Source organism: Pleurodeles waltl, chromosome 10 (genome assembly GCF_031143425.1).
Source record: "Pleurodeles waltl isolate 20211129_DDA chromosome 10, aPleWal1.hap1.20221129, whole genome shotgun sequence".
In the NCBI taxonomy this organism is placed as follows: domain Eukaryota; kingdom Metazoa; phylum Chordata; class Amphibia; order Caudata; family Salamandridae; genus Pleurodeles; species Pleurodeles waltl.
The window spans coordinates 774,363,330-774,507,508 of NC_090449.1; positions in this window are offsets into that span (position 1 = coordinate 774,363,330).

The following is a 144,179-nucleotide window of genomic DNA, read 5'->3' on the forward strand; positions in this document are numbered from 1 at the left end:
ACCTTGCAGCCAAATGGCCGGTTTCACGCATAATGGCCAGATGAGCAGTCCATTGAGGCCAATGTCCGGCTGAATAGCAGTAGACAACGGGGTCCATAATGGTCACTTCCCGATGAGCTCCAGCACGGGCCGCTTCCAGAGTCACCCCACTGGGAAGCAGAGCCAACGTATTGTTCACATAAGGGCTGGGAGAGGAACAATGCCCCCTCTATGGCCTCTGGAAAGGAGTCATTGCCGGTTTTTATAGCGCGGCACACTCTCTGACGGTGGTGCTGAGAGGGTTATAGTCACCCGTGCCCTGCCAAGAACCTCCCATAGTCAGGGGCACAGGGTCAGACAGCGAGAAAGCAACTGGAGTTGTTGAGCAGGCACCACAGTCACGTCTGTCGTAGATGTTCGGCCTGGACCCGCAGTTTCCATACTTCCTAGCCCGTAGCTGTCCTGGCCCCACAGCCACGCACTCCAGAGCTCTTCGACGTTGCCCCTCAGCCGCGCACTTCCTAGCTATTTCGCCTGGCACCACTGCCGCGCACCTCTGCTGTTGGGCTCGATACCGCAGCTACATATGTCCTACCTGTACGTCCTGGAACCATAGCCGCATGCTTTATCGCTGTCCGGTCTGGCTCCTCAGCTGGGGCGGAGCAAAGGCCCCCTCAGCCCTGAGGTGCAGAGGGTCGAGCTCCAGGGCCCCCCTCAGCACAGTACACAGAGCAAGGAGGACAGTCCCCTGACTGAGTCCAGGGGGAAGTGGGCGCCCTACAGGTACTTTGCAGGGGGGTTTTGTAACGCCACTGCTTCGCAGCCACCACTTGTATGGCTTTTCGGCTTTGCACCACATCCACGCACTTCATAGCGGTTCGTCCTAGCACCACATCCGCCTAGTTCCTAGCCGTGGCGTGCACTCCCCGCAGTAGTGTACTTTATACCTGTTTCTTGGGGCACTACAGCCACGCATTCCCTAGCTGGTCGGTCTGGAACCACTTCCTAGCTATTCTTCGTGGCACCACAGCCACATGTATCCCAGCTGTACGGCTAGAGCCATGTACTTCTTAGCTATAGGGCCTGGCACCAGATTCTCGACATGGCACCGCAGCCCTGTGTTTCCTATGTGTTTGGCTGGCACCAGAGCCACGCGCTTCCTAATAGTACACATTGTGGATTCGCTTATACAAACGAGCTGATTTTCTTGGAACTTACATGCGTGTTTTTCTGTTGGCGGTGGATGTAAATGAGGCGTATGACTTCAAAGTGTGCACACCAGCCTCACTCCTAAAGCTAAACATGCCTCAGGACGTCAGCGAATGTCTCTAAATGTATTTTGTATTCTGAACATCGGTAACTACAATAAAAAGTGTTGATTATCTGAAGCTGTCCGATGCGACGAATCCCCCACGCACTTGGAAGACAATGTCACCTTCCTAAATAGACTTTACATAAACTCCGCTCTTAAGCGTATGACCTCCAATTAACTGTTTGTGCAGCAGCCACCTTATTAACCCCAGCCTGGCCCCGTATTGACTCCGAAAAACAACACTTGTAAACAAGTGACCCTGTTGAATGCTGCCGCGCTCGCAGGACAGAGCAGATAAAGGCAGCGGCCTCCTCATCAATCAAGGTGCAGAAAGCTGTGGTCAGCGCTGGGGGCTGTCTGCGGACGGCCAGTGGTCAGCGGGCCCTCCTGCCTGCGACGTTTCGGCCAGACAGCAGCTCTTCGCCTCGTCCTGTCTGTGGTGCTGCAGCAGGATACCAGGGGTGCCGGGGACTGCAAACACGGGCAGGGGCCTTGCGAGGCGTACTTCAGGACTTGTCTGCCTGCGTCTCCATCCGCACCCACTGAATGCCTTCACAGCCAGCTCTGGTTATTGCATGCGCCATATCTGGGCGCGTTTATTACATGCACCATGAAGCATATACAAGATCTGTATGTTTTTTACATGCACCATGGCGGGAAGCGTTTATTAATGCATGTGTTTATTATATGCACAATGGCGGGAAGCGTTTATTAAATGCATGTATGTATTACGTGCACCGTGGCGGAACTCGTTTAATAATGCATGTATTTATTACATGCACCATGGTGGTACTCGTTTATTAATGCATGTGTTTATTATATGCACAATGACGGGAAGCTTTTATAAATGCAAGTGCTTATTACATGCATCATGGCGGGCCGCGTTTATTACATGTATGTGTTTATTACATGCACCATTCATACATGCATCATGGCGGGGCGCGTTTATTACATGTATGTGTTTATTACATGCACCATGGCGGGAAACGTTTAATAAATGCATGCGTTTATTACATGCACCATGAGGGGAGGCAAACATTTACTACATGCATGTGTTTATTACATGCTCCATGGCGGGACGCTTTTATTAAACGTACGTGTTTATTACATGCACCTCGGCGGAAAACGTTTAATAAATGCATGCGTTTATTACATGCTCCATGAGGGGAGGAGAACGTTTATTAAATGCATGCGTTTATTACATGCACCATGGGGGGCGTTTATTACATGCATGTGTTTATTACATGCAGTATGGCGGGAAGGGTTTGCCAAGTGCATATATTTATTAAATGGACCATGTTGCGACGCATTATTGAATGCATGTGTTGATTACATGCATCATGGGGGCGACGTTTATTACATGCATGTGTTTAGTACATGCACCATGGCAGGACGCTTTTATTCAACGCTTGTACTTATTACCTGCACTACGGCGGGAAGGGTTTGCTAAGTGCATATATTTATTACATGGACCATGTTGGGACGCATTTATTAAATGCATGTGGTGATTACGTGCTCCGTGGCGGAAAGCGTTTATTAAATGCATGTGTTTATTCCATGCACCATGGCGGGACGCGTTTATTAAATGTATGTGTTCGCTACATGCACCATAGCGAGGCGTGTTTATTAAGTGCATCTGTTAATAACACGCCGCAAGTATATCTGCCATGGGAAGGCGCGTTTATCAAATGCTTGTTTATTGCATGCAACATAGCGTGTCGCGTTTATTAAATGCAGGTTTTTAGTTCACGCACCCTAGCGGGACGTGTTTATCAAATGCACCTAGGGAACTGCATTGCCCCCCCCGGTGGTCGCTCGTGAACTTCGTCTAATTGCTAAACCTTGGTATCCGCACTTATGTGACGCGTGCAATGAGGCTGCTTTCAATGAACCCATCTTACTAAATAGTGTGGATGCACTTCCAGATATTACACACACCAGGAGAAACTTTATTGAATGTACGATAATATGTAGTAAACTGCTGTTAGCAGTGAGTCATAAACTGTCCTGGTTGACCGCATTCGAATGAAGTGATTTTTTCATAAGATGCCTCAGATCAGCAGTGCTTATTGAATACTTTGTACTAGATTGCCTTTAATGATCCTGTGTAGAGTAGCAATATGCCAACTGCACATACTGACTGCATCATTCCATGCTATGTTTATAGAATGCACACTAAGTTCGTATTCATTGAATGGCTCCATTGAGCTGCATGCATTGAATCCAGGAAAATCAGATACAATAATCGATTCTACGCCGAGAAGTCGAGCTTATTCAATGCATCTTGTTAAATCGAATTAATTGCAAGCCTTCTTGAAAACTGCGTGCATTGGATGCACTTAGTGAACTGTATTTATTATACCGCCTCCGTAAACCCTTTGTCTCTAATTCAACTATGTTGCATTTATTGACTACCATCCCATTAATGCGGTTTATTTGGTGCAACAGAGCGAGACATGTATTGTATTCTCAGTAAACTACATTTATTCAATGCTTCGCAGCAAGCAGTGTTTTTAAATTTACTCAGTAATGCAGTTTGATAAAGCGAGTTTATGGAATGCATTTCTTAATGTGGATTTATCACCGGTCTTCAAGTAAGCTGTGTTTCTTGAAAGAGCCCCATTCAGCTGCTAGTACTTTGTTCAATGAATGCCCCTTCCCCCCTGAGCTTTATTCATTACGTGAATCATAAGGAACTGCATTTATTGAACGCGTGTCCGTACACTCCACAGTTTAAATGCACCGTGGCGGCCTGCATTGTGTAATGCCTGCACGTGATGTACTTTTGACTGTATAACGACGAAGTGCATCCGTGAAATGCGCGTTTATTGCAAGGATCCCCGTAAAATGCATGGGCTGAAAGCACCACACTACAGTGCATTTGTTGAAAGCATCCTAGTAAAGTGCACGAACTATATGCACCCGACGAGTTTATGTCATTGAATGTATCCCAGAAAAGTGCATTTGTCGAAAGTATCCTAATAAAGTGCACGGACTAAATGCACCCCGGTGACCTGAAATTATTGAATGTATCCGAGTAAAGTGTATTTGTTGAAAGCATTCTAGTAAAGTGCACGGCCTAAATGCACCCCACTGAGCTGAATTTAAAGTGCGCGGGCTAATGCACTCCACTGAGCTGAATGTAAAGTTTGTGGTCTAATTACACCCCCGACCGCTCCTTGAGCTGAATTTATAGAGTATCAGAGTGAGGTGAATTTATTGAATGGTCCCCAATAAAGGGAAAGGAAACGACATTAATTGTCTTTACCTACGAACCGCGTTAAATATATTTACCCCCAGATTCTGAGTTCCGGAACGCATTTGAATGAAAGTCATTTTACTGCAGTGCTCCTAAACTTGTCTGTTGTGTCTTGACTTCTTCGAAAGACCCGGAGTCACCCCCGGCGGCCCCAAACATATTTTTGTGAAATATATTAGCCCAAGCTTACTCCCAACGATCCCGCGCTCTCTACTCGTCCTGTTAATGTGAAGCCAAATTTCAAACGTATTCTGTCATAGGACAAACACAGCTCCTGCGCCCTACAGTGAACTGTCCTTCTCAGGGATCGCTAACAATCTGATGATCGAGCAAACCCGCTGCTGGCGGTGGCTGCAGAGTGTGCTCAGCGGGCTACTGCACGAGCTGCGCAGACGCGGGCACCCACACGAGCCCTACCCAAAGCTCGGCGGAGGACCCTTCAACTGGTGGCTTCTTGGTAATCACTCTCAGTGTGCAGGATCCCTCCTGGCTGTCAGACTGCTCCCTCAAACTGCAAATCGAGTGCCAAAAGGTGGACATGCGCAGACCACGATTCCAGCACGCAGACTTTAGAGGCCTCGAGGTGAGTGATTCAAATCAAACGACCGTTAGCACAGGTGGCAGGGCCGAGGCCTCTTGCTGCAATTGGTCTTTCGCGCAGAGCAACGTTTAGGGTGTATTATGCGCATATCACTATTTATACCCAAGAAAAACATTACGACTGTTTTTGGTTGGATGGTCGGGTGTCTGTGGGGAGGGTTTGGTTGGACAGGGGTATGGGAGAAGTGGACTAAAAGTGGGGTGGTATAGCGGCGCGACTGAACTACAGAAAATGTACGAGATTGCTGAGTGAGGGCCCTCGCCCTCCAAATTCCCCTGTCCCAGTAGCAAAAAGTAACGGCGGCCTAGAACATCAGTTGTGGCGATGGTTTCTGAGTAAATGGGTTGCAGTAATTGCTTTCTTGGTCATTTACTGCGAGATTACCACGTGTCCGTTTATAAAACTAGTAAATCCACATTTTATGCTCACTGCTACGTTTTTAATACACTTGTCTCTAACTGATATAAATTGCTATTTTTTGTTTTGGGGATCCGGGTGGAAAAATTATCATGGAAACCAGGCAGCACTAGTTTCAGCAGTTCCAAGGCCCTTCAGATAACGAGACGAAAGGTATACTTTGAAGTCCTTCAGTGCAGCGATTATAGAAGGCCGAACACGGCCAAAGTAAACACAATGAATAACCATTTCAGCCATGGCTTAGCGAAACATACCCCCCCCCCCCTTGTAAGGGGCCCCCTCCTCCCTGGACCCAGTCAGGGGCCTGCCATCAGTGCACAGTGTACTGTGCTTACGTCCCCCCTGGAGCTTGCCCCCCCTCCGCACCGCTGGGGCCTTTGTTACTCCACTGCTCTTCAGAGCCCCCTGTCCGTGTTTGCTGATGACTGTACCCACTGTGTGGAGAGCTAACAGTAAGCACCAGCTACTGAGAACAGGCTGACAGCTAGGTGTTTGCAACAGGATGTACTTTCGGAGTGCTAAATGAGTCACACTGTTGAACCAGTGTAAAGGACGTTTATCTTCTAAGCTTCGTGACGGGCCTGAATAGTACTAAATAGATTTACGTTAGCAATAAGACATAGCAAGCACTGGCAAATCTAACGGGTCTGTTTAATGTGGAAAGGCATGCAAACAAAGGCACGCAGAAATATTTCCATATAATAGCACATTGACGACATACCTGTTGGCTTTGCCACTGATTTTTCGTGATATTTGCGGTGGTATCACTGATAGCTGTATTGGGGTTTGGATTGGTACTGGATGTGGTATTGTTATTGTGGTTTTTGTGGTGCTGGTAGTGGTGGTGACTGTGGTATTTGGTTGTGGTTGTTGTGGGCATGTTTTTGGTGAAATAGATAGGGATGGTATTGGTGATGGTAGTAATCGTCGAAGTACTAATGGTGGCCATTGTGGCAATATCAGTGGTGGTGTTGGTGTGGTGGATGATGGTATTTGTATTGGTGGTTTTGGTGGTGGCATTTGTAGTGTTGTTGGCATTACGGTAGTGAGACTGCTGAAGTAGTTGATGGCATTGGGGTGTCTATGATGATGTTTGTGTTATTAGTGGTATTGATTGTAAATTAATGGTGGTGATATTGGTGGTATTGGTGGTGTTTCATATTGGTGGCAAAATGTGTGTAGTTGTGAAACTGGGTTATGAGTGCTACAGTGGAAAATAAAAGCACGTTCCTCCCTGTGCCAGAAGTGTCACACCTCACCTTTACCCAGGGTTCCGCCAAGTCAGAGGGCCGAAGTTGCCACTTGTCCTAGTTTCTCATCATAACTGCATTGAAGTCACCTCCTAATATGAGCTTCAAGGGGCAGTGTTAGCTAGGGTGGCACTGAGCATCTATCTCTAAGGTTTAATCAAGGAGTGTTGGGCATAACACTAACAAGAATCGACCTCCCTTCATGTAGGCAGCCCCTCCCCGGAGTAACATTCCAAGTGGTCAGTTTTGTTTGATATTCTGTGAGGAGGAATGATTAGGAAATCAACAATTCAACACAAACAGGTGTTTTTCTTGCAACAATAATGTTTTCAGAGAGTTACTTCTGGCATATTGCAAGACTGCCCCTCTTTTAATTTTGTTATCCAAGGCATTGACATGTCATGAAAGGGTTATGTAAAGCAAGCTTCCTCATTCTTGTGATTGGCCATCTTTGGTCATAAACTCAAAAAGTGTCTGCTCTATCTTTTCTGCATTATATAAACTTGAAGAGAAATTCTAAATCTGAATCCCACCCCTACAATGACCTCCCCCCACTTCCATGCAGGAAGCCTGTTACCAGAATTTAGAACCATTGAGAAGAACAGTAAATAACTAGCTAATACAAGAGTCTGTTGTAGCTAATGTGTTATTGTATAGGGGGAGGTAGGCTGTTGTAGCTGATAGTCCCAGTTTATACTTATACATTACATCACCTCTAGGAGAATCATGGACGTGTCAGTTGCTCTCTACCACATGTTTATCTTGGGTACTCCTCTATCTTATGGTAGCTCAGAAACAGTGGAGGGGTGAGACCTAAAGTCGTCTCCATTCGCAATGTTTCCGAATGTGAGTTAGGCCCGAATCGACTTTTGCAGATTTAACAACATTTTCAATCATAGGTAGGATGCAGTCAGGAGTGTGGTACATGGCTTATTGGCTTATTGTGGGGCTTGAGACCCCAGCTGTTTCCCCTTCTGCAGTGGGAGTGTGATGATCTCCCTGCCTCTGTATGGTGGTTGATTTAGTTGATTCCTTTAAGTGCATCGCAGATTTCTTTGCTCCTTCTTCTCCCATTCAGTCTGGCAGCAGTAGGTAGTCTGGTTGGTTCGTAAATCAGATCCTACCACACCCAGTGCTTACCTTTAAGCCCACTCTATATTGTAAGTTTTAGGTCTTGCAGTCATCTTTGCTGACAACCGAGAATTAAAAAAAATTGTTTTTGTAAATACACAATTAAACAAGGCCTGTTGTCACAATCAGAAAAATAAGGATTCTAACATAAAATGTCTTTGCACCCTTTTCCTGCCTGTTATAATATTCTATGGTTGTATGCCCTTGGCATCTTTGTGTTAAGAAACATGAGAAATAGACGCTAAACGTAATCGTAATCATAGGTGGCACAGTCAGGTTACAAAAAACGTTTTACGAACGAATTTTAATTCAGAGCTTAAGTGCATTAACACTGCAAACACTATTTGGTGCTGATACTGTTACAAATACTGTAAAAGATCTTGCAGGTGCTGTTGCCGTTGGGTGTAGGAAAGACTTTCCAGAAGGATGGCAAACTTGTTCGGCATGTCAGAGGGAGGTATATTAAATTTGTGCAGGCTGTCCTTTCAAACTTTTCCGAATGTTTTAGACATTCAGCAGCATAGTAACATTCAAAAAGCGATACCGCCATTAGAGAATGGTCTTGTTGTTTGGCATTTCTGGGCCAATAGCTAATTTCTAAGGATAGTAGTCATGTGCCCCAGTAAGCCTTCTGCAATATTTTGCAGCAAGGAATACTAATAATCATAATGAGAATGCAGAAGTATATTTAGTTTCTAGGTGTTATGGATGAAATAAATACAATTGAAAAGGGGTTCTACAGCTTCGCATAGTCTTCTGATGGTTGTTGACTGCTCGAATTTTCAAAGTTTCCACCATGTGCACTTGAAAACTTGTTGAAACCTGCAAAATACACCATTCATTTACCATGCAAATGTTCTGCATTGCCAACTTCATCATGATATACTTATGCAAGTTTTTCAGGATTGGCGCACAACATAAATTTTCATTTTACATAGCACTGTTGTTTTTATTGAACCTAAGCCAACTGGCCTTTGACGCATCATAATATACAAACGCTCAGAAATAAAAAGACTAATTATTTAATAGGAAATGTTGCACCTACAATTGGGGTTTATTAAACATAGAACACTGAAAGTGTCTTCTCAGGAGTGTCCCCAAAACTTTGAAACCCCCTTGCGACTCTATATGAGGCAGACACCTACTGTCATGTCAGTAACTCCAAGGAGCAAAACCCAGTTCTACCGCAAAGTCTCACAAAAGAAAGGCTAGACTCCATGATAACTCACAGACAGCTCTTTCTGGTAGTTACTGCCCAACTACAGCTACTTTTTCTAGCCATTAAATGGTATTTTAATTTCTTTTATTTTATTTAATAGGTTTACATGCTACATCATTAGGTTTCTTGGCTTCTTTAAATGTCAACAGTGGCATCTTTGAAAGTTCAGTCTAGAAATGTTCAGCTTGTACTTATTGCCCTTGCTAGTATTCCAAGCTCTTTCTGGCTATTTCACACGACCTGCACTGTAACCGTAATTGTTCCAATTCTTAAAAATGTGTATGATAAAGATACCCCTGTGTATATCACACCTTAATTTAATTTACCCATAATGGCTGTTCTGTGCTCATGATGCTACATTTCCAACGTTTTGCATTGTAATCTTGCCCCATTTTTGCAGAATGTAAATTGACACCTTGATTTATTAAATCTATGCCTGCGTCTTACTACCGTTCAGCACCCTACCCTCCTTGATACCTGGTGTGCACTTCAAAAAACTATGTCAAAACATAAATACAACTGCCAGGCAAGTGGCTAACGAGGACTGAGTAATAAGATTTTTTTTTTAAGGTGATGCCTAATGAGTGAGAATCAACCAGATTTTGGAGGCTAACAAAGTACATTTGAAAACGTTTACATTTCAGTCTATTTGTTGAATACAGATCAGACTAGGACACTGTACAGATTAGTGGGAGACAGTTTTGTCCCTTCTGCCTGACAAAACAGCAAATGATCTCAAGAAAAGTGTTGAATTCACATTTATGTTAATCAGCATTTCTTGCTTTAACCATTTTTTTTATTTAGATTCCTTTCTCCACAGCCAACATTCATTCAGAATTCAGTCAATGTTTGAGTTTCATTCTCTGGACCTAACTCTCATCAAGCTTTTTAGGTCACTGAATATGACAATATTTTGGTCAAATATCTCTTTCAGCCTGTCCAAAGTTTTATCAGAAAAAGGTTCCTAAGGCTTGTGTCTTTGGGCACATTGATTATACAGTTATGACAGATTTTGTCAGTACAGATAGTTTGTGATCTGTTGTTGGAGGCATGTGATATTTGCGAATCAAAACTTTTGATTACCTAAACAAAGCCCAGTTTGACTCTAAGGGCTTTTTCGTAGAACTGAAATTCCCTCTCGTGAATGGGCATTGGAATTTCGTTCAGCACATGGCTTTGTGAAGAGGGGAAGTGGATTCCGTATTAGTTACTAGAGCGATTGACACTACTTTAGTTTTTTTTCTGTTGGTTCTTAATTTTTCTTACCTTCTAGTGGTCCCTTTGGTTGATATGGTTTGTCGGAGACCAACAGCTTATGCTTGTCTTGTCTGAACAAACCCAATTCTCATATTTATCAATTTTCGTAATTCCTCTAGGAGTCACTTTTTCTTCTGTTGACTAGGCGCGGCTCCTCCGCCAGGGCGGAGGATCGTCGCCCGCCTGCCAGCAGCAGTAGCTGCAAACCTTTTACTGCAAAATGATAATAAACTATGTTTATTATTATTTTGTAGTAAAAGCGGCGGGGCCTCGGGCTGTGACGAGCACTGAGGGGAGTGCGTATCACTCTCCCTCATTGCGCATGCATGTTTGGCAGGCCGTCTCGGGTCGGCCAAACACACATGCGCACTTTGCTCTCTCCAGCCCGGCACTGTGTTGTTGGGCTGGGGAGAGCAGGCACAGGCTCCCAGTCTGCCTGGGAGCGCCCTGGCTGGGCGCTCCTAGCCAATCCTAACGCTGCTCTGAGCAGCAACATGATTGGCCGCAGGGTAGGCTGGGAGCCTGTGACTGCAGCCTGTAGCAGAGGAGCGGCACGGTGGTGCCGCTCCTCTGCAATGATGCAGGTAAGTGTTTTTTTTTTACATTAACCCCCCTGTGCTCCGCCCCACCCCTACAAAGCACCACGAGCCGCTCCTGCTGATTACTTTCCTCCATGACCATGAGATCTTGTGGGATGAGGTGGCAGACCGAATGATGTATGGGAGTGGGGAGTGGTAGAAGTGGTTATAGAGCTATTTAATGTTCCTTGAGAAAGAGACAGGATCTGGCTTTTGTCACACTGGTGCTGAGATGCATCTGATCTAAGACCCGTTTTCCAAATTATATGACCTGGTCAGAGCATGGCTTTGAGTGGGAACGGTGCGATTATACTGTTCTTTCTCATGAGTGGTTGTTTCTGTATCCCTCTGTGGCTTTTGTACTGGGGCGATGACCTCTTTACTTAGTTTTCCTAAAGATCGACATTTAGTAATTTGGAATCCCTATAAAATATCTTTCAGCAGCTCTTCCGCTCTCTAACTGGATTCACAATCTCACCTCATCAGAGCTTTGACAGCTTACTTGCAGTACTTGGACACCCTTTATGGCATGTTCTGGAGTCTTACTGCAGACAGGGATTACTGGGCTTAGTTTGTAACAATCAGAGCCAGTGGTGTCCTGAGGCTTTACCTGAATTTTGTGAATTTTGTGAAATTAACAGAGCACTAAGTACATCCTTTGGCACTTGACCCACAAGGCAGTGAAGTCAAGCAGTTCAAGGCTTACTCATGGAAATGGTGTGAGGTTAGAGAATCAGAGCAGAACGAACATCCAAAACCAATGACTAAGTTATCCACTAAGTGCACTGGTTTGAAAAGAGAACTTTATTTATAAAACAAAAGACAGGGTGGTTTTCCATCTAAAAATAGAATTCAAGATACAGTCTGATCTCAATAACATGGTCAGAATATTGCAACTGCAAAAATATTGTGGACCAAAATACCAAAAGGTAAGTATATAGTTCTTTTTGAGTATTTTAGTCTAATCTCAAAATTTAAAAGATCGTTCACTTCAAAATAATTTTTCATTATTGTGTTTTTGTATTGTAAGCTTCTACAATTTATATGTTATTGTTTGCTTCTACAAAAAAAATATTAGCTTGCGTTGTTGGGTTTATTGGAGGCTTATATGGTTAGCATTTTTTTCAAATATATATTTATTAGTGTTATTAACTTTTTTTATTTTTGTTATGTTGTAATTGTTCTTTACATGTTTAGTACACTTGTAAATTATGTTCTGAATTTGAATTTTGGTTTGTTGGGTTTAATGAGGGATTGGATGGGCAGTGTTTTTAATTATATTTTAATTAATGTTACTTGATTAATTTGTTAATTATGTTATACATTCTTATTGGTATTAAGTTGTTTAAATGTTTAATACATTTTAAAAATAATAGAGTTTATTGTAATTTCAGACTGTCGGGTTTATTGGGGTATTGGTTGGATAGTGTTTTTTAGAGAAAATATCTATTGATAAATGTCAATAGAGTTATATGTTATTGTAAGAGCTTTCACAATTTTTTCTATGTGTTTAAAATGTTAGATTTGTGCTATGGTTTACTTGGGGTTTGGATGGGTAGTTTTAATTAGAATGTTTATAAGATAGATTAATATATCAATTGGTTAACTGCAAAGTTTTACACTGGCAAGTTATCATATTTAATGTATATTTCAATAAAAAAAAATAATCTCAATACAATATGTAAAACCTCTTTTTTATGTTTTAAAGGTTATGAGTTGTATTGTGGGTTTGGGTGATTTTTCTTTTTTACAATTAGAAATATTTATTTTGTAATTAGGTAAAATATACTGTATGTAATATTAAAACGTTTTGTTAATTCTTTTATTTTCTAGAGATGTGTAGGTGTGTGTTTTATGGATGAGTTTCATGTTTACTGTTTATGTGAAAATGTTTTGTTTATTTCTAAATTACACTTTATTTAAATTACAATTATTCAGTAATTAATATTTTTTTTTATTTTTATTTTTTTTGTGTCCTCATTTACTTTATTCACTTCAACACTGATGAAGTCGTGCCCAAATTCCAGTGTTTCTGGAGGGGTCCAGGTCATCATTATAGGAAGTCTAGGGAAGAGAGACCGAGGCTATCTTTGGAGATCTTTCCTCAAATGTATCTCATTCTCCTCTAAAATAATCATTGGACACCAGTGGGGAAGAGGGCACCCTGGTCCACCCAGTCCACCCAAGGTCTCCATAGTTTTTGTAAATTTCTTACCCCAGACCGACTAAGATCTAGCTTAAATATTTTTGTTACCGCATACAACCATGCCAGTCGCATAGGTGGATTTACAGATGTCCAGTTTCTATAGATCTCCCACCTGCCCAGCAGAATCAGATAGAACAATACATTTCTATTATGGATGGACAAATAGTGTATCTCGGGGGACAAGCCAAACAAGATTAATACTGGAGTGCACCTTAATTGACGCTGTAATACTTTACCTAAGATTTCAAAAACCTCTGACCAAAAGCCTGTAATCTGAGGGCAAGACACAAACATGTGGACATCATCCGCCCTAACTAATCCACATTTCCTACTAGCCGTATCATCTTTAGAGCTGAACTTTGCTATTTTCTGTGGAGTGTAATAAACCCTATGTAGTACAAAAAGGTGATTTTTCCTCAGAAACGCTGACTTTACCACTCGATATAAATGCTGCCAAGAAGTTGACCACAATCTGGTGATTTCTTCGCTTTGAACTAGACCATCCCATAAGGAACCAGGAAAGTCCTGGCCCTGATCCAAACTATCTAAGAACAGTCTATAATAGGTTGCTACTTCCTTCTTGCCAGATGGGCCCTTACCCTTTAGCTCCTCCAACGCGTTTGTATCTGTTCCTCCTTCTTGCAATGAACGGGCCCAGCTTTGTAATTGACAATACTTGAACCTAGAAAATAAATTCTGTGTCTCTGTCGCTAAAGCCTCCCAGCATTTTAAATTCCCTTCTTGAAATACCTGGCCCCATTCCTCAAAACCTGCTTCCTGTAGAGGTCGCGATAGGGCGTCCCTAAGGCACACTGGGGGAACCCCATATAGGAGCATAGACACTGTAATAAGATACCTTTGTGATGCTCCTTATCTGTATCCACAATAGAGCGGCCGCTTGTAACGCTTCCAGTCTTACTCGTTTGTAAAACTTCGGATGGCCGAATTTGTACATTAAGTTTTGTCCATCTCCTCCCTCACATTTTAACATGACCCTTCTATTGTGGGTACCCGCTTTCCCTGATAATAAATCTTTTGCGTTTTTTAAATCTGGAAAGTCCAAACGTATAATTGGACATCAGGCAATGCAATCCTTCCTTTATCATATTTCCTTCTAAGTTTATTTCTTGCGATCCTGACCCCCTCAGAGGACCAGATAAAACTGTCAATTCTTGCCTGGAGTTTTTGTATCTCCTTTTTCTGAAAATGTAATGGGATCATATTAAAGAGGAAGGTAAGCTTGGGAAGAATTGACATTTTAACTACATTTACCCTCCCATATAAAGTCAAAGGTAAATGCAACCAGCTCAACAGAAGTTTGTTTATTTCTCGTGCCATACCTTTCAAGTTTTCTGCAGGGATGTCCTCTAGTTTATTGCAAATCTTAACACCCAAATATTTTATCTCGCTTTTTACCAGCCTGTGTTTCTCATTGATGTTCCATATCATTATTTCTGTTTTTGTCATATTCACCGTGTACCCTGACACCTGTCCAAAGACTCTGTCAAGTCTCTCTAACGCAGAAGGCAAGTTTTCAATAAAAATCATAATGTCATCTGCATATAAGGAGATTTTCTTCTCCCAGCCCATATAACTAAATGGTTTAATCATGGAGTCTTTTTTAATCATAAGAGCCAATGGTTCTATATAGAGGTCAAATAACAGCTGGGAGAGGGGGCAGCCCTGCCTAGTTCCCCTTGTTATGGAGAAGTGCTTGGTTAAGATTCCATTTAACAATAATCTGCCTAATGGAGCTTTATAAATGCTCTCCAAAACCCCACAAAACTTCGCCCAAAGTTAAGGTGTGTCAGGATAAAATTTAAGTATTTCCAATTTACTCTGTCAAACACTTTGGTAGCATCCAATGTTATAACTGCCAAAGGTAATTGAAATGCTTTTGCTAAATCAATTGCCCCGATCAATTCACAAGACAACTTGTGCATATGCCTACCCTTTAGGAAGACCTTCTGATCACCCTGAATCAATCTCCCAGTTACCGTACTTAACCTGTTAGCTAGAATACTAGTAAATATTTTATAATCACTATTTAATAGAGAGATTGGCCTATATGACTCACAAGATAGGGGATCCTTCCCTGGTTTTAAAATAAGGGTGATCACTGCCTCATTCCAGGAATTTGGGAGGGGGGTCTCTCCTTTGAAAATAAGATCGAAGAGATGTATTAGAACTGGGGTTATCATTCTTTGCATTTTTACATAGAATTCAATTGGCAGACCATCTGGCCATGCTGCCTTCCCCTTTTTACCTTTAGAGATGGCCTGGGCTAACTCCCCTGCTAGGATCTCCTCCTCCAGAAGTGCCTTTCCTTCACCGTCCAGTTTCCCCATCTGTAAGACTTCCACGTCTTGCAACCTACCCTCAAGCGAGTCTAATAACATTTCTGTATACAGGGATTCAAAAAAATGTACAAATGTGTTCTGCACCTCTGAAGCCTCTCTTAGAACCTTCCCCGTGGTAGGGTCCCTTATTCCTGTTATCTAATTTCTTACAAAGTCTGACTTAACTTTCCACGCCAGTAACTTGCCTGCACTTTCACCATACTCAAAGTGAGCCAATTTGCTCGCCTCCCACCTTTCTTTCACCCTTGCTTCTATCACGGCTACCAGTGAGGCCCGTTTGGATGACAGTTCGAGCAATATAAATTCATCATCCCTCCCTTCTTTCTGTGCTTTCACTAGCCTTTGCTCTACGTATGCGATGTCCTTTTCAAAATTCTGCACTTCCCTATTATAATCTCTGTTTTTCAGAGCGGAAAAACTAATCAGGATCCCCCTCATATAAGCCTTATAAGAGTCCCAAACCACATGGGGAGCTACAGAATTCATATTAAAGTCAAAGAAGAGCTTAGTTTCACATTCTAGGTGCTCCACCATCTTAGGGTCATTTAAAAGAGATCGATCCAGTGTCCACCTTCTCGGATGACATTCTACTGCACTCTCTAAAGTTAAAGTTACCGCAGCATGATCTGAAAAATGTGCAGAAATGTGCTTGGTGTCCACAACAGACTGCCTAAGTGAACTATCTATCAGAAAATAGTCTATCCTGGGGTGATGTTTATATTTCTTATTGTGATAGGTAAAACCCCGAGATCATCCATGAGATTCTCTCCAAATATCCACCAACGCAAACTGTTTCATAATTATCTTGATATAAGCCTGTGACTTTAGATGTCCTAGAGATCTGCTTCCGGTAGATTTATCCAGTGAATCATTTAGCACTACATTGAAATCACCTGACATTATCATAGGATACAGAGTGTCTAGCAGTTCGCAACATAAATCCTGTAATGGTCCTATATCATCTAAGTTGGGGCCGTAATAGCTGACAAGTGTGTAATTGTTTCCATTACATCTGACGTCGGCCATGACCCATCTGCCTTTCACATCCGCTTTGTGATATAAAATAGAGGCATTTAACCCATTTTTCACCAAAATCAAAACTCCCTTAGAATGAAAAGTGTTACTAGAACAAATCTTTTGTTTCCCCCATCTCTGAGTTTTAAAAATATCCTGAGCTTCTGTGGCTGCAAGGTGAGATTCCGGCAGCATTACAATCTGGGCTGGAGAGTCCCTAATATACTGAAGAATATAATTCCTCCTGGGCTTGACCCGTAAACCATTCACGTTCCAGGAAAGTAACAGAACCTTATTCCCGGCCATTCCTTCTGACTTCATTGGTCTTTGCGGACCCCTTGAAAAAAAGAACTATCAATCGGGCACCTTTGTAATGAGGTACACATGTTTTTTCCTGACCCATTATCCTTTCCCCTAAATACTTCCCCTCCCCATCCTTTGACCTCACCCCCCCTCCCTTGAGAACCCTCTATCTTCGACTGGCTATTAAGTCATTTGGCGCTGATGGGCTAATACATCTTAACCTAAATCAAAAAGCAAGAAGAAAGAGTAATATAGAAAGTTTTCTACAAATTTAAGGGCAAAGTGGAAAGAGATGAAAGCCATCCCCACCGTAGAACTAAACCTCCCTAAATTCATCCAAGAGGGCGTCAGCTTCCTGAGCATCTCTTAAGTTATACATTTTGTTATTTTTCATCACTTTCAGGGTTGCAGGGAACTTCAGTTGAGCCGTAGCTCCTAATTTCGGGGAGAACATGGCGCCCAGCGGACGCCAGCAGAAGCGCTGCTAAGCCGGTCGCGGCGCTCACGGGCACTGTGATGGAGTGGAGGCATTAGAATAAGGGTGAAGTGTTTCTTTCTCCCGCCTTTTTTTTTGTTTTGTGCCCTCCCTCTTACCTTTGTTGGGAGCACATGCCTCCCCGAACCCACGACCGGGAACTTGCCGCAACGTGAGGATTTTCTCGGGCTGAGACGCTGGAAGCCTCAGATGAGACAAGGAAGAGCAGCGGTCCATGGACGAGAGCAGCCCTGGATGTGAGGAGGACCCTTACGTCCAGTGTTTCGCTGAGAGGTGCATCCGGGAGAATGCCTGGCAGAGGCAGCACCAGTAGAAGATCGACGGGAGGCAGACAGAGAGCGCTGACAGCTGTGGAGAAGGGGGAAGAGACTCTTCCCTTCCCTTGTGTCCGCTTTCTTAGATAAGTCTACCTTAATTTTTCAGGAATTGGGAGGAGAGGGCATTATTTTGAACACTGCTACAGGGGGTAAATTAAGAGGGGGCTCGTTACCTCGGCAGAGACTGGAAAAAAGAAAAGGGGAACCCCCCAGTAAAGAGGGAGTTCCTGGGCCCCAGGGAAATATCAAAGGGGATCTGTCTGAAGACTTTAAATCTATTTTGCCTCAAAAAGCCCAGACTCAGATAACATCACGGGGAAGGACAAAAAAAAAGCAGACCTCTCCTGCCCGGTAGCAGAGAGTAACACCCTCCTTAAGATCCTATTTTAAGGCAAAGGATCTAGTTGCTTCTATGGCCACCTCCTCTCCCCCCCTCTCCGGGAAAGGGTTACAGAGAGAGATGAAGGAGGTAGATTAAGGGCAAACAAATATGTCTTCAACTATCCTGACGTCCTTGTCCAACAGGACTACTGCGGGGGTGAACTCCTGTGTGTCTGCTCAGGGAGGTCTAGTGCAGTTACCGACTCTGCTGGTGCAGAATCCAGGTGCTCCTTTGGAAGGTTTCAGCAGAGTCAATGCGGAAAATGTTATTTCAGAGGAGCTTGCAGGACTCCAGACAGTGCTCCCTGAGGAGGCAAACTCTTCACTCTCTCAGTCAGGCCCGTTAGAGTCCTTCCTTCAGTCCCTAACAAAGGAGGTTAGGCAGGGCTTCCTGGTCTCTCAAGCCAATCAAAAAGGAATCCAGGAAGTCTGCGAAGGGTTGACAAATAAGATAGACCTGCTGGCCCAAAGAACCCAGGCCTTGGAAATTCAATTTGAACAATTAAAAGAATCTTCGGAGAAGAACAGCCGCGATATCGTCGATTTGAAATGTAAGAATAAACAAGACACGGAGAAGCTAGAGGCCTTCGAGAATAGTGCGAGAAGGAATAATATCAAGTTAATGAATATCCCGGAAGGGAAAGAAGGCGAATACATTAAGACATTGGTGATAGATCTCCTGATACAAAGCGGGACTTGGGAAGGAGCAGAGGCAACACTAAATAGTGATATACAACGTGTACATAGAGACCCCTTCTGGAAAACAGTAAACAGCACAGAACCTAGGAGGATCTTGGTGAACTTTCTTATGTATACAGTTAAGGAAAAGATCCTGTCAAAGGCTTTAAAATTGGGAACATTAAGCGCGAAAGGCTGCTCCTTTGAGATTAGATCTGATGTCTCCCGTATTACCTCGAACAGACAGTGGGAACTAGGCGAAAGGATGGAGGACTTCAGGAAATTATTCATTAATTTATTGTTATCTTTATTCATTGCATTTAAATCCATAAAAGCATATATCGGAATCATAGGTACAGTAAAAAAAAAAACATACATTCAAAAAATGAATGACACAAACAATCTTGCCACAAACTCCTCAGTGTCATAATAGCGTTTAAAAAAGCTACACCCTTTTAAATGATTAGTTCGTCTGCCAGCAACTGTGAAAAAACAAGAGCAGGTCAAGCTTGTAAAAATCCTCTGGCTTTAGTTAATGAAACAATAAAAGCTCTGCTGGGTACTGTATAACATCTGCAAAGCATCATAAAATGCATTGAGTCTTGTAGACCCAGGGACCCAAGATCATACATTCTTTGGGGGAAGCTAATGACAGGTTCAGTATGTTAAAATCTAAACCTAGTGGGCAAGAAACGTTTCATATTATTTTTCACAATTACTTAGTAAGGCTCCATCATCTGGGTCACAGTCAACAAAACATACCCCCAAACACTTGGTTTCAACAATTCAGTCTCCTCCCTAGCCATTGTTTTCCGTTATAAAAAGTGTTTTCTCGCCTATTTCCTGTCATTCTTTAGTAGTATAATCTCAGGTTTGTGAAATAACTCGGCCCTTCCCATACATTGAAGTGAATCTTTGATATACCTAAGCCAAGGAATTTTAAGGGAAGGTCTAATGACAGACAATACCTCAAGATCAGCCATTTCAGAGTAAGTTCCTTAGGCCAAACCCTAAGCCATCCAAGGAGGGGCAAAGGGCTATCAAATCACTAAGATAATTAACTCCCAACTCCTCATGAACAGACAGAGATGAGGCACTTTGGGGGACACATAACAAGTGCCCCAGGAATTTATTTTCTATAGTCTGGAGTTGCTTAACTGCCACATATCCCTAGATGTCACCACCATAGGATTCCTTAGAGGTACACCTTGCCTGATAGATCTTAACTAATGCCTTGAGCTGTCTGCTTTCCAGTCTAGAAGCAAAGCTAAATACAGCCTCAATGGTCCCTGGTAAATTCTTTTTTTTTAAACTGTAATTAGAGGTTAGAATCAAACAAAACAACCCTGATAAGGGAGGGCTTTAACCTTTGAGAGGGTATGGTTGCACACACTAAACGTTTCAGATGTGGCAGCAGTGGGGCCCACCACCATAAGAAAATATTTAGTAAAATTAACTGCCAAATCCAGCTTATTCTTAAAGGCTGCAATGGTATTCTATAAAATTCATCAGCGTAAAGCAAAACCGGAAGCGGGCGAAGACCTATATGAGGGCAGCCTGCCTTGGCTGCCACCAGTGCCTGTTCAAACCCATTAATATATAGAGCAAATAGAAAAGGGGCCCTTGGCAAACCCCACTCCCTGTTTTAAAGTTATTTGTCCATGCAGAGTCATTAGTATAGCTAACAGACGCTGTAGTATTAATATAAAGGTCCAGCAGGAAATAAACAATATTTAAATCCAGCCGCATCATAAAAAGAATTCGCCACAATTTATCTCGCTTTACTCCGTCAAATACTGATGTAAGATCCATGAGGGCTAAATGGACTGGTTCTGAACAGGCTACCATGTACTTATTGATAACCATGTACAGGTTCAGGCATTGACCGATAGTAGATTTACCCTGTCTCAATCCATATTGCCAGTCCTCCTCCCAACAAGATAATCTGTCCAATAACACATGCCCCAGGACCTTTATCACAGACTCACTCAGGAAAATAGGTCTATAGCATTGTGGGTTGTCTTTGTCACTTTTTTTAATAACAGGGACTATGACAGAGGTGGACCAAGAAGATGAGAGGCCTTGCCTAACCACCGCATTTAAAGCCAAGATCAATGGGGGGCCCCAGACTGCAACATCACTAATACACTGACTCAGGGGAATTTCATCCAGGCCAGGGGCCACATTCTTAGTGAGGCCTAAGATTCCCTGAATAACTTCATCTAACGTAAATTGAAAGAGCAGCTAGAATCTAACCATTTTGATAAAAGAGGAGCAGACATAGTTACAGGGAGCTATAAAAGCTCCGTTCCCTTTTAAGAGATACTCCCAAAAAGTGGCTAAAATCACCAGGTCACTAGCACTGGTGTCTCAACAGGCAGAAAAATTCTGTGTGCAACTATGAAACAGTGTTTGTTTAAAGCACTGGAGCTCCACCATAGACCATCGCAAACGCCTGCCTTGGTTAGTTGGTAAAACTTCATCCAGGGACCCCTGAGTTCTTGATACAATGGATGGGGCCATGTCAGACTAAGAGTAACCGGTTTGTGATCACTGTACAGATTATGAGATATGCTGGAGTTTGATATAATTAAGAAAACCACTATTTCATTAAATATAGGAGGGTGTCTGTGGGGAGGCCTCATCTTCAGGGTGAGCCTGTGTCTCGAGTTTCGAAAGCCTTCCATAAGATCCACTCAGAGGCCTTTAGCAAGGCACTAGAGGAGAAAAAAGCCTTCCCTTTCCGGTGATGTGGTCACAGATGTCAGTTTTTTAGAAACTGGGTAAGCTAATTCACCTGCGTGATGGTGCTTGAACTGAGAGGGCTCTCGCACAGAGCTAAGCCCTCTGATCCTTGGTGCACAAACTCCCTTAAAGAGGTCAGGAGTGAGTGCAAGCCCCTGGAAAGTACAGTTGAGACAGTCTTCAAATTTGATTGCCAAAGCCAAGTATAAAGTGGCCTTAAAAAAGTACTATAAAGAGAACAAATAGGCAAAAAAGCCTATTTTGAAGCTAGGATTGCTAATTCAGGTAATAAGTCAAGGGAAATGTTCAAAATAGTGAAGTCCGTTATGTCTCCAGAGGCTAGTGTAGGGCGCCAGGTGACCACTGCAGATCGGTGTGAACAACTGGCTCATTACTTTCAAACCAAGATTGTGAATATCCAAGCCAGCTTACTACCTTCCAAACAGCTGGCGGAGACTATGGTGGAATCATCAGACCTTATCCCACCTCAAGGTCCTCTAAGGGACCCTTGTCAGGTTTAGCTTGATCTCTTTGGAAGACTCTCTTGCAGCAATTTGCAGCGTTAAATCTGGCTTTCCATCAGAACCGTGCCCCCTGGGCTTGTTGACCTTAGGGTCAGGTGTTATAAATCCTCTGGCCAATTATCACCTGAATGCCTCATTGTCATCAGCAATAGTGCCAGGAAGCAGGCAACAATTTTTCCTCTTCTGGAAAAACCCCAGTCGAACCCTGGTGAACCATTTAATTACAGACCGATCTCTCTGCTTCCTTGTGAGAAACTTGCCACATTCTAGCATGGTTACCCCCATTTTTGGCCTGTTTGTCAGTGTTTGTCAATGTGTTCCTACTGTTGCACTGGGATCCTGCTAGCAAGGACCCCAGTGCTCATAGTTTGTAGTTGTCACTGGAGTTCTGCTAACCAGAACTCCAGTGCTTAAGCTCTCTCTATTTACCAAATTTGTCACTATAGTTTAGTGACCACATATTCCAATTGAGATTGGCACACTGGACCCCCCTTTATAAGTCCCTAGTGTATGGTACTTAGGTATCCAGGGCATTGGGGTTCCAGGAGATCCTTATAGGCTGCAGCATTTATTTTGCCACCCATAAGGAGCTCATACAAACACTCCTTAAGGACTGCCATTGCAGCCTGAGTAAAATAGTGAGCACACAATTTCACAGCCATTTTCGCTGCACCAGGTAACGTATAAGTCACCTATATGTCTAACCTTAGTTACTGAAGGCTAGGTGCAAAGTTAATGTGGGTGAAGGCACCCTTGAACTAGCAAAGGTGCCCCCACCAGGACTCCTCTGCATCGTCTGCTTCAGCTTCTGACTATCGGATCAACCAGTATCCAGGAAGGCTACTGTAACCTGCAACTTCAGCTCCAGCCAGCAACTGCAACAATTTCCAGGTTATACACACTCTGAGGACTGCCTGTTTTCAGCCTGCACCAGAAGAACCGAAGGAATCTCCCGTGGAGTGACGGAGTCACTTCCCTGCTTCGGCAGGGTTCTCTCTGCAATGACGATGGGTACTCTGAGACTCCTCTCCTGTTGACGAAGGTGATCCCTGGAACATAGGTGGTGGACCGAAGTGATCATGACTGTCCAAAGGTCCAGCTGTCCAAATTGGGCGGAAGTAAGAGCTTGCCTCCCCGTGCCAGGCAGTACCCCTATGCATTGCGTCTTCTGCAGCTCCCTGGGCTTCTGTGCACTTCTTCCAAAAGTTCTTCGTGCACAGCATATCCCAGGTCCCCAGCAGTCTATCCTTTGACCCACAGCTCCCTGAGTTGTTCTCCGGCGGCGTTGGATCCTTCTGTGTAGTGCCGTGGCAACTGCACTTTGCAACTCCTTTGTCCCCATGTCCTGGTACTCTTGTGGCTACTGCCTGGTCTTCTGAGGGGTCTCTGAAGTGCTGAGAGCCCCCTCTGTCTCCTCAGTCCAAGTTGAGACCCCCAGGTCCCTCCTGGGTCCAGGCACCTCCTCTTTTATGCATGATGTGTTCTTGCGTGAACCAAGGCTTGTTGGCGGAATCCAGCAACGCAAACAGCCTGCATCCAAAGACTCAACGTGGTACATCTCCTGCACCAAGCAGGAACCCGCAGCTATCTTCCTGGTGTATTTCTGTACTTTTCTTCCAACCGGAGAATCCACTTTTGCGCATTCTTCCAGGTGGGCAGGGGCTCCTGTTCTTCCTGGGCTTTTCATAGACTTCTGGACTTGGTCTCCTCTCTCCACTGGTCTTCAGGGCCAGGAATCCATTGTTGGTTGCTTGCTGTCTTGCTTGGTTCTTGCATAATCCTTCACCATGACTTGTAGTGTGTTCTGAGGAAACTTGCTGTACTTAACTCCTGTTTTCCTGGGCTCTGGAGTGGGGTACTTTACTTACCTTTGGTGTTTTCTTACACTCCCAGCGCTCCTCTACACACTACACTTGCCTAGGGGAGAATCCGACTTTCACATTCCACTATTTTAGTATATGCTTTGTGTTGCCCATTGCAATCTGTTGTGTTTTTCACTGTTTACACTATTCTATGACTGGTTACTTATCTGATTTTGGTTACTATTGTATATTGTGTATAATACTTACGTCCAGTAGGAGTATTGCCTCTAAGATATTTTTGGCCTTGTGTCACTAAAATAAAGTACCTTTATTTTTGGTAACACTGAGTATTGTATTTTATCGTGTATAAGTACTGTGTGAATATAGTGGTATTGCAAGAGCTTTGCATGTCTCCTAGTTCAGCCTTGGTTGCTCTGCTACAGCTACCCCTAGACAGCCTAAGCTGCTAGACACTGCCTACATTTCACTAATAAGGGATAACTGGACCTGGTATAAAGTGTAAGTACCCACTACAAACCAGGCCAGCCTCCTACATTCCTGCACTCTCGAAAGTCTTGGAGAAGCATGTCAACTACCAGCTTTTCCAGTTCTTGGAGAGTGACAACCTTCTGCATCCTAGCCAGTCTGGCTTTCTCCCCAGTTTCAACACTGAGACCGCGCTAGTGGAAGTGGTAGACTACATCATGGGTACCCAGAAGAGCTGTGCTGATTATGCTTGCTCTATCAGCAGCCCTTGACTCTGTACCATAGTCCACTCTGCTGGCCCGTCTTCAGGCTATTGGAATTAGAGGGCTTGCATGCCACTGGTTAGCTACATTCCTAGAAGGAAAAGTCAGGAGGTCTTGTGTCATTCTTGCTCTTCTGGATGCTGTAAGTTGCAAGTGGGTGTGCCTTAGGGTTCTGCGTTGAGTCTGACTCTTTTTAATATCTACCTCACCCCCTTGCATTCATGGCAGAGGCACTGGGAGCAAAAAGTATTTCCTGTGCTGATGACGCTCAGTTACTGTTCTCATGGAGCAGGGACAAACTGTTTCCGGTTGAAAAAATTTGAGTTTGCCTAAGAGCTGTCTTTCAATGGGTGACACACCATCAGCTCAAGTGTAAAGAAGCAGATAAGACGGAGATACTCTTCTTTAGTATAAGGGCACAAGAACCTTGGCAATCCTTTTGGCAAGTGTATGCCTTTCCTTTACTACGTCAAGCGAGTCTGGTCAAGAATTCAGCCATCAAGTTTGACGCAAGCTCTCTTTTTTTTACCTCAGGTTAGTGCTGTGACAGGACCTGTCTGCTACGTGTGTTAAGAAAGTTTCTGCACTTTCTGTCTTTTTCAGGAAGGAAACAGGTAGTCCATGTTCTAATAACATCTAGACTAGATTACGGTAATGCTCTGTACCTGGGCCTTCCTGACTACCTGATTAGCAAATTGCAGGTGGTCCACAACACAGCAGCCCGTAATCTCCTTTGCCTGATCTTGAGAACATATTTCCACATGTCTTAGGGAACTTCACTGGCTTCCCATAGGAAGAGGATCCTTTTTAAGACCTTGCTGCTGGTATACAAGGCGCTTCATCAATCTGGCACTGGATATCTCAAATCAAGGATTTCCTTTCATGTACTAGCTAGACACCTTTGTTCTGCCAACCTGGTTCTGGCTAAAGTACTTAGGATTTGGGGGTCCAGGTCAGGAGGCAGGTCCTTTTCATTTTTAGCTCCTTCCTTTGGAGTTATGGAACATTTCTGCCACCAGTCAGCTCCGGAAGAAATTGAAAACTTTGCTGTTTAATCAAGAGTAAGGAGGAAAGAGTCCCCTCTAGTAGCACTCATCTTTGATGCATTCCGTCAGGACACTCCCAGGAGTAAAATGCGCTCCACAAATGCCTGTTACATTACATTAAAAAATGCCTGCTACATTACATTACATTACATACAAAAGGGGGGCTGATACAAAGATATAGGGCCTAATTTAGATCCTGGTGAAGGGAGTTACTCTGTCACAAACGAGACGGATATCCCATGTGCCATATTATGATCCCAATATAGCCTATTAGGATCGTAATACAGGGGACGGGACATCCATCACATTTGTGACAGAGTATTTCCTCCACTTGGATCTAAATCAAGCACATAGTCTATAATTAAGGAGCAGCCCCCTAACTGTAAAAGGGGGAAGACTGTAGACTTAACCAACTTGATAAAAAAAAAAGACTAGGGGCCTGATTACGAGTTTGGTGATCAGACAGCCAGATCACCATGTTAGCCGCTTCAAAAAGACTGCTGTGCCGACAGTCCCCAAACCGCCGTATTATGATGCAAACTAGTTGCCGCCTGCCAGTCAAAAAAGGCAGACCGCCAGTGGCGCAACGGATCATATCTAGGCAGTCTGAACTCCAGTGCTGTCAGTACCGCGGCCAACCACTGAGCCAATTACAAACACACAGTCACAGTCTCCTGGCAGAGGTCAGCCAATGGCGGTCGACCACCGTGGTTCTGTGTTCTGCAAAGTAAGAGACAAGTGCACCTTGGATGAATCAAAAAAAGAACACAGCTGACACACATTGCTCAAGTGGACACACCTACAAAGCACACTATAAAACACACAACTTCACAGTCCACAATCCTTTGCATTTCCACTGGAAGCCAAACAACCACAACCAACCTTCACAGCTTTTTTTTTACATAGAATAGGGACCCCTTTTTCCACCATCCCATAGAACACCCAGCACACACTTTTGTCTATTCACTCCCTCTTGAACTTCCCCTGTTAAGTAAGTCCCTGTCACTCATCACCATCCACAGAGACATGTTCCAAAAATCCCCTTTTTTGTGAAGGTGAGTTGAAAGTCCTGGCGGATAAAATCATAAGAGTAGAGCCACAATTGTTTTGAGCCCAACCCCAGCACACTCCTCTCAGTAGGAAAATGGAAATGTGGGACAAGATAGTTGACAGAGTGAATGCTTTAGGCACCACCCTGTGCACAAAGGAGGACATTAGGAAGAAGAGGAACAACCTCAGGGGCAAAGTCTGTTCCCAGCTGGAGGTCAAGAAGATTGGCAGTGGCCCTCCCAGTACCCCGATAAGACTCTTTCTTTGGAAAAGAAATCCTACCTCCCGAGTGCTTGACAGGAATACCTGGGGAAGTGGAGTCTGGTAAGTTACAACACAAAAATTTTTACAAAACTGTAATGACATGCACGCTCACAGCTCAGCTTTTTGCTGTTATCTTGTTCATGTACCTCAACAAAAGTTAATATCCAGAGTATCTGAATTGTAACACTGTCAATGTGTATTATGGGACCCAACATCACAGCTACCAAGGTCCATCACATGCCATATGTCCTAATGGTGCCTGGAAATTTCATAATATGAAAATAAATTCCAGGATTCATGGTATGTCCCAAAATGTAAATGTATGCTCAAACCTAAAAGCAGCCTACATACAGATATGTGATACCCAACATTTGTCAAGTGTTGGGGAGTGGAAGTAGTGGCCTGACCGCAAAGCCCAAAAGGCCATGTTTCTCCAACTCCAACCACCAGGCCAGTGTGCACTTGCCCAATTACCCCTGTGTCTTCACTCTCAATAGAGGTATACTCACCTGGCAGGATACCATATGTATAGTGTGTGTAGTAGAGAGTGAGACCTGACTGCAAAGCCCAATAGGCCCTGTTCCTCTAACTCCAACCACCAGCCCAGTGTACATTTGCACTAGTATACCTGTTAGTGAACTCTCAAATGATGTTTTCTCACCTAGGACCATACCATTTGTCAAGTGTTGGGAATTAGAGGAAGTGACCTGACTGCAACTACCAGGAGGCCATGTTCCGGTTACTCCAACCACCAGCACAGTGTGCACTTGTCCAAATACCCTTGTTTGCCAACTCTCAAATGAAGTTTACTCACCTGGGACTATACAATTTGTCAAGTGTTAGGAAGTAAAGGGGGTGACCTGACTGCAACTCCCAGGAGGCCATGTTCCACCTACTCCAACCACCAGCACAGTGTGCACATGTCCAAATACCCTTGTTTGTTAACTTTCCTGGGAGTGACCAAGATACAGATTATGCTCAACTCAGAGACGTCTGTTTACCTAGATTCATCTTCACCTGATAATGCAATATTAAACTATTGAGGACTGGAAGGACACCTTACCCAGTGTATGCAACAAGTATACCTAAGGCCTCAAGCTGCATCACCAGATTGGTTTTGGCAGCAAACACATTGACATACCACTGTGCACATGATGACTCCAGTTACATATACAACAAAGTCCTGGGTTTGCCTGCATCCCACTCAACTAGGCCTCAAAAATTGTCAACGCCATTTGTTGCCTCTACACTGTTTTGGCTGCACTGGTGGCAAAGTGACCGTTTCAGGCCATCTTCCAAAGTGCAGCTGATCTACACATCTCAGCAGCTGCTTAAGTCAACGAGGTTAGGCATGCTTCACACGTCATGTCAAATCCCCCACTACCATGGCAACTTGGCACAATTGGATTACCTACAACTTAACTATGTCTACACAAAACCTTTGGAGGTAGATGTTACATTTCAACCAGTAACAATGTATGTTTTTCATCAACAGGTAGATCTGCCACTGGGTACATGGAGGCCACAGAACAGACTACCAGTACCCCCTTGGATGAAGCCCTCAGTGACGACAACACTCCTGGATGTGGTGGAAGGTCCGGCACATCTGGGGAACCTGGTCAAATGGCAGCAGTGGGTCTCACTGTGGCCACATCACCTCCCAGCCCTGTTGCTTCCACATCACAGGCAACCATTTACCCCCCAACCTGTGTACCTAACACAGTTTCCACCATCTTGTGCTCCCACGGTCCTGGATCCAGAAGTGCAGCTCAACACTCCGGATACTGAGGGGCCAGGAATCATTTAGAGAGGGTACTCTGTACCAAGGGCACAGGCTTGGGGCAGGGGTGGATGCATGAAAGGTATGCTGTAGGCCAGTAGAGAGAGGCCATTGGGGCTGCTGTCAGCCAAGACACCATCAGCCACGTCTTGGTGGTCTATTAGGAGTCCCAAGATGTGATGGGCCAGGTGTTGACTGAACTCTGGGAAATCAAGCAGCTACAGAGGGCCGTGCATAGGGACATGTGTGAACAAACACAGGCCCACAATTCCATCATGGTCTCTGTGACAGAGATGCTGAGGGACATTCACACAGCCCTGAGCAGAGCTTTACAAAACCAATCTTCTCCTTCCTTAGGCTCATCAACACCAGGACCATGTACATCAGTGCCAGCTACAGGAAGGGAGGCCCTGCCAGAGGAACAACCAGCCACAGGTACCCCTGCCTCTGTAGCAGCTGATCCCCCTCAGAAGCACAGATGTCCAAAAAAGAATCCAGGTGGTGCAGAGGGCAAGATACTTACCACTGCCAGCAATATTCCTCAAGGTCCTCCTTTGTGTGTCACACATTTCCTCTGTGGACTGATCCTGAACCACCTTTAATTTCCAATGGGAGGAGTACTCTGGACTTTGTACCTCCAGTGGTATGGCATCTACTCCAATGATTTCGTTCACCATGACTGACCCCTTCACATTTTTTTTTTCATTGAGTCATGTCACATATATTTTCTGTAACTCATTGTTTCACAATAAAATCACCCATCACTGACTCATTGTCTCCTGATTTTGATTTCACATTTAGCCTTGTAGATATGTCAGACCATTTGAACCATAAAATGATGATTCAAGGTCAAGATGTTCAAGATGGGATATGTTGCATATACAGTGTCCAGCTCGGGATTACAGGCATCCCCCACAAACACATACATACAAGTGTCTGGTTAACCTAGAGATTCTATTACAGTGTTCAGAACATAGGCTGTCAATATGTCTGAACTATTGCAAATCATTAATGATTGACTCATTCTAAGTAGATGAACATATTTATAGGTACAGATCTCCAGACCATGGAAGGAAGGGATTTCCCAAACGTTGTTATGTAGAATTGGCAAACATTGAAATGGTTGATGTCACAAGCTTGAGCCTTATCATGTACCACACCAAAGTAATCCAATATCACATAATCCAAGATTCAGGCAGATGGCAGTACAACAGTTTGTGACCACATGGTCATTATTATTCAGAGGTAATGCATCTGGTACTATGACACAAACATAAGTCAGTGTTGTGGCATAGGCACTGTGGCCTTCAATGATGAAACATTTCTAGAGCTATATATCGGTCAACAAAAAGAGTGTTTAGCCAATGTGAAGGGGAACTGACTTGGTCATGATCTAGGACTATGGCGGTCATTCTGACCCTGGCGGTCAAAGACCGCCAGGGCGGAGGACCGCGGGAGCACCGCCGACAGGCCGGCGGTGCTCCAATGGGGATTCCGACCGCGGCGGTAAAGCCGCGGTCGGACCGGCACCACTGGCGGGCTCCCGCCAGTGTACCGCCGCCCCATTGAATCCTCCACGGCGGCGCAGCTTGCTGCACCGCCGCGGGGATTCCGACCCCCCCTACCGCCATCCAGATCCCGGCGGTCCGACCGCCGGGATCCGGATGGCGGTAGTGGGGGTCGCGGGGCCCCTGGGGGCCCCTGCAGTGCCCATGCCACTGGCATGGGCATTGCAGGGGCCCCCGTAAGAGGGCCCCTACATGTATTTCACTGTCTGCTGCGCAGACAGTGAAATACGCGACGGGTGCAACTGCACCCGTCGCACAGCTTCCACTCCGCCGGCTCGATTCCGAGCCGGCTTCATCGTGGAAGCCTCTTTCCCGCTGGGCTGGCGGGCGGTCTGAAGGCGACCGCCCGCCAGCCCAGCGGGAAAGTCAGAATTACCGCCGCGGTCTTTCGACCGCGGAACGGTAACCTGACGGCGGGACTTTGGCGGGCGGCCTCCGCCGCCCGCCAAGGTCAGAATGAGGGCCTATATTTTCTGACCCCATGATGACACACAGGAATGCATCAGGCCCACCACAGGAGACAAACCAAGCCCAAAAAAACTTCCATACAAACACTGTGCAAGATGTCTAGGCATAGGTCTCCTACACCCAAACTCTGTTACCCACATTACCTGAAACAATCCATGTTCATTTTGTATGTCAGAACAGCAGCACATAACTGCCAATGTCACAACTCTGAAATGCCCACATGAAGATGCCATGGTGAAAGTACATGTACAAAGGACAAAACAAGAAGTATAAGCTTGAAACCATACATATGACGCAAGTCACTTAGCATGCATCTGGAAAACAAAGTACATTGCAAGAAACCTGACACAAACAAAGCAACATCCTTAAGGTGGGGATGTGTCAAACGCTATCTCATCAATCAGCTTCCTAACTGTTTCAAAATCTCAACTCCACACATTCTCACAACTACAGTTCATAGTACAGCCACAGTCATGACATCACATGACATACTTACACTCATGAGAAGTAGCTGTGGATGAGATCTTCTCACAAGTCAGCTCTTTCCTCTTCACCATTGTCATCTTCTCTTGGCATTTCAGGATTCTCACCCAGTGGCACTGCAGGCTCCTCCTCCTCTGGGATATATGGGATGTTCCTCTGCAGAGCGATATTGTGGAGCATGCGGCATGCCACAGTGATATGACATACTTTCCTGGGTGAGTAGAGGAGGGCTCCAACAGTTCGTCCAGGCAGCAAAATCTGGCCTTCAGGAGCCCAAAAGCCAGCTCCAGTGCCCATTGTGTTCTTCCATGGGCCTCACTGAAGCGGATTTCCCCTGGTGTAGTTGGATTCCTCAGTGGCGTCAATAATGAAGGATGGTTTGGATATGTTGAGTCTCCTGTTAAAGAATGGGACATAAGTGCAAAAATGAGTCACTGACTTCATGATTATAGCACCTGATGTTGCTCAAACACAATCAGGACAGATGTGACTTCCCAACCAGTCAGGCCCTCTCTGGTTGTGGTTGTGGCATCAGCTGGGGTATGGTGCTCTTCCGCATTATGAAGGAATCATGGGCTGATCCAGGAAAATGGGCACATATGGTTGAGATGTGGAGATCCGTCAAACAGACAACTTGCACGTTGATGGAATGGATGTTTTTCCTATTACGATAGACCTAATGCAATAGACCTGTTCAGTGGCCTGCGGTGGCCCAAGGCAACATGTGTGCCGTCAATGGCTCCCACCACATGTGGGAGGCGGGCAAAACCATCTAACTCAGTTTTCACATTGGCTAAATACTCAAGTTGGGGGAACCTGATATTGCTGTCAATGTGTTTCAACATTGATGAGAGGAACTTACTCAACACCAGACTGAACATAGATTGGAACATACTACCAGATAGGGCCACTGTATGTTGGAAGGACCCTGTAGCCAGGAAGTGCAATACTAACATGACTTGAACAATGGATGGTATGCAGTATGGATTACAGTTAGCTGGCATCAGATCCGGCTCCAACTGGTGGCATAAATACACTATTGTTCGCCTATTCAGATGGTAGAGCTGAATGAAGTGGTATTCCTCCAGGTCTGGAGGTCTGCCAATGGACGGTAGACAGGAGGTTATCGCATCCTCCATCTCCCAGGGTACCTATGTGTGAATAAATATGATTTGGAACATTAGTCACTGTGTCCACAGCATCATACATGATGTATGATGTATACCAACAAAATCATGCGACAAAGCATTTCTGATTGAAAATACATTATACCCAGCACATATCACAGCTGTCAACTACACAAGGATCACTTGTGATCCCCCCCATGTTTGTGCCACATGGCTGTGGGCATTACCCAACTATTTGCAACTCAATTGCCCCATGAAATGTGACAGTGTTTTCTGACCACCAAAAATACCGTCAGCGGTGGTGGACCGTGCATCGCCATCATATGCCATTTGTGCCTAGCAGCACTCTACGGTGGTAGTTGTGTAGTTTGACCTATACAATAAGACAGATTTTGGATGTTTGTGATGATTCTACACATATATTGTTGTTGTGACGCATTTATAAGAGTCACATACAGTATTTAAAACCACCAAAATGGCGGATGCCTGACCTAATCCGCTAAACATCAAGAACTGCCTGTTTCACCTGGCGGAAGTCGTATGCACGGTGGGCAGTACCAACCGGGGAGGACACAGCCATAGGCTAACGTTGTCTGTGGTGGTTGTGGCCCATTGGCTGTGCCCGTCGGCAATGATGACAACGTACGTGGCGTACATGTATGCCGTGTTTTGCAAAATCCATCACTTGACTCCTGACGCTGCTGCCAGCAACATCTCCATCACTTCAGCTGCTGTGTGCCACCTCTGGGAGCAATCATGCTATGTCAAGCAGGTGAAAGGGCCCCTGTCTTGTCCAGAGAGGAACTGGAGAGGCTTGTGATCAGGGTCCGTCCCTTGTATGTTGAGTGGTATGGCTCACCAGAGGAGCAGATAAGTACCGCATAGGCACAGTTGACTCTGTTCAACACCATCCTCACTGGCTACAATGTGCCCCTGTGTGCCAGATAGACTTCTTGTGTGCCTGTTGTTGCATTTTATGTGGCATCAATGGGATGTACATGGTGCAGGTATTGGAGACCATTACTATGTGTGGTGGTCATTCACATTGTGTTGTGTGATGTTTTTTGAGGCAGTAGATCCTCCTTATGTTGGATCCACATAACTAGGCAAGGAGACTTTACTGCCAAACATTTACATTTCTTTAGATATGATGGTTGTATATGTTAGACAACATATACGTGCATGACAGCATGAGGTGTGTATGCATCTTGTCTGAGTCATTTGAGGATCTTGTATGCAATGTGTATTGTGCCACAGATCTTTCACCCCTCATTTGGCCTTGCCAAACTGTTGTCTGGAAGGCATAGCATGACTTACTGTGTCCTTCAGGTTGCCACACAAGTCACATTGCTGATGGCCACATGATGTACTGTCATGCATGGAAATGAGGGAAATGTTCTGTATGCTCTTACTGCAGAGACCAGGGCTTGTCAAATGTATCTCCAGTATGGGGCATACTCCAGGCTGTGGGAGAATCCCTGTGGCTATGCAACTGTGGCACTGTGCCCACTCCCTGTAGACCTGCAGATCCTGACATGTGGTCAAAATGAGGTTATAGTGGCAAAACCTGCTCTGAATGCCTCAGTCCATTGACTAGATGAGGACTGGGAACTGAGATAAATCCCTGAACTAGTCCATATGTGCATTTTGCAGCACTGTCAATGTGTGTCTTTGACTCATGACAGGTCCCTTACTACCACAGCTCTGTTGTCACCTTCACCTAAGTCATATTTGTCCAGTATAGGCATATTGCACAAATGACAAACACACAGTCCAGACAGTGTATAGATTCCTGGGCGGCCATTATATGTGACTCAGTAGCTTGGTTACATAGCAGAAATTGAACCAACCATACCTTTGTATGTTGAATGCCATCTCTATAGGTTTGTAATATATGTTCAAAGGTGTGTTCTAAGGTACAGGTACATACCACAGGAACCCACCCTAAAGTGGCATGAGTCTGCATTTAGTAGGCCACATGTCCACACAAGCACAGGGAAGAGACTTTCCGTACCCACCGTGCCAGCCGCTTCATTTCCACTCAAGTGTAAGGGTGAAGTCTGTACTATGGTAGTTGCCTGTAGGGACTTTATGCATTTAGTCAATGTTGCAGAGTGTAAATGTGTTTGTCCAGTCAGTCCTACTGAGTTTACTCTTCAGAAACCACATTGGTGTGTAGTGTTTCATTGTGGCTCACATCACAGTACATGTTGCTTGATCCTGGGCTACCTGAGTCAGAAGGCTTGCTTAGTCGTTGTTGGCCATTAGCAGGTAAGTGAGTTAGTCTGCAGATGACTTCAAGATTGTGTGATCATGTCCCTGTACTCATCGGAATGTGTGCTTTTCACTTGTGGTGTGTTGAAAATTGCCCATTTTGTGCTTGGTGTTTCTGACATGTGTGTGACACAACCATTTGTGCTAAAACTTGTGTTTGTAATCTTTTGATTTGTCTCTTGCACCCATACAGGTCAACGCTCACCAGCAGAAGGGTATCTGGAGAGCCATCGCCTGCAAAGTTCGGACCCTGGGGAGGGCCCGTTTTGGAAGAGATGGGAGGATCTGAGGCACTGGGCCCAGAAGATCATGGAGCTGCAGCTGGGACTGTCCTCCCAATGTTGGTGGGGCACCCGTCGGAGCCTGACCCCCCAGATGGCCCACATTCTGGCAGTGGCCTACCCAGAGCTTGATGGGCGTTTGAGGGGAGCACAGCAGCCACAAGGGGCTGACTACAAGGCATATTCCTTCCTGTCACATAGCCAAGTTGATGTGTTAAGTTCTGCCATCTACCCCTGACAATTGGGGATGGGCCATGTGTGACACACAAGATGAGTAACTGCTTGTGTGGGTATGGAATGTAATGCTTACTTATGTGCATTGCCTATTAGCCCAGGGTCCTAGGACACAACAGAGTACACTTCACAATAAATGTGCTCTCCAAGGACAACACATGTCTGTGTATAGTGATCAGTCAAGTAATGTTGGTAGTTGTAGTGGGTCTACATTCTACACAACAGACCACTACTCTTCAGTGTGACAGTCCAAAGAAAAAGAAGTGATGGATCACTGTCCTCAGCCATGTGTCTGCTCAAGGGAGTGAATTGGCATCTGCTCCCCAGAGGCCACTTGTCTTCAGTATGTGATGAGTGCTGGTGCCTCACTACTGTCTGTCATGAGTCGGTGGCCATCATACATGTGACAGACCATACATTGTTCTTTGGGTTCAGCTACAGATCAGTACTTTCTCTTGGTAAGTCCGGAATGTCCATTGACATGATTTGTGTGACATCACTGTTTACAACTTTCCTTATGCCTACATGTTAGCATGTGTACCTTTCACCTCTGAAAACATATTTACACTGCTGTTTCATGTATGGTCTACTTGTATTCATGGGATAATTTCTGGATTCCCTCACATATCTGTGCATGCCAACCTGTGTTTGGAATTGGACATATGTAATGGGGCTACATTACATGTTGTGCCACAGACCGGAGTGTGTCACCATAGATGGTTGGCTCACACATACCCTCACCCATCATTGAATGTCATTTGGCATGTACAACTGCAGTTGCAATGAGGAACATGACAGGTAGGACTAGAGTTTTTTCATTTCCATGCCATTCATGTGGCATCATATAGCAAAGTGCTCTGCACACCTAAAATGTGGAAAGGTTGTTACCTGACCGTTGGCATGCATCATGGAGTGACATGCAGTTATGTGGAAATCGTATGTGGTTGGGTATCCACAAACATCTTGGTTTGTAGGACCAAAATGGAGACAGTGATGGAGCTTCCCATTCAGCAACACGTTGAGGTCTTTTTACAAGTACTCGAGAATCCCTGGGCCTCTGCAACATACAAAGGACTAATGGCTTCTACTGATGTAATCACAGCATGCCATTGTAATGGGTGCCATAAAGTAGAGGTGATTTCCCTGGGGCTAGGTGATTCATTGTGTTGTGGATTTTAGAGACCTATCTCCCTGACAATTTGCACATTTTGTCTACAGTGTAAATTTCCATGCCAAATGTATAGTATATCGGAGCAACATTAGTACTACCTACATGACTCTATTAGGACAATTTACACCTGGGGAAGTGTTCTTTGTTGATTTGTGTCCAGTGTGACATGGTAGTTTCATGTCCCCTTCTTCATGCTACTGTACTGCTGGCAGCAACATACCAGGATCTTGGACCATCTTTTCTTATTGTTGTGGTATTGTGTATGTGACAAATAATTGTATGCATGACCTTGCATGGGATCTGTGGCAATGAACTTGGCATTGGCCTACTATAGTTTGACAAAAGGTATCTGAGGTATGCTCCATGAGGCACACCATTAAAGGTGATGAGGTGTCCTACTTGTTCAATGGTTACTGTGTTGCACAATTTCACCCATGCTATTAGATTTGTCTGAGATTCTGATTTTCCTGCGGGCAACTGTTGCCAGGTCATGTGGCATGCATGTATATGGTGTGGTCCATGTAGGAGCCACTTTGATGTAGTTTGTTGCTGGGACCTACTTGACGTCATGGTAATGTTTGCTAATCACAGCTGTTGTTAAAGTTGGTTCAGGAACATGTGGTAACCCTATTTCTCTTTGTATTTCCAACACCATCCCAGGTAAGTAAAAGAGATAGGGAAGAACCAAGTGGGAAAGCATCTGGCCACGGTACCGCCAGTCATGACACCACCAACACTGAGGGACCCAGTGCCCCAGAGGCTGAAGGGAGTGCCACAGAGGACACAGAATCAACATCATAATCTTTGGATTCTGCCTCCAGTGGCCACTCTCTAGTGGTGGTAGACCCATCAGGATCTGCTCCTGTACTATCCTTGTCCACCCCCCCAGTTCTATTGCCACCCTCCCAGTTGTTCCCCACCCAGTTGGCCATGTCCACTCACTCAAGATGGTGGGTGTCTCCTTCATCCCAGGCACCTCACCCCCAGCCCCTGTTACCTCTGCTGCTCTGAGTGAGGAGTATCTCTGTGGGGCAGACTGCCGTTGTGAATGCCATACAGCGTTTAGCAAGCCAACTTCAGTAGACAAATGTATACCTGAAAGGCATTCATAGTGACATGTCTGGACTACAGAGATCTTTTCAAGCTCTGGCCACCTCTCTGATGGCAGCCATCCACCCTCCACAATCCTCCCCCTACCACCTCCCTCTTCCCAGTCCAAGTTCCCTATTGTCCTACCTGTCCCAAACACACAGACACATTTGCATGCACCCACCTAAACACACACAAGCAGCAGACACAGGCACAAGCACCACAAGACACACCGGCATGCACGCACTCACCAGTCACACACAGACACCACAACAGACACCATTTCCACAGACACCCCCACGACAACCACACCACAACCATCATACCAACAGACACCACTACAACAGCCAGTCATACATCCACTACACCCACCATACTCCCAGATAACACCTCACAACCCACAGACCCACACACCTCAGACACCATGCCTCCAGACACCACTAGAACACCCACAGATACAACCACCACATCAACCATACCCCTAGACACCACTCCACTACACACAGACACATCTGCCACATCCACCATACCCACAGACACCACCCCAAATACACAGACATGTCCACAACATCCCCCATACCCACAGACACCACCCCAACAGAGACAAACACATCCACCACTCCCATGCCACCCAGCACCTCCACCTCACAGCCCTGCAAGACACACTAATGACCACACTCACACAAGCAAGAGACTCCACCCAAACACTAGTTCACACATGTACACACATGTACACACCCAAGGCATCAAAACCCACAGACAAGACCACCACTTCTCCACCTCCAACCCTCAACCCCTTCTGATGACGCTAACCATTTTCCCAAGCAGAGATTCCTTTTTGACATTGCCCTTTTTCCCTGTTACCTCCACCCCCCTCCCAAACCCAAGAGCCCCCCACCCACATCCCAACCCATCCCTTTCACATCGAATTCCTCCCCTGTCACACCTGCTCCCCCTGCAAGAACCCATACCCCTTCCCCCAAAGAAGAAGCTCACCTCTCCGAAAAAAATGCCTCCCCAAATGGAAGTCCAAAACCACCCATCCCAAATCCAACCCCACCCCACCCAAGCATGATCCCTGAGGTGCCTGGCTGCCGACTTGATGCCCCTTCCTGTGGAGGTTCCCTGGCAGTGATTAGAATTAAGGTTGGGCATGGTACTGTGCATGGACTCATATGGACTTGCCAATGTCCATTGACTTACATTATGTGGTGTTAATAAACCCAAGTTGTTGTTTTTTGGGTACACACTTGTGCTCCCATTACTTTTCTATCTTTTTGTTGTTCCTGAGTAGCTTTTGTTGTGTCTCTACAGTTGCTTCTGTTTCACCCTGAGTGCTGATCCATTTTCTGTTGTTTGCAAAATCTGACTTTGCGGGCAGTGCTGTGTCAGCAAAGACAAGGGTAGATGTTCACTTTGTAGATATGTGGATGGTAATCCAATTAGGGTGTCTTTGCATTGTGTTATGTTTGCTATGGTAAGTATTTCATCTTGGGTTGACCAATGCCAGCATGTATGGCATTAGATTTGTGCCCCTGTTATGGATTGAACATTGTTCTCATGTGTGGAAGGAAGAGTTTTGTTTGTCCCCACATGGAGGATGTTCAATTGTGCTACCTTCCTTTACATTTGGCTGAGCATGTGTCCATTTTGATGTGTGTACCTTCCAGCTACTTCATGTAGGTGTATGGCCCGTGCTGTTGCTGGTTTATTTGCTTCCTTGACTTGCACTTACACATTTTGCAGACAGGCATACCACTAATATTGTTTGTCCCTGAGATACATGTAGGGCCTGTGCAAATGGTGTTTTGGGGCACGTGCAAAGTAAAATGTGTCCCAGTGCAGCATCTTTCCAGTAGTGCTCCTGTTGCTACCATCCCTATTGTGCAGATATTGTTTGCATTGAGAGTTTTGGATATTTGTCTCACAAAATATTGTACATCACATCGATCTTCCATTGTGTTGCAATGTGGGTGATGTGTGGGTTCATTACAGGGATGTTTAATGGGAGGAGTATTTGTGTTCCATGACACATCCATACATATGTGTCTTCAATCTGAGGACAGTCCATGGCATGTGAGCAATGTGTGGGTGTCAGTTGGTTGGTAGATGTGATGTTGATGTGGTGTTGCTGTTGTGTGACACATTGTTCTGTACACTTCACTGTCCCTGTGCCTAAGATGAGCAGACGTGTTTTTGTGAATTGTGGTGGTGCAGTGTTAGTGACCTGCCCAAAGGGAGCATTTAAGGACTGTGAATGTGTCATTCTTTGTGGATGACTCCGACTAGGGACACAGTCACAAGTGTACTTTGGTGCACATAGCGTGAGCCCCATATCATGTGAACGATGGCACAACGATCTGTTGTTGAGCTTATTGACACAGGTAGATTTATGTTCTTACCATCTGTTGCATCCACGGCGGCGTAGATTTTGGGATCCATCGATGAGCAGCAACAGGACATGTGTGATGGGCTCTATGGCAGCACAGGATGTGTAACACTGCCTACAGGTGAGTTGCTTCCTTTATACTCTCTGTTTCTGCCTGCAGGGATTGGCCCTTTCTCGCCACTGCGGTGGTCTGCGCTGCCTGGTGGTGCTGGGAGGACTGCAGCGGTCTTTCTTCTATGGGACCCCATGCATCGCAATACGATGGTCCGACCGCCAAGCCGATTCCAGTCTGACCACCGTCCTCACCATGGTGGTCCACGGACTGCCAATCTCGTAATCAGACCCTAGGTTATTATCATGTCATATGGTGTTTAACCTAGTCCCCTCTCTAGTATGTTCCATATGTACTCCTTCAGATATTCTACACCTGGTGGATTTACTTATGACATCAAGGGGGCTCTCGCACAAATGTATGTTAAAATCACCTGCAATAATTAAGTTGGACAGACCATCCTTTTTTTCAGTCAATGTATCAATAAAAGAGCCCCGGGTGTGAATATTAGTAGATTCCTGTAACTGGGTTTTTGCATTATAGAAATGCAGTACAATTAACACAGTAAAGCCTGAAAGGATTATTCTTAAGGCTTGTAAAATAGGTGATCTTAAGTGCATTTCCTTAACCAGCCCCCTAACCTCTAAGGAAACACATTTTACCAGGCCCCTTTTGCCCTACCTGCAACTTAATCAACTGCTGGGGTAAAGTGGGTTTTATAATCCTCCAGAAAGAAACGATTTACAATCTCTCATGTTTCTTGCAAACAAAACTTCTAATAAAAGAATGCCAATTCAAATCATTAAATTTGGAGGCAAGACTGCCATTGTTCCAATTTAACAAATTAAGATCCTTATGGTTACACACAACAGGGCCGTTAAGGGGACAATTGGAAAGACACATGAGGGGGGAAACAACAGGATTTAGATATAAAATAGGCTGCTCAAATCAATAGCAAAGATCCAAGGAGCTCAGGAAGGCATATCTGTTAGTGATCTCCAGGGCTGTAGACACAGGGGTCTTCATTTGAGGAGCATGGGCCAGTTGTCCAACCTTTGTCCAATATGCGGTGCACACTACCTCCAACTGTAAAAATAACATAGTAGGAGAGCCTGTATTATCGGGGGTTTAATAGCTCTGGATGAGCTAATAGCAGCCAGGACTCATGCTGCTTCAGTAGGACAGTTAAAGTAATTCACCACACAGTCCCCTTCAAAGTTTTTCTTGCCTTTCCCCAGCCAACTAACATGTCTTACCATGTTGATCCGATCATATATGCAGGGGCCCAGATTGGAATGGTAGCCTATCTAATGAGTCACCTTTTTCTTACGTTGAGCATAAGATTCAGTCATATGTCCTTGCAAAGGTGGCATATTTCCTATAATAACCACTTGCTTCTGGAGGAAGGTTAATAACAACCCCGATGTATGAGAGGGGTAGGTAATCCAGTTTAGGGTGGTGAGGGCTAAGATTAGGGAGCAAAGCGGATGGATAAGCAGTCTCCTTTGGAGATCTACCCTTACCACTGTCTGGATAATCCTCCTGACCTGATGTCCTTAAAACATCCCTGGTAAGGATGATGCCAGTAGGATGATCTTTCAACCTGGCCGAGACATTAACCAGCACACCTGGTTGACAGTGAGCGGACATAATTCTTTTAATAGCCATTTCCAAAGTGTTGCTTGAGTGGTTGGGTTAGCCCCTTGATGAGCAGCCTGAGCTATAAGTACAGTTTGTCCACACAGAGGTGAATCATCTTAATAAAGGACTCAAGTTATTTAACAGAGAAAACCTCTTTCGCATGTGAGCTCCAACAAGAATTATCTTTAGAGGCAGAAAACTCTTTTTTTTTCTTTTCAGAGATGGAGAAAGAAGGTCTGCAACAGATTCTGACCCAGTACTTTTATGGGGTGAGGCTTCCTTAGGGCTTGATTGGTATGCTAACGCCTAAACTTGTACTGTCTTCACTTTGCCTTCCAGATCACCCTTCTTCGAGCGCACAGTGGCTAAATGAGCTGCTGCCGATCGTGCATGGACAGAGTCCTCCATCAGCGGGCCCCGGCCACACTGCAGCAGAGGTAGTGGAGGTGAGCTCCGGCACCGGCCGACGGCAACCAATGCAGCAAGGCAGTCCGTTTAGGCCACACCTGCAGCGGTCACGCCCTTAGGCTCGGGTCAGGCTCTGGCGGACAGCGAGGCAGCCCCGGTCATCCGTTGGCACTGAGGCATGATCCTACCTATAAGATATGGTGTTTAGGGCAGCATCTGGACGACGGGGGGCAAGATGGGGTAGTCGGGCAGCGCATGTTGGTGCCAACAGGTAATAAACACGCTGCATCTGAAATATCACAAACAGTTGGAGTGGGAATGCCATCCACTCACCTATGTGAATCCAGTTCTTTCTCTCCGATAGTAATTTCATAATTGAGACCCCTCACTGTAGTTATTAAGAGGGGTCCAGGCAGTGCTTGAAATGGAAAAATAGAAGTGCAGGTACCCTGTGCCAGAGTACCTGCTTGTTTCTGAGAAGTGCCGGTACTCTCCAATTGAAAGTATTATGTTTTTCTGGAGAAGTGCAGGTACTCTCCCTCTCAAAATAAAAAAGTGCCAGTAGTCAGAACCGGACAGTACCGGCTCATTTAAAGCACTGAGTCCAGGTCTTTCCTCGTGGAGGGTCCCCCACCAGTGGTTACCTTGTTCTTTCCCATAAGACATGCTGAAAGCTTTGTCATGGAGGCAAATGAGGAAGATAAGAAAGTGGGCCCAGGACAGTCTCAGCTGGGCTACGGCAGGCACAGATGGACCCACCCTTGGCCTGGGCAGGGCCCAGGTGCATCCCATACAGCGGGTCTGTGAAGGCACTTTATAGCTCTGTGGGAGTGTGTTTCTTGGTTTCTCCCTCCTCCTGCTGCAATGTTGAATGGGACACGTAGTCCTCCGAAGTAGCAAAAGCAGTCTCAGCCCCAAAGAAAGTGGTATGGCGAAGGTGCTTTATTGTACTGTGGGAGGGTGTTTCCCGGCTCCTCTTCCTCCTGCTGCAGTGCTGAATAGGACAGTCCTCTGAAGCACCAAACAACAGCCTCAACCAATACAATTGGTTAAAACATGTTTTACATTTTTGTAAAGCAATTGTCATTTTTATGATTTTGTTTTTTAAAATTTTTATGGGGTAATTAATATGAGTTCAGTGGATGTGACCCTCTTTTCCTCTCCCCTCAAATGTGCCTCAGCGTTTATTATACTAAAATTAGAATGATAAATTTGATACCGCCAGTGTATGCACTTTCAACATTTGTTGGATTGGTGTTACAATTGTAATTCTCTACCACTTCCCCAGTGTATGCACTTTTCTGATTGCTTTTTGGTCTGAAGTTAGAACAATAAATCTGATCCTCAACCTGAGCCTCTTTTTGTATGCTCCTTTCTCAGCATGTGTTTGGCTGGAGTGAGAAGAATAAATCTGATTCCTCACCTCACCCCATTGCATACACTTCCCCAACTTTTCTCAGACTGGAGTTAGAACAGTAAATTTACTCCCACCCCCAATGTTTACCCATTCTGCAATGTTTGTTACAATTTACTTAGAATATTAAAATTGATCCTTCTAATATTTGTAGTTTTCCTAATGTTGGTTAGATTAGAATTAAAATAGTACATTTACACCACCGTATGTATGTATTTCCTCTAATGTTTGTTAGATTCAAGGTAGAATGGTAAACCTGATTACCCCAAACCACACAGAGGCGGTCATTCCGACCGTGGCGGTCGGCGGTGAAGCGGCGGTAAGACCCCCAATAGGCTGGCGGTCTTTTTTCATGAATTCTGACCATGGCGGCACCTTACATCACCCTTACCCACACCACTCACACTACACCCATGGCACCACAACAACACCCCAAGTTCTCAGAGGAGGAGCTAATTGTAATTGTGGAGGAAATCATCTGGGTAGAGCCACAGCTATTCGGTTCACAGGTGCAGCAGACATCAATTGCTAGGAAGATGGAGCTATGGCAGAGAATAGTGGACAGGGTCAACGCCTTGGGCCAGCACCCAAGAACAACGGATGACATTAGGAAGAGGTGGAACGACCTACAGGGGAAGGTGCGTACCGTGGCAGCAAGACACCAAATAGCTGTACAGAGGACTGGCGGTGGACCCCCACCTCCTCCCCCATAACTGGGAGGAGCAAGTCTTGGCAATCATGCATTATGAGGGCCTGGCAGGAGTAGGAGGAGGACTGGACTCAGGTAAGTCAACTCTATACTACTATCACTCCCCCTACCTGCATGCCTTCACATAGCCCCACCCTTACCCTCACTCCCATCACTCCACCACCTCCCACACACCCCACCATCACAACCCACCCCTCCCAATACCAAGCCCTGCATGCAACACCAATGCATGGACCCCCATCACAGACCTGCATGGACACCCATCACTAAAGCATGCACAATAGAGTAAAACAGCAAGCCCACAAAATAACTACTCACACAAGGCAAAGCTGCCATGGCAATAACAACCATAGAGGGAAACACACCCATGCACAAGATGTCACACGCAGAAATAATGACACTGCTTTTACATCCCCACAGGTCCCCCATCCAACGTCACCGGAGAGGAGGTGCCAGCAACATTCAGTCCCCCCCAGAAGAGGACCACATTGATGACAGCAGCTCTGGACGCCTGGATCTGGATGACCAACCTGGCCCATCAGGGATCTCCGGACAGTCGGTAACCCAGGCACAGTCCCATATCACCACAGAGCCTCCCCACTCAGGAAACACCAGCACAGTACCCACCCAGCGGGCCCATACCTCTGTCCCCAGGACACGTCAATCAGCAGTGTGTCCACCACTACAGGACAGGCCCAGGGAACCATCTCTCCAGGAGGCACTCGCCAAGATCCTGGGAGCATACCACTATTCCCAGGAGACGATGGACCAGATACTGGACAAAATGCAGGAGAACCAGTGGCTGCAGGAGGGACAGTACCTGGGGATCAGGAAGGACTTGAAGGACATAAAAATCACCCTGGTCACTATTGCAGGGGTGCTGGCAGACACGGCCAAAACTATGAGGAGGCAGTAGCACACCACCGGGCCCCTACCACTAGCCAAACCAATGAACAGCCCTCCACCTCTGCTGCCGCTAGTGGACAGGAGGCCCCGCCACAAGACCAACAGGCCACCAGCACCCCTCCCCCTGCAGAAGGAGAACCACCCCGCAAACGGTCCTTGCGATCCAGGTAGAAACCAGAGACTATTGCCAAGACCCCCGTAAGGAAATAACACTCTCCTGATTGTCACCCTTGTGTCCCACACAGTCACCCTGTCCACCTTGAACTGCCATTGCTCCCCTTCCTATGCCCCTTTGGACAATGTACCTGTGATCCACATAGACTGGACTCTATCCTGGGCTTTCCTCCACCATCAACCCAGCCCATTGCACAAAACCCCTCTACTTATTAGCACTTAAATAAACACCTTTTAAAAAATACAAGTATGGAGTCTGTCAAATGATTGAACTATGTATTTGTTTGACAAGCTTTAAACACTGCAATACAACTGTACAGCAATGTATACATAGGAATGACCTGTAGTTGGCTGCAGTCAACACACTAGGAGCGATAGTGGGGCACAAATATCTGCATATAGAGATGCAAAAGGGTACAGTAAGTGGCCATAGAAGTGGGAAAATCAGCCTGCCAGTGACAATGTCAAACACAAAACTGTCAATTAAAAGTGAAGTTACACTGTCTTACCTGTGTGTCATTGGAAGGATTGTCAAATTATTGCACTTCTGTTGTCCTCATTCTCATCCTCTGCCTCCTCATCTTCACTGTCCACAGGGTCCTCTGCTGCCATACATCCATCTCCAGCCTCATCCTCCTGCAGAAAAGGCACCTGGCAGCGTAAGGCAAGGTTGTGCAACATACTGCAAGCCACAATGATCTGGCAGACCTTCTTGGGTGAGTAGTACAGGGGTCCACCTGTTAAATGGAGGCAGCGAAACCTGGCCTTCACGAGGCCGAATGTCCTGTCTATGATTCTTCTTGTTTGCCCATGTGCCTCATTGTAACGTTCCTCTGCCCTTGTCCTGGGATTCCGCACAGGGGTCAGTAGCCATGAGAGGTTGGGGTAACCAGAGTCACCTGTAAATATTGAGGGACAACTGTTAGACACACATTAACCCTTAGGGCCCACGCTATACCCATACGCCAACATTCACTGGGTGGGAACCAGGGCTCACCTACTAGCCACAACCTGTGCCTCTGAAGTTGAGCCATCACATATGGGATGCTGCTATTCCTCAGGATAAAGGCATCATGCACAGACCCAGGATACTTTGGATTGACATGGGAGATGTACTGGTCCGCCAGGCACACTATCTGCACATTCATTGAATGAAAGCTCTTTTAATTTCTGAACACCTGTTCATTTCTCTGAGGGGGGGGGGCAAATGCAAGATGTGTACCATGAATAGCCCCAATGATGTTACGTCGGTGGATGCGGCCTCCTGGACCCTGGTGGATGCAGCTCTCCCCCTCGCCAGTGCCTCTGCCCCTCCGTCAGATGATGCTAATGCACATAAGGACAGGGTGACAAAACAAAAAGGGGGGGAGAGACAAAGGATACACTTGGTCAATGGCCACAACAACACCACCGTTGGCGTACACGACACACACACACAGGGAACAGCCTTACGCACTAGGCAATGCACTAACAGTCACAATGCTAGTCACCAGCCCATGGACAGGGACACCTAATGCCAATTGCAGCATCCCTAAGACCCACAGACCCCTGCCAGTAGTGGATGCCTAATAGCTTGGTTGGAGGAAGTTTACATCAGACCCTGCCCAACATGGGGCCTACCCTTCAATGTCCGGCCTGGCGTAGGGGCACCCACAGGCCCACATCCCCCGTCCGGATGCCACCCCACCACACACAAGAAGTATATTGGGGCATTGTACTCACCCCCTTGTGGCTGCTGTGATGCCCCCAAACTCCCATCCAGCTCCGGATAGGTCACCACCAGTATTCAGGCCATCAGGGGGGGTCAGGGTTCGACGAGCACCCCTTCCTTGTTGGGAGGCCATCCCCAGCTGGGCCTCCGCCATCTTCTGTGCCCAGCGTCTCAGGTCCTCCCACCGTTTGCAACAGTGGGTGCACCGCCTGCCATAGACCCCCAGGGTCCGCACATCCTTGGCGACGGCACGCCATATACCCTTTTTCTAATGGGCGCTGACCTGCAGAGAAATACACATAGGAAAAGGTATCAGTCAGACCGTCCTGTCTGTTACACTCATGCCCACCATAGCCCTCACATCCCCTTACGCACAGACATGGCCCACCATACATGCAGCACGCTGCCCAGGGCCCTTCCACCAACCCCCCCCCACACGAGGCCCACACACACACCACTCCATGCATTCATGCCCCATGCATCTTGCTCACAGTGTACTCACCTGTTGGTCTGGAGGCCCATACAGCATTCAGTACTGGGGTAGGACCCCATCCACCAGTCTCTCCAACTCCGCTGCGGTGAAGGCAGGTGCCCTTTCCCCAGTGACACAAGCCATGGTCAGTTCCAGACACAGGTTACAGCAGCACTTGCAGTGTAGGTCCTCTCCTGTTGAAGGTCAGGTATCAAGTGAGTGAACAGATAGAAAATGGCGGTCACGTCCGCGGCGGTGTGTACTGTCACCGCCGGCGTACATCACCATTGGTCACTGTAACGCAAAATCAGCAGACAGACACCCCCTACAACCACTTCCTCTTCCTCCACTCCCAAATCTTCACCCAATTCCTGCCCCAATGTCCCTAAGAAGCTTTTCCTTTCCACCGTTGACCTCTTCCCTACCACTCACCCCTCTCCTTCACGTCGGGCCAAGGTGGTAAGTACCCAGGCTTGCACCTCAGCCACCCAGTCCACGGCCACAGTGCTGTCGACAGCTACTGCAGGTGGGAGAGGATCTCGGGCACCTGGCAGCCACACTGAAAGGGTGCCTGCCCCAGGGACTTCAAGAAAGGGCAAGGAGGCACCACCAAATGCATCTAGGAAGGGCAAGGAGGCACCACCAGCTGGTACAGGGAAGGGCAAGGAGGTACCACCAGCTGCATCTATGAAAGGTAAGGAGGCACCCGCAGCTGCTACAAAGAAAGGCAAGGGGCAAACCCCGGCTGCTGACAGGAAGGGCAAGGGGCCTGTATCAGCAGGCAGAAAGGACAGGAGGCATGGTGCTGGGACTCTCACAGAGCCCCCACCACCAACCATGGTGGTTCATCCGTCTAAGGCTGCAAGGGAAGGGCTGGAGCCTCCCCCCACCACTGGCAGCACCGCCACCAGCACCACTGCCAGCAGCAGCAGCCCCAGTGAGCAACCCTCCGAGGCTGCAGGGGAAGGGCTGGAGCATCCCCTCACCACTGGCAGCACTGTCACCAGCACCGCCACCAGCACCACTGCCAGCAGCCCCAGTGGGCAGCCGTCCGAGGCTGCAGGGGAAGGGCTGGAGCCTCCCCCCACCACTGGCGGCACCGCCACCAGCACCACCACTGCCACCACTGAGCAGCCATCACCACCTGCGGGCAGTGTTTAGTCCTGCATCCATGGGCTGTTGTGCGGCCTGGGCCCTGCAAATCCTGTGGGTCTGACACCCAGGTGAGAGATTGTGACCTTGAACTCCCCAAGATCTGCATCACAGAGCACAAGGCCCCCTTCAGAACCAGTGGAATAAGCCATCCACTCACCCCATCCTTCCCAGGATGAAGCACACTGGGCACAAGGCCTCCTCCAGAACCAGTGGAGGAAGCCATCCACTCATCCCATCCTTCCCAGGATGAAGCACACTGGGCAGAAGGCCCCCTCCAGAACCAGTGGAAGAAGCCATCCACTCACCCCATCTTTCCCAGGATGAAGCACACTGGGCTCAATGCCCCCTCCAGAACCAGTGGAGAAGCCATCCACTTGAGAGACTGTGCCCTTGCACTCACCAGGACCAAGCAGTGGGCAAGCCACCCACTTGAGAGACTGTGGCCTTGCACTCCCCAGGACATCGCACAGGGCATGTTTCCCACTCCAGAACCAGTGGTGTTGTGCCATCTTCCGTCTGAGGTGCCCCCCCATTCCCCGTCACCCTGAGGTGCCTGTGTATTTTTGACCTGATGCCCCTTCAGTGTTCTCTCTGTGTTTGAGGACTGGGCAGTGTCCCTACATTTGTAGATATGTACAAACATTTGTATTTTGATGCACTTATTCATAGTATTTTATCGTATTACACTCACTTTCTTCAAATCATGTTGTCCTTGCATTATTCTTGAGGGGTACGGGGTGAATATGTAATGTTACTGCATCTGGTTGTGTATATGGTGTTGGGGGTGTTGCGTTTTGCGTGTTGCATGTGTGTGTCACTCTCTTTTTCCTCCCCCCTCCCTTTTGTGCTAGGCGGCAGTACTCACCATGGTCGTCTTCGCCAGTGTTGATGTTCATAATGCAGCAGAAGGTAGAAGAGCATGGGGAATATGTGCAGTTCGGGCTCCATGGCGTCGTGGTTGTTCCCAGAATCTCCTTTGACTTCTGAGATCTGTTTCCGCCAGGCTTCTGATGTCATTGGTACTGCCCCAGAAAAGGTGGCGGATAGACCGGTCATAATAGAGTGGGCGGTACACTGTCTTCCGCCTGGCTGTTGGCGGTTACTGCCATGGTGCTTGTTGATTCCGCCGTGGCGGTCGGTGTGTTAAAGTGGCTGTCTGAGCGATTTTTCGCTGTGGTCATAATTCCATTTTTTACCGCCGCTTTATCACCGACCCCCAGGGTTGTAATCAGGGCCTTAGTGTTTGATTTAGAGTTGGGTAGAGGATTGCTCCATCATAATTGTACTGGATAAGCCATCTGCCTTATTACAAGTGCCATAGGATCAGAGCTTAATTTGTAAAAAATGTAAGTGCTAGGGTCCTCATCAATGAGGCCACAGCAGCTTGCACCACCCATTGTACCAACAAACTGCCAATGAAATTTCAAACAACACAACCATTAACCATCACGTGCCTACAATTGTGACATTTCAGACTATGGCAGTTCCCCAAAGCTATAAGAATGGCTTAGACAGCAGATATTAGTCACTTTAATGTATATTGAATTAATAACCAACTGTTGTGCTCTTCTATAAATTAGACAAACTGTGCCATCATGTGGCAGACTGCTATACAGGCCTGTGTTAATAGTTGAGCACCAGAAACCACAGGCTCAAATTGAGCTCTACATAGTATAATGCACTTGTGATAAGGTGGGTAGGATATCAACCAACACTTGTGGTGGAGTAACCCATCTGTCAAACTCTAAATAAAGCCCTTAGTCCCCAAAAGCAGTGTTTTTTCTGTTTCTTGGTGTCTCACTTTTGCACAATACCATTCTGTCCTTTGAGTTTTTTCTGTGGTGCAGGCTAGGCCTGCAGATGCAGGAAAGTGGTGGGGTCAGCACCGCTCTGGATGTTGTGCATCCCAGCATGACCCAGTAAATGAGAATTTCCCTTACTCGTCCCCTGGACAGCTGACATTGCCACAGGCCGCTTACACATGCTTGATCAGGTGAGCTTCAGCAGTGCCAGTTCCTGTTGCACGACTCACAATCTGGTGGATCTTTCTTTGTTGCATTCTCCAAAGGTCTAGTCAGAAGCCCATCACTCAAATGATGCTAGATTGATTGTGAGGTGTCAGTCGATGTTCTCTCCAACAGTGGGAGGACACATTTTTTCTTGACACAGCACCTCCTCTAGCACTCTGGTAGCAGTCGTCCATCAGTCAGGGCAACCAAATGCGGTCACAGTTCTTCAGCACCAAACACTTTTTTGTGTTCGGTTTCTTTGGTTTGACATCTGCAAACCATGAAGCATGCAATCAGTTTCTTCGAGTGCCCTGCAGTCATGGACGCTTCTGTACATACTGTAAAGATACCCGGGTCTTCGGTCCTCTCACTTTGGCTGCACGATGCATGTCCTTTCCCAGTCTTTAAGAAATACCAGGGTTTGGTAGGTTTCCCTGGGTGGCCACTGAACCCGGGCCCAAAAACCACAGCTACCCCTTTTGTTGATTATTCCACATTGGGTCTTGGAACCCTTCCTTTTGCAGGCACTAGTGCCACCCACACAAGGGAGGTACCAATCTTATAGGGAGACATAGGAATGCTGGGTGGTAGGAATTTTGTGGCTCCCTGCAGATTCCAGTACACTGTCTCAAATATGAAGACAATGTGTGTTTTTAGCCAAAGTTTGATGTTTGCAAGGGCATCTGGGTGAGCAACCTTGTAGGATCCATTTGAGGCACACCACCATAGAGTCACCTGGTTTCTAGTTTACAAAATATCGTGAGTTGGGAGGTTTTCCATAGAGGGAAAGTACACCATGAGAGTGAAAGACGGAAAAGACAAATACTATTGCACATCCATCTACTACTCAAGTACACACACACATACTGATTGGGTTTGGTAGGAGGGTGAGTGAAAAGTTCAAAATGTAAATTGTATTAACAAAAATTAACAAAGTATTTCATGAAAATGAAAACCTGGAAATCACTAATCACTAATTCAATAATTTGAATGATAAAATACTGAACCAGTGACTCACAGCTTGTAAAGACACCAACTTCTTAATAGGTCATTCACACACCTTTCATGCATCATACACAGAAAACCATTCACCCAGCCAGTCATGGGCCATCACACATTACAACATTCACATCAACAAATGGCACCATTCAACAGCCCATCAATTTCATTCACCCACAGGACTGACACACAAGTCATACCACCTGGTGGCTGGCAGTGTGTGTGGACAGACATTTGGCTTGTGGTGTGTGTGAACTGGTGTTTGGCTTCCAGTGTGTGTGTGAAGTGACTAGCAGCAGGTCACTACACACACACACACCACCAGAAAAACACCAGTTCACACACACTGGCATCCAGTCTCCAGCCACAGAAACCACCAGTCAAGTACCACTTAACTCCCACTGTCACCTATATGCTGCTCATACATTACCATCATTCTCCACACCACTTTCATTTGTAAAAACAAAGCATAGACTGCACATTTTTCTGAAACTGAAAGAACCAAATTATTGGTAGAAGATGAAATCCCAACTATGACTGTATAAATAACAGGTGTAACTAAACAAACTACTGCTAACCAGATATCTAAACTGAAAATATCCAGCACTACAGACCGTGGTCAATTCCTTTTCACTCTCACGGTTGCTCCTAATACTTGCATATATGCCTATGGTACAATTTAAAACACGTGGGCACACATAGACCAGGATTAGAAGGACGCTCTGGGCAGTACAAATGACTTTCCTTTTGTACCCATCTTCGGACACAGGCTGTACATCTCCAACAAGGAAAGTCTATTTTGGGTATTGAAGGAATGTATTCAGGAAAGTGGTGATCTTTCAATTCAACCACATCCTCCACTACTCTGATTCTGGGAACATTCGCCTGCTCGACTACAACAAGGCTGCCTTTTGCAGACTGCTGAAACTGTACAAAACTCAACTTGGAATCTGGAGAACAATGTTTGAAAACAACATAAGCATTGAAGAATGCCAAATGAAACAAATGAACAGCCAACTGCTTCTACCAGATATATGAGATGCAAGCAGTATTGTTAGGCTCCACCCTTTGATCTGCTCTATCTATACCTCCCATGTGCTTGTTGTAGTCTAAAATACTCACATACTTTCATCATGAATAGTTGTGAGCTGTGGACTTCTTTCTCTTCTGTCTGAAAAGTTCAAAGCAAGTAGTTCATTACTACACAAGGCACTGCTCTTTCGCCTTTAAACCTTTAAAGTATTTTAAACACAAGCTCTGCTGTAACCTTTACGGTTAGAGAGAATTGTGACATATGCCACAGTGCCCACTTTGAACGTTTCCTTGAAAAATTGCACACCTCTGTAGAAATTGTCCACATGTAATTGGGGACCTTTATTAAAGAGTACTCTGGCATGTTCCACACATTTTTTTTACTGACTCCAAAAGTGGAAGGGCAGCCCGGGAGGGGAGGGGGGCAATTTAAGAATTCCCTACCTGTGTAGACCCTGAAATTATATGAATGTCCAGTGGCACTTTCACACAGCATATACAACTTAGTACCATAATGTGCTCTGTTGCTGAGAATGTATTGTCTGAAAACTAAACAGCTCTTGAACAGGGCCAGAGGCTCATCCACAGATATCTCCTTCCCTGGAACATAGGTCTCTGAGAAACGATCTACTAAATGGTCAAGGAGAGGCCGAATTTTGAAGAAACAGTTACAATCAGAGTGATCTCATGGCAATGCTGTAACATTATCTGAAAAATGCAGCATCCGCTGCAGAAGCAAATTCCGATCTCGACTCATTGTTGCTGGAAATGTAGCAATTTTCATCAAGGGACTAGTAGACCTCTATAAACACAATGATAGCTTCCTCATCTATCCAGTTAGCATAGTTACACCCCAGAACTGCTTAATCACATTGGGATTTGTGGGAGTATACAGTGTAGCGCTAAAGTGGGCGTTAAGCCAGAGGTCAGATGGTGACAGTGCTATAAGAAGCCCCTAATCAAATTTCTATAGCAGCCTTGTCTCCTTTATCCTTACTTCACTCCCTAGGCCTTCTTCCTCCTTCCTCCTACATCTCCTGTTACTTTCCCAGACAGTGAAAGTTTATCACATCACCCCCATCCTGTGCACAGGAGCAGGCTTGGGCCTTCTAAAATGGAACCTACAGGCCTTCATCACTCTGCTTTGCGCATAAGTACAATGTATATACTACAATGGCCACGAACACAAACGCACACATGTACTTGCATGGGATTAGGTGATAAAACAGTGTATAAATCTGATTGTGCATTTGCAAGACACCATCAGCAAGTTGCACATAACTCATATTAGGTTAGTGAGGAAAAACAACTTTAATTACACAATAGTGAGGAAAGATGTTTAAATGAGACTGTTAGAAATGTGGTCTCTAGTTGGCAGTCAGTTTGCACCCTGTCCAAGTAGGGAGCCCCACTCTAGTCAGGAGAAGGGAGGTATCCAACTCAAGTAACCCCTGCTCACCCCCTGGGTAGCTTGGCACAAGCAGTCAGGCTTATCTCAGGAGCAATATGTAGAACATTTGCACATAACACACAGTAACAGTGAAAACACTACAAAATGATACCACACCAGTTTTAGACCAATAGCCAATATTTATCTATGCATAACAAGACCAAAATGAGAAAAATCCAACATACAGTAATAAAGCTATGGTTTTTCAAGAATTAACTTAAAAATACAGTTCCTTGAAGTTGATAGCTCCACCTAGGGCTATCACGGTGTTGTGATCAACAAAACCAACAGTTCAGGCCGGCTGCGGCGTCGCGGGCCAGCTACAGTGTCGGGAAAACCTGCACACAGTACCTTGGAATTGCATGAGGTTGTGATCCTCGATATGAGATCCTGAGAGCGGTGTCATTAGCGTCGTGGTGTCAGTTCCAGAGTGGGTGCCGGGATTGTCGGGCCTTTGAAGTCACATGCATTGAGGATTGAACTCCAGGCGGGAGTGCTGGTGAGGATGGCGTTGGGGCTGCGGTATGAAGCGGGGCAGTGCAACGTGCGGTGTCACCAGGTCACGGTCAGGCAGCATCGGCATCGTTGCTGAAGGACTGTCATGGGTAGGCCCATGTCAGCTGTGCGGCGCGGGACAGGCTCCGTGCAGTGTCCACGGGTCGCGGTGCAGACAGGGATGTCTGTTGACGACACTGGAGTCGATGGTGCTGGTGTCGGTGGAACAGGCCTGTGGTGCAGGATGGGACAGTGCTTTGTGTACCTCACGAGTGGTGTCCACAGGCCTCGGTGCCAGTGTCAGCAAGATCGTCGTTGTCGGGGATACCCAGGTTGCGGTGTGAGCAAGGCGATGCCGGAGTGTGGGGCCCACAGGTCAAGGTGCGAGCAGCAGCTCGTGCCTGCGTCAGATGATGGTGTCGGTGAGACCAGGGTTGCGGTGCGAAGTGGGGCAGTGCAGCTCTGTGCGACGTCGGCAGGTCACAATGCAGGCCAGTGGCATAGTTGACAGCATTGCAGTGGTTTTTCTTCTTGAACAGCACAAAACGCACAGTTCCCAGTGCTGTAGGAAGACAAAACTGAAGTGTTTGATATCCCTGAGACTTCCAACAGGAGGCAAGCTCTACTCCAAGCCCTTGGAATACTCTCTCAAGCAGGATACACAGCAAAGTTCACCCTTTGCTCTCTTTTACAGCAGAAGCAGCAACTGCAGGCCAACCCAGCAAAGCAAATTCACGGGCAAAGGGATAGTACTCCTCCTCCAGCTCTTCAGCTCTTTTCCTTGGCAGAGGTTCCTCTTGATCCAGAAAGATTCTAAAAGTCTGGGGTTTTGGGTCCAATACTTAGACCCCTTTCTGCCTTAGAAGTTGGCAGTGGGAGAATGCAACTCGTCAGAACATTGGGAGATTTAAATGCTTCTGTTTGGGATAAACACAAGAAAAGAGAGGAAAGGCACTGAATCAAGAGGAAACAACAGAAATAGACAAAAAGCCATACAGACATGAACAAGGGGCTCACCCAAAGCCCACTCTATATGTTGTATTGGGAACAATAGGTCTTCTTACAGTGGCCGAGCCCTAAAAAAATGATGTCCTTTCAATTGAGAGGGACTTGCTTTGTTATTAAATTGCTGCAGGTTGTTTCTTAAGGGGCAAACTCATGCAATAGATGACAAAGAGGTGCTGCCTTAAGAACATGTTTAAATGGGAGTCAATCTGCCCTTTTTATTTCATGGACAATGATCAGTTTAACTTAAGAAAATTGAGGCTTTAAAGACACTAACATTCTCCTATTTTGACTCCTGCAACTTTAACCAGTTTTACATTTGAATTTATTGATGTGTTTTGCAAATACTTAGTTCTGTCATGCAATTTTTCAAAAGCTTTTTATTCCATAAAATGGTGGATTTCTTGATAGATGTGTCCATCCTGACTAGTTGCTAGTTTCTGGTTCATTGGTGAATGTTAGAAATTGGGTTAATGTTTGACTGGGGTGTGAGCCCTGATTAGGCAGCAACCACAATCCTAGTCAAGGTGAGGCACAAACAATTTCAAATTATCCTGTGCTCACCCCTTGGTAGATTGGCACACAGCAGTCAGGCGTAACTCAGAGGCAATGTGTAAAGTATTTGTGTAACACTTCAAACAGTAACAACACCACACAACAGTGACAACACCACACAAAAAGAGCCCACACTAAGGGCCTTATGACGACCTTGTCAGAAATGTGACAGATATCCCATGCGCCTTATCATGATCTCCATAAAATATAATGGAATTATAATACAGCAGATGGGATACCCCGTCACATTTGTGATGGAGGAAAAGCCTCTTTCAAGGTCATAATAAGGCCCCTAGTAACAAATATGGAGTAAAATATAATACATTAAACAAGACCAAAATGAAAATATTCCAATCAGTAGAACCAGAGTTATACATTTTTTAATAAATGAACTGCAGTATAGTGGCCAAAAGCATGAAGTGCCAGCAGCGGCTATCTGGTTACTCTGGACAGGGTTAAATCCAAATAGTTTATTTTGCCAGGTTGAAATGGCAGTTTAAAACTGCACCTACATGCTCTACAATGGCAGGCCTGAGCCATATTTAAAGGTCTACTTACGTGAGTGGCACAATCGGTGCTACAGGCCCACTAGTAGCATTTAAGTTAAAGGCCATGGGCTCATGTTGTGCACTTTACTAGGGACATATAAGTAAATTAAACATACCAATTGGGGATACCACAATATATCATGTTTAGAGAAGAGAGCACATGCATGTTAGCAGAGGTCACCAGTGGTAAAGCGTGCAGAGTCATAATACCAGCAAAAACAAATTCAGCAAAAACAGGAGGAGTAAGGCAAAATGTTTGAGGATGATCCTGCAGAAAGGGCCAGGTCCAAAAGTGAGAATTTTCTGTCCTAATTGTCAGTCATTTTTTATTCCTTTATTATTTGTTTATATTTTTGCAAATAGCAACCTTTTCTAGTAATCTTGGTTTGATTATTTCTGGTGTTACAGAGAGGCAGATTTCATATGTTCTTTGCTAAGTGGTTAACAGGCCATCTAGTGTAGGTGATCACCTTGTAGGCTTTATACTGGATTTATAGGCCTTTCTCCTCATTTGGATTTGTGCAACTCGTTGAGCTGGAGGCTTTTATCACCACTTGTTCTTTACCTTGAATGCAAGAAACCCCTCTTTACTTTCTAGCTCTCTCATCTGTAACAGAAATGCATTAAGTGCTTCAAATAATTTCATGTGATAGTCCTTCTATAGTTACCTTTAAATGTATGTGGTCCCCCTTCCTATTCTTCTTGTTCTCTGCAGATAACTGGAAGCTCCCTCTTTCCTCAATATACAGTGGCTTATTACTTATGATGTCTAATACTCCGAGTATCTTAAGACCTTACATCTTTGTCATTTTCTGTAGTTATTAGAACAAAGGTTTCTGCTTCTGTATGATGTGGTGTTGCTTTGCCAACCATTTTCTGTAGGCTGTAATTACTTTCTCTATGCTTCTCAGTGTTCAAAAGGTGGAGTATTTTATGTCTAAAAAGCACACTCAATTACCACACTTTCCGTCACAGTCATTATCCTATGCATGCACTGTACAAACTAATCAACCTTTTGTTATTGCAGCAGCTATTTTTGAATGCTTTTGTCATGACAGCTTGACCCTAATATTGCCTTCTAATTGTTTTGGTTTATCAAGCACATATACCACACCAACAGCACAACAACCAGAACTACTACACCATCACCAATACCACTGCACCATCAAGACCATCAATATTATCTGCTAGTAATATCACGACTAATACAACTATCAATACTACCCCCAAAAGCAACAATACCCATACCACCATTACCAATACCACAACCAGCACCAATTCTACTAATACCACTACCACTTCAAATTCAAAATACCTCCAATATCACCAACACAAGTACCACCATCAACTATGCCACCCCCACCAAAAGTTCGCCATCACTAAACCACCAATGTCACCACCATCAATAACACAATACCCTTACTGTCAATACCACCAAAACCAATACCACCATCAGAATACCACCCATTCCACCCACTAACACACCATTATCATATCACTAACAACACTATTACCACGGCTACCAAGCATTAGCAAAGCTTATAGGTCTGACCTTTATTGTGCTATTGTATGGAAACAACATTTCTGTATGCCTGTGTTTGCATAGTTTGTCGCATTATACACATACCTATGGGTTTTGCCAGTGCTAGTTCGTCTTTCAGACAAATGTACATAAGAAACAGGTAAGGTTAATGTTATATGGTACTTTGTACAAATTAGCCAATGTAACATTAGTAGTGACAAAGGGCCATATTTATACTTTTTGACGCAAAACTGCGCTAACTCAGTTTTGCGTCAAAAAATTTAACGCAGGCTAACCCCATTCCAACGCGCCAGCCGGGTGTCATATTTATGGAATGACGCTAGCCGGCGCTGCTGCCTGGTGAGCGTAAAAAAAAATTACGCGAACCGGGCAGCACTGGCGTAGGGAATAATGGGGGTTGTGTGTCAAAAAATGGTGCAAGTCAGGTTCGAGTCAAAAATGTTGACGCTAACCTGACTCGCGTCATTTTATGACGCACAACCACCATGGAAATGACTCCTGTCTTAGCAAAGACAGGAGTCATGCCCCACTGCCCAATGGCCATGCCCAGGGGACTTCTGTCCCTGGGCATGGCCATTGGGCACAGTGGCATGTAGGGGGGCCCAAGTTAGGCCCCCCTATGCCACTTAATTTTTTTTTAAAAAATACTTACCTCTACTTACCTGTACTTACCTGAGATGGGTCCCCCCATCCATGGGTGTCCTCCAGGGGTGGGCGAAGGTGGCAGGGGGTGTCCCTGGGGGCATGGAAGGGTACCTCTGGGCTCCTTCCGAGCCTACAGATCCCTTAACGCCTGCCCTGACCAGGCGTTAAAAAATGACGCAAATGCAGCTGCGCGTCATTTTTTAAGGCCAGCCCCCTCCCGTGCGTCATTTTTGCACGGGAGTTTAAATAAGGCGCAAAGGCCTTAGAGTCATTTTTAGCGTGGAAACGCCTACCCTGCATCTCATTAACGCAAGGTATGTGTCCACGCTAAAAAATGACGCAAACTTCAAGAATTTTGATGCTAGATGGGTCTAGGGTCAAAGTATAAATATGGAGTTAGCTTTGCGTCGGATTTGCGTAAAAAAAAACGACGCAAATCCAGCGCAAACAGAGTATAAATATGCCCCAAAGAATCTTAACGACATAGGTAATTGTTTAACTATCGGTTGCTGTACAAAGTAGTTTTCCTTTGTGTGTGTGGCAGATTCGCAACATTTTACGGCTTTGGTAACATTTCATGGCTTTGGTAATTGAATCTTCGCTTAAGGTGTTATAATCCTTTAGGTCTTTGTGAATTTGAGGTTTATTATATAGATACGGGTCATAATCTGCATGTTGTTCTTCAATTTCAGCGAGAAGTGAAGTTTCTGGTTTTGGTCTTCCGTGGATTATGGGCACCACGATTTTTGTGATATTTATCTCTTTGCCACTGTGTTCTCTACACCCTCTAAGATGCTACATTTAGTTCAGGAAGTGATGATTGTAACATAAACAGACGAAAACCCCGCAGATGGTGACTGATGATTTGCTTTTTTCATTTTAATATTGACATTTTTTTTTTAAATGTTATCGAGGCTTTTTATTAGATATTTTGCTAATGATTCAAGGTACTGAGTTGTGGGGAATCACATTGTATTTTAAAGGAACTGGAACTGCTGTATATCTTTGGGGGCTTTAAGTGATTTAACTGTGGGCAATTAATTGCGAAAGCGGTAGGTTTTGAACTAGCTGACTCCCTTATCAGTCTAGTCCTCATGGGAAGGGGACATAAATACAAGGGCCGCGCAAAATGTACACCAAAGGCAAGTTCATCTGCCCCTGTCCTCGCCCGAAGGAGACACAGGAAAACAGTAGTTACCTACTCACATGAACCCCACACTCATAATAAATCTCTGTGTTGGAGAGGTTCCCCAAGAATGCTAGAGGGACCGTTGTGTTGCCTTAAATGCAAATGGCTGGCTAACAATGGAGCAATTTACGGGCGTACCAAAGTTTGACACAGAGACTATTTTAAGTTGTTTGTGTTTTAATGCGAGTATTTCAATGCTAGATCCTTGTTGAAACATTGGATTGAGATTTTGGATTTGATTTTACACTTGAAACCAGATTTGGTATTTATTAACGAAACTTGGCTGAAAGCATCTACTCTTCCTGATATTTCAGTGGCCATCCCTGCATGATACAAGCAGGGCCGGCTCTAGGGCAGTGCGCCCGTTGCCACCGCACCGGGTGCTGACTTCAGGTGGAGGCACCGTGTTTGCAGGATATATCATAGTTTTAAAAGCTCCTGCTGCAGCATTCCTTGTCTTCAGCAATTTTCGGGCAGCAATAAATATGTCAAGATAATTCTGGTAATTAATGTTCTGCCTGGAGAGAGAACAGAGTTTTTGCTAGTGGGCGTTTTAGGATAGGGCAGAGGGTTAATATGCCTGCTGCAAAGAACGCGCAGCCCACAAAGTAGGAATAATGCAATTAGGTCAGTGGATTAGTACTTTTATCAGAGAGGTCATCTTGTTCCTAGCAGTTTATAAATTAAAATCCCTATAAGGAACAGTAAGCTATTAAGTGTCATCAAAGAACTGCATGCTTACTGCAAGGTATAGATTAGAGCATTATGATTTTTCCCCAGTCTTTCATTATCCTAATTTTGCAAAAAAATGGTTCATTTGGGTAGAAATGAATTCCTATTATTAAGGAGAACCCCCAACTATGGTGTTACACTTTAAATTCTGAGTTTCTCCAGACCAAGCACTTTTAAGCTATACAGCCTACAAGTATGGACGACATGCACCTTGTAGTCCTCTGTCTTATGTAACTTTTCTTATACACTGAATTACACACCTGTGATTGTTTGTCTCTGTGTAATGTGTGTGCAATGTAGAGTGCTCTGACACCCTACAATGGCATAAGTGGCGCTATAAAAGAAATTAAATGCATCTGAGAGACAGTGGTTATGGAGGCTTGAGGGGCACTGTTAAATGGTGGTAGTGAGGGAATCTGTGGCGGAGGTGGTCATTGGGGGTGCCAACATGCAGAGTCTCAAAGGGCACCACCAGCGCTAAGGACGGCCCTGGGTACAAGATACTGAGTTGTGATAGGTTTGACCACCCAGAAGGGGGACACTGCTATTATTTTCAAGGACTCCCTTTCTTGTGATGTGGAACTCAAGTCTATGTCTAAGGACTCTGAGATTTTAGCCCTCCACCTCACCCATAAAGATCGTAAGCTGTTTGGAGGCCCAGTCCTTTATAGATCCCCTGGATATGACCCACAGTTTTCTAAACACCTTCTTGCACAATTAACCTCACTAAGTGTAAAGCACGAATATTACATAGTTATTGGAGATTTTAATTTACAGTTTGAAAAGAAAGGCGAGGATGGGTTATGCAGGCAATTGGAGAGTGATATCAGTATACTACAACTTAAACAATGGGTGTCTGGTCTAAAGCATAGCGCAAGCCATACACTAGACCCTGCCCTCTCCAATATCAAAACTGTCACTTGTCTGGTTACTGCCCCACAAACTTGGACCAATCATTTTCTAATTTGGCTTGTAGCCACACTCCCTAGTGACTAGTCGCCCAGTAGACCCCGCTTCGATGCCAAAGAGACTTTGGAGCTGCATAACTGAGGAAACCTTATCCAAACATTTCATTCTCCCACAGAAGGCGATGCAGAAACCTCTTATTAAGCAAATTACATTTTTAAACGCAGCATTTATATAAACACATTAGCTTCACGTGCTCCTCTGAAAGCTATTCAATCCTCTAGAAGGCATCCCTCTAAAAAATGGTACTCTGCTGAATTAAGAATAGCCAAAAGGAAATGCAAAAACCTCAAACAGAAGTGGAGGTTTTCTAGAAATAAAATAGATCATTTTGAATATGAAGAACTAAAAAAATACCATAAGGCTCTGAGGAGAGCCAAGAAGGACTATTTATCAGACAAATCGAAGAAAATACCAGCTCTTAAAAAGAAATATTTAAAATGGGGAATGAGCTTGCTGAGCCGACCTGTCTTTCTCAATCGTTTCCCCCAACTAAAGCCCTCTGTGAGGAATTGGCAATTACTTCACAAATAAAATAGACAAGATATATTTATGTTTTGAGGCTCAATCTCCCCTAGATGAGTCTCCCTGGTTTTCTGTGGGCCCCATCCAGATGCCATCGCTTACCTAGGAGCCTTTGAACAATTTACAGAAGAACAGGTCTAAAAGCTGATGGCAGAGATCAAATTGGGCTCCTCTTATGTTCCTTGTTCGCATTTCATTTATTCTCGGGTAGCTGCCACCCTTTGCCCCTATTTCACACAGATTTTTAATCAGTCCCTGGATGAGGCTACATATCCAGAAGTCTGGAAGGAAGTGATCCTTTTACCCTTAGCCAAAAATACAGCAATCGATGTCTCTATCTTTTCCAATTATTGGCCTATAATACTCCTTCCATTTATGTCAAAAATTCTGGAAAAACTAGTGAACAAGCAATTGATTATTTTTGGAACACAACAATTTATTAGACCCTTCTCAGACTGGTTTGCGAGCCAATAATAAAACCAAGTCCACGTTGTTAGGTGTTCTGGATGACATCAGATTGATAGTTGATCAGGGCAAGGTCACTGCCCTGATCCTACTTGACCTACCTGCGGCTTTTAACTCTGTCTTGCATAGTCTGCTGATTACCAAACCTTATGACATGGGCATACATATTTTAAAGCCCTTAAATGGTTTGACTCTTTCCTAAAGAAGAGATCATTTTCTGTTCAGCTCTGTTCTTTCCGTTCCTGCAACCCACAAATCTGAATGTGGAGTTCCACAGGGCTCCTCTTTGAGCCCTACCATTTTAATGTCTATGTGGCTCTATTATCAAAACCTGAAAGGAAATGGGACTTTGATGTGTGCTTCTGTGCTGATGACACCCAGTTGATTATTTCACTGGGTGAGAAATTAGACCATACTCGATGCAACCCATGTGAGTGCCTAACCATGGATGACTAATCACAGTTTGAAATTAAATGCAGATAAAACTGAGATCCTCCTATTCGATGGGGCTCGCTCTATATGGGATGTCTCTTGGTGGCCAGGTTTGCTGGGGAATATGCCCACCCCTAAGAAATTGGCCAAAAACCTTGGGATCATTGTGGATTATGTTCTTTCCATGCAAGACCATGACAAAGCCACTTGTGATAAGTGGTTTGGCATTCTCAAGCTCCTTAGAAGGCTGTTTAAATGGATACTGATTGCCTGGTGTTAAAACATTGTCCAGGCTTTGATTGCTACATTGTCTTTTGGACTATGGCAATGCCCTTTTTGTGGGTACGGCGGACTCCCTTTTCACAAGATTACAGGTAATTCAAAATGCTGCTGCCAAGCTAATCTGTAACATGGACAGATTCAGTTCTGCTCCGGCGTATTTGAAATCTCTACACTGGCTTCCAATGTGGAAAACAGCTGTTTTTAAACTTTTATGCCATGCTTATAAGGCCTTTCACAACACTACAGGCCAGAGTTGAATTTTAGAAGCCCTCACGCGATTTGAGATCCAGCAATCTAGCCATAACCAAGGCCATACATAACAGAAAAGCCAGAGCTGGTGGACGTTCTTTTTCGCATTCGGCGACACCCCAGTGGAATTCCTTACCTCTGAATCTCCACCTCACTGACAAAGCAATGTTCAGTTTAGAAAGAAAAACATGTAGGCATTGTTCTTGCAAAACTGTTTTAGTGTGGGGCAGCTGCAATATTCATTCATGGGTTATCACTCAGTGCAGAGATAAAGGGCCTGATTTAAGGAAAGTGGTGCTGCACCCAGTGCAGCGCCACCTTCCTTACACCCCTTAGTCTCCCCTAACGCCACCATGTGTGCACCGTATCTAAGATACGGCACACCATGGCATTAGTTAGGGGAACTAGAGTCAAAATGTTTGTCGCTAGTTCAGAGCTTTGCAGTATTAGTGTCAAAAATGTTGACGCTAATCCTGCAAAGCCCATTGAGGCCCATTGTAATTAATGCTCTGAGCAGGTATTAAAAGTGCCCAACAAATGACACAAAGGAACCTTTTAGATTTCTTTGCACCATTGTTTCGCCCCCCCTCTAACAGGAGAACGTCTCCTTTGTATACACCATGCCTGGTGCAGGCATAATCTAGTGCAAAGGGTTACAAAGTGCCGCAATTCATGCTTTGCACCAGTTTGTAAATTTGGCATAGCGATATTGGCCTCGCTGGGCCACATTAGTATTTAAAAGAATTACGCTAATGTGGCTCAAGGAGGCGCAAGGGTCTCCTAAATCAGCCCCAAAGTGTCTTATAAGGATGTCACATTAGCTGTAAAAAGGTGTGCATCACTATGACCTCACATTTGGTTGACAGCACACTGAAGTGAACAATGATCCTTAGTGCAAGATCAGTTTGACTATGGAAACCCATTAGGAACAAAACTCACATTTGAGTGCAAAATAAATCACTTATAATTGCAAAATAATTTAAAGTCCGAAATTACTAAGGGTGCAAAGTCCACAAAATCACATAAACTAAATTGGGCCATGCTATGGAGAAAGCTCTCAAGATTAGGTATGCCAAGTATCCTGTTAGATCTGGTGATGACCCTCCATTCCTCCACTTGGTATAGGGTGCTGTTAGGTGGTAATAGAGGCTTGTCTCAAAAATCTCAACCCAGAATGGTTTAAAACAAGAGTGTATGTTGGTACAGCTGCTGTTTTCCCAGTATATTTCAGACTTACCCAGCTATTTGGCCAGGAGTGAGGGTTTTGCCCCTAAATTGGGGGGAGGCCGATAATCTGTTTAATTTATGCTGATGATATAATCATCTTGGATCACACCCCAAAAGAGTTAAGTAATCGCTTGCAGGCCTTACAGCGGTTTACAGAGGCCCATTCTCTAAAAATAAACTGCTCCAAAAGTAAAATGTTGTGCTTCCATGGTAAGAAGAAATTTAAGTATGATAACTTCTGCTGGTCATTGGGAATACAGAAGCTACAAAGGGTAAACTCGTACCTTTTTTTAGGAAAAATAGTTTGTGGGAACCTCTGAGACAGGGTGCACACAGAACATAATGTAGGCAAGGTGCAATCTCAAGCTAATGGCCTGGACACACTCTATAGGGTGACAGGCAGGAGACACTTTAAACACCGCTTGGAGGCATTCCAGGCAAAGATACCACCCTCTCTACGCCATGGTTTTGAGCAAGTAGGAGTCTCTAAAAGGTTTTTTTTCAGATAAGCCAGAGGGCCATGTCCTTAGAAAATTAACATCTGTTAGCTTGGCTTCCTCAGCAGCAATTTTAAGGCTAGAGATGAGTCTAGGAACCACATTTGTGCAAGGTCTGGCTGGGGTTGTACGCTGGGTGGTTAGTTTGGAGAGGAGTGATGACGATTCTTTGAGGTCTCTGCTAAAGAAAGAAATCTTGGCTGGCAGTAGGGCAAAATATACTATTGGTAGAAAGTTCACTTGTGCACTAGATTTGCTATATTTAGATCCTGATTTTAGTTTTACACTTTCTCCGTTACAGCTAAAAACCAACCTTAGGCAAGCAACTTGGTCGGCAAGCTTTTGCTTGGATAGAAAGGCCTGTGGACACAGGCAGGGTTTCCAATCTGTATTAGATTCTGTACTATTGAAGAAAATGCAACCCTAACTTATATAGATCCTACCACATGGGATTAGATGGTTCTGGCACCTATTGTAGGAAAGTAGCCTCTTTCTAGCCTTGTTACCCCCACTTTTGGCCTGTTTGTGAGTATATGTCAGGGTGTTTTTACTGTCTCACTGGGATCCTGCTAGCCAGGGCCCAGTGCTCATAGTGAAAACCCTATGTTGTCAGTGTGTTTGATATGTCTCACTGGGATCCTGCTAGCCAGGACCCCAATGCTCATAAGTTTGTGGCCTATATGTGTTCCCTGTGTGGTGCCTAACTGTATCACTGAGGCTCCGCTAACTAGAACCTCAGTGTTTATGCTCTCTCTCTGCTTTAAAATTGTCACTGCAGGCTAGTGACTAATTTTACCAATTCTCATTGGCACACTGGAAAACCCTTATAATTCCCTTGTATATGGTACCTAGGCACCCAGGGTATTGGGGGGACAATTCCATGCATCCCCAGGTCTCTAGCACAGAACCCGGGTACTGCCAAACTGCCTTTCTGGGGTCTCCACTGCAGCTGCTGCTGCTGCCAACCCCTCAGACAGGTTTCTCCCCCTGTGGGGCCTGGGCAGCCTGGTCCCAGGAAGACAGAACAAAGGATTTCCTCTGAGAGAGGGTGTTACACCCTCTCCCTTTGGAAATAGTTGTGAAGGGCTGGGGAGGAGTAGCCTCCCCCAGCCTTTGGAAATGCTTTGATGGGCACAGATGGTGCCCATCTCTGCATAAGGCAGTCTACACCGGTTCAGGGATCCCCCAGCCCTGCTCTGGCACGAAACTGGACAAAGGAAAGGGGAGTGACCACTCCCCTGACCAGCACCTCCCAAAGGAGGTGGCCAGAGATCCTCCAGTGTGTCCCAGACCTCTGCCATCTTGGATTCAGAGGTGTTGGGACACAGTGGACAGCTCTGAGTGGCCAGTGCCAGCAGGTGACGTCAGAGACCCTTCCTGATAGGTGCTTACCTCTCTTAGTAGCCAAGCCACCTTTCACAGCAGGCAAACCTCCTTTTTGGGCAATTTAGGGTCTCTCCTCTGGGCTATTCCTCAGATAACGAATGCAAGAGCTCACCAGAGTTCCTCTGTACTTCCCTCTTCGACTTCTGCCAAGGATCGACTGCTGACTGCTCCAGGACGCCTGCAAAACCGCAACAAAGTAGCAAGATGACTACCAGCAACATTGTAGCGCCTCATCCTGCCGGCTTTCTCGACTGTTTCCTGGTGGTGCATGCTCTGAGGGCTGTCTGCCTTCACCCTGCACTGGAAGCTAAGAAGAAATCTCCTGTGGGTCGACGGAATCTTCCCCCTGCCAACGCAGGCACCAAACTTCTGCATCACCGGTCCTCTGGGTCCCCTCTCATCCTGATGAGCGAGGTCCCTGGAACACAGGAGCTGGGTCCAAGTGTCTCCCACAGTCCATTGGCCCTTCTGTCCAAATTTGGTGGAGGTAAGTCCTTGCTTTCCCACGCCAGACAGCAAACCTGTGTACTGCGTGATCTGCAGCTGCTCCAGCTTCTGTGCACTTTTCCAGGACTTCCTTTGTGCACAGCCTAGCCTGGGTCCCCAGCACTCCGTCCTGCATTGCCAAACTCGCTGAGTAGGACTCCGACGTCGTGGGACCCTCCTTTGTGACTCTGAGTCGACCGCTGTCCTCAGATCTTCTAAGTGCCTGTCCGGTACGTCTGCGGGTGCTGCCTGCTTCTGCGGGGGCTCTCTGAGTTGCTGAGTGCCCCCTCTGTCTCCTCCTCCAAGGGGCGACATCCTGGTCCTTCCTCAGCAGCACCCAAAATCCTCAACCACAATTCTTGCAGCTAGCAAAGCTTGTTTGCAGTATTTCTGCGTGGAAACACTCCTGCATCCTCCAGAACGCCGTGGGACATCTTCTGACCAAAGGAGAAGTTTCTGACACCTTCCGTTGTTGCAGAATCTTTGGCTTCTTCCACCTGGAGGCAGCCCTTTTGCACCTTCATCCGGGGTTTAGTGGGCTCCTGCCCCCCTGGACACTTGTGTGACTCTTGGACTTGGCCCCCTTCCTTTACAGGTCCTCAGGTCCAGGAATCCATCTTCAGTGCTTTGGTAGCAGTTGTGGTTCTTGCAGAATCCCCTATCTCGACTATACTGTCTTTCTGGGGAAGTAGGGTAACTTTACTCCTACTTTTCAGGGTGTTGGGTGGGGTATTTTGGACACCCATACTGTTTTCTCACAGTCCCAGCGACCCTCTACAATCTCCCATAGGCCTGGGGTCCATTGGTGATTCGCATTCCACTTTTGGAGTATATGGTTTGTGTTGCCCCTAGGCCTATGTCTACCTATTGCATCCTATTGTGATTCTACATTGTTTGCACTACTTTTCTTACTGTTACTTACCTGTTTTGGGTTTGTGTACATATAATTTGTGTATATTACTTACCTCCTAAGTAAGGGTATCCTCTGAGATACTTTTGGCGTATTGTCACTAAAATAAAGTACCTTTATCTTTATTAACTCTGAGTATTGTGTTTTCTTATGATATTGTGCTATATGATATAAGTGGTATAGTAGGAGCTTTGCATGTCTCCTAGTTCAGCCTAAGCTGCTTTGCCATAGCTACCTCTAACAGCCTAAGCTGCTAGAAACACCTCTATTCTACAAATAAGGGATAACTGGACCTGGCACAAGGTGTAAGTACCACAAGGTACCCACTATAAGCCAGGCCAGCCTCCTACACCTATTACGACAGGGGCCGCTTCCGCTCAATGTATTATGGGTAAGATGGTATGGATCCCCGGCGATTTGTAATTTCTGTCAAAATGGCACCCAGGACTTAGACCATGTTCTTTTTATTTGCCCGGCTTTACTGTCATACCATTGAAGATGGTTATGCCCAATCTGCCTTCAACTTTCCTTACTTACTGTATCAGAGGTATTGCAGGCCTTTTATGTCCCTCCAAATGAATTGTTTTGCTACAGAATTTTTAACTTTTTAAAGTGTTTTTTTAAATTGTATTAATTATATTATTAAATTATTTTGTAAGAATTGGGGTACGTAAACTGTTTGGGAGGCTTTAAGGTTATTTATTTTATGGTCTTTTATTTATACTGTGTTTTATCTAGACCTCTATCTGAGTTCTGTATCATAAATAATTAAAAATTTAAATTGAATTGAAAAATAGAATTGTCTATCTTCGGTGTCTGCTTTAGATGAAATGATTTTCCCTCCTAGTCTTGTGTTTGTCCCATCAAGGAAGATTTTGATCTTTCAGTGTTTTCACTGGATGAGTTGTCTCGTTCCACTGCTAACTTGATGGGACTGTTATTTAGTTCTGGGCTGGAGTTGGCTCCCCTGCCTCATGTAATCAACAAAACTTAAACAATAATGCATATGTATTTAGAGGGGCTTTGGGCCAGTCTGTTTCAGTCTGGACCAGCCTCCTTCAGCCACTGCTTCCTTAGAGCTTCATTCACATTTTGGGTCAGCCAATAGTATATTGTCAGTACATCATGTGTAGTGAGGAATGTGTCATTCCTCTTATGCCATTGGGTGCCTTGCCATTTTCATTCACATTTTGTGTCAGCCCACAAGATAGTCACTTGGAGACTTCAGTGTCAGGCAGTGTGAGTGATGGCATTCGCCTGTTTACTTCTAACTCAGTGTTTGGAAGTGTCAAGCATTGAGACACAAAGAAGTCCACTCCAAGATAGTCACTACTATCACACCCGGACTTTAAAAGTCATATCACTCTTATAACAGTGGCCATCTTGGAGTGGATGCCCAACTAAGAACACTCGATTTCCTTTACTATCTTTTTCATCACGATGCAACTATGCAAATGTATCAGAGTGATGCACCTATGTGCATGTGCCACGATGCATGCATTTTCACATGTGGCCCTCTTAGAATGGATTTTATTTAATAAGCAACTCTGTGCAAAATTGCAGGGGTGAGTGAGCATGCATCATAACATCCCTTTGCAAAATTGATGGCCATGTGTGGTAATGAAAAATCCTTGGCAAAGCCAATATCTCAGCCTTTTAGACAGACGTGTTGGTTTTGCCAATTCTTGTTACTTTTGCTCGCAGTGCCAGGCACAATCCTCCTCAACCTCCTTCCATTTGCTTGATAGTGACAAGGCAGGGGGGAACTGTGGGTCATCAATCGGCCTTTTGGATTGTCTGTGCTGCTGTATAGTAGAATCTCTCCCATTTTTCCCCTTTTTTCTTCACCAAAATTACACTGATTTCTTTCTCTGAGCACTTTCCTCCTGATAACTAAGATGAGCAGTATATTTTATTCTAAGGTTTATCTAGTGCCCCTTATAAGTATTTGGCAACCAATGCTTTTATTTCAACCAAGAGCAGAATCCAAAGAAAAACTATGAGTGTTTGCTAGTGGCATAACTATCAATAGTGCAGAAGGTGCAAAGGCGCTATGGCCCATGGCTGTCAGGGTCCTGCTGCATCCTATTTCTCAGCTGTTTTTTCCTATGAAGCTAGGAGGTGGGAGGCAATTGCCTTACTTGCGTTAGGGCCTAGTGTACCCTTGCTCTAGGACGACCAGGAGTCCCGGATTTGGGGGACAGTCCTGCTTTTTCAGCAGCTGTCTGGGCAGATTTCAGAAAATTTTGCTCATGTACCAGTTTTCAGAGAGGGTCAACTGAAAACCGATGAAGGCACCTTTTTATATGTTCCAAAGCAGGACTAGTTAGCAGCCGTTCTCAGGAAAAATTTAATTAACAGGTGTGATAGTGTGCTTAAAAATTGCACTTTATTTCTTCAGTGCCTCGTCTGTTTTTCAGTTGCGGCTTGTGCTAAGATGAAGGGGCAGGCAACATGCGAGGGGGGAATTAAACAAAAAATATTTATTCAAAGAACAAACACTTACCTCCTCCGCCACGCACCGCTCCTCTGTCCCTCGTCAACTGCAGGCACAGGCTCCCAGCCTGCCCTGCAGCCAATCCAGACGCTGCTCAAAGCAGCGCCAGGATTGGCTGGGAGTGTCCAGCCAGGGGGCTCCCAGGCAGACTAGGAGCCCATGCAGGCTCTCTCAGAGTTGCTGGGCGGGAGACAGCCCTGTGTGGATGTGTGTTTGGCCGGCCAGAGACGACCAGCTAAACACACATGCGCTCTGAGGGGGAGTGCACTTCACCCCAGTGGCCCCACCCCTTTTCCCAAAAAACGATCATAAACATAGTTTATGATCATTTTTTGGGAAAAGGTTTGCAGCTGCCTCTGCTGATGGGGGGGCGATGCTCTTCCGCCCTTATGGAGGAGCCGCCACTGCTGTTTTTCTAGGTTGATGCTCACTGTCATTCTGTGCATCTCGGCTGATGAAAAAGTATAGTCCTTCTTCTATTTTAGCGAAAGTTCCCGGTTTTTGTTTTTTCATATACCTGGTCACCCTAGAAGCCTTCTCACTCACGTAATTATTTATTCTTATTAAGCACCAGTCTGAAGTAACCGTGCTAATTACAAAGTACCTTTATCTGTTTTTCTCCTTGTGCCTTTTTAGACTTTACATTTTGTCGTTGTGTCTTCTCAAATTGCCGTATCTTTTTTCTAATGTACGTTGCAACACAGCTTCCACGTCTCTAATTTGATGTTAAGGACTGAACCGAACGAATTCTCGTGGCCTTGTGGTCACTGCAGTAGCGGAGGAAAGGAGAGTTACAAGCTATCTCAGACCACGGAAGAGAAAAAAGACAGGAGCGAATAAATAAGGACGACCACGTTTAAAGGCTGAGGGTGGATAGGAAGTGCGAGAGGGAACCGAGAGAAGAGGGCGCAGAAAGGGGTAGGAGAGGTGGGAGGTAGAAATGTGGGACAGAAAATACAGACCAGACAAAATGCATGGGCAGGCCTGAACAGGCAGGGGCATTTGTGCGGCCTGTCACTTGTCCCTTTTAACTCTGCGACAGTTCTCACTTCCAGGGCCCTGACTGGGAGTGTGCAGAGGAGTGGGCATTGTGAGCCTTATAATAGTTGTTCTTCCCATCTTACCATTACACAGGAGATGTGAAATCTATTCATAGGGCCTTAGATACAGTACATGTGTAGCGTCCCTCTAGGGCGCCATACCATCTGTTCACTGTGCCTTTCAAATTTCAATAATGTGGAACAGCACGTGCATATAATATCACTTGTCCAATTTTCCTAACAACGTTCCATCAATTCTTAAACAAAGTATATTTAATATACAGGGGACATTGCAATAACTATCTCAGAAATGCATATAAAACTCATCAGTTACATAAAAATAAAGGCCCAGATTTACTGACACTTTGTGCTGGGCTTGCATTACAGAAGTGACACAACCACAAACCAAAGTGTTGTGGTGGGATTTACTTTGTAATGCAAATCATCATTTGCACTGGAAAGTTGTCTAAAGTAACGCAGAATATTGCTATGTGCTGTAATGAGCAACGTTTCTTCAAGGGCGTGTACCACGGATGGTGCATGGGTGTTTTGATACAAATTCTTATCTACTAACAGTTATAGACAGGGATTTGTGACAAAAAATGACTCCTCCTCGAGGCAGGCTTAACAGTGAAGCAACGTTTAAGGCTCCACGTTTTTCCAACTTTACATGTTTACTGCACTGTACAGCATAAATACAAAGTGGGAAAAGTATTACACCATAAATACAAAGTGGGAAAAGTACTACACCATATTTTTCTGTAGTGGAAGGGTCCCGTCGCAGTACAAAGCCTATGCTTGACAGAAGACACCTATCCTTGCGCTATTGCATAATGGTGTGCGCCCTGGTGCAGGGCAGCCTAAATTGCGCCTGTGCCAGGAGAGAGGAAATCAGGGCCATATCTTAGTATTTATGGTGCAGTTGTGCGCTTTCACTTTCGTGGAACGCAATTCAGCGTAGCAACTTTGGTTAAGTGAAAAATTAGTAAAATGATGCTACCTTATATTGCGTCCAGTTGTTTTAAATTCTTCACGTCAGACGATCATACTGAAGTACACTTTTGTGTTGTGGCAGGAAAGCGGATGCAAAACTGAACTGCAAACTTCCATGTTTCACCTAGGGTGATTGACCCAGCGAAGTAGCAGGTGAACTCAGCCTGGAAGTGGAAAGGAACAGGAATGTCTATAATGAACTTCAAGCAGTTTTATGCAAGGCTGCCCACGCTACTGTAGGTTGAGTATAGGGTGACCGTGCCTCACATCAACCCTGGAGTCTTCAGTGGGGGCAATTGGATTAGGTGGACCTGAAACAAAGACTGTGGAGGCAATCCCAGTAGCACACTGTACCGTAAAGAATGCTTGTTCTGTAGATAAACAACATAAATGTGGTGCTATCAATAAGCAATAACTGGGTTCAGTCTGTGCAGCCCAATTATTTGGCCCTAATCTGGCGGTCACCCCTAGGCAATAGTATACTCTTGCTAGCACGTATCTGTGGTCCTTGGTGATGGAGACGGTGTTAGGGAGCCAATTCATTTTGTATATTGAATGAGGTCCCTGAAGTGTGCAAAGTCAGATAGCAAATACTGCTTAGGGTAGTTTGTGCTACCAGGTCTTAGCCCAGCCGAAGGTCGCAGCCTGGATGCCAGAGGAAAGGTTGGGAGGGTCCACATCTTGTAACGGATGAGGAAATAAAGCAGTCAGGATTCTTCCAGCAAGCAGAAAACGGAGGGCGGAGGAAATGGAAGATATTAACCTTACAAATAATTATTTGAGTGAAAACAGAAGCTCGTCAGTCTTCTAATCTTCACACCTTGCCGCTGCAGGAGACACGAGCAAGTGGTTTCATCTGGGCCCTCCCTAAATAGCAAAATAAAAATTAAAAGGTCTCACAGTTTTTGATGATTGCACTGTGTCATAGAGACCCACAGAACATTGATTAACTTTGCAGTGGCGTCTTACATTTGATCCGCATAATTGCTTACTATTAGGGGCAAACAGAGGTAGCATCATTCTGGTAATTGTTCAATCATTGTTTTTTTTTATTTGTTATTTCTATTGACTGTGTATTTATTGTAACATGTTATATGTTCATAATGTTTCTATTGTGATGAGCATATGTTAACAATAGAATTTGTCTTTCTTTGACTGGCACTGGATGTAAGCATGAACAGCCGCAAGAGCTGCATGGGGAATCAGGAACACTCCAGGGCCCGGATTTACTAAACTTTCACACAATGCAATACAGGAAGAGAACTTGCTGTGATGTGTGAAAGGGAGAGAGCAGAAATGTGGCATATTTACAAAGATATGGTGCACTTCTGCTCTCTCCTTGTGCTGGTGCACTTGTGGCAGCCTCGCGCCAACACATGCACTCTTGCTTTATAAAGCAAGGATGACTGCTTAGTCAGAATAGTTTTTGTGCAGGAAAATAATACCTTCCTGCACAAAAACTAGTCTTAGAGGTGTAATTATATTTCTCCTCAGTACCCAGCCATGGGAAGGCTCACCATTTTTGCCTAAATCCAGGTTTAAAGAGTTTCGTAAACCTGGGTTTGCATTAAAATCCATAGGTGGATGCACAGGCATGCCCACTCTCCACCCATGGAACGCCTACCCGATGTATGGTGATGCAAGACAGCGCTATGCATGTGTTTTCTTGCTCTCTCCACCCTGTGCTGCTTCACTCCTCAAATCTCCACTCCCATGCTTTCCATGTTGGTCCCCTCCTGCACTCCACCAAGCTTGTCCGCTGTTTTCCTCACCCTTGGTGCAATTACGTGTGTCATTCTTCATTAAAGCTACTTACTACTGACAAGAGTACCAACCTCTTACCCACTGTCCAACAGAAACTGTCTGATATGAATCAAAGTCAGAAAATCAAACACTCTGTCTCTCTCCTGCTAGCACTCCCTTTCCAGGGACTGCTATCATACTCCTCTCATTACTTTTCACTGGACACACCTACTCTTGAAGAGCCCAGAATGCATATAAACCCCAATGCTTTGAAGTATTCCTCAATGCACACTACTTCTAATGCACCGCACACACCCAAATACTCTGAAATCACAAATCCTGCAGCACATTCCATTCATCACAATGTCCAGAGGTAAACGTCCTAAACACAATCAAAGATCAATCTGTACAAGCAACTTTAGAAGAATCACATCTTCTCAACCCAGTGACAGATGTCCTACAATTACCACAAATACTGCTCTCTTGAACTGATGGCCTGCAGTCTCTATTACAACTTCCAAATCTGCCCTCATCAAAGACTGTGACCATTACACTACTGCACTCACAGAAACCTGAATGCATTCAATGTCCATACTACTACTTACAAACAGAATACTTCTTCCTCCACCTTGATAGAGCAGAAACAAACTGGTGGGTTAGTTGTGTTATCCACAAGATGTCCTTTAAAAACAAACTGCCATATCCAATAAACTCCTCCTCATTCCTCATGGTTCACTATACAGTTTACAAACACAACACCCAAAAACTGAAGGCGAACATTTTATACCACCCATCAGGCAGTAAAAAATTAAGTATGGTTTCCTTAAACATAGCACTTGTACTCTCACCGCCTCTTGTGAACATATTTTCCTGGAAGATTTCAAACTCCACTGGGAAAAAAGACAAAACATCCACACCATTCCTTCTAAAAACTGTACTGAAAAACAACAACCTATGTTATGTTCAGTGTATTTGTAAAGCACAATATCACCCGTGTGATATCCTGGTGCTGACTAGATGTGTTCTGCTAGCCCTGACTGTGGTAGGTTGGTTAAACAAAAAGCCAGATCTTCAGCTTCTTGTGGATTCAAGAAGAAAGGTGAAGGCTCTGATGAGTGAGAGTCTGTTCCATTCTTTAGGGACGAATCAAGAAAACACCAGTCCTCATGATCTGGTTCTATGTGTAGGTTTTCTGCTAGTAGGAGCCCTGCAGAGCAGATGTATCTGAGTGGTTGGTGGAAGGAGATGCGACTGTTCAGGCAGGCAGGGCCTGAGCCATACAGTGCCTTGAAAATGTGTCTTAGGAGTTGGAATTGAGCAGGTCTGTGTATCAGGCAAATGTAGTTCCCTGAGCTATGGTAAGATGTGATTTCTGTGTGGGAGGTTGAGGATGAGTCTGTCTACAGAGGTCTAGGTGGTTTGTAGCTTTCTAGTGAGTTGTTGGTGATCCCGGCATAGAGGGTGTTCCAATAGTCCAACTTGCTGTTTACTGGGACATGAATGACAGTTTTTCTAGTTTTGCTTGGTAGCCATTTGAAGATCTTCCTCATACTCTTCAGGGTGTGAAAGCAGGATGCAGTGATGGTGTTGACTTGTGTGGTCATATCCAGTTTGCTATTGATGATTACTCCAATGTTTCTGGCATGGGTTCTGGGTGTTGGTCAGAGCTCAGTTGGCCACTAGTTGGAGTCCCATGGTTAGGTGTTCTTGCCGAATATTACTTCTTCTGCCTAGCTGGTGAGCCAGATGGCTTTCATGCAGTTGTCGACTTCGGTCATGCAGGTGGTGAACTTGTATCCTTGTGTTGGGGGCCTTGGCTGAGAGGGAGAGTATGAGTTACATGTTGTTGGCATAGAAGAGAATGTTGATGTCATATGTGTAGATGATGTTTGCCAGAAGGATCAGGTATGTGTTGAAGTGGATGGGGCTGAGCTATAAATCTTGAAGCACTTCGCAGATGAGTTTAGCGCTTCTGAGGAGTAAGATGCCAAATTGACAGGTTGTGTTCTATCACATCTAACTCCTATTAATTTATTCTAGCACAAATAACATGGTGTAAACATATGGAATGAATTTCATGAGAGCACTAGATTAATCCTAATAACCAATAACCACTGGATTATTACTAATATTGTGCTCTGGAGCAACATGCTGACCAGCATAAAGCACTTCAACACCTCATCAGAGGTAGTAACTGCTATATAAATGGATTTTCAATACAATTACTATTCCAAGAGCATTAGACCAAAATGGCACAAGTTAAAGTGAGAACCAGATTCCAATATTGCTTTCCTCCTCATCCATATTTTGCTAGTAATCTGCCAGTCTTCAAAGCTTTCAAAGTCAAATGGTGCACATTGTTACTTTCTGTATCAGAGGACTGCATATGAGCCTATTCCTTGTAAACTACATTGGCCCCTCATGAATTTGCTGATTATATTTTGAGTCTTCTTGGTCACCCTGCAGGCATTGTAAAGCTTATAGTTAAAAAAAACCCTGGTTATCTAAATAACATTTTATTTTATCAGCTAGTAGGGCAGCTAAAAGGCCTGCTTGCTTGTTCCCAGATTCCAACAACCCAGAGTCGGCCACAAGTCTATGTATCAGAATGACTGATGGCACAAACGTTCTTAAGGTTTGGATGCTTTGTAGCACTTTTTAACCTGGGAAAGAAACTGTGAAAGGTTGACATCCTTTTCCGTGCCACGTTGTCAGAGGCCGCCACTTAGCAGCCTTGGGCACCACTATACTACAGGTTCAGATTTATTGATGAAAAGTGAGGCATACTCAAGTCCAAAAGGGACTTTATTGACTATTTAGGACCACATATACCAACACTGTGCTCCACGTTTGTGTAAACTGGCACAATCTGTTGAAATTGGGAAATCATGATTTGCACTTGAAAGTAGCTTCAAAGTAACACAAAATAGCATAGCACTTTGAACTACTTTGTATGAAGGGGACATACCATGTGTGGTACATGGCCCTTCCCACGAAGGGTTTTGACACAAATCCATATCTACTAGCATTGGCAGACAGGAATGTGCTAAACAAAAAATATGTATCCTCGAGGCTTCTGTTACGTTAGAGAAATGCTTTCTTTTCTCAAAACTTTTCTAGGTTTGTGTGTGCTGTACTGTACGGGGCATATACACATCTATAAAATTATGAAACAATGTCAAAACGTGTTTTTTAGAAGTTGAGAGCCCCCCTTCCAGTTAAAACCTATGGTTCACTTAAAGAAAACACCCTTGCACTAGGCTGCAAGGGTGTGTGTGTGTTGGTGCAAGCCAGCCTAAAGTGCATCAGGGAATAGGGAGAGAAAAATGCTTCTCTAAACTCTCCTTTTCATGAAACCCAGCACTGCAACTTTGGTTGCTATGCTGCTTTGCGTGAATTAATTTGCGCCTTGCTGTCCTCAGTTCTAGAAGCCTACTAAGCCTTTCTGCTAATATGCATTTTATTTTAGTTCGTTTACTACAGTATCACTTGTGTATGTTATCCTATTTCCAACTGGAGTCTTCTTTTACTTCTTGTCAGATGTGAACCAATGGTCACTTTTTTGCAGTTGCCAAAATGCAAGTCATGTTGCCATAAGTTCATTGTACATATCAAATGTTGTTTCAAAGAAGGCATTTGAGAATAATTTTTCATATGTTCTCTGCGTAAGAAGCAAGAGCAGGCCTTGAAATGGAAATTTAGACTTCCTGAGAAATAGGCTTCCTCTGAACTGTAGGAAGATTCAGTGGAAGACAGAACGAAACTGCGGGGCCAAACAGTGCTTAGTTTTTTAGAAAGAGCTTTAGATGTATTGTAAAAACCAACTGAAGAGCAGTGTTGGTCAGAATTGCATGAGTTTGTTTCCACATGTTTTGTAAAGTGTTTTTTTTTTAAACTGCCAACAACTGGACAACTTTCCTTCTTGATTGGCTGAAGAAAGGGTGATTCCACCCATGAGGCATAGTGAGACCTTACACTTAGTAAGCATGTTAACCTTGTCACGTGTCTTCTTAAGAGTGCCCAGTTAGGTGGAAAAAGCCAGAAAGGGCAGAATAAAATATCCTTGGCAATCTTGGTGGTTCTTGATTCAAGATGATGAATTAAAGCAGGTGGTGTCAGCAAGACATCAAAACAACCATGGATCAAGTTTGAGGAAAAAGCCCGTCATAGATCGCCTAGAACAGTGGTTCCCAACCTTTTGACTTCTGTGGACCCCCACTTTACCATTACTGGAGCCTGGGGACCCCCACTGAATCTTTATAGGACTCTGGGGACCCCCTACTGAGTCATTACTGAAAGGTGAGAACCTAATCTGTTGATGTTGTTTAGTTTTCTAAGCAGTCACGGACCCCCTGAGGAGGCTTCGCGGACCCCCAGGGGTCCCCGGACCACAGGTTGGGAACCACTGGCCTAGAAGAAGAACCTAGGCAACAATCCAGCCACAAATAGAGCAAAAGTCAGGGACAAAAATAATAATGTCAATAATATCATATAATAATATCAAAGTCCGTTATTAGTGCCTCCTTATATACTACCTAAAAAAGAAGTGGCATCATAGGAAACAGATAAACTCCATCCCGGTTTCAGAAATTCAGGTAACAATCATTAGAATATCCACCATCTTGGGAAGCATTAAAATAAGGGAGTGCACCTACATCTTCAGAGAAATGATGTCTTGTAGATACAGCAAGAATGCTGTGTTTGACATCCCTCTTTACCTGGAAGCTTCTGTTCCCTGAAAGCTGGCCTTCATGGTCGGTGCTTCACACAAGCTGTGAAGCTGTGTATCACTCCTCTGGACCACCGCAACTGCATAATTGCAAATGCTATCTTAGAGGCGAATGGAGAAAAAACTTTATGTGCACTGAACACAGAGTGCATTGACTCACTTGTGCTTAGCGTGGATAGTAGGAACAAACTACTTTCTCATAACTGTATGCCGCTGCTTGTAGTTAAGATCCTAGCAAAGATAAAATAGAAACTTTGCAAAAGAAGTATGCCAATGGTAGGATTTACAGGCTTGAAAACCATTGTAAATATCTACTTTTAGAACGAGAATTCTCACACAAAATATATTTGGTAGGAAAGGTTGCCTGTGAGGTACTCTCAGACCTTGCAAGGTCACTTAATACAATAGATGTGAACTGTGCTCAACTTGTAGAGTGGAACTTCAATTTGCCACATCCTTAGTCAAGAATATGGCCACTCAGGTCTTATTTCAATAAAGTGCAGAAGATCTGTGAGACTAGTAGCCTACCTGCCCACACCTCCTAAAATATTATAAGGATACATTTAAAAATAATAAATGTTCCTTTCCTTAAATATTTAGGGATATACATCTGCATATCTCCAAATTTTCTAAGATTGAAGTTAGAATTACTAAATTATATTTAACTTAAATAGTTAGGGAACTCGAACTGTCATCATATCTTTTGTATTAAAAGATGATTTACTAATAATGATTCTAACCGTTCAGTTTTTGTGTAAACAATGTTTCATATTTCTTTTATTGTTTTTATCTGCAGTGAAATTAATTAGTCAACTTTTATTCTTCTAAACTGGTCCGAAGACATCTATGCATATCTGTACTGATTCTCTTACTTTTTCGGTAAAATCATAATTCTTCTGAAATACAAACTTATTCTCTAACTAGGGTCTCTGTTTCGTCCAAAATATTAAAATCTCTTTATGCAGTTACATTTTAATATTAGATAGTCATGATTGTATTTAAGTCCATAAATGCAGTAGAAGATTTCAATTACTCCATAATTAGAGGGAGAGAATAGGTGAGTAGCTTGAGCATTAGGTAAGTTTGGAATGAAAAGAAAGATAGGTTTTCTTCCTGAAATGACAGGTACTGTAGAGTAAAGATGAAGAAGTAGTGTGACTCAAAAATGCCAATATGACCTTCTCCTATCTAGAATGTGATGAAAGGTCCATCTTGCAGGGTCATGAATGGCACATAAAAGAATGTGTACAGGAAGGGACATATGTGTACCATAAATGATAGTTTATAGCATATATCATTCATGTTTAAGAGACGTCAATGACCAAAATTACTTTGCAGAAAAGTGCATATTAAGTCTAGCAGAAAGTGGTGTAGAAAACGTGTTGCTACCATGTTCCTCCCATCTAGCTTTGGATATCAGGCGGAATTGGACCACATGGTACTCCCTTAAACCTACATGAGCACCCCCTGCTCCTCTGGCAGCTTATGTTCACAGACATGAATTTAACCTTTTCAGCAGACCACGTTTGTAGATTACAGCCTTGTGAAAACCTCAGGTGCATCCCCTCAGGGGTGAAAATGTGTTGGCTGGTGTAATAGCATTGCAGTGTTATCTGTCAATATTGAAGCAGATGTATTGGCAGTCAATGCCTGGCTAGGTAATACTGCTGACCAGGTGGCTCCCATTAAGCCAGGTCTGGTGGTCTGAGACGCCCATCAACCCATTGGGTTAATGGGGAGTTTAGATCAATGCAGCAACACTGTAAGAAGCTCAAAATATCCTGGCATAAGCTCTATCTACCTGAGGACAAAGAGTGCTATAAAAAGCAGCTGTCTATTTACCATCAAGGAATGAAAAAAGGTCCAATGAAATATTTTGCTTATGACAACAACAAACCGAAAGAGGTTTTTAAAATCACTAAGAAGTTTGTCACTCCTTCTGTTCTCTCTCTGCCATTGGAAGCTTCTCTGAAACTTTGTTCTCAACTTTCAGACTTTTTTGAGAATGAGATTCTGGGCACTGACTTTAAAGGCAGTGAGAACTAGCAATAGTGCTGACTTATGCATTAGAAGTCCAAAATGTACCTACAACCATTAATAGTCAAGAGCTCAATACGTCTGCCCTTTTAAGGTTTTCTCATTACACTCCTGCTCTTTGACGGAATTCTCCACCATTTTATTGGAGGACTCCATGAAAGCTGTCAAAGCTGTAAGTCTGGCTCTCCTGATGACCCCTGCCTCCCAGATTCTGTTTACTACAACTGACGCCATTAACCCCCCCTGAATGTCCTGTTAAATGACTCACTTCGCCATGCCACTGTTCCCAGGTGCTGGAAAAAAGCTAAGCTGATTATATTTAATTAATTAATTAATTCAACATGCTTTAGTACTTGGTAGCAGTATGTGGTAATTGGAAAATGGTATGCCGATATAAGCATTTGATACCCAGAAGACAAAGGTTTATGCCACCAGAAAATTGTGCATGGTAGCATGTGTTGAGATTGGAATGTCCCCTACATGGTAAACTGATGTGCATCTGTGAGAAATTGGGTTGTTTGTTTGAGGGAGGCGTGAGCCCTTGTCAAGCAACAGCTACAATCCTTGTCTATGTGAATTACAAAATAATCACTAAATTAATCTGTGCCTATCCTCTGGTATCTTGCACAAAAGCACTAGCTTAACTTAGATGCAATGTGTAAAGTATTTATGCAGCACTCAAATAGCAACAAAGTGAAAACACAACACAATCAAAATCCCACATTGATTTAGAAAAATAGAGTACAAATTATTAAACTAATTGACATCAAAATAACAAAAATCCAATCAGTAAAACCATAGTTATGAAAGGTTTTTTGTAAAAATGAGTGCCTAAAAGATCAAAGCACTAACCATGGATATCCAGTCATGCAAGACCAGGGCAAAGTAAAAAATTATGGCTGACCACGACGGAGCACAGTTGAATACAGAAAGTGGATTGGGCCTGGTCTCTGCTTACCTTCCGACTTTGAAATTTTCAAAGCAAAATGTCTGAGAAGGTAAAGTTCAGTGGAGCAAAAGAGCTGGCTGTGTCTGAGGAGGAGGCATCATCATTGTGAAGCTGCTGGATGAAGTCGCTGAGAAGATTTATACATTTGGATGTAGTCTCTTTTATGGAAGTTCAAAATCAGCAATGGGACGAAGCTGCAGGCTATATCCAATGAAGGCTCCAGGAGGCTGGATTCTGTTCCGAAGAGGAGCCACTGAACAGGATTTGCTATTGCAGAGAAAAATGTAATAAGTGCTGCCACAAAGTTAAGCCTAGGCAAGCAGGTAGGTTCCTGTCTCCTCTCAGTTCTCTGAGTGCTTTTTGGCAGACATTTTTCAGAAGTCACAAGTTTTGGATTTGGGCAGTCTAGGCATCTTTAGCACAATTTCCAAGTATCCAGAACAGGAGGGGCACCACCTGGAGGGTTAGGACTCACTTAGGCTGGGTCCAGGTGTGGGCTCATGATGGTTGCAGCCTTTTATGTCCCTGAGGCTTTGAGCAGCCAGCCAGCCAGCTAGTCCTTAGAGTCGTTCTGGTTGTCCTGAGTTCAAGAAAATAAGCAGGTTTCAAGTAGAAAATCAGTCCTCTGAGGGCACAAGGCAGGCTTGAGACAGCAAGACTGTCCTCTTGGTACTGCAGGGCAGTCCTCTGACGCACCCAGTAGGCCACAGGCAGCAGGGCAGTCCTCTGAGAGCCCTCTGCAGGTCCAGATGTGGACTGAAGAGTGGGTCTGAGGGTTCTATTTTTATACCTGGTGCCACCTTTGAAGTGGGTGAAACTTCTGGAGTTTTCCTCTACAGAAGTGTCTGGAATATCCTGCCTCCCTGTCCATGCTCCACTGGGTCTGGAGCCACAAAAGGCTAGCGTGAAGTTCTTTGTGTGTTTACTGAGGCAGTGTCTTTAAAGTGAAAGTAGGGCTGTGCTCAGCTCAACCCCCATCCTGCTAAGATGGCCCATCCTGCCAACATCCAGTCACACCATTGTGTAGCTGTGTGGGAGGAATACACAAAGACCAACTGCCACTCACACCTAGTCATGTGACTCAGGATACAGGCTACAGGCACCACACGGTTAAAACAAGAAAATGACAAAAATGCCAACTTTGTAAACGTTAATTTTCTGAGTTTAATAAGGAAATCAGGCCAATGTCCGAAAAGTAAATGATCAATTAAATTGTTTTGCGAAATTAACAGTCATGAAACATAAGTGAAATATTAAAAAGGCTACATCAGGAAACACATTTCCCTACCTCTCCAAACATCAGTCTGAAAGTCAGCAACAATGCATTCTGCAGATTAAGCAAACACCATCTACTGATTCTTTGGATGCTTTAGCTCTGTCAGCAAAAACATTTTCAGCCTGAAAAATGACAAGGGAAACATTATACCTCAGAAGTCATCCACTCTCCCACTAAAATAATGCACACTATGACTTACAAGTCTTTCTTGCTTACTGTGTACTGGCTTCCATCATCCTTCACCTACCTGTTTATTTCTTGCAAATTTTTCTTTCTTATTCCTTTCTCTCTATTATTACTTTATAATTTCCTGTAACCATGCAAGTCAGTGTTCGATTAGGCAACTTCCAAATGTATACTATGGAAATTGAGATTAACAAATTTGGTTTAGAGAATTACAACTCAAATATTATTTGTGAAATCAAAAACAAATGTATTCATGCCCTTTCTGAATGTTGGTTTTAATTTCTCATACACTATCATCCATGTGTTACACAAGGTCCTGATTTACCGTATGGTATTCAAAATATACTTTTGAACATTGATGGGAAGATGAAAGTTCCGAACTATTGCCTACTAAACAGCTAAAGCTATCTATTGGAGAAAATACCTACTGTCATCTTTTAGCTGGTTTATAGTTTGTCCATTGCTTATCATTGGTAGGCTTCACTATCATTCTCATTTGCTTACCTTTCATTCATTAACTTTGTGTGCTTTTCTTTTTCTACTTGTGTTCGTCCCACCCCTGGAGCATAGATGCTTTACTTGTGTCTTTCCACTGCTTGTTTTCTAAGCACTACTTTTTTCTGTTGGGGTAAATACTGATGAGAGTGCATGTGTTTTGCAGCTGCCTCTAGCTGCACACTCTGTTGCTCTTTGTCACCCATATGCTTCTCCCCAGCCCCACTGTGTTGTGCCCGCCATGTTTACTTCTCTCCCTGACCTCTGTGTTGCTTTCTCAGCAATGTGGTTCTTCACTACCCGCTCGACTTTGTTCTCTCTAACCCATTGCCTCTCCCACAAGCAGCCCTCCAAGTTGCTTCCCTGTCCTCTGTATTACTTTTTTCAACCGTGCCCCCAGATTGCTTCCCACCCCCTGCACCCTCTGATTTTTTTACCTCACCCATGCCGTCATTGTTGTTTTCCCCATCTGTGTCCTGTCTATGTTTCCCCCACCCACGTCCTTTGTGATGCTTCTCCCAACTGCGTCCTTTGTGATGCCCCCCCACCTCCACCCTCCAAATTGCTCCCCAAACCATGCTTCAAATTAAACTTTTCTGATACTTATTTTTTTCATTCATGATACACCCAAAAATATTTTTTTTAACTTGTGTTGTTTTGAAGGTGCACACATATTTGGAGCACAAACCTACAAAGTGACATAGCTATCACTTCCTTGCACCTTGTTTTGCTTGTTTGTACTCATGTTGCACAGCATCAGGAATGCTGTAAAACATGGCATAAAACATTGGTGAAATTGATATACTGCAAAGGTGGGACCTACTGGCTTTGCCAATACTTGTTTCCTTTTTCCCAGCAAGTTTTTCATACTTTTAGCTTTTTAGCAACAGTTTGTTTGGGTTCTCAACTAGAGCAACCCCAGATTCTGCAAATCAGGTGTTCCCTTGGGCTTGGGAGACCCTTCATAGGTTTCCCCACCAATGGCTGTATTAAGTCCCGGAGGAACACAACGGGCATGTGGCCCCATGTTCTGCACCACTCTGGCACTTTGGTATTACAGAAACAGCTGCATATGCCTGTGCAGCCCTTTCTGTAATACAGATAGAGCTTATGCACATGTAGTGTGGGTGCTTTCCTAAACAGACATTCCCTCATTTGCAGAAGGGTGTGGCCATATGTAAATGAAGAAAACAATTTGTCTGTGCTACTTTGCTGTATTTGGGATGCGGGTGCAGAGGCACAGAGGAAGTAAGGAGGCACACTTACTGTGGGTTGCGGCTGCCCTGGGGAAGTGCGTTATCAGTAATAGGATGCACTGTCCCTCTTTGCATGCAGCATATCTAATTAAAGGTGGACAGCAGTGCAAAGATGGACAGCGAACCCTTACTGTAATAAAGCCACTGGTGTGAGCACTGGTACTCACATTTTCACAGTACCTAGGTGTCCCTGCAATTACAGTGGCCCTGGGGGAAAACTGACAGCATTATTTAGAGGGATCACCTAAGAGGTAATAATGAATTAGGGGAATGTTTACTTGGGCTTTGGGCCCTATTACGAGTTTGATGGACGGCAAAGCCCGTCAGCCAAACTCCCAACAGGGTGGCCATCGCCTATGCGGCGACCTTGCCATCGGAGTTATTTAGAGTCTCCTCCTAGATTGGCGGGCAGAAACCTAAGTTTCCACTTGCTAGCCTAGTAGGAAACAGGCTACAGTATTGTCTCAGGCTCGTAATGAAGCCGGCGGCAATGCTGTAGTCTACAGGGTGCACCAGCACCCTTGCAATGTTCACTGTCTACATAGCAGACAGTGAACATTGCGAGGGTGCTGGCCATGGGGGCCCCTGCACTGCCCATGCCAAGGACATCTTTATCTTTCCCATTTTTTGGAGTGTCCCAGTCCCTAGCACCATGGGCTTTCTGTTCCAGTAGTTCAGATTCCTGTTATTTAACCCCTATTTCGTTATATGTTTTTAAAACCTGAGCCTAACCCAGAGTGTGTCTTTTTCTTGTATAGCCACACTAAATTCATACCCTGTCAATCTCTACTTGACTCGGCAACCTCCTAACCACGTTCAAAAATACCACCCACCACTTTTTATCCCATGCTTCTCTGAATGTATTCTCTTTCTATCCCACTCCAGGTATGTGCTAGTACCATTCAAAATAAACTACCGCCTCCAAATGCCCAAATGAGTTTCCACGCTCTCATGATTAGTTGTCGACCAGTTCCAACTGGACACACAACGGACTGTTATGAAGAATGGATTCCAGGTGCACATTGAAACTGGTTAGTAGTAGCAAGGGATGTCTATTCGTTTCGGTTAACATATTTGTTAAACCTGTAGAAACCACCTTGTCTTTTCTGCTGGACACAAAAATTGCCACAACCTCATAATTCTCATCTGTATTCAATAGAAACCATTTGCCTCTCGTCAACTGGAACTTTCATCCATGATCACCGAAACCACGCAGCTCACATTGTTTGTACGCACGGCCATTGAATGTTATTATTCAGTGCACTCTGACAAAGGGTTCACAAAACCCCGTTACATACGTGATTGACTAATAATATTAATTTCTGATTACACAATTCACCACTGATATTAATATCTGATTACACTATTAATAAGCAATTAATGAATACCAACAGGCTTTCGAAGACGACTCGTCGCCATGGAGGAGAAGTGAAGGGGCGCCTTTAGCAGAACTAATATTATGGGTAAATACGCCGCGATTTCACAACTGGTTCCTGCAAACGGGCGAGGGGCTGACCTCTCCCTGTGGAGAAGCTGAAACGAAGACAGTGTTCACTGAGATGTTTTGGCTGGTCTCCACTACTCCAGCAACACGCGAAACCCATAAATAAAGTGCCCACGGTGTCGCCTTTCTTTTTTATACATGGGAAACGCCAAAATGTAACATTAACATTAACAATAAACTGTGCTGCACGTCTGGCCCGATCTCTGTATCGTGCTTGCGCCCTGGCCCCTCCCCTCCTCGCACTTGTATAGCGGGCACCTGCAGCACCGCCGGCCCCGACTCACCATTCACACACACAGGGAGCTGGTACCTGGGCCCTTCACAGCTAACGCACCAGAAGCGACCCCTTTTCAGAGCCTTTCATGTCAAGATTGAGGGGGTCACGTCTGAAAGAAGCACAAAAAAACCCGTTCTGACTCCTGAATGTATCTCAGCCGTGAGTACCACCAGTGCGCAAGCTGCAGAGCAGGCGCGTCCATGGGAATCCAGCCACTTGTGCTCCTTCAGAGCGGGCGCCTTGTTCTCTCTGCGGGGACGGAGCCGAGTGGAACAAATGGGGAGCCATCGATCTGCAGCCTGCCTGACAAATTCAATTACATGGTGGAGATGGGTGCCACGGCGAGGAGCCCTGCCCGAGGTAGACGGCACCGTCTGAGAGGGCATCGACCTCCGGGGGCTATCCACACCCTCGGTGGGCGTTGTGTTTTCCTCTTAGGAAATGCTAAGTCCAGGCTCACGCAAAAACGGTAATTCAGAAGATCACCGGTAAATTCGGCCAGTGACGTTTTATTATGCGCTCACCGAGCCTTCGTTTCTTTAGCAATAGATCACACGATATAACATCAAAGCGTGCAATCATATTGGCGAATATCGAGAACACAGACTTGAAACTAGTCCCCACGCCACAGTGGCTTACTATCGGTCTATGGATGACTGGCCTGACTTGAAAGATGGAACTACGTTAAATGTGCTGTTTGTAATTGTTGATTCGTTTTAAATTCATTTGAACATGACCTCAATTACATATGATTAATGGCGAACCATTACCAGTCTCGAATATCAAAGTGAAAAAAACTATCAAATTTGAACTCGCATAAGAACGGTTAAAAAACAGAAGACACCACGTCTGCTGAAAGCCACAGGTGTCGAAGGGAAATGGAATAGCCCAACGACATCAACAGAATACAGGCTAGGCGATGCCAGGCTTAACCCTGTCTCTCTCTCTCTAACCATAGCTCATGCCCTCGTCTTGTCCTCCTTATGGGCTCACAAATAACATTACCCGTGGCATGTTAAGTGACATCATTGATGATATCACTGATGACACATCAACCAGCGTAATGAATGACATAACTGCGGCGCTGAAGGGTTTAGCCGTAGGGTCTGACCTTCGGCCACGTCCTATGCACAATGTGCAGCAGACAGTAAACCACCCTCCTCCTCCCCCTCCCACCTCCTCTCCCCCATCACACACACACACACAGTGCATGGCCCTTGGCTCTGCGCTTCGGGTGTTCCTTTCAGGGCAAGGGCTTGCGCCCTAACAGGTGGGCAAGTTCCATTATGCATTTTTTTTTTGTTGCATTAAACCTTTTTTGGTACCTGTCATGGACATTTTTTCGTTTTTTCACCTGAAACCTCTTGTGCCTTTTGAGGATTTAAACTGCATTTTATTTATATTTTTTGGTGTTTTCAATTTTTTCTTTGCCTTTTTTCTATTTTTAAACTATGAGTCACATCAGCTGGCAAATAACCTCTTGTAGTGCTTTCTGAGGGGCTTATTGTGGAGTGAGGTGTAAATGAACTGATTTGACTCTGCTGTGCACATTACTTTTTTACGTTTAATGCTATATTTTGCACATAACTGAGTCCAGCATGAGACTATTTTTTCATTGCGTACAACAGTTTCAGAGGCCACCCTCACTTCTTGCTCACCTACCATTTCCTTTGGAACTCTGCTCTGCAAAATTCTGAGGGATGCAATGCAAGGAGAAGGTTTAGCATCCATGTAGTGCCGGTTTAATACATCCAGGTTGCCGTCTTTGTACAGCTTGATCACAGAGGGTACAGGTCACCTTTTTAACGTTTAATGATGTTTTCACTCCTTGGGTTAAAACTGCTATGCTAAACACTAATGAGGTGCCTGATCTGGAACCCTGGATGTAGCATCACCTCTTCAACATCAGGGGTCACCTACTCGGCAATTAGTGGATGAGCTGTGGCATTCTCACAGTGGCTGCTTTGTCCCTGATCCATCATGTCAAAGTGGTGAGAATTGTACTCCTCTGAAAGAGATGTACTGTGTTGAGAATGTAATTTAAAATTATTGTAATTGTATTTCTCTAGAGCTTACTACCCCTGACAAGACGTTGAAGCTCTTTTCGGCAAGTAACACACTTCTCCGGAACCCAAGGTGGATTTGAAGACGGAAATATAAATTGTTATTAGGAGTGGTGGACAAGTGAGGCTGTTAGTTGGATGAATGGGATAAAGGAGGGAAGAGTTTAGGAAGGGTTATTTGTAAGTCCATAATAATAAAAGAGGTTTTGGATGAGACAGAGTGTGGAGGTTTGGGAAGGATTGAAAGAGATATAGAATGAGTCATAGAGTAGTGGTTTGGAGAGAGTTGTATTTCTTTTTCTCTCTGTAGTGGGAGGAGAATATATAAATTTATAGATATATACCTACAAATAACACATATACGTACATGGAGTTTTTAACAAGACACGCAGATGCAAAATAATCAAGAGTTATAAAATTGTCCTATCTAAAGTTTCACACGTACTTGCATTAATACATATTTAGAGAGTCAGGATTCCCATTTTTCGGTAAATGAAGCTATTTTTGGTTTTTATATTTTTATATTTTAGTGGACTATTTTTTATACAATATATGAGGAGAATAGTTGGACAGGTTTCCTGTAGCATGTATTGTCATTTTGAAAAAGAAATCTGTAAGCATAACCTCACCTACTTTTATGTTACAAATATATTGCTTGACCTGCATGAATATGATAAGGATAATATATAATTTCAATGATATATATGTATAAATATACACAAACACACACACACAAATATATATATATATATATATATATATATATATACACACACACATGTAAGCATACATATATAAATCATTATGATTTTTTCATTTATTAGTATTATTTGTTTTTATTTTTATTTATGATTTACATAATTATAATCTTTTAAAATTAATAAGTGTATTGAATCATTTAACATATACACATACTTTCTGTCTAATCATATTTATATGTTGTGATATATGTTGTCATAGTAAAAGAGAGACCCGTAAGTATAAAGTTAAATGTTTGTATGTTATCTATCCAATGACCAATACACATGTTAAAAACAAAAAGAACTGATGATGGACAAAATGCTGAGCAATGCAAATATTCACACCCATTCACAAAGATCTGGGTTTAATTCATCGTTTTTTGCCCACCACGCCACCCCAGTTTGGACCCAGCCATAAGCAAATCAGTCTTGATCCTGCTCCCAGTGGGAACAGTCCAGCCTGAACTGCCAGGCCAGGTCCTCCCTGGACCAGAAACAAGCATCCTGGGACTAGTTTCAGGGATCACCCCTCATCAGTCAGGCTAGCTTGAATCCAGTGGTGCAGTGAACAAAGGACCCCTGTTTTTGCTATATACATGTTATTCATGAACATCTGTACAAGGGAATGCACATATCTAAATATATATACATATAATGAAAATTCTACATGTTTACATACACAATGTATATGCACCAATGGCGTCTTGTGCATACTATTGCTGTACATTTGTGTTTTGGATATGGTGGACATGTAGGGAAGAGCCAATACTTGAGTAATTTTCTGAAGATAAGATGGTTATCTGTGGGTCTTTTGTTTGCGGGTAATGAACCTTCATAGTTTGTCTGCTTTAACAGAGAAAGATGTTCCACCCATGTTTTTTTCTTGTATGCTGGGATTTTGAGGTGGGGTGCCAACCTGGAGAGGAGGTTCCTTTGTTGTATATACTTAGAAATGTTCTTCCCGATGAAAAATGGTCCTTTTCCATATAACTCTTTGTGGGTGATAAAAATTGTCGAGACAGGGCCACTCACCTGAAAAGCAGGATGTCTGCAGGGGCGATAGTATGCCTCTAACCTCCTGGGACACCTCTCAGTCCTTCCTGGTGGACACAGAAACCCTGGCAGGTGTCCCAAAAGGAAAGGGGGAGTGGAAGAGAAAGAGACAAAACAATGCCACGTCTTGCCAGTCCAGCCAGGCACCCTGTATCTTCAGGGGGGGGCAGGTCGTTGTTGACAGAGTGATAGTAGAGTTAGTGCACCCAACTTCCTTGAAACTGAATCTCTCTTTCTGATATGGGCACAGGAGCAGTAGAAGAACACCGGGATTCTCCAGCACTTTTCTTGGATAATAATAACTGTTGGCCCAAACTGAGTACCATAACAATTCCTGCATGCATAGGGTTAAACTAAAAGGAACAAAAACAATCCAAGAAATACAAATGTCCACTCTGGGTTCAAACAGTTAGGGTGGCACAGTTTGGTTTGGTTTCACTGTGTGTGTGAAAAACCATTCAAAAGCAAATTCCTCAAACCTGAAACACAGGCATGAATGACACAATTTAAATCCATGAGTTATGCTATTAGAGAAAGAAAAGTCACATAAATGCTCTTTTAAAATTGCACTGTCACTTTTTGTAGTACTTGAGCTCAAGCAGATTTCATGAAGCACATTTAGGCAAGTAACTACAGTAATAATGTAGAATGTTCAGAAATACATTTGTCTCTTCAAGATAAGCACTCTGCCAAAATACGAGGTCTGAAATACACCAGCTGTTCTAGGAAAGCGCAGCGCTCAAAGAACAAACTCCCTGGAGAATACTAGTCACTTTGCTGCAGTCTTTTCCGGAGTTCTGGAGGAACTCAAAGGTCCTGAATATGAGGATGACAGCAGGGGCTGGACTGCCAAATCAGATGCTGAGATCCGGAAGCAAAACAAAGCCAAGCAGGAAGGCATGCTTTACTCTGCTATTTATAGCCAATCAGGAAAGCAGTTGAGTTTCCACATGTGGATGAGTCACCACACCCAATTAGAAGCACATGTCTACACCTGCTCGCATTAGCAAACAAGCATTGGTAAAACAAGCATTGATAAAACCAATTGTGTAACACAGCAAATTATGTTTACTTAGAAACATGAAGGTTTAACCAAGAACAGAGATATGATTTATCCCTAATCCCTGGGGATGCTAACAGATAACGCAGGAGGCACCTTGGGGATTCCTGACACAAAGCAGCTTGAAGGTGGATTTTCTGGCAACTATTAACCAATGTAGGGCCCTTAAGGCAGTGGACAGGTAGGTTTGTTGCTTTACATGTAGGAATAGTCTAATAGCAGAGTTGTGAATCTGTTGTATTCTTTTCATAGTTGTTAGAGGTGATCCGTTTTAGAGGGCATTGGTGTAATCAAGTTTAGACAATACAAGAGAGATAGTGGCTTGGAGCTGGTGTGGAAATCCTAGGCTGGGGAAGATGCTCACAGAGTTTCCATAGTAGTGAAGCTTGATATTGCTAACTTAATCATTTGAGCATTTATTGATAGCTTGGAGTTCATCACAATTCCAAGGTTTCTTACTTCCTTGGATACTTTAGGAGGTGGCCCCAGATCATCCGTCCCAGTGCAGATTGGGTCATAGTTTTTCCAGTCACCGCACGTGGGTGTTTCAGTTTTGGACATATTTAATTTGAGATGGCTCGATGTAATCCACTAATCTATGGCTCAGAGGCAACTGAAGATTTTAGAGTTTCCAATGTCTTTGGGGTCTACCCCTTTAAAATATGTGTGTGTCATCTTGCAGTTATAGCAGGCAAACTGAAATTGTTTTGATCATTGCTGGTAATGACTTTATGTAGCTGTTGAAAAGCACTGGTGATATGATAATGCCTTGAGAGACCACTTCTTTAATGATGTAGGGTATGAATAAGAAAGGAGGAGTATGGATGACATTTGTTCTATTTTGAAGGTAGGATGTGATCAACTCAAGAGCAGTCTCCTCTGGACCATCTTCATAGAGTCTTTGGATTAGAGTGTCATGATCAGCTGTGTTGATGGCAGCCAAAAGGTCCAAGAGAAGTAGTGAAGTAACCCTGTTGCGGTCTACTGTGTTTTTAAGATCATCCCAGATGGCGATTAGGACAGACTTGGTGTCTCTTCCTGGGCGGAAACCTGTTTGGAAGTCGAAAAATATGGAGTTACCTTCAATGAATTACATCAGGGTGAAGGCTGCTCTTTCTATCAGTTTCCCAGGATTTGTCCATTTGCAATAGATATGTAGTTGTTTGGGTCTTAAGAGACTTTAATAATGTCTTTGTCTTTAATAATGGGCCCCTGTATGCCTTTTTTAAGTCTTCTGGATGAACTCCTGTTTTTGAGGAATTTTTGGAACGGGTGATGCTGATGGTTTTAGTTTAAATAGACATCCAAAATGTCTGCTTTGGTTCTGTAATGATTTGCCAGTTTTTTTGTAAATTCCTTAGAACTATGATGGGTTCCATCTGTGCACCTAGGCTTACGAAATGCAATGAGAATGTTATCAAATTATTTATTTGCACATTTTGCATTTTGAATTATGCTTGGATAGTAGTTTTTTAGTTTTTTTGATAGTTGTTTGTATATTCTGTTATGTTTGTGTAAGTAAAATTTGTCTTGAGTGTTGTTTGTTCTAAGCCAGGTGCACTACAGCTTTGCAATTTGTTGCTTTATCCTTTTTAGTTCTGCATTCATACAATGGGACTTGTTTTCTTTTGCCATGTTTTGTTGTTTTAGTAGTATTAGGATATCAAAAGTTTCCTGGAGCCACTGATAGAGTTTTTTAACAGAATTTATTTTGTCTAGAACTGTCTTGGATGTAAGTTGTATTTCTAGGTACTCACACTTCAGTTTGTTCCAAGTTTGATATGTGGTTGACTTTAGGTGTAGTGAGTTGTGCTTTCTTTCGTGTGTTGGAAAGCTACCAAATAGAGGTCTGACCATGTAACTGGAGTCATCTTTTGGAAGGTAACTAGTTCTTGATACGTAACAATGACATCTAGGGTGTGTTCAACAATGCATCTGGGTTTGGAGATTATCTGATGTAGGTTTAATGTTGATAGGCTAGTGATGACAGTTCTTGGATGGGGCATATTAGGTTTGTCAAACCATATGTTTAGGTCACCAAGGATGCATAATATGTAATGTAGTATCCAAAGGTTTGAAACTGTGCCTAGAAAGGTGTTTGGGAACATCCTATTGCTAAGTGGTAGTCTGTAAACAAGGATGAGGGCCGCACAACCTTGAATGCAAATGTCCTCAGCTTTGGTGAGATGTATTGTTTCCTTGAGTATTACAGCTGGTCCACCTCCTCTTTTGTCTATGGATTTTTGTGTGACAGTTTGATAGCCTAGAGGAATAGCTTCATGAGATAATAGAGCCATGTCATCCCCAAACCATGATTCAGCTATAAAGAGTAAGTCAGTTTGTCTGTCTTTGAGTCGATTGTAGAATTGGTACTTGTTTGTTGAAAGGGATCAAGCATTTATTGGTAGGCAGTGTATAGAATGAGTTTTGCTGGTGGTGTGAATTTGATTTCTGGAAGGGTGAGTAGTATACTTTGGACTTGTAGTAGGTGTACTATTAGTGATGGTGTTAAATGTATCAGGATAGCAATATTGTTGTTTGTAAATATCGTTATCCTAGTCCAAAAGGCTTAGAAGACATTTTGTTGGGTCTGTGTGTGCAGGTAGTAGAGATAGTGGTTGAGTGAGGTGCTCGGTTGTGCAGTTGTTTTTGTAGTGTAGTATTGTTGTGTAATAGGCAAAGAGATGTGAAGTTGTGAAGAATGGTGTGTTGTTTATGTTGTTTGCATATGCATACGGTGGAAGGTTATGAGTTGGGTTGGTAGTGGAGCATATGGGTCATGTTTTAAGGCTCTAAATTGTGCAGTGGATGAAAGGCGGGTGAGTAAGTGTTGTTGTGTATTAGAGGAGTTTGTGGTTGGTGTTGGCAATAGATTGAAAATTGGGGTGTAATGTTGGTTCGGGCCGTGAAAAGCATATAAAATAATGGCAGTGGAACGTTACACACTACGTTTGTTGAGTTTAGGAATTTGTTTAATTCATATATGGAGGATTTCTGGTTTACAGGCAATCCTATTTCCTTCATTTTATTTTGTGTTTAAGATTTTGCTGAGGTTCAAGTTTCCCGTCTGAGTATAGTAATATCAGTAACACATACCACACACCCTGTGAATTTTTTTGAAGTTTCAGTTTGATGAGAAAGCATATTCTACAATGTAGTTTCTTTTCAAATTCCATGATCAGAGTAATGCTATACCAGCAATGGATACCATGAAACGTACATCTAAAAGAATTGAGTTTCACATGAAACTACTAAGTTTGAAACTAGGCATGATGTAAATACAATGTGAGATTCAGAATTATATATTTCGTTTTTAATTTCAACACTTTCCAAATCCCACATGTTTCGCTGTACCAGGTAGTGGCATCAAAAGACATGAGCATGCCATGGTTTGCAGAGGATTCATGAAACCTTGTAGACCATTTCAGAAGTCTGATTTGTTCCTGAGAATGTATTGTTACTCATCCAAATAGTTCTGAGTATCTGAACTAATTCTTTGGTCTCTTTGCCATTGCACAGCTCTTCAGCAAGGAAACGGTGTGTTTTTTGTTGTAGTTTTCATTTTAAAGGAACCAAAAGTTCATTCCTTTCAAGTGACTTCTGAGCATGAAGAACAAAAGATGAGAAATGTAGAAAAGGGAGGGAAAAAAATTAAAGGTTTGGAAGATGATCACACTGAGAGTTCCAGGTTGCCACCAGAATAAACTGTATAGAACGTTTTCACAATTTCACCTGATTAAAAAAATAACATAAAAGTATTTTACTTGCACTTTACAAGAGAAGTAGCTGAGGAGGGTCAACCAAGGGAAACAGAGCTCCAGAACCACCTTGATGCACAAATATCTTAAAGCTCGACAGGAAACCTGGGTGATTGATAAGAAGATTAAGAGGCAGGAAGGTGCAGAAAAGGACAGACATCTTCTTCTGTGATGCAACACACCACCCCTGGGAAAGAGGTTGCCTCAACATACCTTCCAGGAGGAACAAGAAGAAAGTAATCCTTACATCCAAACAGTGGGTTTGCACTGCTTAGCCTGTGGCAAGGTGATCTCTTGGGATGAGCAAAGCCGTAGAGCTTACAAGATTCAAGTGCTTCTGCATAAGAAAACATACAAAAATACTTTATTTAGCCGTTTTCCCCATTTTTCATGTGTCTCATAACTAGTGATATAGAACTAGTAGTATTTTTATTAACTTTCACACCCCTGCACTCCCATGCCACCCCTGGTCACCTCTGTTGCTTCTAGCCAGCTTTTGTACTGCGTCCTCCTCCAATGTTACTTCCCACTTCGAAAAAAAGCACTTTAGTAGGTTTTTCTCTTTTTATTTGCCGATCCGACTCAGATTAGTAAATAAAAAAAACAAAAAAGGTGGCTGCATCTTTTTGTGTGTGTATGCATGTGTGGTGCGCGCATCTGCAAATTGGCGTAGGTGGCCGCATCATAGGCTTTTCTTAAATCCTTCTTTAGCCATACTGTACAGCACCAGGGATACTGTACAGCATCGCTAAAACCGATTGTCATAGCCAACATGATCCAAAGTTGAGATCTATTGGCCGTGCCAATGCTTGTTTCTTTAAGAGAAAGCCACAATCTATTAGACATCTCTCACTGCATTTATATTTGTAGCCTGTGATTATGCAATTAAAAAAAGGGGCAAATCACAATAAAAATTAAGCTAAACCAATGAGAATGATTTTTACTATTTGTCTGGATTTTAGCACAAAAGCAAGCGGCAAATGGGCCACATGGTGCCTCGTATAGGAATAGAGCTAGCCGTAGCATCATTATTCTCTGAGGGAATTACAGAATTACCTGATACAGACAAATCCATGGTTAGAGGCTATGGAAGGCTGGACGATGGCAGCTAAGAACAATTAGACTGCTAACAACTGCAGGGATGTGAAGTTTCATAGCGTGAAAGTGAGTACCTATTATCATGGGCAGAGTGCATTTAACAGCACTGCAGGCATGGTTTTGTGCTTGGCAACATCTCATAGTTGTTTTGGGTCTCCGTTCCTGTATAGTTTCTCCAATCAGTCTTGTGTCCCAACACTTTTCTTGTGATCTTCCTTCGTGGTTCCCTGAGGGTAAAGCCCTGCCGTTTTACTGCAGCTTTGCATCCATTGTCGATTATTGTTTGTCTGTCTCATTGTTCCTGCTGTTCAAATTCCATGCTCCTATGTGTTCTGGGGATCAGTGCTGGTGTTGTAGTTGACATTTGCTCTCAACATCGTTCGCCCTGGCTTTGAGCAGGGTAATATATCTACAGTAGTCTTAAAAGTCGTTATATTATTCCACATCTGCCTAGTAACTATCTTTTAGAACCTCATTCTCCTCCAGGACACAGTGGACCATCGAACACAGGTAGGCAGGATACGAGTCTGGAAGTCAACAGCAGCCTGGTGCATGTTTTACCAATGCCATCCTGCAGCAGCAAGCACTGCTGTGTTTGTCGTCCCCTTCCTAGTATCCCACTCATTCTCCCCTGAAGTGGGTGAGTGTGCAACACCTCTAAAGAAACCAGGGAAAGGCTGGTATTCAAGGCTAGTCCATGTGCCAGTCCGGATCTTGACACTATTTAAATTATGCTTGATTGTGAAAACGTCTCATTCTGCAGCTCCTTCTGTGAGATTGACTAGGACTTCAGCAGCGTGCTTTGTATCTGTCTGATCACTCATTTCCTCACTGGGCTCAAAAGTGTGCCAGCACTTGTGAAGTTGATAAAGATATTGTATTACCTAAAGTAGACTTAATGTGATTGACATCCAGGGAATTAAATGGCATCACATTTTACTCTGGTGGAAAGCATTTCAACATGTGAGCAATCATATAGTAATAGTGCATTGTAAAGGGAACGATGTAGACAAGATTACTGGCGTTGCTGTACTGAAATTAGAGAAACATTTGAAAAGTAAAGACAACTCTTTCCCCACACAGCCATTCTATATGAAAATGTCTGGTAAGGACAAAAGTGGACATGATCAAACTAGTTTTGTCCCAAAAAAATGAAAAATCCCATAAATATGCATAGTGCATTGTAATTTTCGATTATCCAGCCAGGCCTGGGCCATAAAATGTCTGAGGTTTTGGTGAATAAAGGAGCACTTTTTCACCCTCCCTGTGTGAGTGTGTCTAATTCAGCTCCTCTTTTAGGAGATAGATAGATAGATAGATAGATAGATAGATAGATAGATAGATAGATAGATAGATAGATAGATAGATAGATAGATAGATAGATAGATAGATAGATAGATAGATAGATAGATAGACCGACATGTATGTGTATGGAATAATATTTTGCTATATTGTTCTACATTGTTGCTGGAGTGAAGTGAAAGTGCTGGTGTGACTATGAACTAAATCATACAACCACTGAAATTTGCAAGTTATGGTCAGGTCTACAATCCATAACTTGCATAACAGCCGTGCAACCCATAAGTCACACACCAAATGCAGTGTTCAGTTACGTAGTCTAAGAAAAATCATCCGTGTAGCAGAAAAGCAACAGATACTTTAACAAAAGAGCTAGCTTTCAAAAACTCTTGCTTATTGTTGGAAATAGTCCTTTGTGCAGGGTGATCCCCAATTTTTTTGCCTTTCTCCTCCTTTTTTCTTGACCCTCTTTTTGTTGGCTTTAGGACTCTGGGCACATTACCACTGCTAATCAGTGCTAAAGTGCATGTGCTCTCACCCCTAAAATGTGGCATAGTTGGTTTACACCTGTTTGGCTTATTTAATTTACCTGTAAGTCCTTTGTAAAGTGGTAGACTATATACCCAGGGGCCTGTAAATTAAATGCTATTAGTGGTCCTGCAGTGCAGATTGCATCACCCACAGAAGTAGCCTTTCAGATCTGTCTCAGGCCTGTCGTTGCAGGGCCTGTGTGTACAGTTTACTGCCACACTGACTTGGCAAGTCAAACTACGTGCTAAGGCCTACACTCCCTTTTTGCTAAACCTAAGTCACCCCTAAGGTAGGCCCTAGATAGCCCTATGAGCAGGGTGCAGTGTATGTAAAAGGTAGAACATATGTCTTTATGTACTACGTGTCCTAGTAGTGACAAACAGCCTTTTTAGTTTCTCACTACTGTGAGCGCTGCCCCTCTCATAGGACTGCATTAGAATTTCCCTTGCCTATGTCTAAGTGGTATCTTCTGATCTATAAGGAGTAGCATGGGCATGTTTAGTATGTCTGGAATGGTAGTGAGAAATCTTGCTTACTGGTGTAGGTGGATTTTACATTACTATTTTAGAAATGCCACTATTAGAAAGTGGGCATTTCTCTGTGCTTATAATTCTAGTGCTGTGCAACCTGACTTCAATTCACATCTGGGGAAGAGTCACAGATCCACTTGTTGCATACTTTCCAGAAAGCCATCACAAAGGAGGGGTTGGGTGTGATAGAATAGACATCTGCATACTAAAGCCCATATTTATACTTTTTTTTTGTGCCACATTTGCATCATTTTTTAAAGCAAAAGCGGCGCAAACATACAAAATATAATTGTATTTTGTAGGTTTGAGCCACTTTTGCATCAAAAAATTATGCAAATGCGCCACAGAAAAAGTATAAATATAGGCCTAAGATTCTTCCTGGGCTGGGGAGAGTGAGGGTCATTCACACCTTACATGTGAATAGGCTTTGGCCTGCTCTCAAACAATGGACTGATTACCCCCTACTGATGTCTGGAGACAGGGCTGGGTTGAAAGGGCTCTTTTAAAGATACCCCTGAACAAAGGGATTTCCGAGTATAAGTAGAGGGGCCGTATCCCTCTGATTTTAGAGCACTTTTGGAACTGGGACTGAACCTCTGCAGAAGGGGCTGCTGGACTGCATAAATGACTCATCTCAACTGCTCTTCTTTTGTTGCCCTGCTGTCTGGTGTCTGCTGGGTGGCCCAAAGGACTCCTCTGGATTGCTTTTCTGTATGTTGCTCTGCTGCCAACCAGTTCCCTGACTCTGGATTGCCAAGGTTCAGTGGGATTACCAAGAGGAACAGTCACCATAAACTATTCTCGTGTGTGGGCCCACCTACCCATTTAGGTCCCCTCCAGTGCCCCCAGTAGCCCAGCACCTGGGGAGTGCTGTGTCCTGTTTCCTGCCCTCTTCTCAACATTAGCACGTGGAGAGTGCTTTATTCTCAACTTCCCAATGAGTGGCTGAGAGCGTACTGGGCACTTCTCTAAAACCTGAAGGAGCGTGTGTTCAGCACGTTCCTTGTCCCCCACCCCTGCACCTCAGCGGCTCCGACTCTTCGTGGCAAGCACGGTGCCTGTTTCTGCTGCTGTTGGAATCCCTCCTCGGGGTGGCCTCACTCTCTTGGACCAGCTCTTGGTGGTGAGCATGGTGCCTTCTTGCCGCCCATTAGAATACTCCTCTGGATGGCCCCAGGGACGACTCAGAGGGAGCCTACACCGACCGAGCCACACCGGCTCAGGGATTGGAATCTGACGCAGCCTTTTCATGAGAAAGAGTGGGACAAAGTGATAGAATACCCCAGGAAAATATCCCAAAATTGAGGGGGAGGGTGTTACACCCTCTTAAAAAATTTCGTTTGTAATAAATACCTGGGTACAGGTGGTTTCTGTAGGGTAATGTGGAGCATCTGTCGGATTTCACCTGTGATTTTTATGAGCCTGCAGAGACAAAAACACACACACTCTTTATTTTATCCATGTTTTGAAGGTTTTAGAAATGTTGATTAGTTTGACAAATATTGTGTTTTAAGTACCCCTATCCATCTACACTCTGTTCTTTTTCCACAACCTCTTAAGCCCCCCTCATGTCCCAGCACGATTGTTGGGAAATCTGAAGCTCACCCCAGTCATACTGATCAAGCTACGCCCCTGCAATCAATACACCAATTGAACAAGGTCTATCTGACTCTGAACACTTATCAAAATGCATCCTGGTGGGTCAGTGACCTGCCCCTGATGCTAAGCTGAATGGGCGGGACTTCTGTATATGTTGGGGGATTGCCCAATATTAGAATGATTCTGGTGAGGTGTTGGTACTTACACTGAGGGCACAGTTGGTAGGGGTCAGTACAGAAATATGGATGCCTGTACATTGGGCCTTGCCTCTGCCCCATGATAGGAAAGGCCACAGTTAAATTTTTCAACCTGCTGCTGGCACTGGCCAACTGTGTGTTGTAATCTGTCATTCTAGACTGCTCCAGGGGTAAACATTCTGTTGTCATGGTTTGTGTTGGCAGGGAAGCAGAGACCTTCCAACCTTTGACAGTTTACGAACTGGCAAGGAGGGAAGTCACGCTGACCTTTTGCTATGATTAAATCTTTGAAATACCATTGAGACACTGCTTCGAAGTCCTCCTTTACATCCTATTTATGTCGACGAGGCAAATGAGTGAAGAGCCACGCCAAGTGAGTCAACAGAGTAATGCCGGTTGTGAGTCTAGTGAAAGGAGTGATCGTAATCCAAAGGAAGGAGTAAACAGGATTCTGTGTGTTGAAGATAAGGAGATGCAAAGGGAACTAAGACCTAAATCTGAATTTGTGGTTCAAGGAAGACCCATTGAGTTAATGGTGGACTCTGGGTCTTTATATGCTATTGTTCCGTGTGAATTGTTCTTGTAAGAGTGGCCACAAGTGAGACTGCTTCCTAAAGACATAAATCCAGGAGGATACCACAGAGAAAAAATAGACATCATGGGTTACATGAATGCAGAAATTTAATTTGGGGGAAGGAGTACGAAAGGAAATGTTTATGTAGCAGAATCGGGTCCACCAATCCTGGGATGGATTCATCAAGATGACCTTCACAATGTTATAAATCCCCGAGCACGTACTCAAATCTTAGTAGTTGAAGAAGTAACTTTAGAAGACATTCTCAGGGATGCAGGTGATGTCTTCCGCAAAGGAATGGGTCACTTGAAGGTTATTGTCAGAGGATTAAGGTGAAGGAAGGTGCGATCCGGGTTCAACACAATGTCAGGAAGGTACAGATCTTGGCCAGAGACCAAGTAAAAAAATAGACTGATGAAATGTTAACTAGTGGGGTGATAGAACCAGTGGAAGCATCAAATTGTGTATCTACAGTATTAATCACAAGAAAAGCTGATGGCAGGCTCAAAGTCTGTATTGATTTGAGAAGCCTTAATCAAAATGTGGTAATGGACAACTTTCTTCTTCCGAAAATCCATGAAGTTGTTTTGATGTTAAAACGGGGAATGTTTTTCTCGAAACATGACTTGAAACATGCCTACCATCAGATAAAATTTAATTCCAACTCTAAATCATTAACAACATTCATGACTATGGAAGGCACATTTCAATTTACTAGAATGCCATTTGGGCTATGTTCTGCAGCAAGTGTCTTTCAGAGGATGATGAACGATTTGTTTAAAGGGATTCAGAATGTCATCTATTTTCAGGATGATATCTTAGTATTTGGAGACACCGTGGAAAATCACAATTTGACGTTGAAGCAGGTTTTAGACGAGATTTTGAAATCTGTTTAAGGTTAAGAAAGGAGAAATGTGTATTTCTAGCAAGGGAGGTAGAGTATTTGGGTCATAACCTATCCCAGGATGGTGTCAAACCCAAGAGAAATCTATTGGATGCAATCAAGCTGGCACCACCTCCTGAGAGTAAAGACCAGTTGAGGTCTTTCATGGGTTTGGTGGAATACTATTCCAAATTTGTTAATAATTTTGCATCAAAAACTAAAGATTTGAAGAGTTTGTTGAGGAAAGGAGCAAGCTTTGCACGGGGTAAACCTCAAGAACAAAGCTTTGAATTGATAAAGAAAGAAATATTTGAGGCAGGCATCCTAGTTCCATTTGATGTGAAAAGGAAATCTGTGGTCACAGTGGAAGCCAGTGCCACAGGTGTTGGCGCAGTTTTGTGTCAGCTTCATGGAACCAGTGAGAAGTCTGTTGCCTTTGCGTCACGATCTCTGACACCAACAGTGCGTAATTATTCTGTGATAGAAAAGGAGGCTTTGGCAGAAGCGTGGGGCATGGAATACTTTAGGACGTACATTTGGGGAAGTCAATTCAGGTTACGTACTGACAATATGCTACTAATAAAAGTGTTGTCTCCAGAAGGAGCCAGTAAGAGTTCCGCCAGGCTGGCTCAGCTAGCAGCCAGATCTAAGGAGTATAATGACATCATTGAATATATACCAGGTTGGAGGAATGTACAAGCTGACTGTCTCTTGCAGCTACCACAAAACTGGGAAATAGTTGACAAAGAAGCTTTGATCAAAAAAGACGGTGAAGATGCGGTTGCGAGTGTTGGAGATGTTGTGCCGTGGTCATCAGGAGCAGAAAACAAGGAGGAGTGAAGTGAGGCCATGTTACATGATGAGGTAGTGAGTGATGTGATTAAGTTGATAGTATGTGGTGGACGAAGAGAAAGTACTTTACCGAAGGCAGCAAGGACATGTGGTAAGGTGTTAGATGAATTGTCTTTGGTGGCAGACAGTATTTTGGTACGAAATGAAGATTATACTTCTGTTGGGGGTAAGGAAAAAAATATTCAATATTGCTCATGAGGGGCACCTGGGACAAACATTGACTAAGAGGAGGCTCAGAGAAGATTTCTGGTCGCCGGGCATGGATGATGATGTGGTGCACTGGGTGGAGAGATGTGACATGTGTATGCACAGTGAAAAGAGATTAAAATTGGGAAAACAATCAGAGTTTGGACACATAGAAGACCCAGGACAAGTATGGCATACAGTTTGTGGGGACTTTATTGGTCCCATGCATGGTGTCATACATGAACTCAGGTTTGCATTTGTTTTGGTTGACGTTATTTCTAAGTGGTTAGTAGTGTAATTCATGTCAGAAATAACAACATCATCTACAGTACGAGTGCTACCCAAATTGTTTAAAGAAGAGGGGTTTCCGCTGTGCTTGATTACAGATAATGGCACGCAACTCACCTCGCATGTTATGAAGGAATTCTTTGCATTGTGTGGGGTGGAACATTCTCGCACAGCTCTTTACAATTCCCAGGTGAATGGAATGGTGGAAAGGCCTAACATGATGATTAAGAGAGCTATACAACAAGCATTGACTAATAGAGTGAGTGTGGACAATATGGTTGCAGATTTGGTGTGGGGTTATCGTACCACTGTTAATAGTACCCCTGCTGTATCACCTTTTTTGTTGATGAGGGGCAGGAAACCTAGTTCTAAATTAACCCCGTCCTGGTGGAGGGAACTCATTGGTGTGGAGGAGTCATCTGAAAATCCGGGTAGGGAAAACTATACACCATGTGAAAGAAGGGGGTGCACAAAAAACGTGTGCCAGTCCTACCAGACCAGAGCAAAGGGGCATCATGAACGCTGAAAAGGAACAAACAGGAAGGGCCAAACCTAGACCAGGGGAGTGGGTAAAAGTGAAAGCAGGTCAAACTGTGAAAGGGTTGAGTGAGTTCAGAGGACCATTTCAAGTCAAAGAAGTTTGTTGCTGACATGTACTGATAGACAATGGAGAAAGATAGAATTACAGGAGGGTGGCTAAGTTTGGGTCCAATGACTACAAATTCAGAGGAAAGGTGAGAGATAATGAATGTAGTGGTTATATGTTTATGGATGAGCCTTTTAGCGTTCCTGCTAAACAAAATGGGCAAGGTGGTAAATGTATCTCATAAATGAGTGAAGAACTACACCAAGTGAGTCAACAGAGTAATGTCGGTTGTGAGTCTAGTGAAAGGAGTGATCATTGGATAATTTCTTCCACACAAATGGATGGTGGGTCACACCAAGTGAGTCTTTGGAGTAATGATGGACATGAGTCTAGCGAAAGGAGTGATAGTGGTATGAGTTCTTCCAGGAAGTCCAGACCACAAAGATCTAAGAGAATGCCAGTATATTTGACTGATTATGTTAAGTATTGATTTGACTTATTCATGTGTGTAATGTTTGTTTCATGTAGTTGTTCATCTATTTGTTTGAGTTAAAGGGGAAGATATGTTGTAATCTGTAATTCTAGACTTCTCAAGGGGTAAACATTCTGTTGTCATGGTTTGAGTTTTCAGACCTTTCAACCTTTGACAGTTGTTAGGAACTGGCAAGTAGGAAAGTCACGCTGACCTTTGCTATGATTAAATCTTCAAAAAATATTGAGACACTGCTTCTGAGTCCTCCTTTACATCACTGTGCTTTTGTCATGCATTGAAAGGGCAGCTCAGGTCCTCCCATGAAACAGTGGTACACTACTGTTGCCAAACTTGCAGGCAGCAAGAGCATAGTATTGCACTGAGAAATTATTTCTGATTGCTAGGGAATGGTATGAACTACCAGCCTTCTTTTCAATGGGTATTAAGATTGATGACAAACTACCCTAGAGGGACTTTGCAGAGGAAATCTACAGCTTAAGCAGACAAACACATCTATAAAGCACTCATGCAATACATACTGGTCCCATAATGGGCTCACAGACATTTGATGGGCCCACGCGGACCAATGGTGAGGTCTCTTTAGAACCTTCACAAACCCATAAAATGCAGAGTGATTCTTGCCTCCTTGCCCCTTCCCTGCCGACCATGAGCCCTTGCCGGCAGTACCCTATTAAAGCTAACACCACACCTCGAAATGGCCCATATTCAGTCTAGTTTGGAGGGATTAATACTATTTTGAGTTTATATAGATGTATAGGTAATAATGATCAACTCTGCCACAAGTAATAATGCACACCTTTGAAACAGTTGCAGTAAAAGAAAATAAGCAGTCCACACTGAAAGTGCGCACTTGGATTTGGTTAACTCGAGATGGGCTAAAATAGATGACAAACTTAGGTTGCAAATGTGTAATTGAAGCAAATCTCTGGGTTGAAATCCCAGGATGCACATTTGAAATTTAACCTGTTATTATATTTGAAAGGCCAATAAAAAGTTGTTTAAAAAACACAAGTGGATCATTAATGTATTTATTTCCAAAGTACACACATACATACATTCTACATATCTATAAACTGACACTCTTACGTCAGAGGGAGCAAGAATCTAAGTACTGGAAAGGGGTAGCAGGGAAGGGAACTGTTAGACCATTAATTGTAAGGAATAAAGTACCCTCTGACATACATAACAAGCATTGGCAAAATAAATATGTTTGGACCTCCATTTGTGGACATTTTCTTCATTGAATGTCAAGTTTAAGTGGATGAGTGTGTAGGGGAATGTGGGAATGCATCAATAGTTGAATGAACAGATGAATGAGCTGAATGGATGGATGTCAACAATTGCCACCATGATATCTGTGTAAGAATTATGCAAAAGTGGAAACTAACATGCCATGGATGCCAGCGCTAGCGCTCCTATAGGTCAGTGCCATCGTGTCAAGGATTCCCACAAAAGGCCAAGAATGAGCATCAATATGGCATGGCCAACATTAGCCAAATTTGGTGGCATTATTCTTTGGACATCCGCATTAAACATGGATTAAACCATAATGCACGGGCAGCATTAAGAAAGAGGTGGGCACCACCATGCCATGCATGCTCACAATATACTAGGAATCACCATAACTATACCAGTGCTCACATAATGTCAGATGTGGGCACTACCATGCAATGGCTGTCAATAATGTGCAAAGAAACATCATCATACCAGGGCCAAAATTGTGCTGAGGGTCACATCTCTTGCCCTCAATGCCTACGTTACACCAAAAAGTAACACCATTATGCCACATTATTATACCTGGGCCAGTATTAGCCAGAAAGAGCACAATCATGGCATGAATCCCGACATTATGCCAGGAGAGGCTAAAGGCCACATGTATGGAGCATGTTTGAGGTCGCATATGGTCCAATTCACCGAATTGGGCTGTTTGTGACTGTAAAAATTGTTTTTGGTATGTACAAATACAAAACTGCGATTTTACAGAATTGCAATTTGGGTATGTGTATCAGAATTTGGAAGTGGCGTGTGTAGGGTATCCCTTCTACATTCTGATTCGCAGTAGTATGTATTAATGTTTTGCGACTGAATTATGGGCACAAAACATTAATATTTTACCACCTCTTCCAAGGAGGTGGTAACCATTCTCCAGTGGGAAGGGGTCCCCAAGGAACCCCTTTGATAATGTTGAAAAATGAATTTTAAACATTTTACTTATTTTTAAACACATGCCGTTTTCTTTTAAGGAAAACAAGCTACATTTCAAAATACAAGATTGCATTATTTAAAAGCAGTCACAGGCATGGAGGTGTGCTGACCCCAGCAAGCCACCATCCCTCTAATGGCTATCATTCCTAATGAGTTGCAAACTGCGACCTACCTCATTAAAATTTGTGAGCTAGGTTGATTTCAAACCCACTAGGAATTGCTATTTTAAAAATAAAAGTTTGACACATTATGAATAGCGATTTCCTAATTGTGATTTGCAGAAAATCGCAATTTGGAATTCACCATTCCTAATGTTAATACATCTGGCCCTTAGTGAGTGAACATTGCTCCCTACAAATAATCTATTAGTATTGGTAATATTAATAATCATCATCATGAGGGTCAAAGTGCATACCATACATGCCAAGATCAGACAACCTGAGAAACAGGATTGTGGATGCATCAGATGTCCCAGGCATAAAGCAACCACCGTCACCAATCATTGCAGGCCTGTGGATATTGGCTCAGAGAACAGCAAATTAGGAGGAATTATTTTATGCCTTTTCCCGAATTTCACTTCTCAAGTTTTCTGACTGACTGACCTCCCGTCTGTCTATGCCTTTTGGAAGAGGACATGATGTATGGAAATACTGTTGTAGGTCGCATCTTTCTTGGGACATAGACAAATGGCAGAGCTTGGACTTCCATAGTAGGATGAAAATCGAATTGAAATCTGACAGCACATACTCAACGACTTGAGAAGTAGGCAGACGGAGGAACACACTCACAAAACTGAATCAAAAGCAAAAGTCAATCAACGCAAGTCAGTGGGTGGGTTTCTGGAGACTGGGCTGATGTTCCCTCTGCTAACAAAACATGAGAATGACTTCTAGAAAATATTGTCTGTGTGTAATTACACATGAATGTCAGAAGCAATTCCATCTGTCACCACCCCTGAGTTTTCGAAGATATCCAGTGGGTGGGAGGGTAGAGTGAAAGTACATCTCTTAAGAGTCACTTCTAAATATGCATGCTCAACAGAATATGTGGCTCTGTGCAGAGTATGCGGTGAGAGCAGACTGTATACAATAATTTAGTTGAATATGTTGTGTGCATGAATGCATGTTACAATAAATAGCTGGGTTTCAACATATGTTACGCCAGCATCTCTGGCAGCTAGTAACTTCTACCATAACCTCCAAAGCTTGAGAGGCAATTAGGCACTTATCAAAGATGGCACAGCCTAGATGACTCTCGCCAAACTGTGCTCAGACAGTGGGACCCATTCTGGATGCCAGTATGTTGTGGTTGTGTTTCGGTATTGGCGGCCTGATTGCCCACACCGCTCAGCTGTATGGTTAAATGTTTGAAGGGGCTATATAGCCATGCAGTGACCAGAGGGGACGTCTATGCCATGTATGTGATTTGCTTGACTCTACATTGACCCCTACAATTGCTGTACGGATGAAATGGTAGGCAACGTAATGAAACTCCATTTGTCATGACGTTCACTTGCAGCAATAAATAGCCGTAGTGTGGGCGGGAAAAAATGTGAATGGCACTACCATCAAGCATTGGCCGAAGAGAGTGACCCAATGCCCATCTCAGAATATATATATTATATGTTTGTGGTATTAGCTGTGGCAAACACTAACGCAGTTTTGAACGAGCCTAAAATGATATTGCAAACCACCTTCCATGATCCTATACAGGAAGCTGGCAAAGGGCTAACTAGTATTTTTAAATCACAGTACATCTCTGTGATTTAGAACAGTCTTTTAGCATACGGTAAGCCATGTTTTTTGGGAGGGACCAGCTAATTCTTATTTTGGTAATACGTTAGATAAAGAGAGACACTTGAATGTGTTCATTTCTGTAGTTATGACTTCATTTACTATGTTATTAGTTTATTTACAAGCCCATATGCCATAGAAAACTTTCTTTGGCATATTTATGTTCCAATACACTCAGGGGCATATGTATGAGGGGTTTTGCCATGCATGCACCATGCAAGCATGGCTTTGAATGGCTTAAAAAATGGTGTAAGGCAATGCAGTGCAAATCGCCATGTTGCCTTACTCTGCACTAGGGAGCCATTCCATGGCTGTTGCATGGGTGTTTTCGTGCAACTTCGATGGTTTTTGATGCATTCTCAGACTTACCAATCCTGGTAAACCTGGGAATGCACCAAAATCCTACACCTCCCTAGGTGAGATGTAAGCAGGAGACATATCTTTATTTCTCCTTGGTTTCCTCTTTCTATGTGTGCTGCATTGTGTAGCACACATTGAAAGAGGAAAGAGCCTCTCAGGATAGTTTTTGTGCAGGAAGGTGTCCCTTGCTGCACAAAACCAATCCTGAATGCAACACAGGCACTCTTGTACCATGGTGCAAGGGTGCCTGCATTGGTTCTAGGCATGCAAAAGGGCACCAGAGCAGTAGGAAAGGACAGGAATACGCCATATTGAATAAATACGCTGCATTCCTGCCCTTTCCCTGTGACGCATGGCAGCACAGCAAGGAAACCTGCCCTACGCCTCAAAGCCCATAAGTCTGGCCCTCTGTACCTTGTCTACCGGGAATTTTTTTGTCTCTGTCAGTAATTATTTTGCATAGAGTGTCCAACTCCAATGCTCATCTCCTTTAGCTATATCCACAAATTACTGACCACCTAATGGGGCTTTTACCTCTTTGGCAACAGTTCCCATCCAATAATAATTCACTATGTGAACTTCAGTAGAATTGTTTTTATAACCCTTTAACTTCCGTCCCCGTGGACAACCTGCACACAATTTCCCAAGATCAAACTTAAGTTCACATATTTTGTTTTTAGTAGGTTGCATAAAGATCCTTCGTACAGAGTAAAGCTTAGAAAGTCATGTTCTGTAGCTGCAGCAATGCCAGTACCAGTGCTTAATTTGCGATTCTTGTTTCTGGTGCTGAGCAACGGCACTTATTTTTGAGGGCCGGAGCTCATTCTTCTGCCTCAAGCATTTGCTGCGAGCAAAAGACACATATGGGAAAGACAGAGGATGGGAAAAACGAAAAAGCGTCAGAAAGGGAGAAAGTAGAACGCTGCTAGAGTGAGCTGAAGGGGCATGGAGTGACTACATATGGATTGAAGACGCCCAAGATGCTTCAGGATTACGCTGCCTCAGTAATCTGTGTTCCCACATTTAATTGCAGCAGCCGCATGTTTAAGAGGAGGGCATTGGGAACTGACACGTTTTTATTTACAAATTAAGCACTGGCCAGTAAGTTGGTACAGAGGGCAGGGCTTGGCCCTGTGTGCCTTATGTGTGCCTTATATACTGGTAGAGATTGCTGGTGGAATTTAGCTTTAGAGTAGGGGAACGGTAATGGATACAGGGCACAACATTGCATTAGCACCATGTCATCCTGAATTTGCTATGAAAGAAAATATGTTTTGTTTATTGACTAATTGTAATCTCCTCAGCTAAATACTGACATTTGCTCTGGGGGAAAGAGTTTTTTTTCCATCACTCTGGAGAACACCCAGTGCTTAATTTGTAAAATGATTTACTGGTGCCAAAAGTTTTGCTCAGAAGCCTGTGGCTGGCACTATAGAAGGTCAGGGTGCCGAATACCAACGCAGTGTAGTCTTGATTCCACATCAAACCTCTCATCCACACCAGACACACACTGCCTCTTTGTCTCACTCGTCCAGATTCTTCTTCATCTTTTTCTGTATCTGCTTCTCCTTTTTTCCTTTACTCCTTCTTTCTCACTTTGCTGATTTTCTCTTTCTTGCTCTGGGTCAAAGTCTGTTGAGGAAAAATAAGTGTCAGTCCCAAATAATTGCGTTCTGGTGGACTCAACCTGCAACCACCGGCTCAAATTAACACCTGACCCAAACAGTTTTGGCATGAGGCGCACCCAGCCGGCCTACTCCCGCCCCTCCCTAGTCCCGCCTAGGAGCCCAGTCATATTTTTTCAGTAACATATCGGCTGACTTGTAGCAGCTGCAGGAAATCCTGCCTCATCACACAGCGTTCACCTTTGAATAGCCAAACAGATTCCATGTCCATTCAAGTTTTTAACCCACCAGGAATCTAATCACCAGAAAACTATGAAATTAAAGCTTTGAAGTCTTCTAACATAGGGCTACAAGTTCACATTTTTCCAAAAATCTACTGAGTGCATATACATCAAATTTATAAAAGAAAACTGAAAAAGGGAGTTTATGTGTATGCCAGGTTTGGATTAATTCCTTGCAACAGTTTTTTTGCTGTGCACATTCCAAAACTGACTACAAGCACTGAAAAGGAGAAATCACATTTCCAAAACCCCTTATAACTTTGTGCGCTCTCAGTTAACATTCTGCAAGAAACTTTCAAGCAACAGCGTTGCCATCAGTTGTGCTTCCGGTGTGTCACCAGGTCTCACTCGGAAGTGAGGGGCCCACTTCACTCCAATATTGCCCTATAAATCCATCTGCGATTGTTGTAACATTTACAAATTACTGGATATTTGGCTTCCCCGTTTGTGACGTCACCAGAAACAATGTCAAAAGAGGACCATATTACACAGTAACCTGTTACAAACGTCCTGTACATATAACAGAAACATTGCAAAGCGTGGTCCTGGATGCATTTTAACGTCTACAAAATTATGTGAATATTTATTTAATGTAGTAATAGTGGCATAATGCAAAATTATGCCCCCCACACGCCTTACTCTCTTATGCACCCTGCTTGTCCTATAATGTATTTAAACATTATATGTCAGCTTGATTGTCGGAAAATCTGAAGCCCCCAAATTTTACAGACCAAGCGACGCCCCTGGTTTGAATCCAGGCGGCAGGAGGCAATATTTCATCCGTTCAAGAAGATAAAGTGAGTATTAATGAGCTGGGTAACCGCAACCCGAAATGTAAAGCACATGACTTAGATCTTCAGACAGACAAACATAACTCCCAACCACAACTATGCAAACAGAAGCAACGTAAAGCGGCGACTACACGCGCAACGTGTTGCTATGCCCGGGCCAAGAGCAGCCTTTATAGCTCACAGTCTGACGTAAGGTGACGGAGGGAGTCCTCGTCTTCTGTGGATGGCAGGTGCCCGACCGACCTCAAGCAAGCGCCCACAAATGGAACGTCAGAAACCAAGAAAGTCTGTTGTCGCAGCTCCCGATGAGCCCTTTGTACACTCACTCAACCAGGAGAGAAAAATGCGAGGTACAAACCCAACTCTTTCAGAGGCACGTTTCCATAAATCTCGCGGCGCATTCATATCAGAAACTACCTGTCCAGCTTTGTGCCTGCGTGAACATGCCCCCACGAGCGAGCAGATAATCTGATTTGCCAGGCAATCTGCCGAGCGCTAGGACATCATTTATTATGTTCATTGAGCATTTTGCCTAATTGTGTCTGTGTGTGAAAGGGACGCGCAGCCCCCTCCTGGCTGCGGGAGCACAAGTGGCCAGATTCCCATGGATTGTCCCGTCCAGCAGCTTGGCTTTCAGCGGCCGGCCTCGGAGCGGCAGGCTGAGCGGGCGGAGCCTGGGGGGCCCGAGAGAAAGGCACCAGGTACAGGCCCAGCTCCCAGGCCTCGCCTGAAGCCGCTCCAATTCACAACCCGCAGCCCTCGCAGGTGTTGCCTTTTGAAGCGCTCATTAAGTCATGGCTGTTCACTTCATAGTGCGCTCTTTATAACCCCGGAGTGGGTCTAATTGCTGCTGAGGACAAGCCCCTACTGCAGCATTGTAATCCCTTCCGAGGATGAGAAAACAATATGACGATACATAAAACGCATCCCGGGATTCCCACCGCTGTGAATTGCTGCTATATATAGGCATAGGTGGGACCGTTCCTGCCCTGCTCACATAAAACTGAGAGCACGCCGCACGAATACTGATCCGTGTCTAAATAGTTTCACCTATGGCTTTTTAAAATCTAAACTATCTTCCACAGGGAAAGCGTACGCTGCGGTGTTGCCTTCAACACTTTAACTCCAGCAGTTGTATATTTAACAATACTGCGCAGATACTGAACATATTTTCACCAGTTTCAAGCAGGCTCATAAATTAAACTGACAGTGGCCTTTGTGTGCCCTTCGCCTAAACTGTTTTTGTACCAGCCTTCTCAAATAACGGGCAGACCGTCCCAGGATAGAGGAGGTACGTATTTAATCAATCAACACAGCCTGCAAGATACATGCATACTGGATGTGAACTGTCCCCTATTTCATATAGTCCTCCTGAAGGTCCAATTTAAAACATGCCACAAAAAAACATAGAATACATCTCGCCTTCCCTTCCATTCAACAAAGATGACTATATTAAAAGGGAATTACAAACACAACAAAAACGTAGAAGGGAAGAGGTAACAAAAACAATTAACCATAGAAGGAGCGAATGTCAATCCCCTGCCTACATTTGAGGCTTTCTTTGTAAACCAATCTTTGCCAATGTCAGAAAAAGGAGAAACATCATTCTCTTTTGTTAGACCCTCACCCACTATAGTAGTGGCATCCTTCCTCATCAAATATTAATTGGGGGTAAGGTATTATGGTCCTCTACCCCTAACAACTCAACATGTTTCAACCCCTACACTTAGGCTGCTTGGGTCCGGGGCTTTCATCAGGCCATTGTATACACACTACCGGATACGCAAACACTCCACTCTAAAGCATGCAGCACTATCTTGCATGCAAGGTTAGATATTACTCGCCTTTAGGTAGCTGTAATAGGTATTTATTCCTATGGTAAATGTCAGACTTTTCGTCCTTGGAGTGGTCTCCCTTTACTTTTTTGCCTCTGTTTCCCAGGTTGTTGATGTGTGCTGGACTCTGTTTTTGCTGTTTTTGTTACTCTGGGCACTTTACCACTGCTAACCAGTGCTAAAGTGCAAGTGCTCCTATACAAAATGTGTATGTAATTGGTTCATCCATGATTGGCCTATTTGATTTACTAGTAAGTCCCTAGTACAGTGCACTAGATGTTCTCATGGCCTGTAAATCAAATGCTACTAGTGGGCTTGCAGCACTGGTTGTGCCACTCACATTAGTAGCTCTGTAAACATGGCTCAGACCTGCCACTGTGGTGTCTGTGCGTGCAGTTTTTAACTGTAAATTCGACTTGGCAAGTGTACCCACTTGCCAGGCCTAAACCTTCCCTTTTCTTACATGTAAGGCACCCCTAAGGTATGCCCTAGGTAGCCCCAAGGGCTGGGTGCCGTGTATGATTAAGGTAGGACATTTAGTAATGTGTTTTTATATGCCCTGACAGTGAAATATTGCTAAATTCATGTTTCATTGTTGCAAGGCCTGTCCCTCTCATAGGTTAACATGGGGGCTGCCTATAAACATGATTAAAGTGTAGATTCCCTTTGGGAGCGGATAGACATGTGGAGTTTGGGGTCTCTGAGCTCACAATTTAAAAATAGATCTTTTAGTAAAGTTGATTTTAAGATTGAGTGTTTGAAAATGCCACTTTTGGAAAGTGGGCATTTTCTTGCTTACCCCGATAAATGCGAGCGGTTCACTGGCCGACACCCGCACTACCTCCCTTGTGGCCGACACCAGGGAGGGGGTTAAAAACTCCTCTGGTGCAATGCACCGGAGGATTATTTTTTTTGTCTTGGAGATGCGGAACAACTTCCTCGTCTCCCCCGCACCCCTCCTGCCCGTCTGTGATGTTTTTCTCCACCAGAGCAGCAGAGGAGCAGGTAAGCGTCCTCTCCCTACTCCGGTGGGGACAAAAAGGCCAAAATGGCCTCCCCAGATGCCACGGAGGCATCAATGGAAAGTGGAGACTCTCCTCTTTCCATCAATGCCTCCCTGCCACCGTTTCCTGGCCATTGAAACGCCCCTAGGCACCAGGGATCTTCTTTGGGGGGATCGCCCCCTTATAAAAGGGCCTCCCCCCCACCTATGGGGGCACTAATAAAAAAAATAAGTTGGGGTGCTTTGGGGGGTGATCCCGCCCCCCCCCAGATAAAAAAAAAATATATAATAAAATAAAAATAAAAGAAAATGGCGGGGTCGGCCCTCCGGACCCCTGGGAAATCACAAAAGATTCTAGTTTTCCCTGGGGGGGGCAATCAGGCCCTCCCCAGGGAATATTTAAAATAAAATAGAAAATGTTGGGGGGGTCAGCCCTCAGGCTGACCCTCTATGGGGCCATTTTTTATTTTATACATGTGTGCTTTGCCAAGGGAAAGCATACATGTATGAAAAAAATAAGTGATGTAGGGAGTTAGTCTCTCTCTCTCTCTGTCTCTCACTCTCTCTCTCTCTTTCTCTCTCTCTCTCTCTCTATATATATATATATATATATATCTCTTTATAAATATGTGTGTGTGTATATATATATATATATTTTTTTTTTCATGTGTTGTTTTCCCGGGAGCCACAATTGGCCCCCCAGGGAAACCACCCATATTTGAAAGTTATATATACACTGTATATATATCTATATATCTCTCTCTCTCTCTCTCTCTCTCTCTCTCTCTATATATATATATATATATGTCTTTTGTCTAGTGGCAGTTTTGAAGCCATAAAGTAGCGCAGATGGTTTATTGTCTTGCTGCAAAGGATATACATTTATATGTATTAAGCTGAGTGGATTAGTAAAGGCAAGTGTTACCTGCGTTTTAAAACAAATGATACGCGATGGGGACTATGGAGATATAAGGGGCACTTTTCCTGGGTGGTACTGAGGGAATTAGAAGAGGAGGTAATGGGAGGCAGAGCACCAAAAATGACTGTTGCACTGGGTGCTACCAGCACTAAAGGCTGTGATGATGGGTATGTGGTAAGGTGAAGTAATACAGTATTTTTTGTTCTTTTCAGTGTCTTCAGAGAATCTGCCGAATTGGAGAAGAAGCGAAGGTAAGGTGACAACATTTCCTATTGGACACATCAAACATACCGACGAGCAATTTTGTGACTATCTGCATTCTACGTAGGCTAGTGATTTAGAGGGACAGTTTAGTCAGTAGCAGAGATGGCGTCTCGTTGGATGACTGCTGATCAAGCCCTAACTCGGGTTATGAAGGACAGTTCTGATGTATGATCAGAGACTGAGACAGCAGATACTGAGACAGCATCTGAGGGAGAGGACAATGGGGCAGAATCTGGGAGTGATTTTTCAGTCGGCGGAGTCCCATCCGACGACAGCTCTTCCAGTGAGTCTGAAGGAGACGATGATGACAGCTGTGCTGTCCCTTCGCAAGCACAATCTGTGCAGCGGGACAACATTGGGTTAGCCGGACCCAGAGAGCAGGTGCATGCGACCACAAGCACAGAGAGAGTGCTCTCTTGGCAGCCCCCCTGTTTAGTTCAGCCCCGAATTCCACCTTTTACTGGTGACGCTGGATGTAAAGTCGATACAGCTAACTTCTTGCCAGTTGACTACTTCCATCTATTTTTGGATGTTGACTTCCTTCAGGAAATTGTGCAAGAAACAAATTTGCGTGCAGACCAATTTCTGAGGGAGCGTGGAGGCACTCTAGGGCCCCATTCTAGGGCACGCCAGTGGACTCCCACTTCGCTGGCGGATTTGAAGATATTTTTGGGCCTTACACTCAAAATGGGGTTAGTGCAGAAACCCACCCTGCAGTCCTACTGGACAACTCACACGTTTTGGGTAACCCCCATATTCACACCATACATGAGCAGAGATCGTTTTTGGCTACTGCAGCGCATGCTGCATTTCAATGACAATTCTGCGGCATTGCCCCGGGAACATCCAGACCATGACAGGTTGTTCAAAATTCGGCCTGTCATGGAACATTTGTCTGGCAGGTATCCAAAGATCTATACTCCTCGAAAGAATATATCAGTCGATGAGTCCTTGATCCTGTACAAAGGACGGCTGCTTTTCAGAAAGTACATTGGGAGCAAAAGAGCTCGCAATGGCATAAAGCTGTACATGCTGTGTGAGAGCTCTTCTGGCTATGTGTACAGCGTGAGAGTGTATACAGGGAAGGATTCTACCCAAAACCCTGTAGGTCACCCTCCCGCGTTAGGCGTCACAGATAAGATTGTATGGGAACTTTTCCAGCCACTTCTTCACAAAGGTTATAACCTTTATGTGGACAATTTCTATACAGGAGTAGAGCTGTTCAGTGAGCTCTACAAAGCTGGCACTGTGGCCTGCGGTACAGTTTGTTATAACCGCAAAGATTCCCACAGGAGCTTGTTTGCAAAAAGCTCCAGAAGTCCCAGAGTACTGCATTGCGTTCTAACAAACTGCTCGCAGTCAAGTTTTTGGATAGGCGTGAGGCATACGTGCTCACTACAATTCATGATGAGAACACTTTCCCTATCACGGTTTGGGGTCAGATGGCTGAAGTCCACAAGCCCATCTGTATAATTGATTACAATAAGTACATGGGCGGAGTGGACAAGAACGACCAGGTTTTTCAACCATACAATGCGTGTCGTAAAACTCGCACTTGGTACAAGAAACTGTTTACCCACCTTATTCAGATGGCAATATACAATACTTATGTTGTTTACTGTCAGACAACCACAGGAAGACTCATGACTTTCCTTGACTTCCAGTTGTCTGTAATTGAAAGCCTCACTGCTTTTACAGAAGCAGCCTCCACCTCATATGTTCTGGAGGATGTGGCAAAGCTCCAGGAGCGACACTTTGCTGATCGCATTCCTAAAACACCCAAAAAGGATTGTCCATGTTGTCGCTGTAAAGTGTGCTCAAAGCGTGGAAAGCGGAAGGAGAGTCAGTATTACTATCCCCAGTGTCCATCACAACCAGACCTCTGTATCCCTACTTGCTTTACGTTGATCATACTAAAGCAAAGTTCTGGGAAATCGACTGAGGTTGAGCTGCCGTTGGATAATCCTTTCAGTGGCAGTGCTTGGATACCGAACGTCCATGGGCCACTGCTTCATTAGGCAAGGGGCCTCAAAATTTTACTTCATCTACTTCATCCTGGACTTCCTTATGGACTGCTTGAGAGCTAAATCCACTGTCAGAACGTGGTAGGTGTTCTGTTCAATTAACGGGCATTATATTCCCCCTACTGCATATACTAGTGGACAGAACATATGCCACATTGTCACAGAGTACCCTTTCTTCACCAGCATGTCTACCTTAGTTTCAACTGTAGATATGCTCACTCAGTTTGAGGAATCGCTCTGTACAGCATACTTGGACACCCCCAACTTGCATCCACAAACTAGTATAGGTTCACTTGGCAATTATACAGGATTAGTCAGGACTCTGATGAGAACAGAGACATGAATGGGTAAGGAAAGCTTGCAGATAGTAAAGGTAGTACAGATGTACATCATCTACACCTATGGATTTAAATCCATTGGTGCCATCCTAGCACTGAAGGAGAATGACTTATATAGGTCAGTGTTTGACCTGCTTTTAATGTTCAACCTCCATCAGAACTTAGTAGATGTTCAGTTTGCTGTATAAGTGCATTACAGTCACATCACTGCACTTAATGTTGGCTGGGACATATGCTACGTTCTCATGGACTCCCCTGTGTGCCAAACACTACCCTTCTTCATAGCCTATGACCTTCTCTTTAGGGAACATAAGGAGAAATCACCAGTATGTCTCCCTGAGTTTCAAAGGTAGATATGCTCACTCAGTTCGAGGAATTGCTTTGTACGGCATACTCAGACACCCCCAACTTGCATCCACAAACTGGAAGGAGTTGGATTTAGCACAGTGAGTGCATTAAAGGTGCATGAAAAACATGTCTTCCTGAGCCTCAGGTGGCTGTCACAGGAGTCATTAGTAAAGGTTCTTAATGCATGCATTTGGTAATGTTAAGGAAGAAGGAGACAGTTACTTGATAGGTGGTAAAATGTAGTCAAACGTATTCCGTTCTGTGGCGTGTGAATGTGATGGGCCCTTGTCTGGCAGCGGTAAGTTAATGTGAGTGCAGTGATTGGTTGGATTGGGCCCGTGGCCAGCGGTATGAAAGGGTTGTTTGTTGTGCGTGAATGATGTGTGAATGGACCATAAACAGTTTGGTGTCTGGACGCGGCTTTATGGCCCACCTTCAGAAGGCATGGTTTCAATATTCAGATACTTTGATAAGTATTCCTGCTTTGAAACCATAATTTCTGGAGGTGCTAAAACCAACCAGTGTAAGTGGTGGGTTAACTTAAAACAACTAGTACCAGGGGAGTCCAAGGGTGAAGGACTTGCGTGGCTCTCACTAGTTTTCCTTCACCCAGAATCCCCTTGAATTCACAAAAAGTGCTTAAAAACATATTTGCCTTGCATTTCAATGAGCAGAAGTCCAGGGATCTGCAGGCAGCCACAAATTTTCTACCAATCAGCATTCCACTAAGTCTACAGTGAAAAACTGCCTTACTTTAGTGAGTGGGCAAGTGACCACAACAGGGAAGTACCCAAAATGGATTGTGGAGACATTAAAATTACCTACCACAAAACAGCCTTGTTTTTTAAGACAGTCACCTAAGTATTTGGTCCTGGGCTTGGCAGCCATATAGGGAAACCTACCAAACACAGACATTTCTGAAAACTAGACACCCAAGGTGGCGTGTTTGGATTTCACAAGGTTTTCTTACCCAGAATACCCTGCAAAAGTGAAACGGTGATTTAAACCACTATTTATTCTTTCTTTTTTTATCACAGAAACTACAGGAATGTGCAGGGATCCTCAAACTTCCTACCACCCAGTGTTTCTCCACTTGTCCTGATAAAAACACAACCCCACTTGTGTGCCTGCGCCTAGTGCCTGCGTCAGGAATGGATCACTCCAGGGTTAACAGTAGCCCTCATGCAAGAACTACCGTTGACCCTTGTGTGATCGATTCCTGTCGCAGGCACTAGGCCTACCCACACAAGTGAGGTACCATTTTTATCGGGCGACCTGGAGGAATGCTGGGTAGGAGGAAATGTGTGTCTCCTCTCAGATTTGAGAACGTTCTGTCACCAAAATGTGAGGAAAAAGTGTTTTTATTGCTAAATTCTGAGGTTTGCAAAGGATTCTAGGTATAAGAACCAGGTGAGAGCCCCACAAGTCACCCCATGTTCGATTCCCCTCGGTGTCTAGTTTTAAAAAATGCACAGGTTTGGTAGGTTTCCCTAGGTGGCGGCTGAGGTAGAGGCCAAAATCCACTGCTAGGCACTTTGTAAAAAACAGCTCTGATTTCTTTGGGAAAATGTGATGTTCCATGTTGTGTTTTGGGGCATTTCCTGTTGTGGGCACTAGGCCTACCTACACAAGTGAGGTACCATTTTTATAGGGAGATATGGGGGGATGCTGGGTGGGAGGAAATTTGTGACTCCTCTCAGATTCCAGAACTTTCTGTCACCGAAATGTGAGGAAAAAGTGTTTTTTTTTGCCAGATTTTGAGGTTTGCAAAGGATTCTGGGTAACAGACCCTGGTGAGAGCCCCAAAAGTCACCCCATGTTGGATTCCCCTAGGTGTCTAATTTTTTACAAATGAACAGGTTTGGTAGGTTTCCCTAGGTGGCGGCTGAGCTAGAGCTCAAAATCCACAGCTGGGCACTTTGTAAAAAACAGCTCAGATTTATTTTGGAAAATGTGATGTGTCCACGTTGTGTTTTGGGGCATTTTCTGTCGCGGGCACTAGGCTTACCCACACAAGTGAGGTACCATTTTTATCGGGAGACTTGGGGGAACGCTGGGTAGGAGGAAATGTGTGGCTCCTCTCAGATTCCAGAACTTTCTGTCACCGAAATGTGATGAAAAAGTGTTTTTTTTGGCAAATTTTGAGGTTTGCAAAGGATTCTGGGTAACAGAACCTGGTGAGAGCCCCACATGTCACCCCATGTTAGATTTCCCTAGGTGTCTAGTTTAAAAAAATGCACAGGTTTGGTAGGTTTCCCTAGGTGGTGGCTGAGCTAGAGGCCAAAGTCCACAGCTAGGCACTTTGTAAAAAACAGCTCTGATTTCCTTGGGAAAATGTGATGTGTCCACGTTGTGTTTTGGGGCATTTCCTGTCACTGGCACTAGGCCTACCCACGCAAGTGAGGTACCATTTTTATCAGGAGACTTGGGGGAACACAGAATAGCAAAACAAGTGTTATTGCCCCTTGTCTTTCTCTAAATTTATTCCTTCCAAATGTAAAACAGTGTGTAAAAAAATACATCTATTTGAGAAATGCCCTGTAATTCACATGCTGGTATGGTCACCCCGGAATTCAGAGATGTCTAAATAACCACTGCTTCTCAACACCTTATCTTGTGCCCATTTTAGAAATACAAAGGTTTTCTTGATACCTATTTTTTACTCTTTATATTCCAGCAAATTAATTGCTGTATACCCGGTATAGAATGAAAACCTATAGCAAGGTGCAGCTTATTTATTGGCACTGGGTACCTACTGTTCTTGAGGAACCTACAAGCACTATATATCCCCGCAACCAGAAGAGTCCAGCAGAGGTAACGGTATATTGCTTTCAAAGATCTGACATTGCAGGAAAAAGTTACAGAGTAAAACATGAAGAAAAATGGCTATTGTTTTCAGCTCAATTTCAATATTCTTTTTTATTTCAGCTGTTATTTTCTGTAGGAAAACCTTGTATGATCTACACAGAGGACCCCTTGCTGAATTCAGAATTTTATCTATATTTCAAAAATATTTAGCTTTCTGAGATCCAGCATTGGTTTCACACCCATTACTGTCACTAACTGGAAGGAGGCTGAAAGCACAAAAAATAGTAAAAATGGGGTATGTCTCAGTAAAATGCCAAAATTGTGTTGAAAAATGTGGTTGTCTGATTCAAGTCTGCCTGTTCCTGAAAGCTGGGAAGCTGGTGATGTTCGCACCACAAAGCCTTTGTTGATGCCACTTTCAGGGAAAAACCACAAGCCATCTTCAGCAGCCCTTTTTTACAAATGTTTTGAAAAAAACGAAATATTTGCTGTATTTTGGCAAATTTCTTGGTCTCCTCCAGGGAAAACCACAAACTCTGGGTACCTTTAGAATCCCTAAGGTGTTGGAAAAAAGGACGCAAATTTTGCATGGATAGCTTATGTGGACAAAAAGTTATGAAGGCCTAAGCGCGAACTACCCCAGATAGCCAAAAAGGGCTCAGCACTGGGGGGGGCGGCTGATATTATAATAGTGTGGCAGTTTTAAGAAAACAAACTATACCCTATATTCTGGTGACAAATATTGTTATAAAAGTCCACTGGCACTTGATCAGTTGTTCAGCTATCAAATTGTAAGTCACAAGTGTCGCTACAATGACTTCAAGAAGAAGGCGAAGAATCTCATTGAGAAATTACTAGAACTTGAATACCTTAGATAAGCCATTAAGAGGGCAAATAAATGACCAATGAATAATCAGAGAGAGGCCCAATTAGGGGATATTAAGAGAAAAGAGAAGAAAGCTTCAGTCTGTGTCGGTATGTATACAAATTCCTCCAAATACGTTAAAAAATCATAAACACTAGGGCATTCTGACATCCAATGAGCTGTCATTCGAAAAGCCTCCTATTTTAATTCAAAAGGAATATGAGGTTCACAGACATCTTGGTCCTCACTAGACCTGCAAGGAAAAACACCCCCCCCCAGACAAAATACCCTCTAGAAATTCCCATTGGTTACAAGCCATCATCTCTGTGGCCAACGTACAGCCTGGCCCCTTGCTAGTCATTCATAGACTTTAGACTAAGGCCACTAAATATCCTTGGAACAACGCACACATACTAATTATAACTCAGAAACTGTTGTATATCTGATTGAGTGCCCCGGTAAACTATGGTATGTGGGAATGACTAAGATAAATACTAGGATTAGAACAGGAGAACTTCGAAGCACCATTTGTTGTAAAAAGACATCAAATAAACTGAAAGTACACTGCATTGAAAAGAACACAGGGACTGGGAGATACACTGGGCCATAACAGAAAAGTGACACTTAATGATAACATGACTAGGGCACTCTTAGAGAGAACAACTTTGGGTATATAGACTAAAACACTACATAAAAGTTTCTTAATTAATAGATTGAGTAGAATAATTTCAATTCTTTACATTAGGTATAATACTACAAGAACTGCATGGACACTAGAAAGGCTCAAGAGACATAGGTTTGTTTCCGGTAAGACAAACCTTTTTTATTATTGTTTTATCTGGCATTGCCTCTCGGGCACCTGTACTACTTTCATGTTTAGCTGGGGGACAGGGTATTTCACATCTTGAGGAGGCACACATAATTCAGCAAATACATGAATGCACACGTAAAGGCCTACCCCAATACATAATGAGCGATGCTCTGAAAATGTACACTCAGACTTCCCAAAAGGCTTTTTAGAGAATAGTATTTATGCATGATCAGGAAGTATCTTCCATATATAACCTACATTGCCAATTGACTGACTAGCCATCTCAGATGCTCTGCCGTACGTTTCCAGACATGGTCGAAGAGACATAAACACTGGGTTTCAGAGACATTGGTACGGTAAGCTGGGTGGAGGGTGGGCCTTCCAAATGGGTAATAGAGCAGCATGATACTCTTGACAAAGTAAGTGCGGCACCCCACACATCCCAATCAATTATTACTCCTGAATTTAGTGACTCTGTGTTCTAATGACTTTCTCATTTTTTGTACTGTGTACAACATGGGGTCTCTGGGAAATTCTTCTGCAGATGACGCAAACATTTTATAGTATGTGACTACAGGGGCATGCTACACCTTCCTTCCATGTTGCTATTTAGCATTCTCAGTAGGGTAAGTCCCATTGTATGAGTGAGTTTCACGGACATTTGCAACACAACACTTTTACAACCAAGCATAGTAGGCTGACTGAATTGTAGCTATGGAACAAGAAAGCTTCAAGTGTGTGACACATGTAGTATTCACAGAACAATATTTATGTGGATATTGCACGTTAGAATGACTGTATGTACAACAGTTGTATAAACGGACCGACCCAGAGTGAGATGTAAAGGTTGATCATCATCATTGGTGAAAGATTGCGAACAAACATGATTCACTGCTTTTCATAATATACATTGCTCCTGATAAAAAGTTAGATTTTATATATGTTTCTTTACCATATAAATCAAGGAGTATTGTGGCTACCTAAATGCAAGTAATTTCTAACTTTGCATGCAAGATATTGCTGCATGCTTTTGAGTGGAGTGAGTATGTGTCACTCCGAGAATTGCCCGCTCTTGAAGAAACACACGGCCGACCCCCTGGACCTCAAGAATTACTGCCCATCTCACTGCTGCCTTTCCTCAGCTGAGGTAATTGAAAAGGCCATCACCACTCAGCTCCGTTATGCACATCGAGGTCACCAACATCCTGGACATCTCTCAATCAGGCTTCAGGAGCAATCACATCACGAAGACCGTCCTCCTTGGGGCTAGAGATGACTTCACTCACTCCTCAACCGCATCCATACAGCAGCCCTCATCCTACTGGACCTATCGTCCACCTTCGACACGGTCTCACACCTCACCCTCTGCTCCAGGCGTCATGCAGATGGCATCCGCTGAAAGGCCCTACAATGGATATGCTCCTTCCTGTCTGGCAGAACACAGAGAGTCAGACTCCCACCTTACCTGTCGGAGCTCAACTGCAGAGTTCCACAGGGCTCCTCCCTGTGTCCCACACTCTTCAACATCTACATGCCCCGCATGCATCCATCGTTAGGCACCATGGGCTGAACATTGTCTCCTATGCCGACGAAACCCAGCTGATCATCTCACTGACTGAAAACCCCACTACGGCCAAGAAGAATTTTCACATCGGGATGGAAGCCGTCACCACCTGGATGAAGGACAGCTACCTCAAGCTCAACTCTGACTAGGACCATCCTCATCCTGGGACCATCCACATCAGCCTGGGATGACTTTTGGTGGCCATCGACCCTCAGCGCCCCCAACCCCAACAAACCACGTACGCAACCTGAGCTTCACCCTGGACTCATTGCTCACCATGACCCACCAAGTCAACTCAGTCACATCCTCCTGCTTTCACACACTGCAACTTCTCCGGAAGATCTACACATGGATCACAAAGGACTGCTGAAAAACTGTAACCCATGCCTGATTACCAGCAGACTCGACTATGGCAACGCTCTGTATGCTGGTACCATCCAGAAGAACCTGAAGAAACTACAGCACATCCATGAGCCATACTCATCCTGGACATTCTTTGCTGCAAACATATCTCCAGTCCCCTAATAGATCTCCATTGGCTCCCTTTCGAGGAAAGAATTAACCCCAGGCTCCTCGTCCACACCAACAAGGCCCTCTATGACCTAGGACCCACCTACCTCAACCACCGCATCACCTTCTACTCTCCCACCAGACATGTTAGTTCCACTCAACAAGCACTAGCCATTGTACCCCGCATACGGAAGACCTCAGCTGGTGGATGATCCTTCACCTACTCACGGCAAAGAGCTGGAACTGCCTGCCCCTGCACCTCAGACAGTCACCATAGCTACCTCAATTCAGGAAGGACCTTAAAACCTGGCTCTTTAACTGAAGCTCTGAGGACAACCACTCTTAGCGCCTTGAGATCCTTACAGGTGAGTAGTTGTACTTTAAAACTCTGATTTGATTTTGATGTCCTGATGAAAACCCTCGACCCATGTCACCTTAGTGTAGGGGCTGAAACATGTCAACAAGTTGTTAGGGCTAGAGGACCATAATACCCTTTCCTCAGTGAGATTTCCTTCATACCCAGACAACTGTTAATAAAAGGAGGCTATGGTTAGTATGAGGTATTTTATTTAACATTTTAGGTACTCTTGTAGTGAAAATATTCAAAGTGCTCCCTGAAATATGATCAAACCTTTCCTGGTTTTTAGAGACCAGGATAAGATCTGATTATGAACCATGGCACTACTAGGATAGGTGAGGGCTACTAAAAGAAAAAGAATATTTTCCTTCTGATATTAGCTGGGTATTTTTTTTTTTTTACTAGGAAAAGCCCCAAATTAGGCAGGGGGTACCAATTAATCTTTTTTCTGGTTGACATAGGGAGAGTGTATTATTTAGGGTTTCTCTTCCCTCCCTGGGAGTAGGGCATTGGCATAGACCCTGCTTCAGGTTAGTTGGTTTAGAAACAACTGTACGATCATCAATCATCAATCATCAATGTGAAATCAAGATACGTTGCTTCACTTGTCAATGTCTTTCAGACAACAACATCCTCTCAACATCCTCATTTTTTAGCACAATTCCCTTCCTCTCATACATTTATAAAGTATGTCACCTATAACAACATTAGGTGTACTGCCCTAAACCCACACTAATTTACTTACAGCCAAACTCCAATCTCCTCCATGCAAAGTTAGCTGCAAACCATTATTCAAGATTCTATCTCACCTTTCCCCCAGACTGTCACTTTGTGGGTAATACACAGAAGTATGAATGTGCCTAATTCCTACACTGTCCAGGAATTGCTTAACTTCATTCAGTACAATTTGTACTCTTTCAAAGATGAATTCTTTGAGTACACCTTCACTCATAAACAATTCTTCTGAGAATTCAGTGACATTTCTACTCTGAACTTGGTTCACAAATTTAACTTCAGGCCAACACGGGTACAAATCTAGAACTATAATAGCAAACAAAGCACCAAATACCAATGTAAGGAATGGCTCAGGATGTCCAACCCTAGGCCCTGATTTATACTTTTTGACGCAAAACTGCACTATCGCAGTTTTACGTCAAAAAGGTTAGCGCTGACTAACGCCATTTTTTAACGCCACTCGGGCGTCAAATTTATACTTTGACGCTGGGTGGCGCAAAAAAATGTTTAGAGTCATTTTTCCCACGTTAACCATTGCACCTTGTCGTAAGGCAAAATGACGTTAATGGAGGAAAAATGACTCTAATCTGGTTTAAGACATGTAAACACATTTCAAAACAGAAATGCACCATTTATGCCTGCAATAGCATCAAAAACAGACCCTAATTGAGCAAACAGTGCAAAGGAGCCCCAAAATGGATCCCAGAAGCCAGGAGAGACGCCAGGGAGACCCCATTCAACCAGAAACCAGCCAGCAGGACACATACAAGACACAGGAGGGAGAAGAAAAAGAGGAAGTGTTGTTTCAGTGCCGAGGAGCATGCGATACTGGTGAGAGAGGTGACGGAGCATCAAAATCAACTCTTCGTCACCTCTAAATTGCTAACTGGAAGGAGAAAGGAAAAAAGGAGAAAGGCAATCTGGCAGCAGATTGTGGATAAGATCAACAGTGTGGCAGAGGTCATGAGAACTGTGACTGAGTGCAAGAAACTTTGTCATGACTGCAAGAAAAGGACCAAGGAAAAAATGGCACGGAACAGGAAGGCAGCACTGCAAACAGGAGGTGGGAGTCCAGCACCGCAAGAGGACATGGAGGAGATAGTTGCAGCAGTCATCCCGGAGGAAACTGTCGCAGGTATACAAGGACAGGACAGAGCAGAATACCAGGAAACACCACAAATGCAGGGTAAGTTGCATTGGGGAAATATATGCCTAAATGTCAAGTGCAATAAGGGGGAGCATATAGGACTCACACACTGTATGTCAAAGGAGTGCAGAGGGATACAATGCACATTAAGCAAGTTGCACCATGCCAATGCAATCTTACCCATGTACCTACGCCTTGGGAGTGCCATGCACCATTGACACATACACAACCTGGACATATTAAGAACACCAGGCCTAAATACCTACATGTACAAATGCGCACATTGGATGGGATGGCATGTATAATCACTGTGCCACTGGTTGTGACATCACAATATCCCTTTCATGTAGTGACATCAACACCACTAACATGACCAAGACCTCAGAGACCAGGTGGTCAGTCAACACAATTTGTGGGGTTACTACATAGTGGTGTCCCTTACTGTAACATTTTGCCTCATTGCCCAAATGCATGTGTGCTGCATCTCACAGCACACTAGTCATTGCAATTGTCCCAACAGTACGCAGGCTTGTGCTGGTAGCACCACACACTTACACAACACATCCACATGAGACAGCAATCCCTACATCACGCAGTCAGGGTGTCCCCTGGGTGCATGGAACAATTAACTCAACAGGTGCTGGGGGAATAACAGGCTGGACTGGTATCATTGGTAACATGCCACTACCCAGACCAACTAAACTGAAGTTGTGTTCAACCACACATATTGATGGTGAACTGAAATGTGCCACTACAGAATGTATGTACCACAGATAGCAAACAGTAGGTCACAACAGTCACAGGCTGAGCCAACAACCATTTGGACACAAACATGTCAGACACATGGGAATGGGGAAATAAACACACACATACAACACCTGGGGTATGGCTGTCACATAATGGTGGTTAATTCCACATCAACGGGCGGGGGATGGTGCATGGGTAAGCCCGGTGTCGGTAAGACTGCTATTGCAGTGTACCCATTGCACTTGGCAGTATGAGTCAGAAGTTGGGATGGCGGCTCGTAATATGACTACACATGGTAACTCCTTGGGGCACTTACTAGACATTATAGATAGATCAAATAGAGTCAGTGCCAGTTTTGGCCTGCATTGGGTGTAACAGGGCACGCTGCACTCAGCCCTGCAGTTCAGGCAGTGGAAAGGGCAAAGGGCCAAGGTATGGGACGCCCTGCATTGCCCATGTCAAATACATCGGCTGTGCAGGGGCCCCCAAGAGCACACCACATCACTTCACCAACAACCATTTCATGGGGGTTACACCACCATGCAAAGGCTGGAGGAAATGTGGAAACATACCTGGAGGGTAGTGTTGAACGTATCACTGGTCTGGTGTCACAGGACAGATGCCATAGCCAGTCGGTAAGCTGCTGGTAACCTGCTATGTCCAGGCCATTGGCCCATGGAGCATTACACATTGACAACAGTTGCCACTACCACCTGTGCAGTAGGGGGTGAACAATTACACAGTGGCAGTCATGTGCCCCTTGGACTGATGCACATGAAATATGAACTTGCTTCAGGTCCTGACCTAAGTACAACTCCTGTGAATTGGCAATGCCCATAGACACATGTACCATCAGGCACTGTCACATACAGAATGATGTACACAGCAGAAACTTCCTACACATATTGCCCTTCCCTGGGTTCAATCCTGTGCTTTTGTCACATGAGCTGTACTGTCACCATGCTGCACTCATGTATCATAGTGCAAGGAGGGCTGCATTGAGGGGAAGGCATATGTGTTTAGTAAGGTAAACAACCCATACAGGAGTTGAGACAGTACTCTGCCAGGTCCATGAGTGCTATGCAAAGTAGCACACAAACACAAATGACAACATGAGGAGACATCAATGGCAACAAGAGCACAGTGTCCTAATTATGCCATCCCTGGGGTGGTGCAAGGTCTTAGTACAACATGGGTGTATGTGAAACATGTAAGACTGGGACAGGTGAAAATTGCTATGTGTGGTGCTGTGGCATGAGCACAGCAACACACATTGCAAGGCCTCACCATACAAATGAATGCAAAGGGAGAGTAGAACACGAAAAGAGGGCGTCAAGACACAATAACAATAGACAACAGACTTAGAAGATATGACGCAGCCAATAGTGGAAACTGGGCTTCCATTCATGGGACATGCAGTTGAGGCATAGGGCTCTAGACTGCAGCTATGATGTACTGGAACAATCCTTTGGAAGTAAGATGCCTCTAGCGCGACTGGAGCATTACTTTCAGTTATTCTTCTGTGGCGCTAAGCACTGCGCTGTATTGACAAGGTAGCATTAAGCCACTTTTTGTGGCTTTATGTCACCTTATAAATTCATAGCTTTCTGATCATGACTGTGCGTGGAAGGTGGTTTAATGGGTGTTGCTGTGGGCATGCCACAGCAACACACATTAAATTTAGATGCTGCCTCGGATAAATGGAATATTGTAAACTTGAGGTAGGGCCAAACCTATTACGCCAGCCCCAGGATTGGCATTAGCAGGGTGCACAAAGGAGGAGTTTATTAATACCCCTTCATTTCTGCTTTTCCAATGTGTGCTGCGTTCTACAGCATGCATAGGAAGAACAAAATGCCAGAAATTATTGTTTATGAGCATGAAGGTATTCCTTCATGCACATAAACAATCATATGTAAATGACCATTTGGCTCTTCTGAGAGTGCTGCATTCTACAGCTCAGACAGAATTGCCAAAGCGCCATTGGTGATTCTTAATGCGCAGGAAAGGACACCTTCACACACATAAACAGTCACACCCCTCAACACATACATTCTTGCACGATGGTGCAAGGATGCCTGCGATGACGCTGGCAGCTGAGCCTGGCACCAGCATGGGGGACAACACAGGGGTGGTCCGTATATACTTGCATACAGTGCATCCTTTTGTCACCAAAAGTGAAGCAGTGCGGGCTAATTATTTTTGCACAGCACCGTGCTGCACCACATTTACATCAACATGGGCCTATCATAACAATGAGCCTCAAATATCAAGTCAGTGACATGACTTGTCAACTGCCACAACACAGATAGACTGATTTTACACCATCTCATTGCAGAGGGTAATGGCTCTCCTGCTGATCTGCCTGTCCCTGAGTACCCTGATGACCTGGATGACCAGCTGGCAACTAACAGGCAAGAGACCCTCCAAGAAGTCCTTGTGAACCTGCAGACACCACCTCCAGTCACAAGGAGGAGTATTGAAGTAGCAGACATCCCACAAGCCCCACTTAGCACCCCAATAGTACAACCTGCCAGCACCGGCACAGCAGAGGACTCCAAGGACCAGGTGCCAGCTTTGCGAGGACAATGGCAGGAGTCCAGCGTGAGCTGGCCAAGGAGGTGCGAGTGGGGATGCAAATGATGGCAACCAGCCTTGAGGGGATGCGGACGTGCATGGTCACAGCAACAGAACAGACTACAGCCAACCGACGCACACACTCCCCAAAGCGTGGAGTCCAGGAGTGTCTGAGGGACATAGCTGCTGCCACAACAACTGCCCTCCCAAACTGGCAGCAGTGTGCCTGAGGACAATAAGGACTGCATACAACGGGAAATGGTCTCCTTCAAGGCAGACTTGATTTCCTACCACAGGGATGTTCCAGCTATACTTAAAAACCTGCAGCTTCTCATTTCTGCAGTGATGCCATATGTAGTGCCACAGATGGCAGCTGCCGGGAATTGGGAGTCCACTCTGCATCCACTGAGGCACCACACAAATCGGAGGACGGAGATGTAGAACAGATCATCTTCACCCGTAGGAGTTCCCGGTAGCACCAGCACATGCCACATGGGCAGTGTTTTCCTTAGTCCTGTGCTTGACATCAAGCCAGTGTTAGCACTCTGACAGATATGCACTTCTCCTCAACACATTGTTGACCTTTCTGCTATGGACTGCTATTGTCCCTAACTTTCCATTTGGCTATTTATGTTCTCCTGCACTGAAAGACACTTTACCCAAACATTTCCCATGACATGGTCCTCAACCCTCCACTTGTGTTGTGTCCCAGTTGGATGGATTCCACAATTGGGGTCACAGACCTGGACATTGTATATACTTAGCACTGTTACACTTGTAAATAAACACCACCTACACACCCAGCATGTTTATGGCCCTCATTCCAACCCTGGCGGTCTCTGACCGCCAGGGCGGAGGGCAGCGGAAGCACCGCCAACAGGCTGGCGGTGCTTCCAGGGCTATTCTGACCGTGGCGGTAAAGCCGCGGTCAGAAAAGGGGAACCGGCGTTTTCCCGCCGGTTTTCCCCTGGCCCAGGGAATCCTCCATCGCCATGGGGATTCCGACCCCCTTCCCGCCAGCCTGTTTCTGGCGGTTTTCACCGCCAGAACCAGGATGGCGGGTACGGGTGCACTGCCCATGCCACTGGCATGGGCAGTGCAGGGGCCCCCTAACAGGGCCCCATACAGATTTTCACTGTCTGCTTTGCAGACAGTGAAAATCGCGACGGGTGCCACTGCACCCGTCGCACCCCTGCAGCTCCGCCGGCTCCATTCGGAGCCGGCTTCCTCGTTGCAGGGGCTTTCCCGCTGGGCCGGCGGTCGATCTTCTGGCGATCGCCCGCCGGCCCAGCGGGAAAGTCAAAATGACCCCTGTGGTCTTTCGGCGGTTTCCGACCGGCGGGCGGTGCCCGCCGCCCGCCGAAGTCGGAATGAGGGCCTATGTGTGTTGTGACAATTCTACTATGCCTAGTGTTTGTGATGTGTGTAACATGTCTCACGTCACAGTGTCAGTACAAGAGTGCATGAATATGTGGGCACATATCTATGCACATGGTTACCTACGTGTCGTACGTCGATGTTGTCCTCATCCCCTACAAGCAATTCACTGAATATGTGATACATGTTGAACACGTGTATGCTACACCCACTACATACTTCAAGAATCGGTGTGAAACAGTAATCATGCAATGTCGTCAGCTGGGAGTACCAGTAGAACACATTTGTGTGAAACAGCGGGACTCAAACTCATCCATTATTGCCACTGGTCAGTATAGCAGGATATTATTGATATGTAGGGTGTTGTAAAATATCCGATAGTGCCCAACATTTGAAAACAAAACCCATACAATGTCAGCTGAATTTCCACACCTATCCTGTCCTATACATGGTCAACAAAGCTTGAGTGGTGGGAACACTGAATGGCAGGTGCACAGGTAAGTAGATGCGTTGTAGCTGTCAATGTGACAGCTCAGTCATAAGGAGGTGTTGAACATGTCAAGAGAGGGATTTGGATGCAGGACGGAGTCCCCAGGACAACACACAGTTTGCACTGTACACCCATGGGAAGACCCACGCATATGACACATGAAGCTAGAGAGTACCCAATAATATTTATTATGATAATGAAAAAAATAAAAAATAAAGTTATTAACACCTATCCTAATCTAACCTATCCTAACTATACATAACCCACAAAAGACCCTAACTGCTCTATGCTACACTTACCTAACACATTTAACGACACACTCTAAACATTTCCCTCCACCCCCGTTACATCACAGGACACATGCAAGACAACATACACTAAACTACACATTTACTAACTATGACTAAACAAATATATATCTTTTTTTGTATTTTATTTTTTTATTATTTGTATTTTTATTTTTTTATAAACATATAATAGCCCCAACATCACCCCTCACCCACCCACATAGTAAAACATTAGAAGTAGAAAACCCACCCCCAAACCTTCTTATCCTAACTAACCCACTAACCTATTCTAACCTACAACTAACCCCCTAATACCAACAAAAAAACAAGAAAAAAGGGGAGGGAGGAGAGTTAACTTGGAAGGAGTGACATAATGCCATTCAGAGGTTGGCCCTTTTCAGTCTTGTCTTAATGTTCTTGAGGGCCTTGGTATTCGTGGCCACCTCCTTTTCAATGGACTCCAACTATTGGAGAACCTGTTGTACATCACTCTGTATATCTGTCATGGCACTCATGTCAATGGCAGCATATGTGGTTGGCTGTGTGGTGGTACTAGAGGGTGCAGCAGCTGGAGCAATATTTATGTTGGCAGCTGTGGGCCCCTGCACAGCTGTGGTGCTTGGTCCCACCTGTGTGGGCAGTGTGGATCCCAATTGGCTGACTACCCGCCACTCACCAGTGGATCTCTCTGAGTGATAGCGGCGTGCCATCCTCCTGAACCCAGATTCCACTACCAATATGTGCCTATAGTGCACTGCCCTCTTCTGAAAGGCATGGAGTTGGTCGTTATTCATGTTGGCAGCTGTTGAAATGAGACAGGTAACCATCAGTGTCAGCATTGTGTGGAGTATGTACAGTAAATTAGCTTACTCTCTCCATCGAATTGCACATGCACTCCTAGTCACAATCCGCATGATACAATGGCCCTGATGGATGAAACGACAACACTGCCTTAGCACCATTTCCTTTACACCATAGCCACCCACAACAAGATTGGGTAACAAACAAAATTAGATCTGCTTACACTTTGAACTATGTGTGACAATGCTAAGGCAGCATCAAATTCACATTGATCAGGGCCACTATTCCTCTTTATATGTGTCAAATTTTCTAAAATACATCACCTGAAACTTGTTTCTGTTATTGGGAGTATAGGATGCTGTTGTTAACCATAGGGTTCAGTGTTGATAGGTACACATGCAGGCCTGATCAATATGACTGTCACCTATACTGTGAGCATCACATCTACCTACAAATTTGTTGTTCCCACCCCCAGGGCCTCAGCGAGTATGGCTATGCAGATCAACATCTCAATTGTCCAGGTCATCCACCAATGCTTGCCCACTCATACATGGAGTCAGGGAGTGGACCATAAGTTAGGTGATGACAAAAATGAAGCTGGTGTCCATAGGTCTATCACTTCTACATTCATGTGTCCAGGTGTAGACACCCATCAATACCATTCCTCACACACCCTTAACCATGCTAGCACACGATTGGACTTGACCTGCTAGCACGCCTATTATATTCCATATAAGTGTCACATAAGTGGACTACTACATTATTGGCACTATGCTGGGGACAAATGCCCACACAATCCTACATGTACATTACAACAATAGGGATGCACCAATTTGTCTACAAAATGGTGCATTACTGTGTTGTGGGAATGACTGTGTGTTCCAGTACCATTATATACAAAATGGTGCACATCTAATTCACGAATGGAGCTACATGTGGCTTGTCATCATTTTTTTTACACAATGCTGGCCATTGAGCGCCAGAAGCCTCATAAGATATGACTCTCTGCACGTGCATGGGGAACCACTCAAATGTGACACAGTGTCACCATCCAGCCTACTTTGATTTTTGATAATTTTACAGCTCATCACTTCTAGCACTGGGTGCAAAACTCATGACTCACACAAAACACTTCAACACTACACAGGACAGACAAAATCACACTTACTGGATACATCTGGGTCCTCAAATCATGCCACTTCATCTATGGTGTAGGGAGGAGGTCCACCTGAAATATATGGATGGTAAACTATAGTTAGTATCACATCACTGTCATAACTGGTGGACAACATATGGCAGTATGCACTATTTTAGAAGAGTGAGGCAATTATCCAGGTTATGGACAGTGCAACAGACACACCACTGCAAACTCACAACAAGATTGACACTCTGGTGAATGAGAGCCATGTATCTGCACTCTTATACTGCCCCGAGACTCATGTAGTGCTACACCCTGCAACAACCATGTGTGGCCAATCTGTAGAAGATGGAACTCCATGGAATGAGGGGGAGTTGGGTGACAGATACATTACATGACCCTTGTGCTCTGTAAGACAACTGATTCAGGTAATCTGGCTTGTCCTGCAAGGCACAGAGGCATTTTGTTCAGGACAAGCGGGTAAATAGTTATTCTGCAATTTCCATGCATTGAGTAATCCATGACTGATGTGTCACAGTTGGGTGATGGCATCAAATGGCCCACTGCCAGTGCCCCCTAAGGAGGGTATGCCATCTTTGTAAACATAATGGCAGGGATGATGTATGTGAAAATCTGACATTATGGCACCACACATGGATTGTCAGACTTTGTTATCACAATCCACTTACAAATGGTATGCTGGCAGTGTCTTGGCTTATCATACATGACACAATGCTGGGGCACATATGTTGCCATGGCCCCTGAAATGTGTGACTTAGTGATGGATGTGCATGACTCTCCTAACATCTAATGTGCATTGGTAAAATGGTAGGAAATGTGAAGCCCATGCCTATACTGGCACAGTGACACTTCATTCTGGTTGCATGCAACCTGTTCACAAGCATTGCATGCAGCACGCCAGCACGTCTGCTTCTGTCATTCAAGTGCAGTAAACAGTCATTAGTTAGCCAATGGGGTACTCACCAGCAGGGCCACCAATCACTATACCAAAATGGTCCAGAATATCCTCCTCCCTGGCTATAAGATCAGCCCTGCAATGCTTCAGCTGATGGTTGTTGCAACAGCTGTGGTACACCCTCTTCAGGTGTTGGAGCACCTTGCCCCACCGCAGCCGCCTCGCCTCCATACGGTAGCCCTGGATCACACGGCCACCCATCTCTAGCATCAATGGGAGGTATTGGGGTACCAGCCAAATAAAGCCTTCCAGCTCCTCCTCCCCTATTCTGGTCTGCCTCCCCCTGCCAGACATTGCACTGGGGTACAGGTTGATTTTTTTTTAAATGTAGTATTAAGAAACTGAAATAATTAAAGGAAACTTAACACCCCAAAAGTCACTAACCCGACTAACCCACCTATAGAACTAACCCAGAGAGATACCCCACAGCACAGGTACAAGGTAAAATACACTAGACACACAAGACACTGGGACTAACAACAATCAAATACAACAGAAAACACAACAGGAGGGACAACACAAGATACAATAAAGAGCAAGAAGACACAACCAACTCCAAAACACAACCACACAGTCAGAAGAGACACAGGGGGTCATTCTGACCCCCGCGGGCGGCGGGAGCCGCCCGCATGGAGGGAGCCGCCATATGGCCGCTCCGCGGTCGAAAGACCGTGGAGGCCATTCTGGCTTTCCCGCTGGGCTGGCGGGCGACCGCCAGAAGGCCGCCCGCCAGCCCAGCGGGAAACCCCTCCCCACGAGGAAGCCGGGCGGAGTGGGTATGTGCGACGGGTGCAGTGGCACCCGTCGCGTATTTCAGTGTCTGCAAAGCAGACACTGAAATACATAGTGGGGCCCTCTTACGGGGGCCCCTGCAGTGCCCATGCCATTGGCATGGGCACTGCAGGGGCCCCCAGGGGCCCCACAACACCCCATACCACCATCCTGTTCCTGGCGGGCGACCCGCCAGGAACAGGATGGCGGTATGGGGTGTCAGAATCCCCATGGCGGCGCAGCTGAGGATTCTGCAGGACAGCGGAAAACCGGCGGGAGACCGCCGGTTTTCCTGTTCTGACCGCGGCTGAACCGCCGTGGTCAGAATGTCCTGAGGGGCACCGCCAGCCTGTTGGCGGTGCTCCCGCCGACCCTGGCCCCGGCGGTCCGTGACCGCCGGGGTCAGAATGAGGGCCACAGACTGTAAAGAGAAAGTGAAAGTACACCAACTGTACCATGGCTGTAAACAGGATTTCCTATTACATCACTTCCTGTGCCCTTGCATCACGATTTCTGTTATGCTTGTATTTTTTTGAGGCATCTGATATTTGCGTGAGTATTTCAGACGCATTACTTACGTGCGTCTATTTGTATTGACGCATTACCCTTATGCGTCTAATTAACAGTAAATCAGCATTGCGATGAGTGCGAAGGTGGAAAATACGCTAAGGGCCCGTGGGCCATGTACTTTTCGTTTGCAGATATTTTCTACGCATTTGCCTAATTTTTTTTGACTCTTTTCCTGATTGCGTGTTTTTGCCATTTGTTAATGTTTGTACCCTGTATCAACATACAGATTGTATGAGCTGGACTGCTGTATGTCATTTTGTGTATGGCCATATGTGGTAGTCCATTGTACAATGTGATGGTTGTGTGATTGGTGTGTTACACCAATGTGTGTGTTACAGAATCAACAGCATGCAAATGTATACATATCATGCATATGTCTGTATGTGTGACAACAGTGTATCCACCAATTGTATGGCAGTCAGTACTATGCAAGAGTCATGGTATGTGATTGTGAATTGTGTTCACTTATGTGCTGTGAGTAGTTGTCTTACAGAGCATCCCATTTCATTCAACATTCACAGCTCAGGCATTGTTGATGATGGCTGATGAATTAAATCTGGCAAATGTTACCCAACAAATGTCTCCATATGTTGATCTTGAGTATATGGATGACGTGTGTGGACTACACATATGTCCGATATGATAACATCTTTGCTACATAATGTGATTGACACACTGCCTACATTCCAACCATATCATGTATTGAACACAATTGAAAATCATAACATTTTGCTTTGTAATTACAATTACTTTGCGGTGGACCTGCAGCCCTAGCTGCATATGTTCTCATCCATTCTGATGTGCATTCCATAGAAATGTCCGTGCAAAGTGTGAGGTCATGGGTACCCTGTGACAGGATTGGGTCCCATGGCAGTGGCAGGAGTGATTTCCAGGGATGTACTGCACATGCTCCATATCTTCAATTGCTTGTCATACCTGGGCTAATCATGTTGAGCATTGTCACCAATGATGTCCCCACCTTGTCACACATGCTCCATGCAGCCATTGCAACTCTCACACTGAGTTGTGTTAGTGGTCTGTTCAAACATTACAGTCTCACCATATTTTGACATCCACTTCCTCATGTGTAGGCCCCTTATCTAGCTAGCTCATTGTTAGACATGTTGTTGTTGTGTGTGATGAGCTACTGTTATACAAGTTGGCAACGTGGATCTAATTAATATGTTGTGGTCCATAAACTGTGTCCTTCAGTTGTCACACTCAAGGGATGGGGCTAATTGTGATGTGTGAGATGGTAGTAGTTCACTCTTATGCTTCACATGTGATGTTGCTACCGTACACTTCAGATTTGTATTTGTGAAATGCTCCCTGAGGTTAGACTCATAATCCTAAGGCATACGTTTAAGAGATTGAAGACACCAAAGCCGGATTGTGTGAATAAGTGAGATGTTTATTGACAAATTGTACAAGGTGAGTTACATGATGATTATGTGAAAAAGTTCTGTACAGTGTGCAGTCTGTGGCGTATCCCAGCAGCTGTGTTGTGGTCTTCCCCCTCATTGTTATTCTCTACCACCCTCCTCCTCCTCAGGCAGGTCATCAACCTGCTCATATAATAGTGCGTTCATCTGTACACATATGTTGTGCAGGATAGCACAAGTCAATATGATCTTGCAGACCATTTGTGGGGCATATAGGAGACTGCCTCCCGTGATGTCCAGGCACCTGAATCTGGCTTCAGGATGCCAAATGTCCTCTTCACAATAGTCTGTGTCCTACAATGTCCCTCATTATATGCACGCTCTGCTGCTGTGCTTGGGTTGTGAAATGGGGTAATTATCCATGGCTGTATGCCATAATCTAGATCTGCTACAAAAGATTACAGGAGGAATTTGTTGTTGGGGCTTGCAACAGGTAAGTCATGTAGCATGGCAGTTGATATTAGGAGCTGGTTGTGGCTCATATGTATTTGTGTTTTGGTGTGAGTTACTATCCTTGTGTGATCTCTCTTCAGCACTAGGTTGTTGGACATGACAATCCTGTTTTTGTGTCAAGGACCTGGAACATTTCATTTGGATTCCACACTGATAGTCATTATGTATGTACCATGCGTTGTGTAGTGCACCCTTGTATCAGTGTGCTATCACTAGAGGGTACATGACACATCCTAAAAACACAATGGGGGTCAGATGTGGTGGCAACATGAGGCATGACACTTAGGGCATGTGAAATTGGTTAGTGTGAATACACTACAGGTCTCCTAAATTGGCTGCTGTGTCCTGCAACATTTCAACTATGCAATAATGCCCCATGTGTGACATTACTTGGCAACCCTTTGTTGTCTCCTGTGCCAGTTGCTCATGTGTAGCCATGCACCAACGCTACCTACACTACACCAGGGTACTTGGCTATCTGCCTTGTGGAGGTGGATGTATCTGTGCAAGACGGTACACCGCCCTGGACATATGCTTTCTTGATGGCCACTTGGCTCTTTCTGTGTGTGCAGCCGTGTGCAGCATGCATTTGTGCCACATTCATCTGAGTTCATAGCGCAGTCTACTTCCTTTTTGCAACCTGCATACTGCACCCTTGGGGTGGTATTTGTTTTTGGCACTTCCTCAGGTTGTAGGGGATAGCTACATCTGAGCCTGCACCATCATGCGATGTATCTTGTGGTGACAGACCTGCAGCGAGAAACATTGCACACCTCTTCGCGCTACATACAGCATGGGAGGGTGGCCAATTTACAATGTGTCTTCACGTAATGATGAAATGGTCATCTGCTAAGATGTACTTACAGTGCAGGCCATGACATTGGAACTGTGGGCTATTACATTGCTCTCTTGGTGTTCATGAGTGGCAACTAATGTTTGTGTTAGCCATGAGGTGTCCAAGGGTGTGTATCCCATTGTCACATGATGATCAACATCACTAGCAGTGTCTCTCCTATCCTCCAAAACATTAATGTGCATTTCTACTATCGACACATGCATAGTGCAGGCTATGGGATGTAGCTCAGCTACTTTGCATATGTGTCTCTTGGCATAGTGCATGTGAGGTCAGTGATGTCCTGTTGTCTCCTACTGGGTCCCACTATGACATCCATGTTCTGCACTGTCTGACTGTGTCTCTGCCCTCTGTTAGGCCATTTATTGTATCTGCTACAGACATGATGGTGTTGTGAGTCAGTGAGTGTTGCATGTGAGGTTGCACTACAGTAACTGTGGTTCCACTTCTCACACATCTGGCAGATGGTATGTGATGGGCATTGATCTTGTATTCCTATGTGTGTGAACCAATGCATCAGGCAGATGTCTGTGCACATTACAGGTAAGTTAGGTATGTGTTGATGAGATGCAGTTGATATAGGTGCAGGTTGTGTGGTGTTTGATATTTGTTCTGTCAGTAATTTGCACGGCATGACTTGAGACATCTGTGCCTATATTGAAGTTACATGGGCATGGTGTATGCCTTTGACATGTCTGTGCTATTGTTTGGTTGGTGTATTGTCTGTGATGTATCCAAAGTGGGCAACCTGTGGGCACTTGTGGTAGTCTGTGTAGTTCTGCTGTTTTCAAAGGGTACATGTCTGCACCTGTCCTTCCTGTGGTGTGCCTGTCAGGTTGTGGGTGTGTTACATACATGCGGGTGTATGTATTATTGTTGTGCACTGATTGTGCTGTACTGCTGCATGGTGCATATGTGTTATCCCCTGCACATGTGTGTAACCCTGGCCACATGTTACTGTAGTGGTGCATGTCTTGTGTGTCCGACAGGGTTGTGGTTTTGTGTGTACATTACTAGATTTGTAGACTTACCCACAAGAAGGCCATTTCCAAATTGTCCATCTTGGAATTGTTCAGTGAAAGTACTGTGCTGGAATATGTAGGCGTCATGGACACTCCCCCGATACTGGCCAAAATGTTTATGAATAATCTGCGGTCGTCCACTATAGCCCGCACATTAATGTAATGCATGTGCTTGCGATTCCGGTATAGGTGCTCTGTTGCTACAGGTGGTACGAGCCAGACATGGGTGCAGTCAATTGCACCTAGCATATGTGGGAAGCCATGAATTTGATGGAACCCCTGTTTGTTCTCCTGCTGCTTTTGCTAGGTGTTGGGGAATCTGATGTGGCGGGGTGTTAGGGAGATGATGCGTCTAACACCTTTGGCAGGAATGCAGAGAACCACGGCTGTGAGACACCACCAACCAGTGCATCCGTTGTTTGGAATGAGCCACTTGCCAGCATGTGCAGGACTGTGAGCAGCTTTGTAATAGGTGGTATGTTGTGTGGGGTCTGCAGGCTGGCTGCAATTTGTGGCTTAATGTGGTGCAGCACGTGTAGTATGGCTTGCCGGTTGAGTCTATAAGTCCTAATTATGTTCAGGTCTCTGAGGCAAGGAGGGTTGTCCTGGTTCTGAAGACCCTCTCCTGCCTTCTGCGTTGCCTTTGTGGGCCACGTTGTTGTGCTGGTGATTGCTGGAGTTGTTGCTGTCCTATGCGCCGCCTTGCAAGATGTATCATTATCACCTCCATCTTCTCCTGTGGGTATGTAATGTTGCTTTTGTGTGTTTTCCTTAAGTAGTGGTGTGTTTGCCTCATTTAGTGCCTGCCCTGACCCAGGCGTTAAATTTTGACGCACATCGGTGTTACCATCATTTTTTGGGTCCGCCTCCCACCTGTGCGTCTTTTTTGCCCGGGTGGTTAGATATGGCGCTAGGGTGTTTGAGTAATTTTTGGGAAGGGAACGCCTATCCTGCATCTCATTGACGCAAGGAGGTTTCCCGCATCCGAAAAATGACTTTAACATCATTTTGACGCTGCATGGGTCTAGCGTCAAAATATAAATATGGCGTTGGGTTTGCGCTGCATTAGCGTAAAAAAAAAATGATGCTAATTCAGCGCAACAGGGTCTAACTATGCCCCCTAGTTTTTTCTGCAGACTCTGGCGTCATCTGTCCTGTGTGCAGAAATGTAATTATATTTAATCTGTCCTATGCGCAGTACAATTCCTGCTTTTTTGTGATTTGCCACTCCATGGATATGCATTGCTTCACTTTATTATCGGCATCTATAGCCATTCTAGGCCACCAGAAATCAACCTTTAACTGCTGTTCCATTGCACTCATGCCCATGTGACCTTCACGAGCTAACTCCATCACGTGCCCCCTCAGTCCCACTAGCAGTACAATAGTCTCCTTCAACACACCATCATTTCAGGACAACTCGAACTTAATATTCTCATAAGCCTTGGCTTCATCTTCAAGCTTCTCCCTGTTTGTATTCACCTGCATACTTCATTTAAGGTCTCACCTTTCCACTCAGCATACAAAACCTAACTGTCTGTAACCCTGAATACATGTGCTACCATACATTCCTGTAACTCCTTCTCTTCAGCTGCTTGTTCCCAGAGGGAAAGATGATACAACAGTAAGCTGCAACATGTCTAACAACAAGAACATACTGAACATCAAAGTTAAGTAGCCTAAATAATCATTTAGCTATGCAAGGAGTCGCTTTCCTGCTCCTCTGATCATAAAAAGGTCCACCAATGGTTTGTGATCATGGAGGATATTGAATTTACTCTCCGCGCATAGTGGCGGAAATGTTTGGCACCCCAGTAACAAGTTAACTTTCCTTTCTGTATTACAGAGTATTTCAGTTCAACTGACCTTAATTCTTGACAAATGTGCCACCCCCACTTCGTGTTTGCCCATCACCTGCATAAGGACAGCCCCAATCCATAATTGCATGCATCATAACTATGATTTTGAGTATTTTAGTGTGAAACAGACCGAAACATGAGGCAGACATAATTACTGTCTTCAAACTGATAAAATCTTTCTTGCACTCGTCACACCACACAAATATGTTTTTCTTCTTTAGCCGCCCCAGCATCCATTTTTTTGCAGAGTTTGATATAAACTTCGCATTGTATTCTGCCAAGTCAAGGAATAAGCACAACTGCTCTTTGTAGGATTGGGTAATTCTCATATAGCTTTCACTGAACTTTCTTTAGATGCAACATCATCACAACTGATATGATGTCCAAAGTAGTGCACTCCACTCCTACAAAATGTACATATTCTGCCATTAATGGAAAGTACATTCTCCTTCAGCAAAACCAGTACGTGTGCACATCATCATGTTCTTTAATGTCATGCCCATATACCAGAATGTCACTGGAAATATGTGACATTACTTATTTTGCTCAACAATTTATGCATCAGCAGTCTATCCACATTAAAGGTCAACTATCAGCAATCCCCAATCTAAAGAGATTATTAGTTTACATAAGAAAAGCCGCAACCCAAACCCCTGCTGCTTCTGGAAGGTACCAAGGCATAAACACTTCTCAAATTCTACTCACAGCTATGCAAGGCTGCTATTAATATTTTAATGTTGTTCAAAAAATGTTTACATGCAGCGTATTTGTGAAAAAAATGCATAGGTGAGAAACATATATGTACCATGTATTATAAAAAGAAAGAATGCATGGGACATAAACATTTATAAATACAAAATATACTATACAGTGTTTATAATTATTGAATATACACACACACACACATATATATATATATATATATATACAAAAAGTGTTTTTCACTCGCCAATATCTTTGACACGGCTTGATAAATCTTCACAAACCTTTCCAACACAAATTGCCAGCTCCGTCAGTTGCTGCCTGAAAAGTTTTGGGGTGATATGTCCAGGGGGGGCCGAGAAAAAAGAGGGTCCCAAAACACGTTTCCCATTCATTTTTCCTTAGGAATTTTGAATATCGATAGCGCAAAAACTACTGGACAAAATTACACCAAATTTGTCAGGAAGGTAGGCCCTGGTCCAGAAAGAGTGCTTCTTTGTTTTGGTGTAATTCCTTTTAGTAGTTTTTGAGAAATTAAGAGGCAAACAAATGTGTATATCTAGGGGTGTGAAGGATTGCGACCCCTATCGATCTCATGCTGAGATCTAATTGGCTGATAACACTTAAACAACAGAAGCTGTTCAAGTGTTGCCAGATATCTTGGAACTCTGCTTCAGCCGACTCCAA